The sequence below is a fragment of the Archocentrus centrarchus genome, chromosome 24 (genome assembly GCF_007364275.1).
Source record: "Archocentrus centrarchus isolate MPI-CPG fArcCen1 chromosome 24, fArcCen1, whole genome shotgun sequence".
Taxonomy (NCBI): Eukaryota; Metazoa; Chordata; class Actinopteri; order Cichliformes; family Cichlidae; genus Archocentrus; species Archocentrus centrarchus.
The window spans coordinates 34,082,621-34,225,758 of record NC_044369.1 but is presented as its reverse complement, the minus strand read 5'-3'; the positions used below and the strand labels follow the sequence as shown (position 1 = coordinate 34,225,758).

At 45.4% G+C, this 143,138-nt stretch overlaps 5 protein-coding genes and 1 pseudogene across 18 annotated transcripts; 4 read left to right on the top strand and 2 right to left on the bottom strand.

Annotated features, from left to right (window-relative positions):
* The first annotated feature begins 38,550 nt into the window (after positions 1–38,550).
* LOC115774553 (kelch repeat and BTB domain-containing protein 11-like) lies at positions 38,551–40,367 on the top strand. The gene has a single exon (XM_030721900.1). It carries the CDS (start codon positions 38,855–38,857, stop codon positions 40,058–40,060), a length of 1,206 nt encoding a protein of 401 aa, XP_030577760.1. The 5' UTR covers positions 38,551–38,854; the 3' UTR covers positions 40,061–40,367.
* Positions 40,368–51,527: 11,160 nt separating this feature from the next.
* On the bottom strand, positions 51,528–61,354 carry ccr6a (chemokine (C-C motif) receptor 6a). Its single transcript, XM_030721883.1, has 2 exons — positions 61,266–61,354; positions 51,528–54,267 (listed from the first exon to the last, which is right to left on the bottom strand). Exon 2 carries the CDS (start codon positions 54,256–54,258, stop codon positions 53,086–53,088), a length of 1,173 nt encoding a protein of 390 aa, XP_030577743.1. The 5' UTR covers positions 54,259–54,267; positions 61,266–61,354; the 3' UTR covers positions 51,528–53,085.
* Positions 61,355–67,247: 5,893 nt separating this feature from the next.
* cep43 (centrosomal protein 43) lies at positions 67,248–96,448 on the bottom strand. Of its 7 annotated transcripts, XM_030722419.1 has the most exons (21): positions 96,308–96,448; positions 95,359–95,412; positions 93,381–93,435; positions 89,306–89,394; positions 87,883–88,020; positions 87,774–87,800; positions 81,639–81,695; positions 81,472–81,542; positions 81,106–81,167; positions 80,943–81,004; positions 80,709–80,786; positions 80,288–80,335; positions 78,064–78,227; positions 74,891–74,944; positions 74,535–74,609; positions 72,545–72,613; positions 71,635–71,750; positions 71,164–71,229; positions 69,396–69,429; positions 67,521–67,608; positions 67,248–67,443 (listed from the first exon to the last, which is right to left on the bottom strand). In XM_030722419.1, exons 1-21 carry the CDS (start codon positions 96,389–96,391, stop codon positions 67,363–67,365), a joined length of 1,572 nt encoding a protein of 523 aa, XP_030578279.1. In that variant the 5' UTR covers positions 96,392–96,448; the 3' UTR covers positions 67,248–67,362. The 7 variants fall into 7 exon arrangements, with proteins under 7 accessions (XP_030578279.1, XP_030578282.1, XP_030578283.1 ...); XM_030722422.1 differs by lacking the exon at positions 72,545–72,613; XM_030722423.1 differs by lacking the exon at positions 74,535–74,609.
* Positions 96,449–97,293: 845 nt separating this feature from the next.
* On the top strand, positions 97,294–111,838 carry mboat2b (membrane bound O-acyltransferase domain containing 2b). The gene is made up of 13 exons (XM_030722080.1): positions 97,294–97,485; positions 100,766–100,911; positions 102,508–102,585; positions 102,914–103,009; positions 103,095–103,150; positions 103,228–103,282; positions 107,924–108,107; positions 108,441–108,633; positions 108,807–108,910; positions 108,998–109,062; positions 109,282–109,414; positions 109,619–109,770; positions 110,029–111,838. The coding sequence occupies exons 1-13, from the start codon at positions 97,396–97,398 to the stop codon at positions 110,198–110,200; spliced, it is 1,524 nt and encodes a 507-aa protein (XP_030577940.1). The 5' UTR covers positions 97,294–97,395; the 3' UTR covers positions 110,201–111,838.
* LOC115774974 (uncharacterized) lies at positions 98,309–98,427 on the top strand (annotated as a pseudogene).
* A 1,228-nt stretch (positions 111,839–113,066) lies between the features above and the next one.
* On the top strand, positions 113,067–136,023 carry kidins220b (kinase D-interacting substrate 220b). 8 transcript variants are annotated; one of them, XM_030722073.1, is made up of 30 exons: positions 113,067–113,233; positions 115,246–115,401; positions 115,870–115,968; positions 116,127–116,225; positions 116,298–116,396; positions 116,612–116,713; positions 117,473–117,571; positions 117,673–117,870; positions 117,951–118,049; positions 118,396–118,494; positions 118,569–118,667; positions 119,224–119,401; positions 121,364–121,528; positions 121,611–121,790; positions 121,880–122,045; positions 122,151–122,302; positions 122,393–122,682; positions 124,020–124,160; positions 125,476–125,713; positions 126,697–126,788; positions 127,551–127,695; positions 127,826–127,988; positions 128,066–128,244; positions 128,368–128,603; positions 129,708–129,824; positions 130,289–130,318; positions 132,698–132,835; positions 132,911–133,009; positions 133,235–133,465; positions 133,545–136,023. In XM_030722073.1, the coding sequence occupies exons 2-30, from the start codon at positions 115,270–115,272 to the stop codon at positions 134,724–134,726; spliced, it is 5,247 nt and encodes a 1,748-aa protein (XP_030577933.1). In that variant the 5' UTR covers positions 113,067–113,233; positions 115,246–115,269; the 3' UTR covers positions 134,727–136,023. The 8 variants fall into 8 exon arrangements, with proteins under 8 accessions (XP_030577933.1, XP_030577934.1, XP_030577932.1 ...); XM_030722074.1 differs by having other exon boundaries at positions 115,243–115,401; positions 126,700–126,788; XM_030722072.1 differs by having other exon boundaries at positions 115,243–115,401.
* Positions 136,024–143,138: the final 7,115 nt, after the last annotated feature.

Genomic DNA, 143,138 nt, shown 5'->3' with positions numbered 1-143,138 from the left:
GAACAGAGATGAGTCCACTGTCAGAGGCTGTAAGAAGATCATTTGTAACCTTCACTAATGCTGTTTCTGTACTGTGATGAATTCTGAAACCTGACTGAAACTCTTCAAATAAACCGTTCCTCTGCAGATGATCAGTTAGCTGTTTTACAACTACTCTTTCAAGAATCTTTGAGAGAAAAGGAAGGTTGGAGATTGGCCTATAATTAGCTAAGACAGCTGGGTCAAGTGATGGCTTTTTAAGTAGAGGTTTAATTACAGCCACCTTGAAGGTCTGTGGTACATAGCCAACTAATAAAGACTGATTGATCATTTTTAAGATTGAAGCATCAATAATTGGAAAGACTTCTTTGAACAGTCTAGTAGGAATGGGATCTAATAAACATGTTGCTGGTTTGGAGGAAGTAACTATTGAAGTTAACTCTGAAAGATCAACTGGAGCAAAAGAGCAACAAATTTTTTTTCCAGGCTAAATGAGCATCTTCTAATTTAGTGAGACGCCATTCCCTCTCCAGCTTTCGGGTTATCTGCTTTAAGCTGTGCGTTTGTGAATTATACCACGGAGTCAGGCACTTCTGATTTGAAGCTTTCCTTTTCAGAGGAGCCACAGTATCCAAAGTTATACGCAGTGAGGATGTAAAACTATTGACGAGATAATCGACCTCACTGGGAGCAGAGTTTAGGTAGCTGCTCTGCACTGTGTTGGCACTGAAGAGCATAACAATGAAGGAATTAGATCCTTAAACTTAGTTACAGCACTTTCAGAAAGACTTCTACTGTAATAAAACTTATTCCCCACTGCTGTATAATCCATTAAAGTAAATGTAAATGTTACTAAGAAATGATCAGACAGGAGGGGGCTTTCAGGGAATACTGTTAAGTCTTCAGTTTCTATGCCATATGTCAGGACAAGATCCAGAGTATGATTAAAGTGGTGGGTGGGCTCCTTTACATTTTGAGAGAAGCCAATTGAATCTAACAATAGATTAAATGCAGTGTTGAGGCTGTCATTCTCAGCATCTACATGGATGTTAAAATCACCCACTATAATTATTTTATCTGAACTGAGCACTAAATCAGATAAAAAGTCTGAGAAATCAGACAGAAACTCTGAGTAAGGACCAGGTGGACGATAGATAATAACAAATAAAACAGGTTTTTGATTTTCCCAATTAGGATGGACAAGACTAAGAGTCAGGCTTTCAAAAGAATGAAAACTTTGTCTGGGTCTGTGATTAATTAATAAGCTGGAATTGAAGATTGCAGCTACTCCTCCTCCTCGACCTGTGCTTCGAGCATTCTGATAGTTACTGTGACTCGGGGGTGTTGATTCATTTAAACTAACATATTCATCCTGCTGTAACCAGGTTTCTGTAAGGCAGAATAAATCAATACGTTGATCAATTATTAAATCATTTACTAATAGGGACTTGGAAGAGAGAGACCTTATGTTTAACAATCCACATTTAATTGTTTTATTTTTTGGTGCAGTTGATGAAGCTGTATTATTTATTGTTTTTGAATTTTTATGCTTAAATAGCTTTTTGCTGATTTTAGCTTTGGTTTTTGGTGGTCTGGGAGCAGCACCGACTCTATGGGGATGGGGTTTTGGGGGGATGGCAGGAGGAGAGAAGCTGCAGAGAGGCGTGTAAGACTGCAACTCTGCTTCCTGGTCTCAACCCTGGGTAGTCAGTTTTTAGGAGGGTTAATAAATTTGGCCAGATTTCTAGAAATGAGAGCTGCTCCATCCAAAGTGGGATGGATGCCGTCTCTCCTAACAAGACCAGGTTTTCCCCAGAAACTTTGCCAATTATCTAAGAAGCCCACGTCATTTTTTGGACACCACTCAGACAGCCAGCGATTCAAGGAGAACATGCGGCTAAACATGTCGCTCCTGGTCTGATTGGGGAGGGGCCCAGAGAAAACTACAGAGTCCGACATCGTTTTTGCAAAGTTACACACCGAGTCAATATTAATTTTAGTGACCTCCGATTGGCGTAACCGGGTGTCATTACTGCCGACGTGAATAACGATCTTACCAAATCTACGATTAGCCTTAGCCAGCAGTTTCAAATTTCCATGAATGTCGCCTGCTCTGGCCCCTGGAAGACATTTGACTATGGTCGCCGGTGTCTCTAGCTTCACGTTTCTCAAAACAGAGTCGCCAATAACCAGAGTTTGTTCCTCGGCGGGTGTGTCGCCGAGTGGAGAAAAACGGTTAGAGACGTGAACAGGTTGGTGGTGTACCCGGGGCTTCTGCTTAGGACTACGCTTCCTCCTCACCGTCACCCAGCTGGCCTGTTTTCCCTGCTGCTCGGGATCTGCTGGGGGGGAGCTAACGGCGGCTAAGCTACCACGGTCCGCACCCGCTACAGGGGCCTGGCTAGATACAGGATTTTCCAGGGTGCGGAGCCGAGTCTCCAGTTCAGAAAGCCTGGCCTCCAGAGCTACAAACAGACTACATTTATTACAAGTACCGTTACTGCTAAAGGAGGCCGAGGAGTAACTAAACATGTGACACCCAGAGCAGGAAAGTGCAGGAGAGACAGGAGAAGAAGCCATGCTGGTAGTGAGTCGGCTAAGGGCTAAGCTACTAGCTGAGCTAAGCTAGCGAATTTCTAAAAACAAATAAAGTGAGTAATGTGAATACAGGTGATTCAGCAAAGAGTATGCTATTTAAAGTAGGTGACGATTACACTAAAATATGTTATTATCCAGATAAATCGAGTTATACAGATATAACTGCTAACAGACAGCAAAACACTGTGCTCCGAAACAGGAACAGGAAGTGATACAATACCGCAGTGAGAGCCAACACCAAGTGACAAAGGAGTAATCAAGTCACTACCTTTTCAAGTAACAAATAAAACAGAAATAATGTAAGATATTTATTGTTTCAGTACACGAGAAATTGTGGTCTTAATCGGAGGGGAAAGCGAAATTTTAAAAAGTAACTTCAAGGGCCAGATTTTGATATCAATACGTGGCCGGAAGCTACTGAGAAGTAGCGCCGTGCACGGCACATTTTTGCGGCCCGGTCCGTTTAAGGAGTCCCGGTAAGATAAAAACACTGTAAAATGACCCTTTGAGCTTTAAAGCTAGCTCCTGCGGCAGGTTTCAGGTCTCTGAGGTGTCTTAAATGATTCTTTAAAGTAAATGCCAAGTTTCCCCTGCAGCCCTTATTCCCGCGAAAATAACTGGATTCGAGTGTTCAGGTAGATGATGATGAAATTAGCTTGCTCTCACCTGATGCATGATTAGTGTCGATTTGTGTGATTTTGGTCTCCTTTAGCAGCCATTAAATGAGCTTATTAGCGTTTCGTGCAGACAAACACTCATATGCAGCTTTTAAATCAAGCTTCTGACGTCTGCGGTGTCTGAAGCTTCTACTCATTAACCCTCCCATGATGAGGAGGACACCGAGCATCCAGAAACTTCAGACAGGTTCGCAGGTGTGTTTATGTGAAGCCGAAACACGTGTTATCAAGCTTCAGCAGCTGACGCACAGCCCGTCACTGTTTGCAGCACTCAGGGGCAAAAGCAGCGCCAAACAGGGCTGAACAGTACGGGCTCAGCTTCAGCGCTGCTGGATCCTTACAAATAATGTTGTTTGTCTGCAGAGTCAGTGTTTCAGACCAGTGATGTGCTCTTAACAGCAGAAATGGGGAAGTGGAACAGCAATAAGATGACTCACAGGCTAACTTTTGAAATAAAAGTGACCTTTTAAGGATGTTTGAACTTTTCCTGCAGTATGTGTGCAGTTCACTGCAGAGAAAAAGAGCACTCTTTGTACACTTTGGAAAATGTTGATGATATGCTGGAAAATCTTAAAACGGGACCTTGGAAGTGCTTAAAAGTGCTTGAACCTGAGCCTGGAAAGGTGCACGAACCCTGCTGACTTCTAAAGTTGTGCTCTCATTGATAATGCGTCACCGATTATAAGCTGTTCATTTATGCATATTTAAATTCTGCTAAAACAGTGACAGTTGGGATTACACCAAACTTCCTAATCTTTATTTTAGTCAGTATTTAGTTCAGATTATTTCACATGATTACTGTGGAAAAGCCTTTTTAAAATAAAATCCTGCATTGGTTTGTGTAATATGGAATAATCTGCTGTGTGTTTGTGTGCAGCAGGTTACCATGTCAGCAGGCAGCGAGACCAGCACCCCGACCGCGGATGATGAGGACAAACTGGTGAGAGCGGCGAGTTCCCGACTTCTTCACGGCTCTAAACTCTTCACTGACCGTGTGACTCAGTGTTTTCCTCTGTGTGCATTCAGGTGAGACCAAAGGCCGAACTCTCTTTGCTGCAGCATGTTGGAGCCACTAAAGAGGTTTTCACCATGAAAGAGCTATGACATGTCCACTGGGTGGGGGGCTCTGATACAGGCTGGCTGTGGGCTGTGATGTGTGTGATGGGCATCGTCAGGTGGTGTTCAGGTAAACAGACATGTCTGTGAAGTGTTGAGGACTGTTGCAGGATCTGCATTCACAGACGACCGTGAATGATTGAACCTGCTGATGTTCTGGCTCAGCGTGGCTCAACTTAACATAATAACTCCAAACTTTTAACTGGGGCATCTCAGACCATCTGTGCCCTCATTTTTTTACTGGGCCTGTCCTGAGTGTCTCAGGATAAGAGGCCAGTCTATCACAGGGAGGCAGAGCCTTCAGCTTTCAGGCCCCTCTTCTGTGGAACCAGCTCCCAGCTTGGATTCAGGAGACAGACACCCTCTCTATTTTTAAGATTAGGCTTCAAACTTTCCTTTATGATCAAGCTTATAGTTAGGGCTGGATCAGGTGACCCTGAACCCTCCCTTAGTTATGCTGCTATAGGCCTAGGCTGCTGGGGGGTTCACATGATGCACTGAGTGTTTCTTTTCATTCACCTATTTATACACCAATTTCCATTTAATCAGCATTATTCTCTGGCTCTCTTCCACAGCATGTCTTTTGTCCTCTCTGTCCCCTCGTCCCCAGTGGGTCACAGCAGATGACCCCCCCCTCCCTGAGCCTGGTTCTGCTGGAGGTTTCTTCCTGTTAAAGGGAGTTTTTCCTTCCCACTGTCACCAAGTGCTGCTCATAGGGGGTCGTTTTGATCGTTGGGGTTTCTGTAATTATTGTAGGGTCTTTTCCTTACAATATAAAGCACCTTCAAGGTGCCAGATGCTGCATTTTAACACTTTATGAATAAACACTGCCACCTAGTGGTGAATATTTTAGTTGCCTTTTGTAAATACTGACGAGTGAGGTTAGATAAGATAAGATAGTGTTTATTTGTCACATGCACAGTTATACACAGTACAATGCACAGTGAAATGTATTTTGTACCTGCAACCTTATATACACACACATATAAATAAGAAGAATAAAAATAAAAAAAAAAGTAATTCACACTATACACTATACTCTATATACTATACACTATACACACTTTTTAAATTATAATATTTACATTGTGCAATAATGGTCCAGTTAGGGCTCAGAGTTGAGCAGACGGATGGCTTGTGGGTAAAAACTCTTCTTCAACCTTTCAGTCTTAGTCCTCAGGCAGCGGTAACGCCGGCCTGATGGGAGCAGGGAGAAGAGAGAGTGTCCGGGGTGGCTGGGCTGTTTTAGGATCTTCATGGCCCTCAGCCTGCACTGCTTGGTGTAAATGTCCTGCAGGTTGGGGAGGGTGGTTCTGATGGTCCGTTCAGCTGAACGAACCACCCTTTTTAGGGCCATGAAGTCCTGCTTGGTGCAGTTTCCCATCCAGGTGGTGATGCTCCCACGCATGATGCTCTTGATGGTGCAGGTGTAAAAGTTCCTGAGCACCTTGAGTGGGAGCTTGAAGTCTCTCAGCCGCCTGAGGAGGTAGAGACGCTGTCTGGCCTTCTTCACAGTGATGTTTATGTGATGAGTCCAGGACAGGTCCTGTGAGATGGTCACTCCCAGGTATTTGAAAGTGTCCACTCTTTCCACCTCAGCACAACTGATGACAAGTGGATGGTAGTCCCTCTGCTGCTTCCTGCTGAAGTCCACGATCAGTTCCTTCGTTTTGCTGACGTTGAGCAGGAGGTGGTTCTCCTGGCACCAGTTCTCCAGGCGGGAGACCTCTCTCCTGTAGGCTGTCTCCTCATTGTGAGAGATTAGTCCCACAACAGCAGTGTCGTCAGCAAACTTGATGATGACGTTAGACTCTGACGTGGCCTCGCAGTCATGGGTGTACAGTGAGTACAGCAGAGGGCTGAGCACACAGCCTTGGGGGGATCCAGTGTTGAGGGTGAGGGAGGATGAGGTGAGGTGACCCACTCGTACCACCTGTGGTCTGCTGGTCAGGAAGCTGTGAACCCACCTGCACAGGGATGGGCCCAGGCCCAGGTCCAGCAGCTTAGAGACCAGCCTGGAGGGAACTATGGTGTTGAATGCTGAGCTGTAATCTACAAACAGCACTCTCACATAGTTCCCCTTACCAGTGTCTATGTGTGAAAGGGTCTTGTGGAGGAGGAAGGATATGGCGTCATCTGTGGATCTGTCTGGCCGGTATGCAAACTGTAGTGGGTCGAGGGTGGTGGGCAGTGAGGAGGTGATGTTGGTAGTTGGAAAATTCCTGCGTTACAGCAGCAAAAACAGTAAACACAGCTGTGACAAAACAGCTTAAATAAAGTAAAATACAACATGACAAATCACAGTTACTCAGTACGGGAAAAATTACACATACGAAAGGAGCTCTGTTAAATTTTAATAAAATGTAGAAATAAAATACAGAAACAACAGACAGTGCTACAGAGACGCTGCTAAACTGGTACATAAGGTGAGAGGTTGTAGCGTCAATAATAGAGTGAGACAACGCCCTGCACTTGCACAGCAGTCCGTTTTATACAGCAAAATAGAACAAGTAATATTTGAGTACGGAAACATGGCAGTTGTCCAGGTCATCTGTTTAAATCAATATTATACAGGCCTCAGGAGTTTCTGTGGCCTCCCTCATTTCCACTGAAATAGATGGGTCCTTACATTGATACAGTGTCCAAGTTTTTCCATATTCACCACTCTGTGTCCCTCAGGCTGGCAGCTGGAATGGCGTAGTGGTAACATTACGGCCTTTGGAGCAGGAGGTGGGGTTCGAATGCCGACCAGGGCATACCTCCAGTAAGGGTCCCAAGGCTAGCCCCCCCGAAGCCGTAAGAAGGTTACGGCATAAATATGTGTTTGTGTATGTATGTATATATATATATACACATACATACACGTACGGTGAAATGCAGAGTTCGTTGTGGTTATTGGAGCAGGATTGTGATGAAGCTTGCTGGTGCATTGGTACTATCGACCTTTGTGTGGTCGCTGGAGGTTACAGGTCAACCCGAGGATCTCTGCTCTTACCTGTAAGAATAGCCTGAATACAAGTGGGGCTTCAACTATCAATTATTTTATTAATCGAGTATTGTCACGTGTCAGACTCGAGGCCTGCGGGCCACTTCTGGCCCTCGATCTAATTTTATACGGCCAGCAAGATGATGTCATATAGCTATTATTAATAGCCCACGGGTAAATGTGCTAACACCACTTATACTACACATCCCACAATGCACTGCAACAGCTGCCGGCAGGCCAAGAACTGTGCGCTAACCCGTTTTCCGTATTGCCGATTGATCAGTGATCAGCGGATAAAACATCGGTCAGCACTTTTTACAGTGACATTTAAGCTGACCGACCCCCAAAAATGACCAAAGGAAAAGTGGAAAACAGGGATTTTCCAAACAGGTGGGAGGCAAAAGATCTGAATGCTGACATCGGAGGTGAACCATCTGTCTCTTTTCCTCACTTGCGATGCGGGGAAAAGAGCAGATTGGTGGGACAGATATGGGAGAAGATGAAGAGGGAGACCTGCACAGGTGAGCTGAGAGTGTGTCACTGCGTCACACAGCAGGAAACGCTGCAGCAAAGTCCTGAAGACAGAACACGTCATAAACTTCCTACTTTGGCTCCACTGTCTGGTCTCCAGCTTCATGCTGACCACCTCTGTATTCAGATTACTTATGTCCAGTGAAGTGTCACCCTTTAGTTCTCCTCCTCCTGGAAAGACAAAGTTAGCTCTGACCGGGCTATTCCCTCGATCACACCTTTGAGATCTCCTGGGCATTTGATTTTAAAATAATGGTCACTGTACTGGGAAGCTGTAAAGCATCAAGTAACTGCAACACAGCCTCTCCATATACTAGAAGATTGCCTTCAACTCTCTGAAATCCTCTCCATCTATAATATTAGCATTAGCATGACAAACCTCATTAACATAGGCTGAATCAATGTACACATTAAGTCTTACCTGCAGCCAGTGTACAAGCTGCTGTTAAAGCTTTTTGATCTGAGATCAGCAATGAACTCAGCAGATCAACCTTCTGAGCTTCTGGAGCAGAAAAACTTACACCTGCAGAATTAAGTTAAACAACCATGTAGCCCACATTACAGCCACACTCATCCCTAAAGCGAGAACCCTCCAAAAGCAGTGTTACATTAGCTGTAATAAATTCATTATGCACATTAATTTTCTCAGCTCCTGAATTCGTCAGTCTGTGGCACAATCATGAGGAGTTCATTTTGGAAACAGGGTTACCATTATTACATCTTTAATAGTTCAGGGGCAGATAACCTTACCTCCTGCCCCGTAGTCTTATTTGAGTGATAACAAACCTCGGGCAAAAAAACAAAACACACAATTGATGTGGCGTACAAAGAATTACAGGATGACCTGGAGTTAAAAATCCTAGTTTCTGAAAAACAAAGTCTGCTGCCATCAAACCTTGATGGCAAGGTGAGAAGCCAGCTTTCATGTTATCCAGTTTTATATTGTAATAAAGCAGGAGCTGCTTACCTTCTGGGAGATCCTGCGTAAGGGCAGCTATTACCTAGCCCCTGCTATTAGCCACATATAAATGGAAAGGTTTCGAGTAATCTGATTACCCAATGCCAGGTCAGATTGCGTGTCCTGCTTCAGTGCTTCAGATGTTGCTTCAGCTCCCGCCGACCACTGCAACTAAGGATCACAGTTAGTTTGTCCTGCTGCCTTATTGAAGCAGCAGAGATGCAGTTTTAAACACACAGTCACAAATCCACCATCTGCTGAATCCTGCCATCCCCAAACATGTCAACATTCACCAACCGTTTGCAGTTGTCAGGTTTTATTCACAGTTTTTAACTGAGAGAGCAATTAGCTTCCTCTGAACTGTCTTCCTAGATATTCAGAGGTTTGTTAGCAGAATTGCAAGAATTCTTCTCATTTTGTTCTTTTAGAGGACGACAAATCAGCTGCATGCTGTGAGACAGTACTGAGAATAATCAGATACTTCAAGTCTTACACTAAAATTTGGTTGAAGATGTTAGGGCTGTTAATCACAATCATCACAGTTATCATAGAATGTACCAAGTACTAAGCACAAATACCACTTAATATCTGGTGCACTGTTAGAAGGCAAAGATATGGATCAGGAACCACAGGTGGGAGCTGCTTGGTTTGAAGATGGCATTTGCTCTGGAAATGCTTAAAGTACTAATAAAGTTTAAATGTTTTGAAACTTTGCTGATAATGCTGCATTCTTTAGTAGTTTCTGAAAGCCAGACTCTTACTTGTAATATAGTATTGTCCAAGTGTATTATTAATAATTTTCCATAAATAAATGGAGCAGTCAGTACTGACAGAGGTCACAGACTGCTGCAGAGAAGCATCCCTCTGTATGTACTGTGACTGGGCTTTGGACACAGAGGCATTCATACACAGTTATTCTGCGTGTGCTCGTTTCATGATTCCTTCAGTGTGATAAAGCTTTGAGTACTTTTCTTACATCAGTCATATCCTAGTCTGCCTCTACTGATCAGATCCACCAATGACTCCTACACAGTTTTAGCTAACTGCTTCAGCTAGCTGACATCAGTTGGCTGGTGAACCAACAGCTGAGTAATCAGCTGTTCCAGTTACAGTCTCCATTCCAGCTGCATTTGATTTGGCTCCAATACGAGCTGCTGATGAAGCTACTGAACAAACAGAAAGAGGTACTTACAGTTAGCATGTGGTGAATCCAGTGAAGTGTCCATCTGAGCCAGCCTTGCATCGGCACAGCCACCGCTACCAGCAGGCTAATGTGACGCTGTTAGACCGAGTAATAAGTTTGTAAATTACTTGCTTGGCATGTTATTTACAACTTTATCAGTACCTAGAGTTATAGCATGCTTCAGATTTTCACATTGACAACTCATACTCTCACCCAGTCTGTCATTTGAGGTCCCGAAACTGGGGGCTTGTAGGCCGCACACATTGCACAGCAATGAAAAATCACAATTTTTCACATAAAAAATTGCTAAAAAATGTAAAAAGGCTTAAAATGGAAATAAAACGAGTGTGCCTCATCTGTCTAGTGTAGCAGAATAATGTCACACAGATTTTGAGTTTGTGGGTCACATGACCTGGAAGCTATTGAAGAAAAATCTGTTTTTGGATAAAAAAAATCCTAAAAAATATAAAAAGGCTTAAAATGGAAATAAAATGAGTGTGCCTCATCTGCCTATTCTATCAGAATAATTTCACACAGATTTTGAGTCAGTGGGTCGCATGACCTTGAAGCTATTGAAGAAAAATCACAATTTTTCACATAGAAAATTGCTAAAAAATATAAAAAGGCTTAAAATGGAAATAAAATGAGTGTGCCTCATCTGTGTAGTCTATCAGAATAATTTCACACAGATTTTGAGTTTGTGGGACACATGACCTGGAAGCTATTGAAGAAAAATCTCAGTTTTTCACATAAAAAATTGCTAAAAAATGTAAAAAGGCTTGAAATGGAAAGACAGTGTGCCTCATCTGTCTAGTGTAGCAGAATAATGTCACACAGATTTTGAGTCAGTGGGTCACATGGCCTGGAAGCTATTGAAGAAAAATCTCAGTTTTTGGATAAAAAAAAATCCTAAAAAATATAAAAAGGCTTAAAATGGGATAAAAATTTGTGTACCTCACCGATGTAATTTATTGGCATGATTTGATATTAGTTTCCTCACAGGCGGTCACAAGATAAGGAATTTATTGATTTTTGTTTCTCAAGAATGTTTGGTTTGGAAATTTATTGATAGTCCCTAAGTGAACCTCCGCGTGAAAGAACAGGAGCGGCAGAAAGCGGCTGGCCCTGAATTGGATCAACTGCGAGCTAAATGCCGCTAACTCTGCGGAGTTTGAATATCCAATATCCAACTTGAAACTAACTTCACCGCTGTCCATTAAAGCGGGTGGTCAGCTGACCTGTGCAGGTCTCCCTCTTCATCTTCTCCCATATCTGTCCCACCAATCCGCTCTTTTCCCCGCATCGCAAGTGAGGAAAAGAGACAGAAAAATGTGTCTGCATACACCTCAGAAAGCATATAGCTGCACCCCTGCCTTGCTTCACCTCACCTATTTCTACCTATCTTTGTTGTGACCAGTGGACTTTCAAACAACAGATTTCTTTTGAAAAATGTTTTTGTTGCACTACTGGTCTTTTTTCATAAGTCAATGAGCATGAAGAACAGTTGCTAATGACCTCATTATTTTACTCAGGTGTGCTAAAGATGAGATACATTTAAAAGTTGCAGGATACCGACCCTGGAGCCCTGGATTTGAAACCCCCCCTAACCTAAAGGAAGCCTTACCTTAAAAAAAGGTCAATTAAACCTAATAATACATACATTTCAATTGATAGTAGTAATCAAACAAGCCAGTAAAGTTCAGATTATTATTCACACTTGTTCCAAGCAGTTTCTTTATTTGAGGAAACCCAGCAGATAGCATCCAGTCATGGACGTGCAACATTCACTCTTTGTTCAGCATGGAGCCACAGTGGACAATGATTTGCATTTGTCTTTAACTTTGCAGCAAACCCTTATAGCAAGCAAGCATGTAGCGACAACGGAAAGCAAACACTTCATTTAACCTGGAAGAACCTTCCCAGCCATCTACCATGACCAACTGGGGGCAGATACACGACACTGAAAAAGAAGCACTTATGTAGGAGTGCTTTCTGTGTTAAAGAAGAGCAAAAAGTTAATACCAGAAGAAAGAGATCATGAAGTTGTTTGAAGCATTATCCCAGTTGGTATCAGAGATAAAAAGAACACAAGACCAAATCTTTCTACGCTGAAGATGAAAAAAATGAGAGAAAACAGAAAGTTAAAAGTGGAAATAACAGCAAAATAATGCAAATTTCAGAGAAGGAGGAGTTCAGTTGTCGTGTGGTCCAGATGGAATAAAAGTGCTGAAATGTGCCTTTATTGAAGTTTCACAAATCAGATCAAGGTTTCACAAATCACACACAAGGTTTTAAATACTCTGCTATTAGTGCAGAATAATCTAGTCCAGGTTTGAAGTGTGTAGGTGCAGATTAAAGATTAAAGACGCTGAAGGTAGCGAAAAATTAAGTGGAATGGCCCTTTAACCATTTCCCAAATCGGAAGCTGCAATCAGAAACCAACTTCAGCTTTGTTAACTTTAATGATTTGCTTGTAATATCTCGTCTGTGTGTCTAACTGAATATATTACACCACAAATTCCAGATCGGCTTGTGATGAGGAGCAGCCATCCTCCAGTGGGAGACAGAGAGGCAGAGGGCGCATGCTGAGCAGTAGTGATGCTAGCGGGTCACCGCATGAGCCCAGATTCAAAGCTCTGCTTTCCCCCTGAGAGTGTAAAACACGGTTATTAATCCTCAGCTGAGAGTGTAAAACACGGTTATTAATCCTCAGCTGAGAGTGTAAAACACGGTTATTAACATTCAGACCGTGTTTGCAGATGGGTACAGTTAGCTTAGCAGCAGCTAGCCGCTGCTAAAATCTTGTTTTGGATGGTACAGGTGATGCGCAACCAGAAACACATGAAGAAGAAGAAGAAGTCTCTGATCCTGTAGGTTGGACCGTTTGCTGTGCAGTCCAATGGAGGTTTTGCTATATTGCAGATTATAATACACGAGCATCTTTAATTACACACACTTTAAATTCTTTACACAAACCTGAGCTTTACAGCTTTCTTGTGTAGTCTTCGTCTTTCAGCATCTGGGACATGTGAATAAGATACAGATCCAAACACTCTCACATGATTCATGTCAGGTTTTTTGCCAGAATATCGTTGGAATGGTGTCTCTTGCTTCAGGACAGGTGTGGGCAACCTGTTTTGTATGTAGGCTGCTGTTGCTACTGCTTCAGCCCAGTACATCTTTGGTAGCTTAGCGTGCTTCTAGCTGCTTCAGTCAATGTTCTGTTTTTTTCTTTCTGCAGCTCCATTTTGTTGAGCCGTATGAGGTAGACATCTCATGGTGAATACCTTGAGCCTTCAAATATTCTTGAAACTCCCTTGAAATGTACTCCCCATCATTATGTGATCTTAGTTTTGCAACTTTGTGTCCACACTCATTGGAGAATGTTTTCTCAAATTCCTAGAATTTGCTTAATACTTCACTTTTTGTTTCATGAAGTAAAACTTACAGCACTGAGACAACTAATCAATGGAAGTTACAAAGTATTTTGATCCACCTATTGACTCAGTCTGCATGGGTCCACAGACATCACTATGGATCAGTTGCAGCTTACGTTTGGAATGGATATCTCCGACTATCTTAGATGACTGTCTCATCAGCCTGCCCTCCACACACGCTTTGCAGAAGAGAAGCTCTTTTTCTGCTGAGAATTTAACTCCATTTACCAGACCTTCTAGTTCCTTTAGCTTGGTAGTGTGACCCAAGTGCTGATGTCACAGATTAAGATAATATAAGATAAGATAAAACTTTAATGATCCCACGACGTTTGTCGATCCTGCTCCTGTCCCTTTCGGTGCATCCACCCCCCCCAGCAGGCCACTGCATAGAAAAGGGCAGATGCTACCACTGAGTCATAAAAAGTCTTTAACAGAGTCCTGCAGACACCAAAGGACCTCAGTCTCCTCAGCAGGTGGAGTCGACTCTGGCCCTTCTTATACAGGACGTCTGTGTTTGTACTCCAGTCCAGCTTGTTATTGAGATGAACACCCAGGTACTTGTAGGAGACCACTGTCTCAATGTCCTTTCCTTGGATGTTCTCCGGTGCTGTAGGGGGTGGCTTCCTCCTGAAGTCTATGACCATCTCCTTCATCTTGCTGGCGTTGATTTGCAGTGCGTTGTTCTCACACCAGCCGACAAAGTCACTGATGACCCTCCTGTATTCCTGGTTGTTCCCATCTGATACACATCCAATGATGGCCGTATCATCTGAGAACTTCTGTAGGTGGCAATGGTCTGAATTGTACCTGAAATCTGAGGTGTCTAGACTGAACAGAAAGGGTGAGAGGACCGTGCCCTGTGACGCCCCCATGCTGCAGACTACCACATCAGACATACAGTCATGGCACCTCACATACTGTGGTCTGTTGGTGAGGTAGTTGATGGTCCATGCCGTTAGCTGACTGTCCACTCCGGCTCCCTCCATCTTCCCTCTCAACAGTGCAGGCTGGATGGTGTTGAAAGCACTGGAGAAGTCAAAGAACATGACCCTCACAGTGTTCCCCGCCTGCTCTAGGTGAGAGAGGGATCTGTGCAGCAGGTAGATGACGGCATCGTCCACCCCAATGCCGGGCTGGTAGGCGAACTGCAGGGGGTCCAGCGCTGAGCTCACCAGTGGGCGGAGGTGGTGCAGGATGAGCCTCTCCATGGTCTTCATCAGGTGAGAAGTCAGGGCCACAGGTCTGTAGTGGTTGGACTCCCTGGGATGTGCGATCTTTGGCACTGGAGCTATGCAGGAAGTCTTCCACAGTTCAGGAACCCTCTCCAGATTAAAGCTCAGGTTGAAGATGTGCAGGACCACCTGACAGAGCTGGTCTGCACAGTCCCTGAGCAGTCTGGGGCTGATTCCCTCTGGACCCGCTGCCTTCCTGATCTTCGTCTTCCTGAGCTGACTTCTCACCTGATCAGGTATGAGGTGGATGTGAGGCTGGGTTGGGGTGGGTGTTGGGGCTGGCTCCGCTGTGGGTGAGGAGAGTGCAGGCAATGATAGCACTACACCAGGAGAGAGGGGGGTCAGCATACGGAGGGGGGCAGATGGGAGCTGAGGGGTGGGGGAGGTGGTCAACGACCCAGAGTCAAATCTATTGAAAAACAGGTTCAGGTCGTTAGCCCACCCCCGGTCAGCAGACACTGTGGCTCCTCCATTGTCCTCAAAGTGGCCAGAGATTTTTTTCATGTTTCTCCAGACTTCTCGGACTTTGTTATGTTGGAGCTGTTCCTCCATCTTCCTCCTGAAGCTCTCTTTGCCTCTCCGGATCTTGTATTTCACATCCTTTTGCACTCTCCTCAGTTCCTCCTTGTCTCCAGATCTGAAGGCCCTCTTCTTCTCGTTCAGCAGGGCCTTCAGCTCTGGGGTCACCCACGGTTTATTGTTGGAGAAGCACCGTACCTTCTTGGTTGGCACAGTGTTCTCCACACAGAAGTTCATGTAGTCTGTGATGCAGTGGGTGAGGGCGTCGATGTCCTCACCGTGAGGCCTGCAGAGTTCCTGCCAGTCTGTAGATTCAAAACAGTCTCTCAGGGCCTCACTGCAGTCCTCAGACCACAGTCTTATTGTCTTCTTGGTGGGGGGTTTCCTCTTCACAATGGGGGTGTAGGTGGGGTAAAGAATGACCAGGTTGTGGTCTGAGTGGCCAAGCGGGGGTAGAGGTGATGAGCTGTAAGCCTCCTTTGTGTTGGCAAACAGCAGGTCTATAGTTTTATTGTCCCTTGTGTGGCAGTCAACATATTGGGTGAAGTTAGGGAGAGTGGAAGAAGGTGAGGCATGGTTGAAGTCCCCAGAGATGATAATCAGGGACTGCGGATGTGCCGTCTGTAACTGAGAGACGGTGGTGTGGATGTCCTCACAGGCTGCTGTAGCGTCGGCCGACGGCGGGATGTAAACAGTTAACACAATAACATGTGAAAACTCCCGGGCCAGGTGGTATGGCCGAACGCTAACCGCTAACAGTTCAATGTCTTTGGTACAGCGCTGCTCCTTCACAGTGATGTGTCCTGGGTTACACCATCTCTCATTAACGTACATCGCCAGTCCCCCACCTCTCCTCTTACCACTCTCCCTCATGCTCCGGTCCGCTCTCACCAGCTGAAAGCCCCCCAATGTTACTACGGAGTCCGGTGTGTGGTCCGTGAGCCAAGTCTCCGTGAACAGCAGGAGGCTGCTCTGCTGGTACTCCCACTGCAGTCTGGTTAGCGCCGTCAGCTCTTCCATCTTGTTGGGTAAAGATCTTACGTTACCCATGAGAATAGATGGAATGCTCGGTTTGTACCGTCTCCTCCTCTCCCGGTACTTCGCTCCAGCTCTGCATCCCCTCCTCCGACGCCGTAATTCCTTCGGAATCTCGGGTCGCTCCTCCGGGAGTACGCTCCTGTTGCACAGGGCTAACAGCTGATCCCGGCTGTAAACAATAGAGTGGCTCACAGGTTCTCCAGATGAAGTGGTGAAAAGTCCCAAAAAGAGTATAAGGAATGCCAGTACTCTAATGAAACTTTGCAGGTCCATGGCGGGTTTGATATCTAATATAACTACGAAACTAAGAGTCTGAAAGAAAAACTAAAAACACAAGAAAAACACACAAGAAAGGGAAGTAACCTGGGAGCTGCAGTAACAGGCTGCCTACCGTGGCGCCATCTTGGACAGAAAAATTAGCTGTTAAAGATTAGCTGTTACTGATGCACTATGACAGACAGGTGAAGTTCCTTTAACATCTAACTGGTACAACCCATCAGACCTTTGTGTTCCCATCCTTGCCACGTATGTAGTAACGAGATTCTTTTGAACTGCACTGTATTTCCTTTTCTTGTAGCAGCTCTCACTGAAAACAAGATTTCCAGACAACTTTGGAACATACAACACGTCATATATAGTGGCAGGTTTAGCATCACTGGCTTTGAAGATCATGTTCAATTTAACAATGCCAAAACCTTTGGCTTCAACAACTCTGCCATCACGCAGTTTTACAGACTTTGGTTTTTTAGAACTGCTGGTAGTCTCGAAGAATTTCTTTATCAAACGTCATGTGTTTTCATGCTCCAGAATCAACCGCTCAACTTGTTTTGGTCCTTCAGTAAGATCTGCATTTTTAGCAATGAAGGCACATTCAGAGGAGTCTTCGGCATTTTCACAGATCACATATTTGACTTTGTGATTTTTGATTCTTTTCTTCCCAGTTTGGACAGTTACACTTTATGTGTCCTTCTTTTCCTCACTTGTTTGGCAACTTGTTATCAAATACACCTGTGTCGTACTCATATTAAGCACTAACATGGAAAATGCCCTTGCTCTCTCTCTCTTGCTCTCGCAGGAGGACGAGGAGTTGCAGCAGCAGGAGGAGGAGCTGCATCAGCAGCAGGAGGAGGAGCCGCAGCAGCAGCTCATGCAGCAGCAGCTCATGCAGCAGCAGCAGAAGCTGGATCAGTAGAAGCTGGAGCAGGACCTGGAGCGGCAGGAGCAGGACCTGAGGCGGCAGCAGCAGGACCCGGGGCGGCAGCTGGAAGACCTGGGCCGGCAGCAGGAGGACGTGTGAATTAGGTATAAGTCAGCAGATCTGCACATAACAGGCTCAGAAATTACTCTTAAAGCAAAGAGCAGCTTTCAAACAGATTTGTAACGTCTGGGTTGTGTTCGGTGGTGAAGAGGAGGCGGCGGGCATACTTATCAGGCAGCCAAAAACGCACAACCACACTGGTACTGGGAATTCCACAGTATTACCCTTTAATAGAAGTATTCTTCACCAACCGTGTAAGCCCGGTTGAACGGCTGCTGCATTATTATACATAAAAACGAGCAGTGCTCATATAACCCGCGAAAAATATAAAGATTTAAGTTAAGAAAATAGAAGTCCGCCTCAAGCCAAATGTCCATCTGCAAACGTTTCTCCCACGCTCTCTCTACAGAGGAGCGGTGGCGCACATTGGTGACATCATCAACGAAAAGCTTAGACTGTCATAAAGAGACACCACAATTACAACTGTTACATATTCCTCCCTGGTTAACAAAAGGCTGTCCTCAGCCGAACACAGCAAAGGCACAGTTCAGATGAAGCAGTTTATAGCGTGTGCTCAGTCAATGAGGTGAAGGGCTTCAGCAGAGAACCAGATTATATCCCGAAATTATATCGATTCAGCTCTACTGAGTCTGATTGAGTTCGTACTGTTTCTGCATCCCTCATAGGCAGCCTTACTAGGGCCTGAACAGCTGCCCGGATACCAGGTATCCCCAGGTCCAATTCGGGAAAAATCCTGGTATCAATATATATGCCACGTCCACACAGTGCAGCCAGGAACGTTATCTTCCATCTCCACAGGAATCCATAACATAGCCATCCGGGTGTGTACTCGGACCAGAGGAAAGAGGGTTCCCCTTCTCCCAATCTCCTCGTGATGAGAATTTGGCCATCAATAGTGTTGAGAGACCAGCTGACCAGATCCATGATTTAATTTCCAGTTCGGGGATGTGTGAAGAGACACTCTAAGCAGCGAAGCAGCAAAAAGCAGGGGTAGATAGGGAAGGCTGGGGAGAAGAGGAAAATGCATCCGTCTCCACCGAGAGCAGGAAGGACATACAGCCATACCCATATACATAACTGAATAAATCTGAACAATATACAATTAAGAGTTTGAATTGAATAAAGGTAGTGACACTTGGTGCCACAGCAGTGACTTGTGTGAGTGTGTGCAAGGATTGATGGAGGGAGAGCAGTGCAGCTACACAGCCCCACCGGAGTTCAGCAGACTTACAGCTTCAGGGAAGAAGCTGTTCCTCAGTCTGGTGGTCCTGCTTTTAATGCTCCTCAGCCTCCTGCCTGTGTGCTGGGTGTGTGGGGTCCTTCAGGATGTAGGTGGCCCTTTTCCTGCATCTGGTGGTGTAAATGTCATGGTGGTGGAGAAGCTGACTCCATCAGTCCTCTGTGCAGCCTTCACCACCCTCTGCAGATCTTTCTTTTCTGCTGCAGAGCAGCTTCTGTGCCACACAGTGATGCAGGAACCCAGGACGCTCTCCACAGGACGTGGTCATTTGTTTTTGTCACATTGATGCAGAGATCGTTCTCTCTGCACCAACACCCCAGGTGTTCCACCTCCTGTCTGTAGCCAGACTTCTTGTTAGCAATGCATCTGACCACTGCTGTGTTCAAACTCTTAATTGTATATTGTTTATATTTATTCAGTTATGTATATGGGTATGGCTGTATGTATATTATATATGTATATTTTTCTTTTATATTATAGTTACTTTTTATTTATATTTATTCTTCTTTAAGGGCAACACTGGGTCCTGAGGACAGAAATTTAGTTCCACTGCATGTAAATGTGATGCAAATGACAATAAAGAATCCTTGAACCCTTGTAAAGGAGCTGGAAATTTGACTTCATATAAATTGGTGGCTTTATAACACCTTGCACTTGATGGCATTACAAAAATATCTGTTTTTAGTGAATTCTCCTGCATGTGAGGAAGGTTATCTCCATGTAGGGGAGAGATCCCTTTGTTCAAGCTCAGCATACCTTCACTCTGCATGTTGAGATAGTGAAATTACATAGAAACCAAAACACAGGATCTCTAATCTCACTTTTTAACTGGTTGGTTTTTATCTTCTAGGTCAAAGCAGGGAGTGGGATACAGCACTGCCTCTCCAGAAAGCCCTCCTTGTGTCAATAGTATGACAAGATTCACAGCCACTTGCACTACAATGTTTCTCCTGTACATTTTTTCTTTAAGTGTGTCTGAGTGTGTGTTTCAGCTGCATGTAAATGCATGTGAATTTATAAATGTCCTGTTTATATTACTATTAGGATTTTTGAGCAGAAATGTAAATGCTACCAGGCTGCATTCTCCTGGGCTGCAAATGCTCATTGCACTGTTCATCATTTATTTCTGCATTTCTGCTTTCATCATTCAAAACTACAGTTGCAGCATTTTTTCTTTTTTGGTGGCTCTTTTTTAAAAAGACAATTTATTTTAGACCAGCAGAGTGTAGTTATGTAAACTCAGTGCTGAGTGTTTTGCTTCAAGTTCCTCACAAAACACACGTCTCTGTAGCAGTTTATAAAATCAGGGCCGGGAAAAAATGATCATGGGAAACATGCAACATGTTTTTGTCCGAACAAAGAAATTCATATTCTGCTAAAAGAAGGTGATGGAAAAGTTTTCAAATGTTAGTGGTTACAAATCACTTTCTTATACAGTTATGGTTCTGTAACTGTAGATGTGTAACTAAAACTAATTTCCACAAAAATAATAGTTTGTTTAGTCACAAAGTGTTTTACTTTAGGTTCCTCACAGAACATAAATCTTTGTTCAAGTTTATTAAATCAGATGGAAAAACATGCAACACGTTTTTGGCCTCACAAAATGTTCTGAGCATGTTCTGCTAAAAGACGGCGATGGCCTGCTACAGTTACAAGAGGAAAAAGTGACAGCCGGCACTGACACTGGTGTTCAATAAAGACGCAAATACTGTAATATTAATAAAGTTATACAAGCTCTTATGACCACATGTTAGTGGTTCCAAATGTTTCTGGTCCCACTGTTTTTCTGAGATCCAGTTAAATAAAGAATTTTTCAGTAGCTTGTTTCTGTTGTGGTCGTCCATAAATAGAAGCTGGTTTATGAACAGATGAGATGAGGCATCTTGCACCCTGCTGTTATGTGCTGGATTGTCTCAGGGGCATCCCTGCGCAGCCTGCACCTGGGGTCGTGCCGTGTGTGGTAGACCCCAGCCTCTATCTTGTGCTCAGAGCTTGTTCCTGTGCTGCCATGATTAGTGCCTCTGTGCTGTCTGTCAGTCCAGCATTTTCCAGCCATTGGTAGGATTTTTCTAAGTCAGCCACTTCTTCGATCTGTCGGTGTTACATGCTGTGCAGAGGCAGTCCCGTCGCCAGATCTCAGTCTTAAGGGGGGCTTATGAAATCCAACAGGGGGGTACCACTATTATTAGCTTGATTAGTGATCTGGCTTGGGTGGGCGGGCCAGGGCGGGCCCAAGTGTATCAGTGGGCGGGCACGGCCCCCTAGGGCCCGCCCATAGCGACGAGTGTGTGCAGAGGCCTGTCCTTCTATGATGGTTCCTGTTCTTCTTTCTCAGGTTTCTGCTGCTCAAGGTACTCACTAAACACATGATCATTTGTGGCCATCTTCCTGATGTATTCATGGATCTTTGATAGAGAGAGAGAGACATAAAGGCCTGGATGGCCTCAAATTTCTTGCTTCTAAATTCACATTAAACGCAGAGTGGGGTATAAACAGAGTAAAAAGCGGTGAGTGACAAAGAAACACTCAGTGCATCATGGGAACCCCCCCCCCCCCCCAGCAGCCTAGGCGTTATAGCAGCATAACTAAGGGAGGGTTCAGGGTCACCTGATCCAGCCCTAACTATAAGCTTTATCATAAAGGAAAGTTTTAAGCCTAATCTTAAAAATAGAGAGGGTGTCTGTCTCCTGAATCCAAGCTGGAAGCTGGTTCCACAGAAGAGGGGCCTGAAAGCTGAAGGCTCTGCCTCCCATTCTACTCTTAAGTATCCTAGGAACCACAAGTAAGCCAGCAGTCTGAGAGCGAAGTGCTCTGTTGGGGTGATATGGTACTATGAGGTCTTTGAGATAAGATGGTGCCTGATTATTCAAGACCTTGTAGGTGAGGAGAAGAATTTTAAATTCTATTCTAGATTTAACAGGGAGCCAATGAAGAGAAGCCAATATGGGAGAAATCTGCTCTCTCTTTCTAGTCCCTGTCAGTACTCTAGCTGCAGCATTTTGGATCAGCTGAAGGCTTTTCAGGGAGCTTTTAGGACAGCCTGATAATAATGAATTACAATAGTCCAGCCTAGAAGTAATAAATGCATGAATTAGCTTTTCAGCATCACTCTGAGAAAGGATGTTTCTAATTTTAGAAATATTGCGCAAATGCAAAAAAGCGGTCCTACATATTTGTTTAATATGTGCATTGAAGGACATATCCTGGTCAAAAATGACTCCAAGATTTCTCACAGTGTTACTGGAGGCCAAAGTAATGCCATCCAGAGTAAGTATCTGGTTAGACACCATGTTTCTAAGATTTGTGGGGCCGAGAACAAGAATTTCAGTTTTATCTGAATTTAGAAGCAGGAAATTAGAGGTCATCCAGGCCTTAATATCTTTAAGACATTACTGCAGTTTAACTAATTGATGTGTGTCATCTGGCTTCATTGATAGGTAAAGCTGAGTATCATCTGCATAACAATGAAAATTGATGCAGTGCTTTCTAATAATACTGCCTAAGGGAAGCATATATAGTGCTCTTTTTGAGCACTGTACCAGATGACTTTTTTTTTTTTTTTAACCTAACTTCCCCATGATGTGTTGTTTTCTCCTCCTGCCAAAGGTAGCGCTGCAAGTCGGCTGCATGACCCGAGGACACATATCCCCCCATGTGTGTTGTGTTTTTGTGTATTCTTGGATGGTGTTCTGTAACTGCAATTTCCAATGTGTGAACTTGTTCACCCACATGGCAATAAAACTTCATTCATTGGATATCTGTGTGGCCTCCTTTGGCTTTGTTTCATGTTCTTTTCGAGCTCCACACAGTTTGGAGCTGTTCTCAGAGACCTGCTTTGATGACTTTCATGCGATCGATCTTTGAATCCCAAATCTGGTCAGCAGGATTCAAGTCTGGACTGCAGTACTCCAGATTCCTTTTCTATGGTCAGAGTCTTTCCACAGCTTTGAAGTATCAACTTGTTTGTATGTGAACTGACAACCAATCAGTTCCAGTCCAGAAGGACTCCATGAAGCACTGAGATGTTGTGGTGGACCTTCTTGTTTGCCCACACCCCCATGCTGTAATCTCCACTGTGTTTCACCGTGGGTGCAGTGCATCTAGCACCAAAACATCCTCCACCATTTCTGTGGATGTAAACACGACAATGCTGACTGAAGAGTTCAAACCTGGGCTTGTCTGTCCAGAGGACCTTCTTCCAGTCATCTGTTTGCAGGCCTCAGTAACGCTTCCCTTTAAGCCTCGTCTGCTTATTCTGGAGACCTTCTCACACTCTGATCCCTGCCTGAAGGTCAGCAGTGGTCTTCCTTCTGTCTCTAGTATTTAAAATCCTGGGGTGCCTGATGTCTGCGTCAGCCAGCTTTCTTTTCTGCCCCGTCCTCGTCCCTTTGGTAAGAACCAAAAAGTACAGGACCACACTGTGAGAACACTTTATGTCTCCCCATAAATGGCTTCAACCTGGACTCTTTTCTGAGTTCTCTGCATTTCATGTAATCCCAAATATGAGCCGGCACTTCTCTGAGAAGTCAGAAATTCATCGGGCAGAAGGCTCAACCACATAAATTCATTTTTCTGTTCAGGAATGCCAATAAATGACTGTAACCTCTTAATAATAATAATGTGCTTGATTAGATTTTTCAGCTTTTTTTGTAAAACAGTGAATTAGGAACTTCATGGATAACAACAATAAACATATTTTAGCATTAAAATGTCATTTTGATCAAAGAGCTTGTGGTGGATTAAGCATAAGCCTCACTCTGTGAATGAGAACATGGCAAAGACAGAAAAAAATTACAGTTAAATAAGAGTGAAAGCACCTCAGCTGTGTCCACTGAAGGTCTCAGTCGTCTCCTTCTGCTCCTCCTCCTCTTCCTCATTTTTTATTGATGATCTGTGTGGTGTCAGCTCTCCCTGCAGGGAGTCATTAGAGGAGCATCAATGAGAGTTAATAATTCAAACAGCTGCAGGGGAATCCTCTTTGTTTAACAGCGGTGCTCACCTCACACCCAGAGTCCGGCCAAAGGAGAAACCCACAGAGATCATAAACACATTAGAGTCAGTTTGAAGATGTTAGCCCCAAAATGTCTTTAAAGGTCTTCAATTTGGAGACAGTGCTGAATAGAAACAATATGGACTCAACATTCGTATTAATACATTTATTAGATTTCCTGATTCGTGCAGAACAGCTGCAAAGCCTTTTCTCTGTTATCATGTTATCATACGCAGTAACAGTAAAATGAAACTGCCTCTCTTCACTGTAAGGTTTGATTCACTCTGAGTTACCCCCAGTCTGCAGAGGGACCTCCTGGCACCCTGACCTTTGACCTCTGAGCGTATAGCTTCAGTCACTTCCTATGAATATAAAAGCAGGTTAGAAACGTGAGCGGGTTTCAGAGCGAGCAGCTGCAGCTGCCTGAAGCTCAGAGTGAATAACGGAGGATTCGTGAAGTCTTGATCTCAGAGAGGAGGAGCAGATCAGAGGGAAGTCTGCAATCAGTCGCCTGCAGAGAGCAAACAGAGCGAGTGGGGGGGTACAGGCGCTGCAGAACAAAGAGACGCCATTTTCAAGAGGATAACGAAGAAAACTGCTCAAACTTCACAGCCACAGTCAGCATGAGACAGCCTGAAGGAGAAACTCAGAGTGACAGAAAATACAGACCACAAAAAACACAGTTTTACCACAACAAACAACTTTTATAAAATACTGTCTACAAATATATGAAGTACAGTAAGCACAGAGTGATCCTGCTTTCCCATCGTTAACCTCCTGGCAGCTGCACTTAGAAACGCACAATGTTATAAAACTAAAAATCCCAACCATGAACCTCCAGGCCTGAAATACCAACGCCTGCAGTTCCTCTGCTGTTCAGCAGAGGGCCACAGTGAGTCAGTCCCCACAGACTCCCATGTTAAAACTTTCCAGCAGAAAAAAAACATGTTTACAGCTGATACAGAAACTGCTTTGATCCCTTCATAACAGCTGTTTTATAACTCATCTGTTTAAATTGTATTAAGACTGAAAGTTTGCATTATTAGGGGTGTGGCCTCTGACTGACAGGTGGATGGAGAGACAGGCAGCTGTAGCTGCTAGCTGTCTGTTAGGCTTCACCTCAGCTAACTTGGGTCCCTGAACTGTCCTTCAATGCACATATTAAACAAATATGTAGGACTGACTTTTTGTAATAAAATTATAAAATTAGAAACATCCTTTCTCAGAGTGATGCTGAAAAGCTAATTCATGCATTTATTATTTATTATTATCGTGTTGTATAAGCGCGTTGAGTTCTCTGACTGAGTAGAAAAGCGCTATATAAGAACTAGTCCATTTACCATTTGCCATTACTTCTAGGCTGGACTATTGTAATTCATTATTATCAGGCTGTCCTAAAAGCTCCCTGAAAAGCCTTCAGCTGATCCAAAATGCTGCAGCTAGAGTACTGACAGGGACTAGAAAGAGAGAGCAGATTTCTCCCATATTGGCTTCTCTTCATTGGCTCCCTGTTAAATCTAGAATAGAATTTAAAATCCTTCTCCTCACATACAAGGTCTTGAATAATCAGGCACCATCTTATCTCAAAGACCTCATAGTACCATGTCATAAGATTCGGCTTAAAACTTTCCTTTATGATAAAGCTTATAGTTAGGGCTGGATCAGGTGACCCTGAACCCTCCCTTAGTTATACTGCTCTAGGCCTAGTCTGCTGGGGGGTTCACATAATGCACTGTTTCTCATTCACCTTATTTACTTTGTTTATACTCCACTCTGCATTTAATCATTAATTGATATTAATCTCTGTCTCTCTTCCACAGCATGTCTTTCTCTCCCCTCAGCCCAGCCGGTCACAGCAGATGACCCCCCCTCCCTGAGCCTGGTTCTGCTGGAGGTTTCTTCCTGTTAAAGGGAGTTTTTCCTTCCCACTGTCACCAAGTGCTACTCATAGGGGGTCGTTTTGACTGTTGGGTTTTCTCTGTATTATTGTAGGGTCTTTACCCACAATACAAAGCACCTTGAGGCGACAGTTTGTTGTGATTTGGTGCTATATAAATAAAATTGAATTGAATTGAATTGAATTGAATTGAATCAGCCTTCAAATATCAGTGATGTGGCTGAACAAACATGCTGTGATGATTTAAATGACCTCACAGTGAGTCTGTTCCGGCCGCGTGGACAGCAGCGATTCGATCGAGTCAGCTGATCACAGACGTCACGCTGAGCTGCAGAGTTCAGATCAGGACAAAGAAACCCTTCATCTTCATCTCTGATCTGCTGGCTTCATTTAAAATCAGCATTAAAGGCAGAATTTCTCCTCACAGCAAACAGGAACTCTCACACCTTCATGAAATCATTTATTACTGCTGAGGTCAAGTCAAGTTTTAGGGGTTTTTTTTTTAAAGAAACATAAAATGTTGAGCAGTTTTCCAGCTTGTGATGGATGTGACCTGGACATCATCAGTACAGTCAGTGATTACCTGAAAACCTCTGATACACAGCATCAAACTCTCACTGTTCAGTATGAAAGGTGACACTGCCTGCTGATAGAAGTCTGTTAATGAGTGAACAATGAAGCACACAGCAGCCATATTATTGGTCAGATATCTGCATTAAAAAGTCTCCAAAAGGCTCCAACAGCACAAACATGGTTCAGAGGTCCAGCAGTCGCGTCAAGGTGCTTCATATTGTGGGTAAATACCTTCAATAATACAGAGAAAACCCAACAGTCATAATGACCCCCTATGAGCAGCACTTGGTGACAGTGGGAAGGAAAAACTCCCTTTAACAGGAAGAAACCTCCATCAGAACCAGGCTCAGGGAGGGGGGGTCATCCCACCCCCCGCAGACTAGGCCTGTAGCAGCATAACTAAGGGAGGGTTCAGGGTCACCTGATCCAGCCCTAACTATAAGCTTGATCAAAAAGGAAAGTTTTAAGCCTAATCTTAAAAATAGAGAGGGTGTCTGTCTCCTGAATCCAAGCTGGGAGCTGGTTCCACAGAAGAGGGGCCTGAAAGCTGAAGGCTCTGCCTCCCATTCTACTCTTAAGTATCCTAGGAACCACAAGGAAGCCAGCAGTCTGAGAGAGAAGTGCTCTGTTGGAGTCTGATCAGATGAGTTAGTTCCTGTTAACTCTTTAGACCAGGGATCCTCAAGTCCAGGCCTTGAGGGCCGGTGTCCTGCAACTTTTAGATGTGTCTCTGCTTCAACACACCTGAGTCAAATACAGAAGTCATTAGCAGGACTCTGGAGAACTTGACTGCATACTGAGGAGGTCATTCAGCCATTTGATTCAGGCGTGTTGGATCAGTGACACATCTAAAACCTGCAGGACACCGGACCTCGAGGCCTGGATGTGAGGACCCCTGCTTTAGACTGAGGTCATCGATCGGTGCTCGTGACGATCGGCCTCACTTTCATCTTCACTTCTGTGTACGATGAGCTTTGCTTCTGTGCATTAAAATCTCATAAATAAAATTATTCATTTCAGGATCCCAAATTTCCCTGCAGTGACTCTCCTCTGCTGCCCCAGGCAGGTTTCTATGAGGAGGTGGTTTCTGTTTGTGGGAGCATCATCAGGTTTTTGTCACAATCAAGTTTGAAATCATATCTGTATTAAAACCTGACAGAGTGAAAAGGAGACAAAGGCGCACAGCTTTCAAAAACCCACACATAAACACAGACGTGGAGCTTCTGAAATCTTTGACCTGCAAGGAGTTTTCCTAAAGCTCCATTTAAAATCTCCAAATGCACAGAAACACCTCAGAGAGCGTCCTGTGTTAGAAACAGCAGAGTCTACAGGAGGACGGACCATGGTGGGACAAGCTTTATTAGTCTAAAGCCTGGGCTTGCTTGGACCTTGCTTTGATTGTTTTTACTGATAATTTTGACTTTAACATCTTGGTTTAAGCGTAGCTTCAATATACTGAAGAGAAGGCATCCATTGCCACAGCGGAGATCTCCAACAGTCCAGAGGAATAAAGGGCAGCAGAGCCCAGAGGAGCTCTGTGGAGGATGAGAAGTTTAATTTTACAGCTTCACTGCCAAACAGAAGAAGTAAGAACATGTTTGGTCTCTTTACTGCTGGTTTAATAAAGAGTTGTGTATTCAGAAAAGCATGTTGATGTCAAAGCATCTCCTTCGACCGAGCTCAGAGCAGCGTTTGTGTGATTTAAACGTGCTGAAAATGAGGCAGACATGAAGCCAAACTGCAGCTGCTGCAGGGAGCAGAAACTCCGGCCCACAGGAATGACCTCACCCTCTATCAGGCCTTCTGCTGCCCAAAACAAGCCTTTGGGGGGGGGTGACAAACACATGAATGAGTCAGGGTCAGCGTCCTAACCACAAGTGTGAGCATTTGGTTATTTCTGACCAATCAGAGGCCTCTCTGGTGATTTTCATTCAGGGAAATTAAGAAGTCTCAGCTGGACCTCAGCGTAAGTGTAAGAACCTCAGAGGAACATCCATGTTCCCGAGCAGGAAAACTTCATGTTTGTCTTCTTGATTTTAGGATCAGAGCTGTGTTCAGGTTAATTACAGACTCTGAGACGTGAAGCTTTGGTATTCTGTCACCTCACAGTGAGAAGGTTCAGGGTTTGGCTGTAGCTGCAGATGTGACCTGACCTGAACGACTGAATGTGTACCTGATGTTTGCACCTTTATTAAAGGGCCAGTCTGTCCACTGTGAGCTGCAACATTGTGAGCAGAGGTTCAGACCTCAGAGCTCCTGCTGACCATGTGTTGGACCAGCAGAGGTACAGAAAGCTGTTGCAGACTTACTTCAGTCCAGTTCCTCCTGCAGAGGCTCTGCTGTCTGAAGGCGACCTGCAGGTCACCTCCTCCTCCTCATCCTCCTCCTCCTCCTCCTCCTCATCCTCCTCCTCCTCCTCCTCCTCATCCTCATCCTCATCCTCCTCCTCCTCCTCATCCTCATCCTCATCCTCCTCCTCCTCCTCCTCATCCTCCTCCTCCTCCTCATCCTCATCCTCATCCTCATCCTCATCCTCCTCCTCCTCCTCATCCTCATCCTCATCCTCATCCTCATCCTCCTCCTCCTCCTCCTCCTCCTCCTCCTCCTCCTCGCCGCCCTGTTTCATTAGGAAAATGAAGCCTGATGTAATTGAATTACTCTCCTCGCTGTTATTAAGCTGCTCGGCTGCAGCTTGCTCCCCCCGGGGAGCCACGGCTTCATTTCCTTCTTGCACTGATGTTTTCAGGTCTTCACGTCTCTGTGATGACTCTTTGTTTCATTTCACAGTAACGAATCCGTTTAATGATGAATGGGGCCGATCAGCTGTGACTGCTGAGAGAACCGGAGGAGGAAGGAGGTGATGGAGGTCTCCATCAGCAGAACCACAGCTGCCTCTGAATGTACTTCTAAATCATTTAAACTGTATTAATACATGAGATCATGATGCAAAACACACACGATTAAACAGAAAGATTTTGTGTTCTTTTTTAAGATTTATTTATAGTTTTGTTGGTGTCTTTAATTTAAACCCATTTTTTCTATATCTGTCTAAAAATTTGAAATAAACAAACTGCAGGAATTTCCAGATATGATAATATTTAAAAGAAAGTATAAAGTATTATTTTTAAAGATTACAACTAAATTAAAAATATATTTTGAATAAAGGGAATTTAAACTAATAGCATTTTAGAGATGCTCAGTAACTTGTGCAGAGTTGCTTTTTGCAGCGCCATAAATTAGTTTGAACTTTAAATCAAATTTACAGTTTGACCTTCATTAGATTGATCAGTTTTACTGTCAATCATTCAAAACTAAAGCAAAATTGAAATGGATTTAATACAATGAAGGCATTAAAATGGAAATCGCTCTGACTTTAATTTAAATGTTTCTGCTTTTCAGCGTTTAATTGGAACTTTTTCTATGCTTCAGTCATGAAACTGGAAAAACAGCACGTCAGTAGTAATAGACCTGCGGCATTGGTGATTTATGACCGACAGGTGGGTGACAGGTGGGGGTCAAAGGTCATGCGCGTACATGAGCGTCCTCGTGCGTGTGATCGAATGATTTATGATCGGCAGCTGTATGTGTATCAGTGGAGGAGGAGAGTCAGGACAAGGGCAAACCCATCCACACTGTTTGTGGTTATGCTTAAATAAACTCTTTCTTTAACAGGTGATATGAGCATCAAAGACTGTAATTCTCCACAGGCAATTAAACCATCTGTTTTTAACTATAAGACAATGCACACTTTAGCTGACTGGCATAAAAACAGACCATCACCTGTTGGAGCGTTTGCTCCGGAGTCTGTGGAAAAACGCGGAAAAGGGCTCAGCGTTCGTCTTCACAATGAGGTCTTCGCCATGCTTGCTTTATAAACCCTTTTTTTATGACTGAGTGTGTGTCCTGTTTGTTTGTTTGAAACCCTCCCCTCAGTCCTTTTTTTAACCACCACCTGTTCGCTCTGGAAAAGTACTGCGTCCTGCCCTGTGTATGTTATCATTATATCCTGATTGTTAAATCAAATTAAAAAATAACCACATAACTTTTCTTTTTAAGAAACTAACGAGCTCGGAAAAACGTGAAAGCAGCAACCCCCCCAGCTGTAAACAAGACGGTCGCTGTCGCTGGTTGTGACGTTGTAAAAAGGCGCCACATTGCCTGATGGGAAATGTAGTGATACCCGTATTTTTTTAATTTATTTTTGCGCTGCATAGACTTTAAGTAAAAAAAAAAAACAGATTGTACAATTGTATGTGTGGAGAATTACACCCTGTTAAAGGAAGAGTTTATTTAATCATCTTCACAAACAGTGTGGATGGGTTTGTCCTTTTGATGAAGTCATCTTGTAATCAGTGAGAGTGGGAGAGAGAGTGTGGGAAAACACCAATCCAGCAGGGTTTCAACAGGTGATGGTCTGTTTTTATGCCAGTCAGCTAAAGTGTGCATTGTCTTATAGTTAAAAACAGATGGTTTAATTGCCTGTGGAGAATTACAGCCTTTGATGCTCATATCACCTGTTAAAGAAAGAGTTTATTTAATCATCTTCACAAACAGTGTGGATGGGTTTGCCCTTGTCCTGACTCTCCTCCACTGATACACATACAGCTGCCGATCATAAATCATTCAATCACGCACGATCACACGCACGAGGACACTCATGTACGCGCATGACCTTTGACCCCCACCTGTCACCCACCTGTCGGTCATAAATCACCAATGCCGCAGGTCTATTACTACTGACGTCCATCACAGGAACTGAAACTGAAACACGATCGAGTCTCCTCCTCGTCCCTCTGATGAAGCTCTGATGTCTGTCTGATGGTCCAGGAGCTGCAACCATCATCCATCAGCTGATGTTAGGAGGAGGAGGCAGATGAACCTGCAGGGTCACCGAGAGAAACAATGTGAGCTCACGGAGTCCAACAGAGGAGGACGGAGGAGACGCTGCTGTGATGAGGAGCAATCAGCTGTTTGGCAGCAGCTGAAGCAGTAAACACTTCCTGCTTAGATAAAGGTGGCACGAGTCCATCAGTGCATCACACGATGGAGAGCCTTCATCAATGAGCACTCGAAGGCTTCATGAAGCTGGAAAAGTTTCAGAGTAGCAGAACCTGCAGAGGAACAAAGCTGTGAGGAAGACACTGGTGATGAAGATCAAACAGGTGTGTTTGAATCCAAACCTGATGATGTCATTTTCATGTGATGAATGTGGTCTCTTCCTTCAGTAACTGCAGTCAGACGCACACTGATGCATCATGGGTAAGAATCTGGATTATTGAATGCCGACAGAGCGAAACATCAGGTTTCAAAAATAAAAACGCAATTTAAAAAACTCATCTAACAGAATCAAACATTTAACTCTAATTACTACACAGTAAACTCATAAAGAGCTCTGTTATTGTTTTATTTCCCCTCTGTCAGTTCTGTGAGGTCTGAAACCTCCACATGTGAAAGAACTCAGGCTGTTTGAAGCTCTGCAGCGCTGCGGCGCCCCCTGCTGGGCTCTGATGAAGGCCTGCTGAACGTTTCCGTGTTGTGGTTTGTTGTTCAGAGTGGAAGCAGTGAAGATGAAGGTGACTGATGACCTTCATCATCCGTCCTCTGTTTCGCTGGGGTTCAGTTTAGCTTTCATGGGTTTTTGGAGATATTAAATGAATGTGAGTTGGATTAATCAGGATCCGTTTATGACATTCAGCAGCTGAGTGTCAGCCCTGTCTCTCCTCAGATCATCACGTTTGATCACACTGATGGGAAGCAGAGAGATTTCTGTTTTCAGGCACTTCCCCCTGACGCCTGCTTTAGTTTCACTTCAGCTGTTTCTGGCTTTAGTTTGAGTTTGAATTCATTTCAATAAAAAGAGGTTTTTGCAGAGTAAATTAAAGGAGCACAGAGGAAGCTGTGAGTCCAAGCTGACAGTGAAGTCAGCTTCCTGCAGGTGCTGATTAGTTACCTGCTGTCTGAGTCTCGTGTTTCATTTCGGTCATCAAGCTTTTCTAGGCCAGAAACAATCTTCATGGAGCCACCAAACACATTTGAGCCGCACAGCATCGACTTTCTGAAGCTCTTCACTCGCAGAGTTTTTCCCGACTGTGGGATAAATAAAGCGGGTCTCTGATCGCAGCCTCTCAGGAATGACTGAGCCTGTCACCACATGTGACCGCGCTGCATTTAGATCAACTGTAATAACAAACTGTTGACTTCTGCTTATTTTATTACCAGCAAACAGAACAATGTGAAGACAAGCTGAGCCGTCAGTGTGTTTAATTACTGCGCAGACAAGAATACAACACGGAAACAAGCACAAACAAACGAAACGAAAAGGAAAAATATTCATAACAATAACCCATCCAAGCAGGAAGAAGCAGACGCTTCTTTAATCCCGCCCCCTGTAAACTGTTTATGTATCAATCATCACTTTTACTTCCTGTTTATGCCCCCCCCTTAACAAATCCTTCATTACAATTTGTTCCATGTTTGGTTTCATAGTTGTTTCATCATGTGTGCTGTATGAAAATGGAGCAGAACTGTGGACTTGTATGATCTCTGTATCCAGAGTTATGGATTATGAATATGGATAATGATGGCAGTGAACATGTATGGCCCAAACAGACAGACAGAGTGAGATGAGCGCACAGCGGAGGATCTGGAGGGATTTGTTATGATTTATGTGACACTTCCAGATTATTTCATCATTATTATCACACCAACAAACAGATTCTCATGAACTCTTTCAGCATCCACACCATCTGTTTGATTCTTTCTATGACATTCCCAAATATCATAACTGTAGTTGGACTGAGTTTTAATCATGTTTTTTATTTGACCATATCCAGCAGCTCCTTTAGATTCCCCACAGCATAAATATTTATGTTCTCTACAAATTCACTTTAATACAACAAATATCATTTATAGAAATAATGAATGTGCTTGGACTCAGTACAGAGCCCTGGGGGGCGCCACATGAAGTGTCCAAGCATGATGAGGAAAATAAACTCTCCCACCTAGTGTGACACAACCCCCCCAATCCCATACGTTCCAGTTTATTGATGAATATGTCAGGACTGATTGTAGGAGAAGCTGCGTGCTGTTTGTGATCTGTAGCACCGGCTTCAGCTGAATCCGTGCTGACTGTTGTTCATGTTCCTCTAAGATTTGATGGTTTATTTTTCCAGGATGTCGGAGAACGGCGCAGCAGAGAAACTGGCCTGTGGTCCTGAACGTGTGTCCGTCCCAGTTTGATCCACTCTCATCTGTTTGTTGCTTTTTTTTAGCCTGTCATGTCTGGCAGATTTTGGAACCAGGACTATGATGTGAATGCGCTGCTGTGCCAGACATATTTAATCTTCCATGATGAGCTCTATAGATTCTCTGCAGGCTCCTCTGGTTAATGTTTGTCCTTTTATATTATTTGTGTTATTTTTCCCACATACATGTGTCCTGGTATCCTGATCAAACAAGGACACATTTGTTTGTTGCTGAGCTCAGATCATGTTGGTGGTTCTGATCCGTTCTGTGACCTCCTTCAGTTTTATCCTTACAGTCGGTGGATGTTTAGCATTTAGCCTCATTGACGCTCTCTTATTTTTGAGGAACGCTGCCTGAGGATTCCTGACGGTCTCCGTCCTCACCGTCTCCGGATGCTGATGAAGGTCTTTCAGCCGGTGCCATGTGCCGTGCTGTGTTGTGTCACTTGTGTATCTGGTGTATGATGACCAGCAGTACTTGTCGAGTTCCTCCTGTTGCAGTTTGTGGTCCGTGTGTCCCGGGCCCCTCGAGGCTCCGGCCTGCTTGTGTGTTTTGTTTTCTTTGCGTGTGTTTTTGGGTTGTGGGTTTTCTGTGGAGTTGTGCGTGTGGCAGAGGGAGGCGGTCCTTGGGACTCCACCCACGGTTCCAAGGCTCACCTGTGGCTGGTCTGACACACCTGCTCCTCATGTCACTAATAGAGTGGAGTTATAAGCCGGTGGAAAACTCTCACTCAGTGCCAGGTTGTTGCCTCAGCCAGGTACCTGGACTGACCCGTGTTTCTGAAATACTCAGATTAACTCTTTCTGCTGCAGATTTTGCCATTGAGAAACTTCCGTAGGAGTCACTGGATAAATGCGAGTGTGGGACTCACAGACTCTCTGCGGTTCAGTTTTGTGTTTTTATGCACATCTTGGAATAAACTTTGCTCTGTTTGGATTTTTGTGCACCTGTGAGACATGACGGTGTGTTTGGAATCCTTCTGTTTCTTCCAGCAGCTGCTTTCCTGCCGCTGACGGCATTTCCTTTTCAGATCATTGTGGATCCGTCCAGCTTCTTTCTGTTAATCATTCTCATGATGCTGCTTCGTGGCCGTGGTGCTTGTAGGGCAGAGGCTGCTGAGCCTCAGCACCTTTGGACCGTACAGAGGTGAGCCGGGGAGACCGACAGGTACGCACCGCTGTAATCAAAACTGCGCACACACAAAACTGTCCAAACAAACAGGAACGTAACCAGTGTTGAGTCCCATTAAAAGGAGCCGTTCACTCTGATAATTAATGAGTTATCATTTTAATATAAATATTTAAATCTAATCAAAGTGAATGAAGAATATGAACAGCAGCGCTGGAAGCAAACAGCCACATTCTCCTTTTCATACACAACTTCACTTAGTTAGGATTTGGATCGGTTGCTAGGCGACTCAGGACTAAACACTAGGGATGGCACGATACCACTTTTTTATGTCCGATACCGATATGTTACATTTAGATATCGGCCAATACCGATATAAATCCGATATTTAAAATTGATCCAGGCATTTAAAAACATTAAAAAAAAAAAAAAAAAGAAGCCAACAGTCTCTCACACAACAAAATCAAAGTCTTTTAGTTGTCCCACATACAAGACTAAGGACCAGGGAGGGCAGAGCTTTTTAGGCAGTGGCACCAAAGCTCTGGAACTGTTTACCACTCCAGCTCCATTTAGCTGACTCTGTGGCGTCATTTAAAAAATAGTTGAAAACTTTTCTGTTTAAACCAGGCTTTCTGGTTTCTGACTTTATTTTATTCTTTTTCTTTAATATGGTAATGTTATTGTGTTTTTAACATAGTGTTTTCTGGGGGTGGGGGGGGGGTGATATTGTGTTTTAATTATTGTACAGCGCTTTTCTGTCTGTGAAAAATGCTATATAAATAAACTTTACTTACTTACAACAATAACTATCACCTGAATCCTGTTGCTTCTGTGTGAGAAGGTGATGCTTATGGCATGTTGCAAATTTCATTAGGGCTGCAACTATTGATTATTTTAGCAATTGTGTATTCTATTTATATTGATTACCCAAGTAACTGGATAAGAAATACTTTTTTCATATTAACAGTTCATCTGCATATTTTAACTTCTGTACTGCAGTTTTTCCCTGTGTGAAACAAACAGGGTGGATGGAGCAGCTACAAAGTTCTCTTTTCTTCACTTACTGATCAGGTGGTTGATGAAGGACCTCCAGCTGTTTCCTAGTAAAGGTTTAATGGAGGTTACAGGGACGAAAAGGCTTCTTTTGGACACTAGAAAAACATTTCCTTCTGCTCCATCTGAGCTCACCGGCTCCGCCTCTTTCCGCTTGTGGAGACAGACTGCACGTAAATCAGCTGACTGCTGCTGTTGCGTCATCAGTGTTCACGTGAAAAACTAGGGGCTGCGTGAGCGCAATCTTGTAATGCTTTATATTTACAAGCATTCTCCTAAATACGTTTCTACTGCAGGTCTATATTTAGTCACAAATCAGGGATTAAAGTATCAAAAATATTTTGACGGGGAAGGGGTTCTTCCAGTACCGGACGGTCACCAGTGCTAATAGCTGCGCTCGCTAGCAGTATGTCCGGGAGCTGAAGTAGAGAAAAAAATAACAGCTGATTCTCAGCACAGCGAGCACAACACAAACAAGGCAGAGAGCGGTGGAGGCGGAAAAACATGCCAGCGATGATCGCTCAGTGTCAAAGGGAATCCGTTGCAGCGACGGAGAACGGAAGGGCGCTGTTTTCTAACTCCTGATCCCCCACTCCATTCCAGTAGGTGGCGGTAATGCAGCTCTAAGCTGGTTTGGTCAACCGCAAACCCACAAGAAGAAGAAGACGACGGAGCCCTGTAATGCAGCTAATGTGAGCGAAACGTTATTTAATGTATCGGATTACATTTTTTTATTTCTTTCCGATATCTGATCCAGTAATTTAGGCCAGTATCGGACCGATACTGAATATCGGATCGGCGCATCCTTACTAAACACCTTTGCATCCACATCCGTGGAGCCGCTGCAGCTCAAGATCTGCAAAGCTCAGAAGAGGATTTTCATACTGATTTCGTTTTTGTTGATGCTGCGGGAGCCCGAGACACGGCCTAAACAGGCTCCAGAGCTCCTTCCATCCTTCCTTCCTTCCTTCCTTCCTTCCTTCACCCTGTGCCCTGCAGCCTGTTTTTTAAAGAGACATTTCAAATATAAATAACATTGAGATAAAACTGAAAATGTTAGAATTATTCAGGAATAAAGAGAAAAAACGAGCTAAAAACAGGTAAATGATTAAGCTTATAGTTAGGGCTGGATCAGGTGACCCTGAACCCTCCCTTAGTTATGCTGCTATAGGCCTAGGCTGCTGGGGGGTTCCCACAATAGACTGTTTCTTTTCATTCACCTTATTTACTTTTATACTCCATTCTGCATTTAATCATTAATTGTTATTAATCTCTGGCTCTCTTCCACAGCAGGTCTTTTCTCTCCTCTCAGCAGATGACCCCCCCTCCCTGAGCCTGGTTCTGATGGAGGTTTCTTCCTGTTAAAAGGGAGTTTTTCCTTCCCACTGTCACCAAGTGCTGCTCATAGGGGGTCGTTTTGACTGTTGGGTTTTCTCTGTATTATTGTAGGGTCTTTACCCACAATACAAAGCGCCTTGAGGCGACAGTTTGTTGTGATTTGGCGCTATATAAGTAAAATTGAATTGAATTAATGCTGATGCACAGCTGGAAACGTGCTGAATCAGCACATCTGCACAACTCCAGCTGTGACTCTGAGTCTTCTCCAGCAGAGGGAGCTGTTTGCTCAGAAACCACAGCAGAGGCAGAAAGGAAAGGATCTTAAAGACTGGGAGCATCAGAGCTTCATTCTGCACTCTGTCACCTCAATCACCAGGTAACCTCAATGTGGGAGGAGGCCGGGGGCATGCAAGCACATGTGGCCTCCTCATGCTGTGAGGAGGCCACATGTAAACTTGCTGCTGTTTTCTTGCTGAAAGCTGCTGCAGAGACACAAACAACATTAAATATTCCAGCTGATCTTTACCTCATAATTCGTTTAATTTGTGCTGATAGGAAAAATTTCCCTGGAAAACTCCTGTGCGCTCTCCCAAATGGAATATGTTGAGGTTTAGATCTGAGCTCAGAGCTCTGCAAAGCTTCACTCAGAGGTCAAAGGGTCAAATCCAACCCAAAGTGTGACATTATGCAGCTTCTGGCTGTCATGGGGACTGATTTAAGGATTCCTTAGCTCAGTGTGACAAATGATGGACTAAAGTCCGGGATCAGTCCCAGGTTGGCTTCAGCTTGATGCTCCCTGTACATGGAGCTTTTCTGCTGAAGTCTCCCTTCCTGAAATGAACTGGACTCAATGTCAGCACATTCACCCTTTATTATTTGACCTCTGACCTCTTCTGTCTCTTCACCACAGAGAGACAGGGTTGCTGAACCCTGTCTCTCTGTGGTGAAAACACAGTAAAGGTCAGGATAAGGCCACAGAGGGGTGAACAGGCTCAGAGCTGTAGAGCCACACAGCAGCTGCAGGTCTGAGCTTCTCACAGCGCTCTGATGTAGATCAGATGGAGGCGGGGCTCTGAGGCCTCTGACCACGGGGAAACTATGACGTCATATATCGGTGATCGGGACTGATTGAGCCTCATTAGCTTCACCTTTACCTGCAGGTGTGACAGGGCTTCATTCGGAGCTTTACTCTCTTTGGACTTTTATGTTTATGCTTATTTTGTTTTTATTATTAGTTTATTTTGCACATTTTGGATTTGGTGATATTTTTTGTATATTTGGATCTTTGTTTTGTGTGAACTGAACGTTTTTACCTGCGTTCAGCTCCTTTTTCTGCTTAAACGTTGCTGCTGTCACCGCCTCTTCCTTTCACATCTTTACATGGATAACTACTGATCCAAGTTCAATATTCCAACTTCTGAGGACCACCCTCTCCTCTGAATGTTGGAACATCATCATAAAGCAGACATTTTACTCTAATGAACCACGTGTTAATAACAGGGTGCGTGGACCCTCCCCGAGTCCCTCAGAAAGGCTCATGCGGAGCTTCGGGAAGCCTCAGTGCGGCTCTGCGCAGATCCATTGTTAAAGGGGAGTCAGAGGGGCGGAGAAGGAAGAGGAGGTCCGCACGGTCACTGAGCGTCTTTGTGTCCTGACACGCAGACAAAACGTCCGCGGACAGCAGGCGGGGAGCGGCGGCGGCTGCAGGCACCGCGCCCGGGCGGATCGGAGGAGGATGGAGGCTCGGATCAGGTCTGTCTGTGAGGAGGAGAAACTTGAAGCAACAGACAGGAGGAAGGAGCTCAGGATCTGATCCGCAGACACGTAACCGGCTCTGACAGGACTGATCGATCCGCGATGGATCTACCGGAGGCCGGAGCGGCGGTGAAACCTGCCGGGGATCTTTGTTCCCAGCCCGGATCAGAAGCTGCAGACACACCGCTGCAGATCAGCGCAGAAAACTGCTACGAGATCCTGACAAAAGCTAAACGAGAGGGCGCGGAGGGCGTGAAGGAGCGCGCGTACCGATACATGAGCGCGCACTACCTGCAGGTGCTGCGCAGCCCCGCCGTGTACGGCCGGCTGACCGCCGGGGAGAGGGAGCTCATCCTGGCCCGGAGGATGGAGGGGACGAAGGTGCTGGCGGTGGCCGAGACCAGCGAAGTGCCGGACCGCGGGGGGAGCCGGGAGAGCAGCCGGCCGCAGAGCCCGCTGCTTCCCCCCCAGGACGACTGCAGCCAGCGGCGGGTGTTGTACCTCCACCCCGACACCCAGCGGTGGGAGGTGCTCACCAGCCTGCCGGAGGAGGTCCCGGCCAAAGGCTCCGGGATGTGCACCCTCTACAACTACCTGTTCGTGGCGGGGGGAATCCGGGGGGCCAAGGCCTCGGACCGGGTCTTCTGCTTTAACCCGCTGACCGGCCAGTGGAGCCAGGTGCGACCGCTGAGCCAGCCGCGCTGCCAGCTGTGCCTGGTCAGCATGGACGGACACCTGTACGCCATCGGGGGGGAGTGTCTGTTCACGGTGGAGCGTTACGACCCGCGCGTGGACAGGTGGACTCACGTGGCCCCTCTGCCCAAAGGCTCCTTCGCGGTGGCGCACGAGGCGACGTCGTGCGGGGGAGAGCTGTTCGTGTCCGGGGGCTCGCTCTTCTACCGCCTGCTGCGGTACGACTCCCGGCGGGACGAGTGGGAGGAGTGCCCGTTCAACGAGAGCCGCCGCCGCTCCGCCGACATGGTGGCGCACCGCAGCCTCGTGTACCGCTTCGACGTGGACCGTGAGCGCGCGGAGGTGAGCGTGTACAGGTACAACACGGTGGTGAAGGTGTGGCTCGGAGGCGGGTCCTTCCCGCTGGAGAACCCGCTGCCTTTCCGCTGCGCCGTGCTCGGGGACCTGATCTACTGCGTGAACCGGAGCCAGACGCTGCAGTTCGAGGTCCAGGAGGAGCGGGAGGGCTTCCTGCCCGGGGCGCTGCCCTCCCCCGCGGAGGCCCGAGGAACCCTGGTGCCCTTCGTCCTCACCCTGGCCCGGGACAAAGAATCTGAGCCGGGTCACTTCCTCTAAGTCCTGCTGCCGTCCTCCGCTCCTCCTGCTTCTTTTCCCGCTGTGCCTTCTTGTTCCTGAGTTTTACCCAAAGTTCCTTCAGTGGCAGTTTTGATGAGGTGAATGTTTGCAGCGCGCGGGCAGGTGGAGGCGGGTGGAGCTCAGTGTCCTGCTGGGAGCTGCGGAGACTGAGGCCGCAGCCTGTACGGAAATGCAGTTTTTATTCTGTTGGGATGTGAGAGCGCGAGGAGTTCAAGCGACTGCAGAATGACTGATTTCAGACTTTCAGTGATTCATCCTGAGATGTAGCAGAGCCTCCACATGATCAATAAAGCAGAAATATGATTGAATGTGTTCGTGTTTAATAACCCAGTGATTTATGATCATTCTTCTTCGTTTTACTCCTCACCATCACACTGGGACCATGAAACCACAAAGCTGCAGGGAGATCATTCACATTATTATTATAAGAAGTAAATAAAGCTTTAAAAGGAACTGGAGTACAAAATAAAATACTTCAGTAAAGTACTCCAGTAGATACACTACCCCGACACACACACACACACACACACACACACACACACACACACACACACACACACACACACACACACACACACACACACACAGGAAAAACTAAATAATATAATAATTTTTAAAAAGTGAAAATATCCCACAGCAGCAAAAATCAGTTTGGTTCAAAGGTAAATAATTAATAGATAATTTTAATTGATATCAGAGGAAAGATGCCTTCCATCTGCAGCCTGCAGGTATGTGCATATTAAAAAATAAATCAATAAACTGCTGAATCAAATTCATCATACACAATAATCTGATCATAGACACAACAATGCCGTCAGTAAGTAGAGCGGAGGATCCTGATGACAGGGTTAAATATGCAGCTCTGATTCATGTTGTTGTGAATTGTGTCACATGACCCACCTGTTCTCAGCCCACCTTTAGGAAGCTTTTTTAAGGTGGAAGTGCAGAATTCAGAACCGTTTCAAACATGAGACCAACATCTGAGTGCAAAATCAGGTCCTGAAGATGAGTATCTCATATTTCCTGATGATGTCTCAGCGGTGATCCTGCCTTGGTTTCCACAGCTTCCTGTGAACAGTGCATAGCTGAGCTCATCCTGCGTGAGGCTCCACAGCCAAATATTCCTGCTAAGCGGCAAATCCAACCTCACAAAGTGTAACAAAGTCTGAAGCTGTCAGATAACTCAGGTGCAAACCTGAGGATGTCCAACTAACCCTGCACATGTAGCTGGAGCTGATCCAGGAGCAGCTGATGAACAGTGACAGTGTTCAGGCTCCTCAGACTGCAGCTCTTATGTGTCCAGGTGTGTGTATGTGCAGGTTGGCTCCGTCAGTCAAACACAAAGGAACTGACTCCAACCCTCACAGGTGTGCACACCACAAAAACCTCAAGAAATGTTCACAGTTTAGTTACAACAGCACAAAACACCAACACACAACTCACCTCAGAGCCAAATACACAGCCTCTGTGAGCTGCACTGCAAACAGCACTGAGACTGAAACACAAACACACAAGAATGTTTCTGAGTAAAAAAAACACCAAAATCTTTCATTATGCAAATCAGGTAAAAGGAAACACATGAAGCTGTAACGTGCAAACAAGATTACACAAATCCAAACACATGAATCTGTGTCGCTCACCTTTGTGTCTGCAGGGTTCACACTGCCAAACATGAAAACTGCACATCAGCTGCTCCCTAATTTAATGATGAGCAGTGAACGATTACAGCGCTCACCTGTCTCACAAACCTCACAGCATTCATTCTTTTACCAGCTCATTTAAATAAAGCTTTATTCTCACAGTTTCAGAGTGTTCAGTAAGGACTCACCTGTCTGTCTGTCTGTCATTTAAACTGACACCTGAGGACACACCTGCAGCAGCAGCAACATATGACAGCAGCAGAGGCTGAAGGACCAATCAGAACGTAGCATGGCACAGCCACATTGTCCCTCACATGAGAAACAGTCCCATGAAGCAGATTCAGCCTGAGACAAGCAGTCATTGTTACCGCCTGATGTTCAGCAGCAGGGAATTCTGGGAGCTTTGTGCTCTGTGTGGATGAACCGCAGTGAGCCCGAGGACGTGGTGGAGCTAAAGAGAAGGAATCTCTGACTGTGCAGCAGCTGCAGGTTCACAGCTTCATTAATGAGATGATGTCACTCTTTCATGAATCCAAACTTGCAAATCATATGAATTCAGTCAAATACACTAAATTACACTAAAATCAGGACAGTGTTTGCATACACGGCTAATATGGATCACATGTGGAGTAAAAGCTGCAGCTTGTAATCAAGAAAAGTCTGTTCTGATTTATGTTTATGTGACATGAATTAGATGAGGAGTGATGTTTAAAGTGTGTCTCTGATGATGAGTTGGTAAAGATGAAGTAAAGATCCTCTGCAGGAGAACAGCATCTGATCTCAGACCTGCTGTATGTGGCCGTTTCCTGTTGTTTTAGTGCAGTTTGTTATTTCATCAATCACACTCCTGCAGCTCAGTGTGTGTGTGTGTGTGTGTGTGTGTGTGTGTGTGTGTGTGTGTGTGTGAGTGTGTGTGTGTAGCTGCAGAGGAAATGCTGCAGCTCTTTCTGCTGACGCTGCAGCTTCTCACATCAAACCAGCAGCTGGAGGAGGCTCGTCACAGACCCCCCTCTGCAGATGAACCTGGTTCCCAAACCGCCTTTGCAGACTCTGAGGTGATAGAAACCTTGTATTATTGGGGGTGTGGCCCCTTTGACTGACAGATGGATGGTGACACAGGCGGCTGTAGCTGCTAGCTGTCTGCTAGGCTTCTCCTCAGCTAACACGAGTCCCTGAACTGGACCTCTGGAGCATTTTTAATGGAATTATCTGACCAATAATACGGCTGCTGTGGCTTCATTGGAATAACAGACCGTACAAGAAGGTGGAGCTCCTGAGTGAGATTCTGGGATTTGATTGGTTGTTTCTAATTATCAGGTAACTGTGGGAGAGATGCAGACTGGAACATCTGTTTTGGAGCTGCTCCTACCATCAACAATGATGTATCTGATTAAATTTGGCACCCAGGAAACAGGAAGCAGAGCAGAGACACTCACAGCTGACTCATGCTGAGAAACCATAAAGCCACAGAGACCAAATCATATTTCATAGTTTTATAACTGAGTCATTTACACAGCTTCATTCACAGACTGTTCTAATCATCTATGATTAGCTGTGTGCACCAGGAGAAGCATCTATTGTGACATACTTTCTAGAAAAATAGAGTAAAGGCTTTGTATTCTAGTTGATTCTATTCTGCAGATGCACGGGTACAGGCAGACACCTCCAGTTATTCTGTGTAAATGAGCCACTGGTTTAGCTGGTTTCTGAGTTTACAGCAAACACTGGAAATGCAGCTGTGGACTAATTGGATTTTGGTATTTTCTCCATGTGCATCTACGATGCTCCAAAAATCCTCACAAAGATAATTGAATCTTTCACCTGCTCCAGCAGCTGCAGTTCAACTGGAAAACAGGAGGAGATGCTGCATGAATGCAGCTCTGTGACATGTTTGGGGACTCTGCGGTCTCACGCAGCTGCAGTGTTCCCGCATCTGATTGAGCTCTTTATGCTCTGAAAGCTGCTCGGAGAACAGATTCGGTCAGATTCCATGTTCAGGGCGAGGCGTGCGGGCGGGTGAGGAGACGGCGACCCTGCAGGCTGGACTTCACATGTGACTGGATTTTTAATGTTTTAATCAGTGTGAAAAGCTGCAGACGCCACAAATAACAGACATCTATCAGTCAGTCAATCAATGGATGGCCTTTAAAGGATCCAACCAGGAGCTCAGACTCCCCCTGCACGCCATACCGCCTCGAAAATGACCACAAAAACCCCAAATGACCTCAGTGGACACCTGTCGGCATCAGAGTAACAGCTGTCACAAATATTTGTCACAATCAAAACTCAAACTCATAATCAGAAGGCCACAGAGATGAAATCTGAGCAGGTAATTGGCTTATCTAATCCACTGCCAGCAAGCTGTGACACATAACCCAAAGTGCTGGAGCTGCTCCGCTTTCATAAGCAGTGGTTTCACCTCTCATCTGAAAGGCTTCTTCAGTTCTCAGACCAAAGGTGGAGAGACCCAGGTATTTAAACCCCAGTGGGCGTGGTTCCCTGGAGGTGGTTATGACCCACTATTGTTCATGTGCATAATCACGTGTACCAAGGTGTGAAAAAAGGCGTTGGTCATTACAATCAGTAGTTTCAGGTAAAACCACTTTGGGACTTCACCCCATTCTATCCAGGGACCTATTGAGGTCACCTGAACAAAGGTGTGAATGGGGGTTGAGGCGCCTGGGGAGGGAGCTCAGGATCAGACTGTGAACAGGGGGTAAAGTTGGTGACGTAATCCACCTCCTCTGTTCAGGGATGGTTGTTCACAGTGATGCTTCTTTAACACCTTTCAAAGCATCTGTCTTCCCGGTCCAAAATGTGAACACTGGCATCCTCAAAGAGTGACCTTTGACCTTCAAATGCAGATGTACAGCTGAGTCTTGTGGGGTGGCTGTAGCTCAGTAGGTAGAGCAGGTCACCTACTGATCGGAAGGTCAGTGGTTCGATTCCTGGCTACTCCGGGCTGCATGCCAATGTATCCTTGGGCAAGATACTTAACCCCAAGTTGCTCTCCGACCGTCCCGTCGGAGTATGAATGTGTGTGAATGTTAGCTAATTAAAAGCACTTAGCTTAGTAAACATGGAAGTGCTTGTATGAATGGGAGTGCATGGGTGAATGTAAAACATGTTGTATAAGCGCTTTGAGTGCTCTGACTGAGTAGAAAAGCGCTATATAAGAACCAGTCCATTTACCATTTACCATTTGTCCTAAACAGGAGGTGGTAGATTACAACACCAATTGCCCTCTCAGCAGGTTCCCCGAGCAGAGGACGTTCAGAGCCAGACAGACCTTAAAATAGCAGTTGTGCTAAAAGAGGACCAGGGTGCTCGAGGAGACCACCATGAAGAAGAGATCAGCCAAATTTACAGCAAATATCTTTTTATTTTCTGGGTAGAAAATAGGAGGTGTACCCTGCCTCTCGCCCTATGACAGCTGGGATAGGCTCCAGCCCCCCCCGCGACCCTTAACAGGATGTGCGGAAGCGAATGGATGGATGGATGGATGGGTAGAGTCCTGGAAGTTTTGTGGTTGCTGCTCACGTTCAGCCTCCTGATGTGGAGAATCAGAGCTGCAGCCTGATGCTGGACTGCACTTCCTCTGCTGCTGCACACACCTGCAGTTTGTCGAAACCAGAAACTGTTTCTTGCGTCTGAGATTTTGCAACAAACGGCAGCAGGATGCTCTTACCAAACCCCACCATCTAACCGCTTTCTGCTCCTATCTGCTGTTTTCTTACAACATCAGGCCGAGTTGCAGCTGATTACAGAATATTCAGCACATTAAAACCCTGCTTTTGTAGCCTGGTGTCCTGAAAGTTTGATTTTTTTATTGTAATTCTGTTTTAATTCCCCACAAAGGCTCATTTATACACAGATTTATCTGATTCTCTGTCCTGGTCCTGGTTTCGTGGTGAGACCCGGTGTCTAAATCTACATTTCAAGGCAATAAAACACACAAAAACAGGGAGTCGGGGGTCACGTGATGTACAGAGCTAGGCAGATGTGATTTTTCTCGGCTCCACGCTGGATTGCCTAAACATGACTTTTAATTAAATTTCCACTGGTGAGAACCAACTCAAAGATTACAAAATGTCACTTGACACCTTTGTGCATCCTGGAGTTTAGTGCTACCAACACATGCGCTAGCTTCAGCAATGAGGACTGTGGGTGAAGCTACTGCTAGTGTTATGGACGAAGAAGAAGCTAACAGATACTTGGATGAGTCCGCGGTAGAACGAGTATCTGCCAACAAAGTGAAAATGTTGGATGATAAGTTGGCTTGGTGTGATTAAGCCGGTTACGGAGCTTTCTGAAAAAGTTGACGGCTTTATGGAACGACTGGGGACAGCAGAGCAGCGGATATCAGCCGGGAAGATGTCACGGCTACTAACATGTCACAGGTGGAGATGCTGGAAACCCAGCTGAAGAAAATGCTGGACCGCTTGGAAAGTTTTGCAAATCAAAAGCTGCAGACAGAACATCAGAATCCTCGGGTTGAAGGAAGGAACGGTTGAATTCCTTGAGAAGTGGATTCTAAAGATTCTGGCTTTACCAAAGGACAGAATCGTGATTGATAGAGCCCACCGAACCGGACCGCCGACAAGACTGGCTGGAAAAGAGGGACCACGAGCCGTTTTGACGAGGTTGCACAACTACACTGATAAACAGAAGATCCTGCAAGCGGCGAGGGTTAAAGGCACCATCGACACTGAAGTCGGCAACGTGTCCTTGTACCAAGACATTTCCGTAGAGGTCGTAATAAAAAGGAAGGAGTGCAAATGCCCGCAAAGCCCTATGTGAAGCAGGGATAAGGTACTTTTTTCTGTACCCAGCAGTAATCAAGATCTTCCACCCCAATGGTACCAACACCTCCCTTACAAACATGAAGCTAGTAAATGACTATGTTAACAAACTGCCATCTCCAAAGTGAATCCAGGGAGCTGAAGGTTCAGACGGCTTCAGGTTTGATTTATAAATCCAGGTTGGACTGATTCAGAAAATCAACAGGTTCTTTAACAATTCCTTGGTTATAAATAGAAGATTTACATAAGCTGGTGGCCTAAATGTGGCATTCTGGTTCGGAGAGTTCACAGTCACGGTCTGTTATTTGGGGTTTGGGGTTTGCACTTTGACATTGTTAATAATAGTGCAATTAAGTGTTGTTAACAATAATCTTTTTTCTTTCTCTCTCTTTTTCTTTCTTCTCTGTTTCTATGTTGCTAAACAGGGTCAATTCACTACTGATTCCAAGCTTTTTGCTGCAGTTATGTTTTGCTTGGAACATTTGTTGTTGTTTGATGTTCTATTAGAAGTCATAGACTGGTCATATAAACCCTTTTTGGCTAAAGTCATTAGCAGCATACAGATCGGGATGCAGCCTGATGTCAGTTAAGATAAGCACATGGAATATCTGGTGATCCAACAATGCAGTAAAGAGGAAATCTGTTCTAAATACTCTTTAAAAAGATGGGGTCCAGATAGCTTTCCTTCAGGAAACACATTTAAGAGAAGAAGGGCACAAAAAATATTGTAGAGTTTGGGTGGGGCAGACCTTTTTTTCATCTTATTCAAGGGGTGATTAACCTAATACATAAAAAATTACCCTTTACTGCCACAGTCTCATATAATGATACAGATGGAAGATTTGTCCTAGTAAGAGGAGTATTGTATGGAGAGGATATCTTGTTAGGAAACGTAGATGCACCTAATGTCCAAGATGAAGGATTTTGTACATCCTTATACTGCCAACTTGCAGCTATGGACTGTATCAATATAATTATGGGAGGTGATTTTAATTGTGCACTATGCCCCCAAATGGATGGGTATCCATCACAGATAGATACCTGGCTCTCTTAAAGGTTATACAGGAGTTTGATCTTCTAGATGTATGGAGGCAGCATAACCCCCTGGCACAGCCGCATCAGTCGGCATCTCGGATTGACTATATTTTTATGTCTGGAGGTCTTGACCACTTGGTTGATCAGATAGATATCGGCCCTATAGTTTTCTCGGAACATGCACCTGTAAATTTGGCCATGCGCTCCATAAGACCCGTTGAACGTTCATTTTCTTGGAGAATGAACACGTTCCTGTTACTGGATGGAACGTTTATAAAGCTTATTGAGGAACAAACAGACTTATTTTTAGGGCTAAATGATAAAGATAACATTGACCCAAGAATATTATGGTATAGTTATGAGGCCTATATCTCATACTCAAGCTACACTAAAAAAATACGATTGGCAGAACAAGTGAAGCTGGAAAAAAAAAGCAACTGGAGGAGACTTACTATTCAACAAAAGAAGAAGAAATATTAGCTGAACTTAAAACCACCAGAACCAAACTACCGTATTTTCCGGAGTATAAGTCGCACTTTTTTTCATAGTTTGGCTGGGGGTGCGACCTATACTCCGGAGCGACGTATATGTGACATTTATAACACATGAACCAAAATACTCCAGCCACTTGACATCTCCGTGAACTGCAGCTTTAAGGCAGTCTTGCGTAACCTGTGGGCGCGGTGGATGATGGATGGAGAGCACAGCTTAACGGCAACTGGGAGAATGCGCCACCCAACTTTCCTGGAAGTCATTGGATGGATCAAGAAAACATGGGCTTCAGTGACAACCAAACCATCCTGTTGGGATTCAGAAAGGCTGGAATAATTGGAACTGCAGCTGACGACGAGTCTGACTAACGCGACACAGAAGAGGAAGCGGCACTTCGTCTACGGAGTGTACGGAGTTGTTTAGAAGTGACACCGAGGATGAAGAATTCAATGGATTGATGGTTTGGTTAACTTGTTAGTATGTTCTTTATGCTATGGTTATTGGAATAACTTAATGTTACGTTAACATACCGAACATGTGTTCGTTGTGCGTCATGTAGCTGAATGTGCTACGTTAGCATAACGTAGGCGTAACCGTGTTCGTCCTGTTCTTTAATCCATTATTATTTTAAATTGCCGTTCAAGATGGAATTTCTGCTCTGGGTCTCGGATTCTATCAACCCCCCCCCCCCCCCCCAAAAAAAGTGCGACTTATAGTCCAGTGCGACCTATATATGTTTTTTTCTTCTTTATTATGCATTTTTTGGCTGGTGCGACCTATACTCCGGAGCGACTTATAGTCCGAAAAATACGGTATGCTATCTCATAACTAGGAAAGCAGACAAGGATTTAATGTTTGCTAAGCTAAAAATGTTTGAAATGGGTAATAAACCCAATCGCCTCTTAGCACAGCTAGCAAAGAACACTCCAGTGAAATCCTTTACTCCAGTCATATTGGATGCAAATAATCAGAGACAAATAAATAATCAGGAGATTAATGATAGTTAAGCCAACAAATCAGTTAGCTCCAGCTAACTGATTTGTTGGCAAGTTCACTGTAGGAATGGTTGTGGGAATGCAACATGTGAATATGTGTTCTATTGTTTTAATGTTTCTGACTGGTTTTGATTGAATTTTTTTTTATTTTATTTATTTTTTTTGGGGGGGGGTGTCTTATGCATTTTTAACATGGCTTTTATTGTTATACTGTATTATTGTGGTAGCAGCTTGTTTTTTGCACGATGTCCAAAACAAATTTCCCTGTGGGGACAATAAAGTATATTTGATTTGATTTGATTTGATTTGAGTTTGGTGAAATATCTGGATATAAAATTAACCTGGACAAATCAGAGATTATGTGAGAGAGGCCCCAGCGGGATTTGTATACTTAGGAGATAAAATAACACAGAAAATTGACCAATTGTATGCTAAAAATATTAACTATTTGATAAAAGACCTTAAAGACAGTCTAAACAGATGGATGAATCTTCCAATATCATTTCTAGGCACAATTAATCTTATTAAGATGTCAGTACTCCCAAAAATTATATATCCCATATCTATGCTGTTTGTGATATTAAAATCAGAGGATATTAAAGTTATCAATAAAGCAATGACAGATTTTATCTGGGCTGGCAGGAAGCCTAAAGTAAAATTAGCAACTCTACAGCTGCCAAGGGTACGGGGGGTGGGGGGGGGGGGCTTACCAAATATAGAATACTATATATTGGCCATTCAGGCCAGAATGCTCTCCCCCTGGGCTAACGGACAGCTACAATGTCCTTGGATAGAGTTGGAGTCAGCAATATGCAAACCTTTGTCCCCATTAAACTTGTTAGGGAGACGCCCACATGAATTAACGTGTATGGTTAAAGACAACTTCCTAATAAAAAATGTAATATGGGCATGGGGGAAAACAAAAACAATGTTTAAAGGTAGCTCATTTAATATTTTATTAATATTAGATGACTCAGAGCTCTCATTACAGAACGTGGGATTAAACATTACAGGTTGGCAAAGATCGTGAATAAAAAGAATATATGATCAGTTTGATAACAGAAGTTTCAAAACATTTGATTCCCTGAAGTCTGAATATCACCTGTCAAATAAGGATTTTTACAATGGTGGCAGTGGTGCAGTGGGTAGGCGCTCGCCTTGTAGCCGGAAGGTTGCAGGCTTGAGCCCCTGTTCCTGTGCTGCGTTGTGTCCTTGGGCAAGACACTTTAACCACATTGCCTAACGGTAGCGCCAGTCTCTGGCTGCATGACTGCAGATGCTCGTCTCTGGATGAGTGATCTGGAACGAACATTTCGTTGTGTGCCTTGTGCGCACAATGACAATTAGTTGAATCTAATATCTGATATCTTCTCATTAGCCATTAGCTCCCTGAATCTTTCAGAAGAATCTCACCAGTTAGAAAAGTTTCTGTTGAACCATAGAGAGCACAAGCACTTCATATCAAAATTTTATATTGAGATATACAGTTTGATCTTGGATAAACTGGAATAGTTGAGGAAGTCCTGCTGTAATTTATTTAAATGTGAAATACAGAGTGATGTTTGGGACAAATTGTTTCTGCTGCCTTTCAGGGTCTCAAAATGCAATAGATATAAAGAATTACAATTTAACATACTGCACATTTCACCATATATGTACAGTAAGTATGAAAGTGGAGTTTCCCCAAATTGTCCCAAATGTAAGACCCAAACTGGAAAAAGATTCCACTGTTAACGTAGCATTGTTCAGACCTTCTGGAGGGCAGTATGTGTTAACATCAGTAAAGCAATAAGTAAACAGGTGTCCACAGATCCATGTTTGCTTGGAAGGGTCCCAGACTGGGTCGGGCATGAACCTCCCTCCATTTCTATATGGAAGTCAACACTCCTGGACGATTCTGTTTTGATAAAACTTATTATGCTGAAGGTAGGATGGATGTTTTTCAGCAAAAATGGGGAAAAAAAACCACTAGAGGTTCTGGGACTGAACTTTAATTTGGACTCTAGGATGTTCTGTGCATGGTTGAATAGACGGATCCATGCGGAGTTAAGTTTATTTACTCAGCTTTGCTTTGAATACTGATGCCTAATGCTGCTGTGTAGCACCATGTGACTGACCAGATATGTATGGAAATTATGTCATAAAAAAGAAACATGTTGAAAATAAAAAAAAAAAACAAAAAAAAAACCACAAAGTCTGAAAATGGAGCACACACGGTTACTGAGGCAGGTCACACAGATCCAATCAGGGAATAAAATACTCTTTCAAAAGTAAATTAATGTTCAGAATTAACTCTTAAACGTCGCTCAGGCCGTCAGATTTCTTTCAGTTAGAACTCCCGTTAAATCTCTGGAATTGGCGCCACCTGGCGTTGAGCCACAAAATGACAACGATCAAATAAAAACTCAAACTCCTAAAAAACAGATGACATTTATTCTGAAAGGTACAACTCTGAGAGCCAAACTAATATTACATTCAAAGGATAACTCAGCATTATAAAAATAAACTCATATGTGAAGAGGAAGTGAAAAAAAGAAGGAGAGGAAGGAGAGGAATGAAGCTGGCTATGAAGAAAATGAAAGACTTTTGGATGCTTAAGCCTTAAGATGAGGGCACACGTAGTTCAACATGTAAATTAAATCTGACCGACTGAACTTCTTCAGGTCTTAAATGAGGACGTGGAAACTTCTCCAAAGGTCCAGCTCTTAATCCTGGGAATCACCAGTGAGCAGATTAGGATTAAAGAGAGCAAAGCTGCAGCCTCGGCACACGTGTGGATCACTGCAGACACAACCTAACTGCTGTTTACAGAATAAAATGACAAAAAATTACATTCTTCAGTCCAAAGGATTCCTTCATTTTAAAACATGCCTCCTATGTATGATAGCGGTGTGTGACTGGAGTCCAGTGCACCACCCACCTGCTGTTTGTCTTTAGGTTAGGTGTTGGGGTTAGGCTTAGGCATCCATCCCTGTTTATGGATATTTTTTGACTATTTGGCACACCCACATAACAGAAACACTGTAACATCGAGCATCTGGCTAAAATACAACCAAACCCTGGCGAGTCGCCTGTTGTATGTATAGAGCTCAGGCCTGCAGGGTTAATGGCCAACACTTTGGCCTTCAGGCCTTGGGTCACAGCCAGTCGGCCAAGACCTCCATCATTTATGAATCTGCATCGATAAGCAGCGGATGGAAACAATTCTTTTTGAAACTGCTCATTAAAGGTTTTCATGAAACAACCAGGGATCCTGTTGGTTTCCACTCTGACTACATTTTGGAGACCAAGCTGAACTACGAGGTGTTAGGATAGGGTGAGCCTCCTCTGCTGGTATATTTTGAGGGATTGGCTAATCCCCTTGCTCTTAATTTGAAAGTTCACGTGACTTGTTCATTCGCTCGGGTAACACTAAAGAGAAGGTGCAGCAGGTGGAGAACTGGTTCACGAGCAGATCCAAACTACCTGCTGCAGAGAAACGCAGAGGAGACGTAGGTCATGTCTGGGAGGTCGGAATCGCCGGAGAGGCAGCTGATTATTGGTTTGTATTCATTTGTCACATATAACTATGTGGGTCACATGACTATTTCCCTGCTTTGAATACAGGAAACACTTGGCCTGTCAGGAATGTTTCTGAGTCTCCATCACAAAATATGTCAGGAACACATCAGTCAGAGAAACTCTTAAAGGTCTTTTTTTTTCTTGAGCTGATCATCTGCTGCAGCTGCAGATGATTTTCTCTGGGCTTCATTTGTGCAGTAAAGACAACAGGAGACTACGAGAAACAGGAAACACATTTTCATTCATCACTCATGGAATAACCACGAAAGAAAGAGGAAAATGCAGGACACTGAAGTATTTCACAATTAAAACATTGAGGTAAAACAAGAGCTGCAGCATGTGTTTAGGTCTATTTTATCTTCTAAACCAGCAGAAATATCTCAAGGCTCTCTGGATTAAGAACCACGTCACTGCAATAGACCTGAGTCAGGTTTGGTGTTAGAGACCTGAAGCTTCAGAGATCAACCTGCCACATGTCCTCACATGGTGAAAGAAGAGCCATTGTCGCTGGATCCGTCCACCGAGCGCCGAACAGAGGACATGTAGAACTCGGAGGTGACCCTGGAGAAGCGGCGTGGGGCTATGTACTTCTTTCCGAGACACCACAGGTCCTGGAAGATCCTCCTAAAGTGGTTCCTGAACTTCACCCCCACGAAGGCGTAAAGCACTGGGTTCAGGCAGCAGTGCATGTAAGCAATGGTCTTGGACACCGTCAGGGACATCTCCAGTGTGTCTGCCGCTTCACACGAGCTCGTATGAAACATGCTGACGGTGTCGTACAGCAGCACTGTGTTGTAGGGCAGGTGGCAGATGATGAAAACGGCCACAACCACCAGCACCACCCGAACCGCTTTGTGGCGCTGGAAGTTTTTCGCCTTCAGCAGGGTGACAATGATTGCAGTGTAGCAGAAGATCATGATGAAGAGTGGCAGGAAGAAGCCCACGCCCAGCTGGATGCTGGGGACGAGCACCTTCATCGTCGAGGCTAGATCTACCTCATGAAACTTCAACTCGCAGACATACTCAGGAGTGTAGGCAATATGTGTTTCATTATCATTGCTGATCATTACGTAGTCCTTGGTGTGTGATGGCTCGTACCAGTTGTAGAAGTAGAAGGTGGGAATGGACACCAATATAGCGAAGATCCAGACAATGGCACAGATAATGCGGCTATATGACAGCGAGCGCAGTCTGAAACTGCGGCGAGCCTGGACGATGGCGATGTAGCGGTCAGTGCTGATGCAGGCGAGCAGCAGCATGCCGCTGTACAGGTTCACGCTGTAGGTGCCGCGCAGCAGCTTGCAGGCCACCGCCCCCATCGGCCATGACCACAGCTCGTTGTAGACGATGAGTGGCAGCGCCATCACGAAGAGCAAGTCAGCGATGGCCACGTTGAACAGGTAAACGTCGGTCATGGACTTGGTCCTCTTGTAGAAGGCGTAGGTGACAATCACCAGGCTGTTCCCCACAAAGCCCAGGATGCAGATGATCGAGTGGACGTACGGGCCGATCACCTTCTCCAAACTCTGGTTGTTGTTATAAGAACAAGGTTCAGGAAAATCACCCGAGTACTCATAAGTGTTGTTAATGTCAAAATATGACTCTGTGGTGTCCGACTGGTTGGACATCAAACCCTTTGCAGAGACCATCATCTTCTTTCACTGTGAAGAAAGCAGAGAGAAACCATCAAACTACAGTGAAGGTTTCTGATAAGACTTTTCAGCAATGAGCAGAGGAAGACACGCTGAAGGAGCCGTGTGGGTTTGCACATCATTCAAGATCTACAGCTTCTTAATAATTCAATACACTCCATTATGTCTGTCAGTCCTTCACTGTTCTGCAAACATTCAGCAGCATAAGGGAGGGTTCAGGGTCACCTGATCCAGCCCTAACTATAAGCTTTGTCCAAAAGGAAAGTTTTAAGCCTAATCTTAAAAATAGAGAGGGTGTCTGTCTCCCGAATCCAAGCTGGAAGCTGGTTCCACAGAAGAGGGGCCTGAAAGCTGAAGGCTCTGCCTCCCATTCTACTCTTAAGTATCCGAGGAACCACAAGTAAGCCAGCAGTCTGAGAGAGAAGTGCTCTGTTGGAGTGATATGGTACTATGAGCCAATGGAGAGAAGCCAATATGGGAGAAATCTGCTCTCTCTTTCTAGTCCCTGTCAGTCGTCTAGCTGCAGCATTTTGGATCAGCTGAAGGCTTTTCAGTTACACTAACCCTGACCTGAAGCAGCTCTTACAAACCTTACACTGCTTCTCTTTTTAACTCCTCTGTCTTTCAGTTCTGCACACACACACATACACACATGCACACACATACACATGCACACACACACATTCATCGAGTGTCTCGTGCCACAGCTGTGTCCTATTTGTAAAACAGGAACTTGATGGTGACCTGAAAGGATGCTTTTAGTGACATCTGCAAACTGTATCTGCAGAAATAACCCAGACTGACGTCTGCGCTGGTCACAGCTCTGCGCTGTTCTGCGTGTGTTTTAAATAAAGTTAACAGTTTATAAAAAATAGAAAATACATTGAGAACTGTTTTAAGAAATGATCTGCAAACAGAGAACAAGCTGCTGACAGTGGCGGGCGAATGGCCTCCACAGTCTTAAGACTGAGTCATTTGATCTGGGAGGGGGCGCTTCAGTCCGGTTACTGCTGCTGGACTGAGCTGAGCCTTCACAGCTGCAGGAGCTGGAAGGATGCTTCAGCAGCTTCAGCCTGAAAGCAGGCTCCAGATCAGAGGTGCCCGCGGCCCATGTGTGTCGCCCACAAGCCGTGTTCTAGAAATAGCACTTAGTCATCTAAAAATTGTAATTAATTGTGTGGTTGTTGTTTTTGAACAAATAACATTTGCATTAATGTAGATTTGAAAATGACAATATTGAATTTAAATTTAAAAAATGTATAAATGAACGTGGACCTTGTCTGGGGTCAAAGATCAATTTACAGTTTTACTAGTTTTACTTTTGGGTGAAATCAAAGAGTTCATGGAAACCAAGGGGGAAGACACCTCCCTGCTCCAGGACACTGAGGGGAAACTCGACCTTTAACTGATATCACTGGGAAACTGAACCGCTTAAACTGTAAAGGTCAGACTGTTGCTGACATGATAAGTGCTGTAAAAGCATTTAAAGCTAAGATGAACATGTTCTCTATGCAGTCAGTGCTGAATGACAAAGCTGCAGAAAAGAACTTGGAAGTCAGAAACAGACCTGGGCCAGAGTTTGAGAACAGGTTTGGGGACTTTGATCAGCTTGAGCCAAGTGGACGTGACACGCATTGCTGAGCAGCTCAGTGAGACGTTCACCTTGGATGCTGGACAGGTAGAGACTGAAATCCTGATGTTGCAAAGCCCAAACCTTTGATGGCTTATGGATACAGAAAAGTCCACAGATGAATGCACAGCAGCTGTGAAAGAGGCCTTTTTGGATCAACCTGTCTGTGAATCAGCTTTTCTGACAAACAAACAGAGAACACACCTTACTGATGCACATCTACAACACTCACTCAGGGCGGCAGTGTCAGATTATTACAGAGCACTACTGAACAGCATGCACCGCCGGGCTTCCCACTGACAGACGTTTACAAAGATGCTGTCAGTGAGACTGTAGTGCTGTTAAAAATGTGAAAAATAATTTGTCCCAAAAATATAAGAGATGTAATAATTTGTTAAAATGCCACTGATGTGGTGATTGGTACAAATGTGATGATTAATAACATAACTGATCATTTGTAGAAACATGGGACAAAATCTTATAAACGTTTTGATGTGATGGTGAATATTTCCTAAAAATTGTTACAGAGGTGTTCATTTATACAGAATAGATTACAATGCTTGATGTGTTTATTTTACAAAATATATTTACAAAAATATCAGATGTGGTAATTTGCAAATGCTGAAATTATTAACAGAATTATTATGACCAGAAATAAATACTGTTGCATTTTAAAGATATTTTTGTCATTTATCATTAATATTCATTGTGAGGAGTGAATAACACTAAGATGATCAGCCTCTTCAGATATGTTTTTATTATTAATATTGTCATTAATTAAGGTGAACTGTGCAACTTTGTTACTCTGTAAGTTTTGTGTCAAACAAGGAGCTCCTCGTGTTACTCGGTACCTTTGCAGTAGCTCTCAGAGTCAAAAAGGTCGGTGACCCCTGATCCAGATGTTACCAAAGCAGAAGCTGGAAATGCAGCATGAGCTCTTTTTAAAAAGGACGTGACTCTCTGTTTCCTATTTGAGGAAATGCGATCAAATTCACATCACTTTTCATTGGTTACTTCCAGGATTACTGATGATATCAGATCACACAGTCAGCGCCAGCTTCATTACTCCATTAACACAAACATCCGAGGATGTGCAGCAGGTCCACGTTACTGCTTAGTGACAGTGAGATGAGGAACTGAGCTCTAAAGTGTGGATGTCTGAAAAAATTCCCATTAGCAGCTGTGCTGATTAACAGATGCCTGTGCCTGCTGTGATGCCTGAGACCTTCGGTATTAGTGATTATTTCTCGTCACTGTGTCACTGCTCGTTATGCACACCTGTCTGAGGTCGTTCATCCCAGCCTCAGGTTATAGCACAGCTCGTTTATTCCACCCAGGTGAGCGCTTAACGAGCTGTTCCAAATGGAGAAGAGAGAAAGGAGAGGGGGAGGAGCATCAGGTGTTTCCTGTCCAAAGACAGGTGAGCTGAACTGGTGATCCCAGCTGAGCTTTTAGCTTTGCTGCACGTGGACCTGCAGCCCTGAGTTTTTCTGAGGAAGCTGGCGAGTTTCTGATGAAATACCACAATGACTTCTTATTAACTCATTATTCATTATGATGCATTTTTGGCTTGATTTTGTTCGTTCTGATGAAACACGATGAGACAGCAGCACAGCGCAGCAGTGCCTGAACCAATCTTTCTAACGTGGGAACAAACAACAAAACTTCCTTGTTGGTCCCTCTGGAGTCGTTCCTTGGAAAAACGGCCGCTCAAATTTTCTAAATTTTCCAGCTTTTGAGTTTTTTGTTTCTGGCTTTAAGTCAAATGTGTAAGTTAAAAACTTGTGCTTCTGTGTTTGAAGGAGCACCAAACAGCTGAAGCTCCCCGTATGTTCCACAGTGCCGTGTACGACACGCTTCACACATTTAACATCCACCTGCTGCTCATTCACTCCTGAGAGGGTCAAAGAATTCCTGCCAGAAGTGGCTGAAACAAACAGCGTGATGTATGACGGCACTAAGATCATTCAGAACAGCAGGTTTCATTTATTCTGTCCTTTGTGACAGCCGCGGGCTTCTTCAGAGCGGTCCTGAGCTCTGCTGTGAGCGTTCTGAGGAGGCGCCGGGTTTCAGGCCCGTGAAACTGCACTGTGACACGGCCGCTGCCTAATAAAGAAGAAGCGGGTGGAGGTCGGTACTTCGTGTGTTTATGGAGCTTCTGCTGGTTCTAATGAAGCAGCTTCAGGCAGCACCAACATACCCACACGCTCACCATGAAACTCACTTCACGCTGACTGACGCTAACGCTGTGAGCTGTCGGATCACAAACCGGCACCACTGCTGGTGGTCCTGCTCAGTCACTCGCTTAAACAAAGATAACTACACTCTTTAGTCACGGCGGTGACCCGGTTTGACTCCTGACCTCTGACGGAGCCCAGCAGGCTCACATTATGAGTCCTGTGGGGAGGTGTGGAAGCGTGCAGCCTTATGAGACCTTTTTAAATGTGGGCCATGAACACTTCAGTGGATGAAGAACACCAGGGGCCCGCAGAGGCCCACAGCTCGGTGCTACGGCCCTGCCCGCGAGGCTCAACATGAGGCCTGCTGCATTTCACTTATTTTCCTGCTCAGCACCGTAACACAGGTTTATGCTGATCGGAGCACTTTAACGTCTCTGGTGCCACCACAGTCTAGCCCCTCACTTCACAGAAACCACCGGAACTCCCAGTCCCAGTTTGGTTGCACAAACTTGATTACCGATGTTTTTTTCTGTGCTCAGTATGTGTCACAGTAACTGTGTGGGTACAGCAGCGAGTGACGTGTCTCTCTGTGTTTTTGTGTAGAATCAGATGGAAACAGCCTCTACAAGAAAGACTGAAACAATTTTTAAAGAGCAAACCTTCACCTCAGACTACAGAAGTCAGAAAACACCTTCAGATGCTAAGCAGTGACACATTTTACAGCTTCCAGTTTATTCAAGACACAATCTCACTTTGACTTTGATGCAAATTTGATGGAAGAACCATGAAACCTGAAGCAAAGTTTGCCCTTAAAGATGTGAAAGTGTCACAGAGGCTGGCTGAGCCGTGAGCTGCCTCTGCTGGTAAGCGGTGATGAAGTTGACCCCATTGTGGTGCATCGAGGTGCTGAAGGTGTGAGCGTCGCGTCGTTTCAGGTGTCTGAATGTTCAGAGGAAGTTTGCAGAAAAGAGGTCAGACACGCTGAGTGACCCACTTCATGCAATTGTGGTTTCTCCTCTCTGATTAATTCCACCACAATCTCAAGATGCTCAGCAACAAGTCAGAGACAGACAAACAGCCATCAGAGCTTCATCATCTTCACTTATTCACATTTTCTCTCAGCTCACATATTAAAGCAGAAAGAGCCTGTGTCACCTTCGCAGGTGTTAGTTTACCTGGCAGCTTCAGGTGTGTTAGTTTAGTGATGGACTTCCTGTAAAAAAGAACTTCTTCTTAACCATCAGCTGCAGTCAGATCACGATACACACGAGTGGAGAAGCAAACATACACGAGACATTATTTTCATTCATCAGCATTAATTAAATTAAATTAAATTAAATTAAATTAAATTGCACGGTGGTTAGCACTGCTGCCTGGGTTCAAATCCACCATCAGGCCTTTCTGTGTGGAGTGTGCATGTTCTCTGTGTCTGTGTGGGTTCTCCGGGTTCTTCAGGTTCCTCTCACAGTCCACAGACATGCAGTCAGTGGGGTTAGGTTACCTGCTGATTCTATATTGCTCACAGGTGTGAATGGTCATCTCTCCCTGGTGACCTGTACAGGTGTACTCCTGCCTGCTGTGGTGTGAATACGGGAGTATTTGTTGTTTGTATCTGTTGTGTATTGGGGTAAATTAGAATTGTATTCTATTATCTGCTTTATTTGACTTTATATTATATTTGATTGAAACATTTTTCTTTCTGTTTTACAGCCTGTTTTATCTTTGATTTGATTGGTTAGCTCATGGAGTCGAGAGGAGTCCAGTAATCACGGGGGGGTAATGTACTCGATTACTTCAGTAAACTACACCAGCAGGTGTCCAGTGTGCTGAATGCTGACTCGAGATCAGCTGCTCGTTTAAGGAAGTCTGTTTCTCTACAGGAAGTTCCTAATGACAAACTCTCGCAAGCAGCTGTGAACAAACACCTGAGCAGGTGACACAGCAAACAGGAAGAACCTGCTTCCTGCTGCTCAGACATGCAGACGTCCTTCGGGGCGGGGCGGTGGATAAAATGAGGTTTCAGAGAGCCGGGCGTGGCGGTTTGCAGCTCTGCTTGTGAGCCTTTCGCTTCCCAGCAGGTGACATTTGAAATAAGGGAAGTCTGAGGGGACAAATTACAGCTGAGGGCTAGCTTCGAGCAGAAGTACAGAGCAGGAACCCGGGGTGTTTGAGGAACTGCTTATTTCTCCTTTAAGATCAGTTTTATGTGCAAGAGACCGTCGTTAGCATCCTAATACTAGTGTCCAGCTGAGGCTCATGGGAAAGATTTTTTCCTTCTGCTGGTTTTTGAGAGCGAGCCACCCTGAGGACAGCACAGAGCTCATTTCAGCCCCATCTTCACGTCTTCTTCTCGGAGCAGGAGAAGCTGCTCGGGCCTCACCTGAACTCATTCGGACAGGTTTAGGGTTAAAGGTCACTGATCAGATTGCACATGCAGCTCCAGCACACATCTGGACGTGTAGAAAAGTTCAGGCTGCAGAAGATGGGGTGTTTTTTTGGAGCTGTAGTTTAAAGTTTAAATAAACATAAAGCTTCAAATATTATTTCCTTTGCTGCTTTTGTGCCTTTGGATTACTTAAATATCTTTAACCTGCAGATGAGCGTGGACGAGCTGCAGATGATATTTAATGTCTGAGGGCTTTAGTTTAGCTCCTGACACAGAAATGAGAGACACTTAAACGAGTTTGTCTTCTCACCTTTTCTCATTGATTTTTCTGAATTTCACAGCAGACGTGGTGAAGCTGATTTTAATGTGTGGTTTTGTTCTCATGTGAGCAGCTGAATGAACGTGGCATTCGGAGGGAAACACCTTATCTGTTCTATCTTTGAGATAAAGCGACAGAAAACACCTCGCTGCAGCACACCCGATGTTATCTAAAAAATTTGATGTATTACATCATCTGTCACCATTTCACCCCAAACATATTCACACACCTTACTGAAGAACAACAAGAATAAACTCTGCAAACTTTTAACCTTTAGGTTCACTGTTTTCTGACCAAAGCTGCAGAAACCTTCCAGCAGACTTTAGTTCAGGATTTAGAGAAAACAAAATGATCTGAGAGAGAAAAATGGGAAGAAAAGTGTGAGAGAGAAATAAAAAGCACAGAGAGAAGCAGAGCTTTGACTGCAGAGTCAGCATTAAAGCACACACACTGAAAACACTCAGCAGGACTGCTAATAACAGGAAAACTCACAGGTGTGCCGGCTGGGTGATGAAGCTGCCTGACGGCTGAACAGGTGAGGATGAGGAAGAGGACGGCGATGATGCTGCAGCTGCACAACATCCAACAAACTCTGAGACGCTGCTGATTAAAGGTATATATGAGCCTTTCTGAAACCTCAATGTGAGCCTTCCTCTTTCCCCTACTCTCTGTCTGCGTGTGTGTGTGTGTCTGCGTCTGCGTGTGTGTGTCCAGCCCAAAAGATGATCTGACGTCTGCTCTTCATCACAGCTTCCTCTCAAACTGATTAAATAATAAACACCTGAATCTTTCAGAATCTCTCTGTTTTTCTCCCAGAGGTCTCGGCCTCCTCACCTCGCACTCTCTTTTATTTACAGAAACAAAACTTTATCCACACAGGCCGTGGAGACAGGGCTTTACTGGCGTCTGTAAAGGTCTGAATATTTTAAAGACATTTATGGGCCACCTGCTGTGACATGCTTTTTGTGTGTTTGTGTGCAGTCAGGCCGGGCTGAGTGATTTAGAGCCTCAGTTTATTCACAGCATAAGATTCAAAGTGTGTGAGCTGCTGTGTGTCGATGTTCTGTTTCCTGAAAAAAAGTGTGAAGCGTGTTAAGTGTCACCTTCCTGCTGTGGTTTTCTCTGCTGTTATCAGAGGGGTTCAAAGTGCCACAGCCTGTTAGAACAGCAGTTTTATGCATGATTAACTATAGAGACACTTTTTGATAATTTTGCCTCATAGAGGAATTACAGTCAGGCCATCAATCTGTGACTGAAGTTCAGACTTTTAGCTTTAAGAGTTTCAGAGGCTCAAAAAAAAAACTGGACAATTGACTGAGAGCAGTTTCATGGCACGATGAAGCCTGTTCATTATTCAATCACAAATAAAGCTGATCTGAAGCTCATCCATCCATCCATCCATCCATCCATCTATCCATTCATCCATCCATCCATCCATCCATCCATCTTCTTCCACTTATCTGGGTCAGGGTCACAGGGTCAGCAGACTAAGCAGAGAAGCCCAGACCTCCCTCTCCCCAGCTGCCTCCTCCAGCACATCCAGGGGTACCACAAGGTGTTCCCAGGACAGCCAAGAGATATAACCTCTCCAGCATGTCCTGGGTCTACCCCGGGGCCTCCTCCCGGTAGGACATGCCCGGAACACCTCACCCCAGGAGGCATCCTAGTCAGATGCCCGAACCACCTCAACTGGCTCCTTTCAATGTGGAGGAGCAGCGGCTCTACTCTGAGCCCCTCCTGAATGACTGCGCTCCTCACCCTATCTCTAAGGGAGAGGCCAGCCACCCTTCAGAGGAAGCTCATTTCTGGTGCTATCTCATTCTTTCGGTCACTACCCAAAGCTCATGACCATAGGTGAGGGTAGGGAAGTAGATCGACTCGTAAATCACCAGCTTCGCTTTCACACTCAGCTCTCTGTTCAGCACGACAGACCGCTGCAGCATCCGCATCACTGCAGACACAGCCCCGACCCGTCTGTCAATCTCCCGCTCCCTTCTCCCATCACTCACGAACAAGACCCCGAGATACTTAAAGCAACTCGCCCCTGAGCACTCCACCCTTTTCCAGCTGAGGACCATGGCCTCAGACTTAGAGCCAGGGTTATTATAGTTAACGAAAACGAACGAAATAACGAAAACTGAAATTGAAAGAACATTGTCGTTAACTGAAATAAATAAAAACTATAATTAAAAGGAAAAAACGATAACTAATTAAAACTGAATTGTGAGTTTACAAAACTAACTAAAACTAACTGAAATCATCGATAAACTGACTTTCATTTACTTGTTTGTTTTTTTTAAAAAAAGCGGCAGAGTCCCGTATGGAGGCTCTTTGAGTACAAACACCTGCACACGACCACAAGGTAATTAACACACACAATCCAGCTACACAAGCATAAATGTGGACATGAGGTCGGCAACTTCTGTAGGTTATGTACAGAGGCCGCAAAGACCCTGCAGGTTTAATTAGAGCATCTAACCAAGCTAGCTCCAAAACAGAAGCAGCTTCAGGTGGTGAGAACATCAGGATGCAGCTGGATTTGACCTTTGACTCCTGCAAAGAGTTTGTTTTTGTTTAACACCACATGTAGGCGTTATTAATCTGCTGCACTGATGCTGAACTTTATTGTGGAGTTTATTGTAGAATTTATTGAGTTTGGGAGTTCATGTTTTTCTTTGTTTCTCCCTGTTGATGTTCATGTGTGTCCTTAATATTACACACATTTAGCATGTAGTGCTTCTGTCTTGTGAACAGCTGGTTGTTGAATAGATTTCTTTAAACGGTATCTTTTGTCAAGTTTTGATTACACAATAGTCACTTTTGTGCCTTGAATCTTGCACCTGATCAGGTATGAAAATACTAAAACTAATACTGAAACTAACTGAAACTAAGCATGAAACCAAAAATAAAAACGAGAAAAACCTCTCTGAAAACTAATTAAAACTAACTGAATTAGAGAAACAAAAGTAAAAACTAACTAAAACTAAACTATCATGTAAAATCCAAAACTATTATAACCCTGCTGAGAGGTGCTGATCCTCGTGCCAGCCGCTTCACACTCAGCTGTGAACCACTGTGAGCTGGAGGCCACACGTGTAGACTGGATGGGCAAACTCCCACGCTCGAACATCCTCGAGAGGATGAAGAGCTGGTCCAGTGTTCTGCGATCAGGATGAAAACTGTATTCTTCCTCTTGAATCCGAGGTTCAACTGATGAATGGACCCTCCTTTCCTAGCACAGACCTTACTGGGGAGGCTGAGGAGCGTGATCCCCAATAGTCGGAGCACACCCTCCACTCTCCCGTCTTAAAGATGGGGACCACCATCCTGGTCTGCCAATCCAGTGGCATCATCCCAGATCTCGACGTGATGCTGCAGAGACGTGTCAATAAAGACAGCCCTACAACATCCTTCAGGAACTCAGGGCAAATCTCATCCACCCCAGCGGCCCTGCCACCAAGGAGTTGTTTAACTGCCTCAGTGACCTCACTCCCAGTGATGGGCTGGTCATCCCCCTCGTCCCCAGACTCTGCTTCCACTACAGAAGGCGTGTCAGTGGGATTAAGGAGCTCCTCAAGGTATTCCTTCCACCGTCCGACTATAGCCTCAGTTGAAGTCAGCAGCGCCCCACCTGCAGTATAGAGCACCACTTTCCCCTCCTGAGTCGCCTGACGGTGTCCCAGAATCCTGTTGTGATCGTCCACGTCTTTTCCTTAAAACAGCAGCTTATCTAATGAGGTTTGTGGCCCACCAGGGATTTTTCCAGCAGTCCATACAATGTTGTTACACATTTGTCCCTATTTGATGCAGTGCTGTTACCATAGCAGACTGAGATGCTGAACATAAGGAATCTCTCAAACAAGCTGACACACACTCTGTCCAAAACATTTGGGAAACTGACTTAGACTGACCTGGCCATTCAGCCCAGCAGCAGCTTTACAGTTATTAAACACCAAACTGAAGACCCACAAACACGCAGCAGCTGAAGGTGCCGCAGTAGACCTGCAGAGCATCTCCAGGAGGGAACACAGCATGTGGTGATGAACATGGTTCTTCAGGCAGTCACTGACTGCAGAGGATTTTCATCCAGGTGTTAGAAACAATCCTTTTTTTACAATCATCTTAGTCTGTCCAGTTACTTCTGAGGACTGGCTGTAAAATGGTTGTAAGACTTCAGCCAGAGCCCTGGAGCTGCCAGTCTGCACGTCAATCACAGACTGATGGTTTGATTTATAATCTGCTGTGGGGGTGCACAGAGGCAAAACTGCAAAAGAATCCAAATCCGTATGAAGCAGACTGCATTTAGCTGTGTGATGATGCGGTGGGGGAGGAGCTGGTGAGCTTTAATTAGTATTAACAAGGAAAACTCATGCTGGGAATTCCAGAGAGAATATTGAAGCATAAAGACGCCTCTCAGGACACAGGTAGCAACATGACTCAAGTCACCAAGAAGTTAGCTCGTAGAAAACAGTAAAAAGAGAGTCATTGAGCCATTTGGGTCAAACCAAATAACCACAGAAGAAGAAACAGAAGAAGCCAGCCAAGGCCCTCAGCTTCAGACCAGGACGAGCAGAGAAGAAGCAAAATTTCAGCTGCCGAAGCTCAGGTCAGACCACAGACTGTATATAAAAGATGGGCACTGTCACTGCGCCTTCACCTGCTGGTCAGAGAGGTCCTGCTCTGTTTCAGTTAGATATGAGGGGCCAGATCTGACTGTGAATCCAAGTCGTTTCTGAAACTTAGAACGACCAAAATTTATAAAATGTTTTATTCAGTTAGACTCAAAATGAGCCACTGAGCCCATAAAGTCACCAGGAAAGAGTTTACAGAGGTCTTTTTCTTAAAGGCTTCTACAGGAGCACAAGTCTTTTTTCAGTCACAGGTAGCGCCCCCGGCTGGCTCTTAGAAAGAATGGCGCTTTAAAGCCCTTTGCAGACCTGCAGCCTACATCCATCTTTCATCCATTGTCTGTGGATTAGACTCGGAGCTTGTTCAGCCTGCTTTGTGGAACACGACCCTGAGAAAACAATCTGAGTAAAGCAACAAAAGGAGAGGAACAAACCTGCACAGGTAACACCTGTTAGGCAAATCTAAAAATAACAGGTCAAAGTAAAAAAGACAATGCAGTGGCGAGTGGAGGCTCTGAGCCACCAACACAGGCCTAAAGTCTCTGAGAAACACAGAAGTGAAAGCAACTCTCTTCATACTGATCTTCAGACCTGTACAGGTGTAGCCACCTACAGCCTACAAACACCTGTTTACCACCTGTACAAAATAATGACCCTGAGGTGACGGAATAAAGGACCTACCAAGAGACGGAGGCCTCTGATGGAGACGGCTCTGCAAACTCAAAGTGAGAGTGAAGCAACTGAGAGGCAGAGATTCACCTGCAACGGGTAATCAGGTGAGCAGGAAACAAGGCGTGCGCTCAACACCAGGACAGGGAGGGGGAGAAACACGTTCCACAGCTGCAGGTCTTGCTGCCGAAGCTGGCACAACCAGTTATTAGAGTCACAGCCCTGCAGTATTTCAAAATTAAATGTTAATTCATATATTGCTGTCCTCTTGTAGTCATGGACAGAGATGCTCTCCAACCCTCCTGTAATGTTATCTATCATCTCACTAATATCAATAACATGAATATTTTAAATCCTAGAGAGAATCGGGCACTGTGACTCCGAGTTCCCCTGAGCAGCCCAGGAGCAGGGTTAAATTCCTGCCCTGAATCAGCTCGTCTCCACCAGCCAGACTACAAAATATTACACATTTCTTCCTTTCCTGTCCTTGAAGTGAACCTGTGGCGTACTTAAAGGATCACTAAACCTCTTTTACTGCGACAGCTGCTGCAGAGCAGACGGACACAGGATTAGACTCCAGCTGCCCTCATACACCAGCGAGATCACCACCAAGCAGCAGCATCTGCTCACGACTGGCTTCATTTTTACTGAATCTGAAGCAGAAAGAAAAGCTCATGTAGGAGCTTCAAAACAAGAACAAATGTACCATCCATCAGGTGAGGCTGCAGGGTTACGGTCTCACCTTCCCGCGCTGTTCGGGGACCTCGATGGAAACCTCCTCGATCTCCTCACCGATGCTCTGAGGTCAGCCGGGGTTGGTGTGGCTGTAGCACAGTTGGTAGAGCAGGTCCTCCACCTATCACAAGGTTGATAGTTCAATTCCTGGCTGCTCCAATCTGCATGCCAAAGTATCCTTGGGAAAGATACTGACCCTGAGTTGTTCTCTGATGGAACCGTTGAATGTGTGTGTGAATGTTAGATAGGAAGCACTTAGCTGTAGAAAGAATGAATGAGGCGTGTTGTATGAAGTGCTCAATGAGAACCAGTCCATTTACTCACAGAGGCAAAATCAGACTTTAGACCCGACTCAGCTTTTTATTGTTTATCAGTGTTTTACTCCCTCCATAAACACACACACACACACACACGAGGTGAAACATTCAGACAATAAACACTGTGAGGTCCAACACATGGATTTATTGCTTCACTGAGACTGTACACACTTAAATATCAGGGCACAAAAAAAAAGAGGGGCATGTTGGGAAAATAAAGAGCAGTGCATGATGGGAGCATCAGGGCACGTCTTCCATGTAGTCGGCTCCGTGACTTTGACTGAGCTGAGAGACGCTGAGGTCCTGAGTGGACTCATCGAACTGCGAAACACACAGAAAGAGCAGCTGGGTTTAATGAGCCTGAGGCTGCAGGTGAGGCTGCAGGGTTATGGTCTCACCTTCCCGCTGTGGTCAGGGCCCTCGATGGAAACCTCCTCGATCTCCTCGCCGATGCTCAGCTCGCTCTTGGAGAGGTCAGACCGGTGACTAAAACAAACAGAAGAAGAAGAGTCGCTTAAACCGGCACCTGCCCGAGCTGGGGTGCGTTCAAAGACCGCAGGACAGATATTCTAACACGTTCTCACTCGTTTTAATGCAAAAAAAAAAAAAAGTTAGAAACAGAAATGTAGCTGGTAATGTCACCTACTGCTTACAAAACTCATTTGAAATGATGAAATGAAATAATGAATGAAGTGGGCAGCACAGTGGCACAGTGGTTAGCACTGCTGCCTCACAGTTAGAATACCATCTGGAAGGCCTGGGTTCGATTCCACCCGGCCTCTCCCTCTCTCTGTGTGGAGTTTGCATGTTCTCCCCGTGCTTGCGTGGGTTTCCTCCGGGTACTCTGGTTTCCTCCCACAGTCCAAAGACATGCACTTACTGGGGTTAGGTTAATTGGCTACTCTAAATTGCCCATAGGTGTGAATGTGCGTGTGAAAGGTTGTGTGTCTCTCTGTGTTGGCCCTGCGACAGGCTGGCGACCTGTTCAGGGTGTACCCTGCCTCTCGCCCTATGACAGCTGGGATAGGCTCCAGCCCCCCCGCGACCCTGAACAGGATGAGCGGAAGCGAATGGATGGATGGATGGATGGAAATAATGAAGTGAAGGTGTGTTTGAGTGAATTCTGTATCTCCCTGTGCTTGGATCATTTTAACACCGGTATCGTCTCTGCTACTTTGATCAATAAGCGCCTCATCGCCTGTTCCTTCACGCTGAATCTGAACAAACAGCTGATCCACACATAAGGAAGATTTTTAAGATTTTCTGCAGAAATATTTAAAAATCCCTGAAATCTCTGAACGCGTCACGGTGCTGATCTTTAAAGGGCACATATCGTGCTTTTAAATCCTTCTTTTTCATATATAAATCATTCATTGCGGTCTGTATAAAGTAGAACTGCAATGCTTTGGTCTGAATTCCTCGTTATTGCAGCTCCACAGACCCCTCGTTTACACCTGTTCTGAGGCGTCTTAGAGCAGCTCGTTTTGGTGCGGTCTCTTTAAATGTGAATGACACATTTCATGTCCCGCCCCCCTCGAGGTCACAGAGCGTTCCACTCCACCCCGTTCGGCCATTTTTGTAGTTTGATAGCAGCAATACGATTATCCACCAGCAGAGAAACAAGCACACCGAAGAGGCTCTGATCCCGGGGGCGATGTAAGGAGCCGTGTGGGTTAATACACCAACAACCGAACATTTGGACTTGTCTGCTTGCAGCTTCAGCATAACTGAACTTGGACTACAAAATCACTGCCATTTTAGCACTAAAAAAGTGGATTTTGTATATGTCTCCTTTAAATCAGAGCCTGTGAAACAGATTTATTCCATCATCCAAACCACACCAGCGGACAATCCTGTATAAACTACCAACACCTCCACCTGTGAATGTCCTAGCCCTGGATTCCAGTTGGCTGTTGGGCAAACATAATTTCCTCTTGCCACTAGGTGGCACTATGACTATTAATTCCACGAAGTTCAGGACTTTAATCAGATATGAGAAGTTTGGTGCAGACTGGACCACTCAAAATTTCACAGTGAATGACTGAAATACTCCACAGACACGCCCTTCAACCAAAACGCAGTAAGCTTGCACCACACGAGTTTTTCAGCAGGTTTACACCTCAAAATTGAGTAACTAATATATTTTTTAATAATAATAATAATAATAATAATAATAAGTGGAGCGGGTGCAGCAGGGATCTCACAGGAATATATGACACTCAGAAACTTCCAGGTTAGAAACAGTGCAGGTTAAATCAGGTGTTTGAACGTACCTGTTGAAGTCGTCGTCGTACTCGACCTCGTCATCTGAGGGCACAGAGTGAATAACTCGGTTAATCATTCAGCACAGACTCAAAGGATCTGTTAGTGTCGCTGCTTTATTCACAGCACGGCCAACAGAAAGCATCTCTGATCCAACCACAGCCTCGGCGGCTGCTCTCACACCACCGACGACTTCCTTTAAAAAGTGCAGGTGGTCTTTCTGATGGGGGGAGTCAAATCAAAGCTCAGGAACCCATTTAAACTTTAGTTTCTGCTTCCTGCATTCAGCGCTTCACAGCTGACGATGAAGTCTGAAGCAGTTTGAAACCAACATGCAGAAACACTGATTTCAACAGAAGCTGAAGGACATTTAGGAACATGTCAAACCAGAACATGAAGCTGAGGGTGGATCTGTTCTGCTTCTCCTCACTTCCTGTTCCTGTGGTGGATGTTCAGGAAGTTTCTAATAATCAGCTCAGTGTGTGTGAGCCCAAAGCTCAGCCCGCTCTAAACACTCACTTCATCAGTTTCATCACTGCATCAGAGGACAGTGAAGCGCCACTCATTGGTGAGACAAAATATTGTCAGGAGGGGGAGGAGCTAAAACAGCTTGCTTCAGACAGAGGATGAGAAGCTGCACCGAGGCTCAGTATGAGATCAAGCAGCATCATTCTGAACGGTGAATCATGAGGAGCTGCTGTAGAAGAACAAAAACAGGCATGTGGACCTTCTGATCATCTCATCTGAGTGATCACAGTGAACATCTGGATGGTTCTCTGTGCGTGCAGAGCCTGGATCTGTGCTCAGCCTCAGAGGAAACGAGCACGTAGTTCTGTTCATTTAACCTCATTAATATTTATATCTATTTAATTCAATTTCATTTACAAAGCACCAAATCACAATAAACAGTCCTCTCTAGGTGCTTCATATTGTAAGGTAAAGACCCAACAATAAAACCCAACATTCAGATGACCCCCAATGAGCAACACTTGGCAACAGTGGGGAAAAAAAACAAACTCCCTTTAAACAGGAAGAGAGGGTGTCTGTGTCCTGAATCCAAGCTGGAAGCTGGTTCCACAGAAGAGGGGCCTGAAAGCTGAAGGCTCTGCCTCCCATTCTACTCTTAAGTATCCGAGGAACCACAAGTAAGCCAGCAGTCTGAGAGCGAAGTGCTCTGTTGGGGTGATATGGTGCTATGAGGTCTTTGAGATAAGATGGTGCCTGATTATTCAAGACCTTGTAGGTGAGGAGAAGGATTTTAAATTCTATTCTAGATTTAACAGGGAGCCAATGAAGAGAAGCCAATATGGGAGAAATCTGCTCTCTCTTTCTAGTCCCTGTCAGTACTCTAGCTGCAGCATTTTGGATCAGCTGAAGGCTTTTCAGGGAGCTTTTAGGACAGCCTGATAATAATGAATTACAATAGTCCAGCCTAGAAGTAATAAATGCATGAATTAGCTTTTCAGCATCACTCTGAGAAAGGATGTTTCTAATTACAAAAAAATCAGTCCTACATATTTGTTTAATATGTGCATTGAAGGACATATCCTGGTCAAGAACACTTAAACTTGTGAGAATTGTTATTGTGATTTCAGATGGTTTTCCTTTATTCAGGTATTTGTCGTATATGGAATATGGTACTGAGATACTCATATTTCATGTCTGGTGTATTTAACATATTTTTGAGCTTCTGTGTCATAAAAATATCGTGATTTTGAGGATAAACAAACTGTATCTAATGTAATCGGACACTGCTGACTTTCAGCAGGCGAATCCTACCTAAATGCAGAGATCCAGTTCTGTCATTGGGAGCCTTGAAGCCTCTCTCTCTGGACTGAGACGCTCCTGCAGAGGAAACAAGGAATCAGATTTAATCTCTCAGCACAGTCTGACTGCCAGGGTCCACTGAGACCTGCTGCACAGGAAACGGGCACTTCCAGATCGTCCCAGCATGCTTCACTCAGATGATCAGCCTGTCGTGAGTTCCTCTCATTCATGTTTTTAATAAAGAAATGACTGAACTGACTTCACTGAAAGTGCCTAAAAAACAGCTACAGTCCACAGCCGGAGAGAAGGAGCGTTCAGATTGTTAGACCTGCAGATTTTCTCCTCACATACAATCACCTCCTTTAAAGTAGATCAGGTAACGCCACGGGTAACGCCACGGGTAACGCCACGGGTAACGCCACGGGTAACGTCTACTCACTAAAACACACGTGGCTGAAATCAGTTCAGAGAACTCAAACCGACCGTTCCTGCTGAGGCTCGGCTCTGATGTGCTGCTCCCTCCTCCTCCTGATGCCGGTCTCTGAGCCTCAGGCAGGGACCCTGCTGCACTCCCTCGGGACCCGGACACCTCCACCTTCCTGCGGAGAGAAGACAGCAAATTTACTCAAATATTAAACACAATAAAAACAGACTGAAGAACCTCACAAGGCTCAAACATGAAGACCTGACTTGTTACCAAAGTGGGGGAAATTATGGAGTAAAAAACAATTGAGCATTTAAAGTAAATCTATGGTTCCCCACCCCCCTCAGATCAGACTCCCCCCACCCCACCCCACCCCACGCCAGGTCAGACCAGCATCAAACACTGCAGATACAACATGAGGTCAGAAACAGCGTGATTGGAGGGCTGCAAAGCAGCTTGCAGAGGCAGCAGAAGCAGCTGGAACAGCAGGCTGTCTCAGGTTTACCAACAGGAAGTTCAGGAGCGAGCTGATCTGCCCTCCCACAGTTCAGATTGATGGTTCCCAACCTGTGGGGCGCAGGGCCCTTCAAAAGGCCACAAGATAAACCTGGTGGGTCGTCCGATGATCAGTCAGAAACCTTTTAGTGCTTCTACTCAGATCGCGCTGATAAAACGCTCTCGTTAAGCTGTTCTGGCTCAGGTGAGCAGCAGATTTATGACACACAGGAACCAGCGACAGCTCCAGATCAAAAATACATGCAGAAAAGTTTTATTCAGATTATCCTGATTTGAGCATTCCTGGAAACCAAAATCATAACTGAAACTCAAAGCTGATCAGTGGAGGCTAAAACCTCGGAGCATCGATCTCAGGAAAACAGGAGAAGAGACACGAGGTTTGATGCTGATCTGCTTCACCTGGAAGGATTCGTCATGACCAATAATATGAACTGAAGCACACCTGCAGCTCACCTGAGCTCAGAGCGGTCAGAGTGAGGCTCATCCTGCTCGCCCTCCGAGTCAGCAGCCAGGACAGACAGACTGAGGCCGGAGAGAGGAAGAGAGGAGGAAGAGGAGGGAAATCAAAGCGTCACTGCACATCAAATGTCTGAACTTTCCGTGAGGAGGATTTAATCTGCTGTGAAATCGGTTCAAATGTCCTCAGAGTCGCAGGGCGTGCTGAGCGTTCATGCAGAAGTCTCTCACATTCGCGCCCGTCAGCACTGCTTAGCATCCACTCTCTGCTTGTTGTGCCAGAACAGCAGAGAAGAAGAAGAAACTCGGAGCTGCTCCGACCCACTTTTCCTCGCACGTCGTTAAACTTTCATGGCGCCGGCGGCAAAGTGTAACCTGAGCCGAGTACAGTCGACCCCGCGGGAGCGGCACCGACACGGACGCCGATCTGACTCACGCTCAGTGAGCCGAGCAGCTCCGAGTTCACACTCAAGGCGTCACACAGCAAACACAGGACGGGGACTCACCTGTGAAGCACAGGTAACAGGGCATGCTGGGAAATCCTCAGCAGCAGGTGTTTCTCCATCAGGCAGTGCTCACACAAGTAAACATGTCTGAACTTTGGAGCACAGGAAACTCGTAGGTTTTGTGTTTTTGTGGAATAAATAAATAATAAAAAAAGGAGCAGCGATGTGAGGCGCCCACACTTCCCGTTCCTCTAACTCAGGGGTGGGCAACTCCAGGCCTCGAGGGCCGGTGTCCTGCAGGTTTTAGATGTGTCTCTGCTTCAACACACCTGAGTCAAATACAGAAGTCATCAGCAGGACTCTGGAGAACATGACTGCATACTGAGGAGGTCATTCAGCCATTTGATTCAGGTGTGTTGGATCAGGGACACATCTAAAACCTGCAGGACACCGGACCTCGAGGCCTGGAGTTGCCCACCCCTGCTCTAACTTATACTTTTTAACCCGCTGATGTTTTCATGATTCATTTGCTGCAGTTTTGTGTTACCCTGTTTTGATAGGAAGATCACTCCTGCTGCTTTTAAAGGAAAATGACCTGATAACTTCTCTCAGGCTGCACAGCCCGTCACGCACACACCTCGAGGCTTAAAGACCACAGCTGCAAACGCTGCACCACCACGCTGAATAACCACAGTCAGAAGCATCTGCTCTACATGTACACAGTACTTATGTTTGTGTCATTTTATAGGGAGGTCATGAACATCCTCTTACTGTCGATCAATGAATGATCCAAAAACAGTTTGATCAGACTCAAACTAGGACAGATTTCAGCTGCTGCCCTCGAGCTCCGTCTGGTCTACTTTCATTTCATTACAAGCACTGCTGGAGGCACGGAGGCTGCGCTGAAAGCAGGAAGCAGGCCAAACCGATGGCGGCGTTCAGCTCTGCAGGTGATCCACTATCCGCACACACGCAGCCATTCAGATCCCAGCAGAGCTGCGCGACTGAATCAGCCTCATGTGAACGCCGCCTGATGACCCGTTCCACAGCCCATCACCATCATCGATTCATCAGCTGCTGGGTAAAGAGCCCAAAGCACAAAGACGCTTCGCTGACTGCTGGAGAAAAGCAGGTCACACAAACACTGCTCATTAAGAACAATTAAGCCAAATAATAATTTATGGCGAAAGCAGCCTGTAAGCTGAAGCGTCTCTGTGTTTGTCTCAGAGCAACACTGAACATGTCTTCAGCGACACAACGTATTACTAATACCCTGTTGTTCACGGACCTCCAGCAACAATTACCATAATAACCCTATGTTGGTGTGAAGCACAACTTCTCAGCTTTCAGAAACTGAATTTTCCCGAAAGGACGAACGGTCGCGTAATTACAGTAATTCAACGTGCGTTTGATCAGACGTCTCAGCGGAGATGCGCTCGCTGTTAAAGGCTGTTAGAGGCAGGTAACAGGTGTGTCAGCGGTGTTAAAGGGGGAAATAAAGCTGGAACGGTGCGACTGGTCTGATCGGCATGCACACTCACTCGCTCAGACTTCTGCCTCGTCTCATGGAGGAGACAATGGACCCAGAAGGACTCTCCTCCACCAGAGGGACGACACTACAGGAGGAGGAAGAGGACGAGGAGAGGAAGGACAGGGAGCGCATTCAGACAGAGCGGGGACGGAAACATGGACAGGTGTGGAAGAAAAGCATGTACAGGTAAAGCTCAGGTGTGACATGAATGACAGGAAGGAGAAATGAGAGCTGACAGGAAGTAGAAGCAGAGGGTCATCTTTCAGAGATTCATGTTTTACTTTTAAGAGACTTAAAAATATAGGGGTCGATGGCTTTTATTTTGAAAGTGGCCTCCTCAGCAGGAACGCTTCCTGTGATACTCACTCTTTGTGACTGCTCGTCCTATCAGAGGAGTCCTTTTCCCCAAACGGACTCTGACTTCACAGGCCGCAGACACACAGAGGAGACACAAACAGCAGAATGAAACACACAGACAGTGTGTGTGTGTGTGTGTGTGTTTAATTCATATGAACATTATTTTATTATATTCTCTAAACCAGGGCTCGGTAACCTTTAACACTCACAGAGCGGATCGAACCCAGTTTCCACTGAGAGCTGCAAATACTACCGGAAGCCGGTCGCTGCTACCACGAGTGATGCATATATGTAGAAACGAAATTAAATAAATAAATAATTAAAATGATTTTATTTTAATATTTCAAGATCACAATAATGTCCCAATTTAGAACTACAACAAAAAATGAACTGACAAAAATAAAATGCACTTCAGTTGGAAACAGAGCGGCGGGTTACCGACCCCTGCTCTAAACTTTTTTCACGGTTTCATCAATAAATTTTTTTTTATTTCATAAATATTTTTTCAGATATTTTAATATGTTTTTAGACATTTTAAACATTAATATTAGAATATGGTGAAATTATTAGGGCTGCAACGATTCATCGATTAACTCGATTAAATCGATTCTAAAAATTTATCGACACAAATTTACTGTGTCGATGCTTCGTTTAAACTCTGCAGCACTCAGCTGTCTCGGTGTAAGCAGCGCTCCTCACTAGCATTAGCAGCATTAGTGCTGACGTTTTTTTGTGGGTTTATTGGGGGCTGGCAAACCAACATAGAACTGCATTACCGCCACCTACTGGACTGGAGTGTGAATCACTCACGTATACACAAGCACACATTCTAAAAAGCTCTCCACCTCTGCGATGGATTTCCTTTAACACAGAGTGGATCATCTAGAGTTGCCACCTGTCTCGTAAAATACAGAACCCCGTATGTTACGGGACTCCGTGGAATACGGCTCCGTAACATGCCGTGTTCCGTACTTTACGGGACGGGTGGCAACTGTCGCTGACATGCATTTCCACGCCTCCACTGCTCTCTGTGTGTCTGTGTGTGTTGTGCTCGCTGAGAATTTCAGCTGCTATTTTTGTCTTTACTTCAGCTGTAGCTACCAGAACTGGTTTGCTAGCGAGCGCGGGCCATTAGCACTAGCGATGGTTCGGTACCGGAAGGCAGGGCCGTATTACCGACCGGGCGAGTGGGGCTGGCGCCCCGGGGCCCATGGATCCAGGGGGCCCAGGGGGGGGCCCAACAACAATCCAGATACCGATGTCGATGCTGATTGCGATAGAGCCCTCTATTCTAGGATCTTCTTTAGTTGTACTTCTTTAGTCTATAAGGGTTAACTGAAATGGGCTGGGGGGAGTGACAGCAGTCAGAGGGCCCTCGGCCACAGGACATAGGAACCAGAGGGCCCCTGGGCCATGTCGTACAGCAACCAGAGGGCCCCTAGGCCACGGAGGACGGCAATCAGAGGGCCCCTGGGCCACGGGGGATGGCAAAGGGCCCCTAAACCACGGGATATGGCAACCAGAGGGCCCCTGGGCCACGGGGGACGGCAATCAGAGGGCCCCTGGGCCACGGGGGACGGCTATCAAAGGGCCCCTGAGCCACGGGATATGGCAACCATAGGGCCCCTGTGCCACAGGAAACGGTTATCAAAGAGCCCCTGGGCTATGCGGTACGGCGACTAGAGCGCCTAGGGGGACAGCAATCAAAGGGCCCCTGGGCTACAGGATATGGCAACTTCGACTGTTCTTGACTCTGCCAATTACGAACTGTGAAGGGGAACGGTCATTCTCCAGAATGGCTCGAATAAAAAATGAGCTCAGGATGAAAATGACCCAAAATCGTCTGAACTCCCTCTCACTTCTTGCAATTGAATCACAGTTTGTGCAACAGCTGAACTTTGATGAGTTGGTAGATGATTTTGCACGAAGGAAGAGCAGAAAGAGACTTTTGTAGGGGAGTGTGTGTCGGGGGGGGGGGGGGGTGGGGGGGGGGTTGGTATGGGCTCGGAGCGGGAGGGGGGGAGGGGGGGCCCTTGCAATCTCCTTGCCCCGGGGCCCAGACCCACCTTAATCCGGGCCTGCCGGAAGGCCTGCCCCCCAGGACTGAGGGGCTCCTTCAAAATATTTTTTATACTTTAATCCCTTATTAGTGACTAAATATAGACCTGCAGTAGAAACGTATTTTCGAGAATGCTTGTGAATACAAAGCATTACACCATTACTCACACATGCGCCATGGCTCCCGCAGCCACTAGTTTTTCAAAACACTCATAGCAGGCAGCGGTTTTAACTGCGCAAGCGCAAAGAGACGAAGCTGTGACGGTGAGCTCAAGTAGTGCACAAGGAAACGTTTTTCCAGCGTCCAAAACAGCAGCTTTTTCTTTTAGTAACCACCATTAAATCTGGGAAACAGCTGGAGGTCCTTCATCAAGCACCTGATCAGCAAGTGTTAAGGTGAAGAAAAGAGAACTTTGTAGCTGCTTCATCCACCGCTGTTTGTTCACATGGCGAAAAACTGCAGTACGGAAGTTAAAATATGCAGATAAACTGTTAATAAAAAAAAGTATTTCTTATCCGATTACTCGATTAATCGATGGAATAATCGATAGAATACTCGATTACTAAAATAATCGTTTTATGCAGCCCTAGAAATTATTGAGTAACTATTTGTACGAGCATTTTTATAAATAAATGTAATATACTTTATAGCGTTATCATTTTTAGAAATTTTACATATATTATTAATTTACATATTTTAAAATATATATATATTGTTTTTTAATTATCAGTTTATTTATAACATATAAAAATATTTATTAATATTTTCATAATGCTCAGTATGTTTATCCATTTCCTTTAGTGTATACACACACATTTTACAAATTATATTTTCTGGCATTTTTTTAAGCCCAGGGAAGCATTATTAATATTTTCAGAAACATTTTATTTTTCAATTTTAACTCAAAATTTTGGAATATTTATTGTTAAAGGCAAAATAAAAAATTGTATTTAATTTTTTTCTGGATATGTTCTTGGCTTTTTTGGAGGAGATAAATAGAAATAAACTGAGAATGATGGACGAGCCGTGGGTTTGAGGCTGAGACGTGTTTGATGTGTCATTAAAACATAAAAGGTCTCATCAAGTTACACTGATTCAAAGGTCAAAGGTCAGCTGTACTCACCAGCCATAAGTCTTCTGTGGTTTGGGCAGCGGGTCGTCAAAGAAAGAATCTCCTTCATCGAGGTCTTCCTCCCCCTCCAGGTCCAGGTCCAGGTGGTCCCTCCTGTCGGCAGAGACCTCCTCCTTCTGCTGGCAGTCTCCTTTACTCACAGGGCGCTCTGGGTCCTGAGCAACGACACGACAAGTTCAGGTCAAACCGCCCACCCCCAGACTGGAGGTCAGCAGGTGATGAAGAGGAGGTAAAGAGGAAGACGTAGAGGCTGATAAAAAGCTGCAGCAACCACGTCACATTTTTCATGTCACAGAGCAGAAACGTTTTATCATAAACTCTGGAATTCACAAATAAAAGCTGATACTGAGCAGCCAGCAACTTCCTGTACATTTCACATTAAAACCCTAAAAAAGGAGGGCTCGAGCCCTTTCATGCTGGAGCCATTTTATGTTTATGTTGCATTTGCTTTTCTCCAAACCGTGAAGGTTGTTCTGTTAAAAATAATCTGATTCTTCAGTGAACCTGCAAAATAATCCAGCCTGAAGTTAGCGTGTGTGGTGGGAAGTTCAGAGCTCCCTGGACCTCTGATTTCCTGCAGATTTCCTATCACCCTGCAGTCGATTGGTGGCTGCTTAGCAGATGCTGCTTCAGTCTGAAAAACAGCTTTTATCTGAGAATTTACTTCAGAGTAAAGAGCTCAAAGCTGCCGATCCTCACTGAACTCAGATCCATTCAGGTGGGATTTACAGCACGAGGAGGTGCGGGCAGTAAATCCATTTCTGGATGTGACAGAAATCCAGCAGGAAGCACCCAAACAGGAAGCCAGTACGCTCCGAGAAATGCCTGAGGCTCCTGATGCGTTTGTGACGGCTATCTGAACAGTGATGGGTTCCTTAAAGAGAGGAGCTGCTCAGAGTCCAGCTGCTTTAAAGGAGGTGATGTTAAAACCCACAAACCTCCTTTGAAGGAGTAAATCCTGTCTGAATGGTTCTTTCTGTGATTGGCTGAAGCAGACAGGTGAGTTAGTGTATCAAGTGATGACATGAGTGGATTTTAAACTGCTGCAGATCAGGTATCACCTGGCTCAGAGAGCAGGTATCCACCAATACGCACTAATACGGTTTACATCAAACGTTCCTGAGCCGCGGTGTCCCTCAAGGCTCCATCCTGGGTCCTGCTCTTATTCCATTATACCTGCTTGAATCACTGTCACACTCGATAACTGGAACAGCTCTTTAGATAGGGATTCATTTTTCATAATGTTATTAATAATTAATTTCACTTTTTAATTGTTTCATTTTCACCACATTATAATATTGTTCATATATTCATTAAGAAACAAATGAATCTTCTATTTAACCAGTAAAACTAAAGATATGATTTGATTTGATTTCTATAATCTGTTGTAAACTGCTTCACAGTGCAGTCACAGTACACACACTACTCTCAAAAAGTGAGGGATATTTGGCTTTTGGGTGAAATTTCAGGATGAGCCTAAAATGCATTCAAACCTTTACAGGTGAACTTAATGTGACCTTCTGTAAGCTTTTGAATGCATGTCCAACTGTTTCAGAACTTTTTGCACAAGTTGCTGTTCTCTAACGAGGAGCTTAACGGCAAAATTCACAACAGGTGTTTGATCCTTGAATCGACCAATAAATGTCCTGGTTTTTTTGTTTCAATAAATTGTTTGAGATGAGGAAATCACCAGTACATCCTTCATGATATGATATCACTGTAGCGAGAACTTTTTACATTTTCCATAAAGTTCACCTGAAAGCCAACTTTTTGAGAGTAGTGTATGTCCAGAACTTTTATTATGAAAGGTGGGAACAGGAAGGTTTGTAGTACAGACAGTTCGGTCCTCAGCAGGCTTCAAGAAGTCAGCCAATCAGAAGAAAGACAGCTGTGAGGAAACGGCCCTGAAGATAAAAGGATTATTCTGATTATTCTGATCATGCAAAGCTGCTCTGGGAGAGCTGGAGATGTTTGGACACCCAGAGACTTAAAAAAGTTCTGAACCAGCCAGAGGCTTTTATTTTAGCTGCTAACGGAGAAGAGCGGTGACCATTATCAGCTAATGAGTGATGAGATGAACAGGTGAGATCAACTTCCTGTTTCTGAGCTGTGACAGAGGAGGCCAGAGAGGAGCGTTAGTCAGAAGAGCTGCTGTTTACTGTGACGGTTAGCATTAGCACGAGGTGAGTCTCTCCTCCGCTCCTCATCGTGTTACCTGGGCTGCTGTCTGACTCTGTCCTCTGAGGCCTTTATACCTGGGAATCTGTGCAGGACAGGACAGCAGCTATCAGCTAACAAGCTAATACCAATGCTACATGGCTATCAGCAGAGCTAACATGCTAACAGCAGAGCTAACCTCTGCTAGCAGCGGCGGTACCTGTCAGGACCGTTGGATTCTGCTACACCTCATGAAATACTTCAATTTTTCAGGTACACCTGTGCCGCAGTCTGCTGTAACTGCTGCACCTGGACGTTTATTGGACAGGTTCACATTAAGCTGTTTCTAATATTCTGGCTCCCCTCATGTTTGTAGAAACGGTGGACAAAAAAACCAGAAACCCTCCCTGTGACGTCACCACTGAGGCTGAAGTAAAGCTCAGTGACCTTTGACCATTCAGATGAGGAAGCAGACGTACCTTGCTGACAGGTGGAGGGCTGACTCTCTGCTCAGGTAACTGGCTGTGAACTGCACCCACCTCGGCATCCTGAAGCACCTGAACAAAGACACCTGCAGACTTCAGACTGGACACTCAGACTCTCGGTCCAGCTGAAGAGCACTTTCTGAGATCTGTCTACTAGTTTGGGCTCAACGAGTCCAACGTTTACATCAACTCATCAAACATGATCACAAACCAAGAACTGAGTCTCACCACCGCCCTGCACTGAGCGAAGAGACGCCTGTACATCCCAAGGAAGAGCTGGAAGTCTACCTCTGAGAAGAGATCAGTCAGAAACGGATCAGTCAGAAACGGATGGACGAGAGCGCTGTCAGAGTTTCTGATCAGTGTGACTGATTTAAAATGATCTTCTTACTTGTAGAGAAGTGTTTCTCTGACGCTCTGAGCTCATCAGTGATGAACCTCTCCAACACGTTCCTGCAGGTCAAACAAAATTAATCATCATCATCATCATCATCATCATCACCACCATCATCATTAGCTCCGACTCTTTAAACTCATTTTCATTCTGGCAGACCAACACGAGCAGAAAACCAGTCATTTTTAGCAAACACAGAAATCCTGGACCACTGATGACACTGATAACTCAAACAGCATTCAGTGAGGTCAAAGGTCAGATCATAATCAGTTTGGTGTTGAATAAAAACCTCTGAGTCACATTTCCTCTGGGGTCGAGTCCCTCAGCACCTTGTGAAACAGGAAGTAAAACAGCATGTCCTACCTGCTGACAGTGGGGAACAAGTCCGTGAAGACGTTCTTCAGATCTTCTCTCAGCACCGAGCCGCTGTGCTCCTGCAGCGGGGTCAAAGAGGAAAGATCAATACCTGCAGCCTGTGATTTCCTAGAAGCTGATGACATCACACATATACACACACGTGTTGGGCTCACCTTGTCGTAAAAGTCAAACTTCTTCCTGGCATTTGTGATCTGTTTCTGAGTTAGCTCCTACGAGGAGAAGAAGAGAGGAAGAAACAGTAAAAGTTATTTGTTGATAAGGATCAGATTTGGAGCATGAACCTGTGACCTCAGGCTGACCTCTGTGACCGCACTCAGCTGTCAGAGATGAAGACAGATATCAGCTCAGATTAAACTGCAGCTCAGAGGAAACAACCACAGATTAAACCACACTGCACACACACAAAACACAACCCAAATACACAATTAGCACACACTAAACACACATTTAACATGCACAAACCCATTTAATTAACCAATACTGCCTTCTCTTCATTGGCTTCCTGTTAAATCTAGAATAGAATTTAAAATCCTTCTTCTCACATACAAGGTCTTGAATAATCAGGCCCCATCTTATCTCAAAGACCTCATAGTACCATATCACCCCAATAGAGCACTTCGCTCTCAGACTGCTGGCTTCCTTGTGGTTCCTAGGATACTTAAGAGTAGAATGGGAGGCAGAGCCTTCAGCTTTCAGGCGCCTCTTCTGTGGAACCAGCTTCCAGCTTGGATTCAGAAGACAGACACCCTCTCTATTTTTAAGATTAGGCTTAAAACTTTCCTTTATGATCAAGCTTATAGTTAGGGCTGGATCAGGTGACCCTGAACCCTCCCTTAGTTATGCTGCTATAGGCCTAGGCTGCTGGGGGGTTCCCATAATGCACTGTTTCTTCTCATTCACCTTATTTACTTGTTTATACTCCACTCTGCATTTAATCATTAATTGATATTAATCTCTGGCTCTCTTCCACAGCATGTCTTTCTCTCCCCTCAGCCCCCCCTCAGCAGATGACCCCCCCTCCCTGAGCCTGGTTCTGCTGGAGGTTTCTTCCTGTTAAAGGGAGTTTTTCCTTTCCACTGTCACCAAGTGCTGCTCATAGGGGGTCGTTTTGACTGTTGGGTTTTCTCTGTATTATTGTAGGGTCTTTACCCACAATACAAAGCGCCTTGAGGCAACTGTTTGTTGTGATTTGGTGCTATATAAATAAAGCTGAATTGAACTGAATTGAATTTTAACAAACACATGTAACACATGCATACACACGTTGAACACGCACCAAACATGTTTAACACACACCAAACAAGCAGCAATCACACATTTAGCACACACGCCAAACACACAAAACAGAAACCAGTGTCCTTTAGATCAGCCGAGGGCGAGTCATCTTCTCAGGAGCAACATGAGAAAAAGGGACACCAACGTGGCCCCTTGAGAAAATTAGGGGTCCTGCCCGATTTAAAGGATAACTCGAAATTATTTAATCTCTCATTCAGGTCCAGATTAACACACAGGTTAGTGGTGTGCGATACTGCAAGATTTGGTATCAATCCGATACCAAGTAAATACAGGCCCAGTATCACTGATACTTATACCGATACTTTTTTTTTAATCATTATGAAGAATTTTCATGAAGTTTAAGCGTTTTTTTTTTTTTCTTCCTTTGGATCATTAATTAGTTAAAAGCCAGGATAGATTTATAGGTAAATAGAAAATACTAGGGCTGCATAAAACGATTATTTTAGTAATCGAGTATTCTATCGATTATTCCAGCGATTAATTGAGTAATCGGATAAGAAATACTTTTTTTATTAACAGTTTATCTGCATATTTTAACTTCCGTACTGCAGTTTCTCGCCATGTGAACAAACAGCGGTGGATGGAGCAGCTACAAAGTTCTCTTTTCTTCACCTTAACACTTGCTGATCAGGTGCTTGATGAAGGACCTCCAGCTGTTTCACAGATTTAATGGTGGTTACTAAAAGAAAAAGCTGCTGTTTTGGACGCTGGAAAAACGTTTCCTTTTGCACTACTTGAGCTCACGTCTCTTTGCGCTTGCGCAGTTAAAACCGCATGTGTGAGTAATGGTGTAATGCTTTGTATTCACAAGCATTCTCAAAAATACGTTTCTACTGCAGGTCTATATTTAGTCACTAATAAGGGATTAAAAAAAAATATTTTGAAGGAGCCCCTCGGTCCTGGGGGGCGGGCCTTTCGGTACCGAACCATCGCTAGTGCTAATGGCCCGCACTCTAGCAAACCAGTTGTGCTAGCTACAGCTGAAGTAAAGACAAAAATAACAGCTGAAATTCTCAGCGAGCACAACACACACAGACACACAGAGAGCAGTGGAGGCGTGGAAATGCATGTCAGCGACAGTTGCCACCCGTCCCGTAAAGTACGGAACACGGCATGTTACGGAGCCGTATTCCACGGAGTCCCGTAACATACGGGGTTCTGTATTTTACGAGACAGGTGGCAACTCTAGATGATCCACTCTGTGTTAAAGGAAATCCATCGCAGAGGTGGAGAGCTTTTTAGAATCTCTGTGTGTGTGTGTGTGTGTGTGTGTGTGTGTGTGTGTGTGTGTGTGTGTGTGTGTGTGCGCGCGTGATTCACACTCCAGTCCAGTAGGTGGCGGTAATGCAGTTCTATGTTGGTTTGCCAGCCCCCAATAAACCCACAAAAAAACGTCAGCACTAATGCTGCTAATGCTAGTGAGGAGCGCCGCTTACACCGAGACAGCTGAGCGCTGCAGAGTTTAAACGAAGCATCGACACAGTAAATTTGTGTCGATAATTTTTTAGAATCGAGTTAATCGATGAATCGTTGCAGCCCTAGAAAATACTTTATCAAAATAAAAGTTATTGTTCTGAAACATTAGAACAGTAACAAAACTATTTTCCCCATACATTATGATGTCTGGATTTCTTAAATAAAGTGTACAAAATGATCATTCAAGAACAAATGAAAACGTTTTTTTCCAGGTAGAGTGTTCAGAAACTATAATACAAAAATGTAATAAATTCCTTAATTCACTAATTTTCTAGTTTTTTTTTTTTTTTAAATAAACGAGCTGTACAAAATTATCACTCCACAATGTTATAAAACAGTTACGCTTCTGGCCCCGCCCCCTACTTCCGGCCTGTGATTTGATGTCACAAATAAAAGACAATTTGGCCCTTTCAGTTACTTTTTTGACATTATGCTAACTCCTAATGTCAAGCATAATGTCAAAAAAGTAACTGAAAGGGCCAAATTGTCTTTTATTTGTGACATCAAATCACAGGCCGGAAGTAGGGGGCGGGGCCAGAAGTAGGGGGCAGGGCCAGAAGTAGGGGGCAGGGCCAGAAGTAGGGGGGATGTGATGGTATAAAGTCAAAACACTGTGCTGTGACAGGAGCAGCACTTAAACAGTCAGCTCGCATCTTTGATGAAATCGCAGCGCTGCATACAGGAGAGAAGCTGAAGCTAAAGTATCGATCTCATTACACTGGTATTCAAGGGCATAACTTTGGGTCCAACATTGGGGGGGTTTAAGCTCTCTGCCTATTTATTTATTTATTAAATCATTTACATTTTAATGCTTTTACTATGTATTTATGTAACTTTCTTACATGCTAGGATTTTACCCAAAATTGATAATGAATAAAGTTCTTATATAGCGCTTTTCTCCTCTGTCTGAGCACTCTTCCATGCTTAACTAAGCTAAGTGCTTTTATTATCTAACATTCACACACATTCACATGCCAACGCTTGCATCGGGGAGCAACTTGAGGTTAAGTATCTTGCCCAAGGATACATTGGCATGCAGCCCGGAGCAGCCAGGAATCGAACCACCGACCTTCCGACCAGTAGGTGACCTGCTCTACCTCCTGAACTACAGCCACCCCCATCGAAATGATGTGACTTTATTGGGGGGGTTACAGTGATTGGATCAGATTACTGGGGGGGTTGTAACCCCCCTATCCCCCCTGAAAGTTACACACTTGCTGGTATTGATCAATATCAATACCAATGTTGGTATTGATATTTGGATTGATCCGCCCACTAACGCAGCTTGTCTCACTTTAGAGGAGTCTGAGTGACGCCACAGATGGGCAAACATTTAGACATTTAAATGTTTAAACTTTTAGAGACCACGCCCATCTTCTAACCATTCACACCAAACATGAAGGAACACAGGAACACAGACGCCATCACATTGGAAACCCGTGAATTCCCGAAAAGGAGGACGAGTCGTCCAGCCGCCAGCTGGAATCAAGCTACAGATACAGGTTCCAGAGCGTGAAGTGCAACCATCTCACACGTCACACAGTCTCCTTTAAATCTGAAAGCTGAACCACAGTCAGCCCAAAAAACTGCGTCACACAGCCTGTATCTGATCGTTGGTGGCATCGGGAGGTGCTCGGGGAGCAAAGTTTGAACGATATTTTTAAGTTGCGTGGATGCAGATTCACACATTGATGTCAGTTCACCGCTTTACCTCAGAGTTTTAAATATGTAATTAGTTTCATTTTACATGTTCTCTGTCCGTTAGTTTTCAGGGTGACTTTGATCCTTTTAGTTTGGTCTTTATTGCTGGTGACTGAAGATCTTAGTTTGTCTGATTCAGTCAGAGGCTGCACATGTTCTAGGGCATGTTTCTAAAGCCCTGCCCACCTGCTGCCGCTCCAAATAATCATCATTTATCACATCAAGTATACAGACCTGCACGCAACCATCAGTGGTAAATGCTAGATGGTCTGGTTCTTATATAGTGCTTTTCTGCTCTACTTTGAGCACTCAAAGCACTTTACACAACATGCCTCATTCACACAAACACTTCTTTCTATGCGTAAGTGCTTTATAGCTAACATTCACACACATTCATACAATTGTGTCAGAGAGCAACTTTGGGTTCAGTATGTTGCCCAGGGATACTATGGCATGCAGCCTGGAGCAGTTCAGATTAGTAGGTGACCTGCTCGACCTCCTGAGCCACAGTCAGTAGTTCAGGTTTCACAGATTGGTTGGTCTATTAAATGATTAAAATCATCTTAAGGTAAAAAATCTCCATACTACAGAAAGCTCAAAATTTCTCAAGCCAGAGAAAACTGAAGGGGCTTAAAGAAGAAGGAGCTAAAGCAGCCTGTCTCAGACAGAGGGGAGGCAGTGTCAGACAAAGAAGGATTATTCTGAACTGGGGCTCATGCAAAGCTGCTGTGAGAGACTCTGAGAAATGAGCAGTGACATCATGCACGTTACTGATGGTCTTCACATAGAAGAAGAAGAAGAAAGAAAGAAAGAGCTTAATTTGTCACATACATATACATGCAGTGAGATTCATTCTCTGCATTTAACCCATCACACACATGGAGTACATGTATGTAGTACACACAGCACAGCATGGAGCAGGGGGCAGCCAAGGGGCGCCCGGGGAGCAACCTGGGGGGGTGGGCTTGCTCAGAGACCCACAGTGATGCCAGCCCGAGGATTTGAACCAGGGTCCTCTCAGTGATGAACCCTCTTCTTCTCCCCTAGGCCACCACTCCCCGAAAAGAAGAAAAGAAGAAGCAGTAGGAGTACTAGCAGTATTAGTAGTAGTAATTTAGGCAGGAGCAGTAATACTATCAGTGGTATTGCTGCGTGCTGGTTACATGATGTTGCAGCAGAGTTCAGAGTAGAAACCAGGACACTCTGAGATCAACAGGAAACCAAAACCCCACCTCCTCCATCTACTGGCAGCACGATGCTACATGACCCAGAAACACTAACACACGCGCGCGCACACACACACACACACACACACACACACACACACACACACACACACACAATAACTAAAAGGTTTCAAGGCTGCTGGAACTTTATTTAAATTTAAGACCAGCTTTTCACTGCACTCATCTCACCGACCGGGTCTGATATATCTACAGCAATGTCCACATACTTTGTGGTAACCAACATTCAGCTCCTCATCCTGCAGACCAGCTGCAGTTCAAGACAGTGCAGGTGGAGTCTGTCCAATCGCAGAGCAGGAGGTCACCTGAGGAGGCATCTGACTGACATTGAGGAGCGCTACGACAGCGATATGAGTGTTTACGAGAAGATAAAAACATAAAAAAATACCAACTTAAGAGCCTAAAAGAGGCCACCAAATACAGCCCATGTGAGGCCAAAGAAACACACAGACATCCAGCAGAAACACACACACACACACACACACACACACACACACACACACACACACACACACACACACACACACACACACACACGGTGAACCTGTGTGAGGCAGAAGTCTGGCTCACCTTGGGGATGCTCCCTCCGCGGTCTCCCTGCTCACACACACAGAAGCACAGAGTCCATGAGAAACTCTTCATCACTCTGACTTTACTGACCTCAGGAAGTGCATCTCACCTCAGGCAGGGAGGCCGCTTTGTCTCGGTGGCGCCCCCTCCTCACGAGCTCCAACAGTAACGGAGTCTTCCTGTTCAGGTCCGTGTCGGAGATGCTGAGCTCCCCGCAGACCTGATCCCGACCGTCCAGACCGTTGATCTGCAGACACAGAAGGCCGTGAACGTCGTGCTGCGTTTGTGAGCACTTCATCAGTAACAGTGAAACACACGAGGGCAGGACTGTTACATCCAAAATAAAAAACAATGTTTCTGCTTGAATATTAAAGTATAAATAATATCACCAGGATATAAAGAGACAGTTCACCCACATGTCTCAGCTGACCAGTTTCTGAGAATCTCTGACAGCCAGAAGCTCTGCATGAAAGTCAGGCTTAGGTAAACTTAACCTCAGTCTACCAATAAAACTAGCACCATGGTGAGAAAAGTTCCCCTGGGATTAATATCTTATGTATGATTTCTTCTTCTCATGAACTCTGACCTTTGCACTGCTCACTGGTTGGTCCACAGGAGCAGCAGCAAGGAAACGACACAGAAACAGTAAGGATGGACCCCTAAAATCTAGACGCAGCACAGCCCCCGCTGAGGTCAAAGATTTGCCTGATCCTGCCTCTGCTCGTGCTGCTGCTCTAAGCTGAGTTTAAAGAAGTTCAGCTGGTGAGGAGGATCTGAGGATCTGCTCACTGACTGTTTCTGACTGTCCTCGAGGGTTTCTGTGCTTTCCAGAGTCTGTTACCAAACAGAACAGAGAACAGAAACCCTCACACAGGACAGGGGTTAAGTCAGCATGTGATCTAAATTTTACTCCCACAAACCACCGAGAAGGAAAACTGAGTCAGTGTGCGGTCGCGAGAGCGCCTGAGCGCGTCCACAACTGCAGGAGGAGGAAGTCGTTCGCTGCATCACTGCGAGCGTCGTGTGTCAAACACGGCGTTCAGAAGCTGCTTCGTTTCTCTCATTATTCACAGATCAGTGATTCAGGCACAGTCCGACCTCCACGCTCATGACAGCGAGAAGCCTCGGTCACACCCAAGCAACACCTGCGCTAAATCATCATCACTTTATCAATACTCTGGTATTAGTACTGGTCCATTTCTGCTGCGCGCTGTCAGCTCTGTGAGGTTAACAGTTCAGAAGCTGATTTATGATTGGAAAACTTTAAAACTCATTAAAAATGGAACTTTTTGTCCTGCACACAGAAAATGCAGCTGCTAACAGCTGTCACACAGGCGAAGATAATTATGAAGAAAACGCAGCTCGTGAATCCTGATACGAGTGTTTAGAGTGAGGCTGTGGGGCCTCAGGTGTGCACTTCCTGTCATTCTACAGTCACCTGCTGTGACAGAATGCATCTTCATGACCCGTGAATGCAGCACGGGGAGCTCTGTGCTGATGAAGAGGCGGGAACTGTCCTTTCTGAGACTCACCGAGTTGATCTCCGGCTGGAAGACGGCGAGGGTGAAGTCCAGGTTAAAGACCTGCAGGAAGTCCACAATCAGACTCGCCACCAGACGACCTGCAGGGACAGGAGAGCGAGACAGGATGACATCACCATCTGTACGGTGGAGTCATCAGGACACATCAGAGGGCTGAGCAGGAAGCCAGAACTTCAAAATAAAACAAACTGAAGAAAAACTGAGATCATTTGATGCTGCGTTCAAAGACAATCTAGCATTCATTACAGTTCATTTTTATCACTCATCAATCATTTTATTTATTGATTAATTACCAATTTAGCCTGTCAGACAGGAAGGCATAATTTGTGCTTTTACTCTGAAGATTTTTTTCACACTCAGATATGAAGACAAAAGACCTTCACAGGAAACAGGAAATCTTTGAAACGTTTGCTTCAGAGGCGATCGGATCAAACACTTCAGTCGGATTTATGTGACTTTCCTGTTAGAAATTTAAATAGAGATTTCTTTCCCTGAAGGTCACACGAGGAAGCAGCATCCCATCGGTGACCGGAAGCATTCACTTCTATGAGCTTCCTCGCCATCAGCCCACCGAGTCGAGCTCCGTGACCACCATTTCAACCTGCGTCGCACACCTGACACCGACAGGAAGTGACGGGCCGGTGCTGGGAGGGGTTTTTCACACACCTCTGAAGCACTGAACGGAGAAAATGTTTGGAAGTTTTTCACTTTTAGAGACTCGTTCTGTCAAGTCAAGTCACGTTTATTTATATAGCACATTTAAAACAACAACAGTTGACCAAAGTGCTGTACATACATTTAGGATCAATTTAGGACCAAATTGTTGTTGTTGTTACATGTCAAACGTATAGTGAGCGTTTCAGAAAACCCATCCAAAGACAGACAAAAGAGATCAGTGTTCCGCGGCCTTGCTGCTGTCACAGGCGCTGCCGTTTAAGAAGAAGGAAACAAAGCAAACACAATAGGATAAATGAGGAGAAAAATCATCTCATATTTTGCCCCATAAAGGGGGCACAGTATGAGGTTAAATAAAAATCCTCTGCAGAGTAAGCACATATAGCAAATAGCATGGGAGCGCTAAGGTGGGTAAGGGCGGGGATGGAAGGAAGCGAGCGGAGGCGAGAGGGTTCGGGTTACTGTGGGCTGACTCAAACTCCCCCCTCAGCTAACAGTTCCTGATAAGAGGTGGAATGTTCATCAGCAGCTTGGTCTGGGGATATCAGTTCACACAGGTCAGAAGACGGGATGGTGGGGGCGTGGAGCACCTGTTTACAAAACATCCAGGAGACGAATGAGATAACCGGCAATCCACGGCCGTCAGGGAGCCAAACTTCTGATTCTACAATTGTTTTGGTACAGGCTGTACTGACTAATTTGTTGACAGCCTTTAGTCTTTCTGGGACCTCTCAATGGCGAAAAATCTAATCATCTAAATTTTCTTGGTTCGTTCCTTCGCCGTGCAGAAACAGATACATCTCCAAGATCTCATCCCTTCCGATTCAGCTCCAGATATACTGAGTCTGCTCTGCATTCCCGTCACAGGCAGCCTTACCAAGGCCCGAACGGCTGCCCAGACTTCCTGAATTTCACAATAAGCCAGGTATCCCCAAGTCCAATCAGGAGAAATCCTGGTATCAATAAGCCAAATATATATGCCATGCCCTCAACAGACAGTACAGCCAGGCACGTCATCTTCCACCCTAAGAGGAAAGAGGGTTCTCCTTTCCTCAATCTTCTCATGGTGAAAATTTGATCAATCAATAGCATTGAGATACCAGCTGACCAGATCCATAATTTTAATTTCCAGTTTGGAAGATGTGTGAAGAGAGGCTCTAAAGCAGCAAAGCAGGGTAGATAAGGAAGAATTAGGGAGAGAAGAGAAATGCGTCTGTGTCCGCTGAGAGCGAGAGACAGACGCTGGGAAGCTCCGCCCACACTGAGCCACAGGACATCAGGTGAGACAAAGGTCACGCGTCACTGAAGGCTAACAGGTGTTTTTTACCTGAAGACTGGAGACTTTGGACCCCCGGGTTTGGAACAGTGTTAATTTTGTTGACAAACTATTTTCGTCATAGTTTTCATCAATGACCCTTTTTTTATGACGAAAACGAGACGATAACTAAATAAAAACTACGTAAAAGGATAATTAACTGACACTTTTTAACTGTCAACAAATGAAAATGAGATGAAAATGCTTGGCGGGGATGAAATCCAATCAGAACTTATTTAATTTTGTGACAGGGCGGGACAAGTTAGGAAAACATCCAATTAAACGCACAGTTGCACAAATCTGATCTAAACCCGGGAAGAACAAAGTAGCCTGTGAATTTTTCAGGCAGAGCAGGTGTGCTCATCAATATTTTATTGTTATACTCAATAAACAAGGTCAGGTAAATAAAGATGTTTGTTCAATATGTTTGTGTGTGTATTGGTCTTTCAAGCATTAATAATATTCCATAATTTTTAATAGATGTTTAATTTTGTGTGTGTATAATGACTAATTCAAGGGAACTGAAGAAAAAGCATTTACATTTTACACCCTTTATATTTTAGTCGACTATATTCTTACAATAATTTCGTCAGCTAAAACTAGACTAAAACTATTCAGATGACTAAATTATGACTAAAACTAAATCAAAATTAAGACTGGTTTGGAAGAACAAATACATCAGGACAAGAGCCTGATGACAGCTGATCTAAAAGCTGAACTTCTTGTCCTTTATTAAGACTTTATTCATCTTTCATGGTGACAAAGCGAAGCCGCTCTGCAGAAACATGGTCAGGAATGAAAACACTGATGGAACCAGGAAACCAGCAGAACCAGAAAAACCATGACGCAGGTTTTTGGTCAGACACCTCCTGACACGTCCAAGTCTGACAGCTGGTTTTCACTTCACTGAGCGCGTGCAGGGGGAGGGGGCGTGGTCACTGCGCAGTCCACAGATACAACCAGGTCACGGGTCAGTCAGCCTGCAGGCTTCGACCCTGAACTGTAACTGCTGGAACAGCTGATCAGTTTATCAAAGAGCAGCTCGTTTGAAGCTCATCTCAAACAAACCGTGACGCTCTGCTGGCTCTGATTCTTCTGTGTGTGAAGTTTTGTGTGACCTGCTCAAGTTCTGACCTTCATCACTGCGCTCTGCCCTTTATTCAGCAGGTGCTCTGCCTGCTGAATAAAGGGCAGAAAATAACGCAAACAGGACGTATGGTTCACATGTTGCTGGAGTCTCTCATGTGTGCCAATGTGAGCTCTGATTGGTGGATTCCTGCTAATTTTGATGGTGCACAGCTCAAAACTCAGACTCACAGAGAGAGAGTCGTTATAGAAATACTCTCCTCAAGGTAGGACCTGAGAGGAGGCCTCACTGTGGAGGAGAGCCTGCACAGCTGACAGCTGGAGCCACAGTGCCCCTCTGTGGTGACACAGAAGAACTGCAACAACACCTGCTGACTGAGGTCATTTCAGGTTTAATCAGGTGTTTGAAGACTGTTCACATCACCATGGTAACATATACTGCAGACCTAACCTGGCTCAGAACAGCTTATGTTTGAGATAAGTGATCAACAGGCATCAAACCACCACAGGCTGACCAATCAGATCTCTGGAAAATCCACTTAACCTAATCGATGACGTGAGGACAAGAAAAGGAAAAGATGTCCTGGATCTGTTGCAGCTGTGTGGTAATGCAGGGCCCCGGAGAAGAAGACCTCAATGGGCCTCATCCACTGATGTGTATGTGGAGATGTTCTCACCCTGCACTTGTGCAAAATTACCGGAGGATTCAGGAAACGTGCACAGCAGTCGGTTCTATTCTATTAGAACGGGTTTAAGTCGAACCTTCATTTACCCCTTTACTGATTGGTCTGTAAATAATGACCACATTAAATGGTTATTATTCAGTGTTTGCGGTTCCTGAGACAGCCTGACCTTCATCACTCGTTGATACACCTACTTGATACACCTACTCTGAGGACTCAGCTCAGAAGATGTTCATACAGGCAGGAAGAGGATCTCTGCAGGATCTCCTCCAAACATTCAGCAGGAGGTTCAGGGAGAGGAACTCACCATCTTTGGTGTTGAGACATTTCTTCAGGCTCTCGTTGACCAACGGACTTTTATTCTGAGGAGAAACATCAGTGAGAGCTCAGAGCTGTGCAGTTCCTCCAGTTCAACGGTTTCAGTCACAGTTCAGACTTCCAACAACCATTGAAGATGAATTCATCGATCTGATTTAGTGCTCAGTTCAGATAAAATCATTATAGTGGGTGATTTTAACATCCATGTAGATGCTGAGAATGACAGCCTCAACACTGCATTTAATCTATTGTTAGATTCAATTGGCTTCTCTCAAAATGTAAAGGAGCCCACCCACCACTTTAATCATACTCTGGATCTTGTCCTGACATATGGCATAGAAACTGAAGACTTAACAGTATTCCCTGAAAGCCCCCTCCTGTCTGATCATTTCTTAGTAACATTTACATTTACTTTAATGGATTACACAGCAGTGGGGAATTAGTTTTATTACAGTAGAAGTCTTTCTGAAAGTGCTGTAACTAAGTTTAAGGATCTAATGATTCATAACCATCTCAAAGATTATTCTTCATGTCCGGCTGCTTTCAGCACTGCTGGTATTTGTTTAGACTCTTTTGCTCCAGTTGATCTTTCAGAGTTAACTTCAATAGTTACTTCCTCCAAACCAGCAACATGTTTATTAGATCCCATTCCTACTAGACTGTTCAAAGAAGTCTTTCCAATTATTGATGCTTCAATCTTAAAAATGATCAATCAGTCTTTATTAGTTGGCTATGTACCACAGACCTTCAAGGTGGCTGTAATTAAACCTCTACTTAAAAAGCCATCAGTGACCCAGCTGTCTTAGCTAATTATAGGCCAATCTCCAACCTTCCTTTTCTCTCAGAGATTCTTGAAAGAGTAGTTGTAAAACAGCTAACTGATCATCTGCAGAGGAACGGTTTATTTGAAGAGTTTCAGTCAGGTTTCAGAATTCATCACAGTACAGAAACAGCATTAGTGAAGGTTACAAATGATCTTCTTACAGCCTCTGACAGTGGACTCATCTCTGTTCTTGTCCTGTTGGACCTCAGTGCAGCTTTGATACTGTTGACCATAACATTTTATTACAGACAGAGTATGCCAGATCATTATACAGGTAAGATGTTACTTCCTGCCTTGGCATTTAGGCCTGTTGCACCGCCACCAGTGCCATTAGGTCAGCTGCAGAGTCGTCAGCTGGTGCTGCCGTTCACTGATGTTGTACATCTCTGGGCAGGGGGGCAAGTGGTCTAAACAGGGACGTCTCCCCACCCCCTGCAGCTGCTTTACTAGGGTGTAGGCCTCCAACTCTTGTCTTTCCTCCTTAACCATAGCCCGTAGCTCGCCCTCTCTGCCTCCTCCTCCAGCTCTTTTAACACTTCCTGCAGGCTTGCCCCATGGAGCAGCTGGACCGCTGGCCTACGCACAAATCCTCGACACCCAGCCTCCACGAGGTAAATTCTGGCTTTCCAACCAGCCTCTTGACATTCTGCTGCTAGCTCAGCATTCCTGAGGCACTTCTGCTTATGTGCTGCTGCCATGCCCTGTTTATGATCAAGCTTATAGTTAGGGCTGGATCAGGTGACCCTGAACCCTCCCTTAGTTATGCTGCTATAAGCCTAGGCTGCTGGGGGGTTCCCATGATGCACTGAGTGTTTCTTTTCATTTACCTCTTTTCACTCTTGTTTATACCTCACTCTGCATTTAATCATTTAATCTCTGTCCCTCTCCCCTCAGCCCTAACCGGTCACAGCAGATGACTGCCCCTCCCTGAGCCTGGTTCTGCTGGGTTTTCTCTGTATCATTGTAGAGTTTTTACCTACAATATAAAGCACTTGAGGCGACTGTTTGTTGTGATTTGGTGCTACATAAATAAAACTGAATTAAACTGAATTTCTAAAAGCAATGAACACAGACATTATTGCTGACTGAAATTGCTGTGATTAGAACTTCTGCCTGAACTGAGGAGTTTGTGTGAATCAGTCACCTCCAGTTTGTCCTGCTCCTCCATGGCCAGAAACACTGCTGCTCTCATCTCGGCCTGTGGGAACACACACAGCAGAGCTGCTTCATCAGTACAGGCATTTCCCATCTCCCCTATGTTAGTCTTGTCTGTCCTACTCTTGGATGGTGGTTCTGAACGAATTTCGTTGTATATATGATGATTAATTTTGTTGTATGTATAATGACAATAAAGTTCTATTCTATTCTATTTACCGATCCATCAGAAACTGCTCAGTAAGTAAGGGAATCTTATTGATACAGCACATTTCAAACCAAAGTGCTTTACAATAAAAACAAATAAATGAAAAGGTTCCTAAAGTTTGATGCTAAACACACTCACATTATTTACACAAATATCACAAGAGCCTCCACCACCTGTCCTCCAACATCAGCTCAGGAACAGACAGATCAACCCGCCGGTCAGCTGAGATTAATTTAAAGATCATCACAGCTGATGCATCTCTGAGGTCACCTGAGAGGTCAATCCAGGAAACCTTGGGCAATATACGAGTATAGGGCAATACTGGACCCTGAGTTGCTGACTGTTAAAAAGCACTTAGATATAGAAGGTGTGAGTCTGTGTGTAAGAGACTGTGTTTCCGTGTGTGTTTACTGGTTATGGAGCGAGTTTCTGAAATCACGTGACACAAACAGGAAGAGAAATCAAAGACGGTCCTCTTTCTTTTCCCTCCCTGAGTCTCAGATTTGGAGCTGTGCTGTTAGTCGGAGTCAAGCTTTATGTTTTAATAACCTGCCGGCTGTTTAAACTCCAGCTCCCTGCGTCGCCTCACAGCTGTTACGGCCCCCGGCAGCTGCCTGAGCCCGCTCAGCGCTCATAGCCTCGGGTTGAATGAGACCCGGAGGCGGCCTGTTTGTAGCGGGGCTGGCTGCAGCGCTGATTTATGGAACAAAAACTAAATTGATTTTTTCACCTTCAGCTTGTTCAGAGCTCCGCTGTTCTCCAGGTTCTGGATCAGCAGGTCCCGTAGTTCCGTGTCGTCCTCCGCGGCAGACATGTTTCTGCTACAGATGCTAACGAGGCTAACAGCTGCTGCCAGGACAACGGCCCAAAACAACCTGACGCAACTTCCGCCTTGCCTTCCTCTGCTATATTACCGGTCTGTGAGCGCCTCCTGCTGGCCCGCACGGTCTCACTGCAGCTGGGGAAACGATGGACTGAGCTGCTTTCACTGTGTAATCAAGCGTTTTAACGCCTCCCTTACTGTACCACTGAGTCAGCTTTACTATTTTCATTTTATTTCAAATGTTATTTAAGTTCCTTTATTTCTACCTGAGCTGTTATGTGACCTTGTATTTATTTATTTTATTGAGCTGTTAGATTATTTTGTAGCCCCGTCAGTACTCATTGAAACACGTGGCTCTCCATCATATCAATAACAGTGCATTACAATCTGAAAAACCAGTCTCTGCATCCTCCTACAAAGCTCCACAGACGGTTAAAGATAAAACAGACGAGCCACGGAAAGAGCAGCGAATAAAATACTGCAAATAATGAAAAGCTAAACATAAAACTGCTTCAGTTTTGAGCCCTCTGGGACAGACTGACGTTTATTTGCTTTTTATTGCGTTCCTGGTTGAAACACTGGGCCCGGCTCATCAGCACAGGCTCCCGAGAGGCTGCTGCGCTGAGCTGGAGGTATTCAAGTGAGTCGGAGTCCGCAGGAGGACTTTAACTGGAGCAGCTGTTTGTTTGTTTGTTTGTTTGTTTGTTTGTTTGTTTGTTTGTTTGAGCTGTGAACCTTCAGCCTGATAGTAACAGATGTTTCTCTGAGCTGAAGATAAAGGAAAGAGGGCGGAGGGAGCTCCAGAGGAGGAGGAGGAGGGGGGAGACAGACAGAGGGGGTGAGGAAGAGGAGGAGGAACAGGAAGAAGAGGAGGACGCACAGACGCACGGACACAGACACAGACACAGACCGCCGGCGGATCACGGAGCCGCCGCCGCCTCTGAGTCGCTGCAGCCGGATAGAGAAGCAGCACAGCCGGCCGCACACCCGGAGCTATGGCCGATGAAGGAGCCCCATCCACGGCCTGCACCGGCTCCAGCCTCCTGCAGCCGGTCAGCGAGATCACCAACCTGCCGCTGGACCAGGTAAGAGCCTCCGGCCCATCTCCTCCTCTCCATCTTGAGGGCCGAGCGTCGGATCCCGGCTGCGGCCGCTCCGGTGGTCCGGCGCTCCGGGGCGGAGGTACAAAGAGGGCGGTGAGAGGGAGAGAGGACGCTTTGTCCCTAAACATGAGGATGCAGGCCTCGTGTCGAGTCCAGCATCTGTGATGGAGGAGAGGCTTCATGCTGCTTATTCACGTGTGAGGAGGAGGAGGAGGAGGAGGAAGATGGATAGCTGAATGCGGCTCTGCGGACGGTTTTTTTATTGTGAGGATGAAGAGAGAAATCATGTTGTTCAGCGGGTCCGCTTCCTCCATCAGCGCGGAGGGGTGGGGTGGTGGTGGGGGTCTCTATCTGTGTTTATTGATCCAGGATTATCTTTTATTATCAGACCCCCTCATTCAGAGTGAAAAACACACAATTTAATCACAGCTCAGGACGAATTTCATTTCTTACCTATTTGATGTTAAAATATCAGAAAAACAAATTTCACATTAATCAAATTTAGTTTTGCTTCTTTGAGCAGACTGAAGCCACACAGGCTGCTGCAGATGTTTCTGTGGATGTGGGACTCCAGCTGCTCCTTTGTGGTGTTTGTGGTGTTTCATGAAGCTCCAGATGTTTCAGTGGGTGAAGGTCTGGGCTGTGTTCAGGTCAGTTATGGACCCGTGCAGCTGGAATACGAGCTCAGTGAGGTCAGCTCATCGTCTGCTGGAACAAGAGCTTCCCTGAAACACACGGAGAACCTGGAGACACACATTAATGGGGCTTCTGATTGGTCAGGGCACGGGACGGTTTCCATTCTCTGGCTTACGGCCATACCACCCTGAACCTGCCCGATCTCGTCTGATCTCAGAAGCTACGCAGAGTCGGGCCTGGTTAGTACTTGTATGGGAGACCACCTGGGAATACCAGGTGCTGTAAACTTAGGGGTAGCTGTAGCACTTAGCTTAGTTAATCATGGTGCTTGTATGAATGGGTGTGAATGGGGTAAATGTGTTGTATAAGCACTTTGAGTGCTCAGACAGTAGTAGTCCATTCGCCTCAGTCCACCTTAAATGAGCTCAGATGGAGATGTTTCTGGATCTTGTTCCTCTGCATGTTCTTTGTGTGGTGGAGTCTGAGCTTCCCGTGGATGCAGTGAGGAGCTGCTGATGGTTCTCAGACATGTTCCTGATCCTGTGCAGTGGTTTCCAGCCCAGAATCAGGTCTGAGGGTCTGAACACCACCAACATCCAGCAGCTCTGCACCTGCATCCTGTGTGCTCAGCAGATCTCAGAGCAGGTATTTGGTCAGTCCGGCAGTTCCAGACCTGTGGTCCTTCACCAGGTGAATGCTGTGGGCATTTTTTCTGCAGCATTTAGTTTTCAGTCATGTTCAGTCATGAAAAGCAACAAACTGTCACATCGGAGGGACCAAAGGCTGAGGAACAGGAGAAAACGGGTCGATATTAAAATGAATCTGTCACAGAGCAGGACTGCTGAGCGTGCATCAGTACAGACTGACTTCAGGACACGAGACAAACACGCTGAATAATTCAAATCAACAAAACAAACTTTATTTATATTGCTCAGGTAACAGTAAAACACAGAGACAAACAAACTGAAGTGAAAATGACAGAAAAACTGAAAATTTAGGGAATAATATCAGGAACGTCGTTCCCACTGAATTCTGTTTAAAGAGGTGAGCAACCCCGCTGACCTCACTTCCTCCTGCAGGTCATTCAGAGCCTCGTGGGCCCTTGGGGGGGGGGGGCCCGAAAAAACACAGACTCTGACAGGTGGAACAGGTACATGCTCCTGCCCTCTGATTGGCTGAGGGCCAGGCCTCTGGAGGCTGAGCCAGATCAGGTGACCCTCTGGTTCAGTTTACTGGTTTTACTGGGAGATACTGAGCTCTCCCAGTATCAGGTGTGGACTGATGTCACTGTGTTTGGGTTTGTTGTCCCTCCGCAGAGACAGAGACATTTACGGAGTGCAGATCTGAGGCCGAGGGACGAGCCGGCGAGGTTTCTCTCTTTAAAACTCTGAGGCAGGGCGTGGATGCTGGTGGAGGATCTGTGAGGGCCTCCGGGTTTAGAGAAAAGCTTCAGGTGTTTGAGTCAGGAGGACAAAGAAGCAGAACGTTTCCTTTTCTGTGAGGCGCACTGAAGCAAAGGTCCAGGATGAATCGTCTGTGGTGGGGCCGGGCATGCAGGGGGCAGCCTGAGTCTGGCTGTGTTTTCTCCTCCGTCAGCTTCTAATGAACCCGACTGTTACGTAACGACGGCTGGCAGGAAACAGCAGACGCACCCTGAGCGTCAGCTGAGCGTCAGCTGAGCGTCCGGGTGTAATCGCTCAGTTTACACAGCATCCATTATTCATGGCGACACGCTGACAGCGGCTCAGGTAGCATCATCAGATGAACACAATACTGCAAATACCAGGAAAACTCTGATAATACCACAAATACTCTGATAAATTATAGTATTAGTATATTATTTAAGTGCAGCAACTTTACTCTGTAAATACTTTGTAAATACTCCAGACGTACACCCTGAAATGAGTCAGATAAATACTCTGACTTCACGCTGGAAGTACTCTGTAGGGGAACCTTGAATTTGATTCTTAAAAAGGGATTTATTGTGTTTAGACGTGTGAAACACGATGAAGAACTTCCTCCTCCTCCTCCTCCTCCTCCTTGATGAAGAGCACAGCTGAGGAGCACTTCCAGCTTGGTGGTCGTCGTGCAGGAAGCTCTGCTAGGAGAAAAAGGCTTCCATTTTGTGCCTCTTTGAAATACTTCCATTTGTCTTTATTGTCTCACAGAGTCATGTGACTTTTAAACCAAGGCTGACTGGACAGAGAGCCACATGTTGACCACACATGTAATAACTGGGAGTCTGATTGGTTATGTTCCAGGCCTCACCTGGTGCTCAGTGAACACCTGCCTGATGGGTTTATGGTCTCAGTCGCTGGTTTCTGACTGGATAAAACATGAAGTTCATTTTGGAGACGATGGTCCCATCAGAGAGAGGAGCAGGAAGCAGGGCAGAATTAACCAATGAGCACGTGGCATCCCTCAGTGAAGGTGCTCGAGGAGGTCGGGCTTTAATGAGTCTTGGCGGGTCTGTTTTATGAGGTCTTGGTCTCCTGATCAGCACGCTGAGGCGCTCTGACTCTGAACATCCCCTGAAGCTGTTTATTGCTCTCACACAGGTTCCTGCTCCTCTCACCTGGACGTCCTAAAGCACCAATGAGCTGCTGTCTGTTTCCTCTGTCTGCAGGTGAACTTCGTGGTGTGTCAGCTCTGCGCTTTGGTTTCTGCCTTCTGGTTTCGTCTCTTCCTCCACCCCAGTAAAACCAGTCCCTTCATCAGACACGTGGTGGCCACGCTGCTGGGACTGTACTTCGCTATGTTCTGCTTCGGCTGGTAAGACGCTCTCTGACCACGAGTCGGGATCATTAGAGCTCAGGTCTTCAGAGTTTGGGCCGGTCTGAATTATTCTGCAGCTCTGACGGACAAACATACACGACACCCTCTGGATCTGCAGAATGACTCAATAATGACGTGTTATGAGCAGAAAAGCAGAAAATTTGACCCAACTGCCCGTCTGATGAAGCCATCAATCTGTTGATTGGTTTATAAAACCTTTGGAAATGTGAGCAATAATAATCAGCCCAAAGCAAAGATGGCAGAAATGTTTCAAATATGACGTCATGAGACCAGAACAAAGAGTTTTTCATCGTGATTACGTTTCCTTTCTTTATGACAGACGATTAATCGACAAACAGCCAATCAAAACCTTCCTCAGGCTTTGCTTTGTGTAATTTTCCACACTTACATCTCAGTACTGTTCCAATAAAATAACTCAAACTTGCAGGAATAATAATTCGTTTTTGCTGATCTCCAGCTTTATGTTTTTATCCTTGGACTGCACCAGAGGAACCAGCACCAGAAGCCTGCGTCCTCCTCGTGCTGGTCCTAAACTGGTGCATCAGTTTTTACCAAATCAATATTCAGACTGGAACATCTTCACCAGGTTGGTTGAGGTCTGATTGAGGCAGATGATCAGGAAGGGACTCTATTAGAGCAGCTTTGCTTTCCTCTGTCTGAGGCCCTTTTCCCACCTCCTGGGTTCCGGTGCCGGTGCCAGAGTTCGAACCGTTCTTTGGGTTTTCCACCGTGGAAGCACTCGGTGCTTGGCCAGAAAACGGGTTCAACTCTGGTCCCACAAACTAGCTGGTCTCGAACCAGGAACGCGTGATGAAAGCAGCAGAAGGGCGTGAATCTGCCATCTCAACATCCAGTTTTCTACCATATTACATGTGTATTACATGAGAAAAGCGAAGCGATTTTGATGGCTGTGAATTAGGTTGGGCTCTAAGGCTGAACTTGCTGCTTTGTATCAGTTCATATCACAGATAAAAGGACACAAAGTGCGTACTTGTCGTCTTGCTCTAATCGCTGTCTGTGTTTCCCTCTGTGCTGCACACAGATGCTGCAGTAGTTTGGTTTGGACCCTAAAACGTATTTGCAGCACAGAAAGGGGAGCGTGTTCTCCCACGTTTGTGCGCTTCGGCTTCGTGTCGTCGAGGACCCGCCCACACTCATACGTAAAGGAGCAGTTCACAGAAACGCGGTGGGAACGCGGGCCCGTTCTTAAGGGTTCATTGAAACCGTCACCAGCACTGGCACGAGTACCGGCACCTCAGCGGTGGAAACATAATATGAAAATCTGAGATGACCATATAAGGATTTCCCCCTCTCTATGACATCATTCAAATCCAAGAGCAGAAAAAACTGTGATGAACTGAGTGTGCAGAGCAGTCTGCAGCCTGAGCTTTGGGCTCACAGAGGTTACTGCACATGCACTGAGCTCATTATTAGGAGCTTCATGTTTGATATGAACATCCAGCGCAGGAACAGCAGGCTCCAGCAGGCCTGCAGAGCCACTGTAAATAGAGATTACATCTTCTGGTCAGTTGGTGTTTGGAGATGACGATCTGTGTTTTCTTTGTTTCACAGGTACGCTCTCCACTTCCTGGTTCAGAGTGGACTCACCTATGGCATCATGATCCTCACTGGAGTCGAACACATGCACAAGTGAGCTTCAGACAGGTCGCAGCTTCATTGCAGATTGAGAGCAGACAGAGCAGGAAGCACTGAAGCTCCAGAGGAAGCAGCAGGAGCTCAGGGTTAAAGGGCAACCTCAGTCACATCCATTAATCGCGACCTGAGCTTTTCTGGAACTCACATGATAAACTGTTCTTAAAAATGATCCAGACTTCAAACTAGTGCAAGTCTTTAAATCTGTGGAGCTACAGACAGAAATCCAAGTTAGCCAGATCATCACACAGGTTGAAGACCTCACTGAGCCCATCAGGACCGCTGACCCTGAAATTTAACCATAAACCTCTCTGTGTTATTCCAGGTACAGCCTCGTGGTGGCGCTCACATATCTGAGCCTGTGTCAGATCACTCGAGTCTACGTCTTTGACTACGGCATGTACACTGCTGACTTCACAGGGTAACACCTCCGCTCCTGCAGCACATCCTGATCGCAGCTTCCCGTCTCCAGGCTCTAACTCACTGCCTTCACTTTCTCTCTCCAGCCCCATGATGGTCATAACACAGAAAATCACCAGCCTGGCGTTTGAGATCCACGACGGTGAGCCTTACTCTGGGGCGGGCTGATTTTTGGTGAATCCTGCAGGCTTTACACTCAGGTCTTTGTGTTTCTGACAGGAATGGCTCGAAAAGAGGAACATCTGACAGCAGGACAGAAGATTCTGGCAATAAGGTTTGTTTAAGGTAGAAAAACCATCTGTTTTTTTATTGGAGCTGAAGTGACCATGTTTGGACAAACAGGTGGAGCCTCTGACAAGATGCATCCCTACATGGTAGCCACCTGTCTATCGCAGGTATCTCCACTTTAAATCCCGCTGCCCCAAAGCATGACAAGTTTCAATTGTTCTTCTGGACATGCAAAATACATTTAGTACTAAATTTAATGGTATCAAAAAGCAGGCTTCAAGTTAAATAATAACACTTCACTAATACTTCACTGGACTCAAATCAGGAGGCTGAGCTGAAGATGCTCAGATCTTCACTGGGAGTGAGCAGGATGGATTAGAAATGAGTCCATCAGAGGGACAGCTCAGAGTCAGAGAGGCTGAGGTGGTTTGGACGTGTACAGAGGAGGGAGAGAGGAGATACTGCAGCTGCCAGGCAGGAGGACAAGAGGAAGACCTCAGAGGAGGTTCATGGATGTAGTGAAGGAGGACATGCAGAGGGTTGGAGTGACAGAGGAGGATGCTGGGATAGGGTGAGATGGAGACCCCTAAAGGGAGAAGCTGGAAGAAGAAGACTACTTAATCTAACTCAAGTGTACCTACATTTAATATGATGGCTAGCATATTCTGGTTGTGTAGTACACTGGTTTACATCTGACAAGTGAAAGACCCCTGGTTTGATTGTGGGAGGATTCAAACATATAAAGATTATAATTGTACAAAAAAATACAATGAAACCTGAGTGGTAACTCCCTTCAATATAAACAGTGAAAATATACAATAACATAAAAAAATATATTAACAGTCTGATGGAAGAATGAGATATATACAACTATGTACACAATGCAATCCGGATAAAACCAGATCAAATCAGAGGCATGTTATACATTAATGTAAGAGCAGGCAGGTAGATAGTTATTAGGCACAGACGAGCTGGAGACTAAACTGGAAATCATAATGTAAAATCAGACTTTGTGCAAACGGCTCAGATTGGATACTGACGGAGGTACCCGCTGTAGCGATGTTTGTCAGTGAGGGAGCAGCCAAACAAAGCTTCTCCTCCTTTCATATTGTGGTTAACTCAGTCAGGATAAATTAAGGCCACGGTGTTCTCTTAATGGTATTTTGTTTAATGTACCAGCAGTTTCCTACCAAAAGATGTTAATTCTTGGTTTAGCTACCAAAGCTGCTAACATTCATTCAGCTGGACGAGCGCCAACGTCTTCGGCTGGGATGATGGGTTCTTCAGTAGCAGTAAAGGTTCTGGGCTCATCGTATTACTGACTGACCATCCAGCTGGTGACTGTAACCACCACGAAGTGTCCTTATCAAACATACTGTCCTCTCGGCTCGTCTCGATCCCGTAACTCCTGATGCAGTCGTAGGACTTGTCCACTCCAGGCTTTGCTGTGGTTGGTGAGGGTTCTGCGTATCCGTGAAGACCAGCATTTTCCTTTTTCCCCTCTCCCCTGACAGTTACTGGAAGGATGGTTTGGCCATGGCTGCACCATTCCAGTTTGCTTCTTCCTGCTGCTGCTAGCAGGTGTTCACATGGACCTATAGACTTCATTTTTATGTATTACACATTACTTGTTACTTTTATTAAAAGCAATCCAGTACATTGCTTAATTACTCACCAGAGAAAGTAATTTGTTACATTAATTTCATGTTACGCCAACCTGAAACATTGTCACGCATTTATCAGTTAACAGTATAAACCTGAGGCTACAGACCCACACACTGATACAACCCTGAAAAATAATGACAACAGATGATCATTGTTTTAGTGTTTAAGTTTGAGCAAAGGGCAAAGATGGAAACAGCCCAGACAGACTACAGAGGGACCGTCACACTGATTCTGCTGCAGAAAATGGAACAGGGGAAACAGAGGCTGCAGGCCAACTGCTCATCTCTGCTCATCTCTGTTAATCTCTGTTTATCTCTGTTCATCTCTGCTCATCTCTGCTTATCACTGTGCATCTCTGCTCATCACTGTGCATCTCTGCTCATCTTTATTCATCTCTGTTTATCTCTGCTCATCTCTGCTCATCTCTCCTCATCTCTCCTCATCTCTGCTCATCACTGTGCATCTCTGCTCATCTCTGTTAATCTCTGTTTATCTCTGTTCATCTCTGCACATCTCTGCTCATCTCTGTTAATCTCTGTTTATCTCTGTTCATCTCTGCTCATCTCTCCTCATCTCTGCTCATCACTGTGCATCTCTGCTCATCTCTGCTCATCACTGTGCATCTCTGCTCATCTCTGCTCATCACTGTGCATCTCTGCTCATCTCTGCTCATCTCTGTTAATCTCTGTTTATCTCTGTTCATCTCTGCTCATCTCTCCTCATCTCTCCTCATCTCTGCTCATCACTGTGCATCTCTGCTCATCTTTATTCATCTCTGTTCATCTCTGTTTATCTCTGTTCATCTCTGCTCATCTCTGTTAATCTCTGCTCATCTCTGTGCATCTCTGCTCATCTCTGCTCATCTCTGTGCATCTCTTTTCATCTCTGTGCATCTCTCCTCATCCCTGCTCATTTCTCCTCATCTCTCCTCATCACTACAAGTCTCTGCATTTGAAGTTCAGGCTCAGTGCTGCTGGTCTTGGGTCAGCATGCAGTCAACTTTAACATTACTCTGGGTTCCTTGCTTTGCATTTCACCATCATGATCTTGTTCTTTCATGCAATAATATTTAAAGTAGTCTATATCTACACTCCTCTAAAGCGCCACCATTGTCTTCCTCCTGCTCAAAAACCAAAATTAGCTGATTGTAGCGCACATGCTCAATAAGAAAAAGTCATGTTTGCCATTTTTTTCCTTTCTTTTCCCAACATGCAGATAGTGCTGCTGATGTTCTGCAGATCTATCAGCAATTTTTGTCTTCAGCTCCTTCCTCACTGATGACTCAGACATATTTAAACTGGTTCTGTCTCATTTCTGCGCCTGAGCTGTGTCCAGCTGCTGTTTGTCATTAGTCTGTTTTTCTGTGTTTTGTTCCGGCTCAGACTTCGCAGATGTTGAGTCCAGCACCAGTTCTGCAGCTACTGCTGGGAGAACATCAGTGCAGCATGAAGCTGAGGGCTGAAACATGAAGAAACGCTGGCTGAAAGCATTTGTGTTCACTCCATCTGAGGATTACACCCCATCACTAGTTATCTGCTAGAGTTATTCCCATTCCAGTTAAACATACTTTCAAAATACTTACTAAATTTAGCATTTATCTAAATGCTAAAGCTTACACATGCTTAATGGACGGGTACATTAACAGCACTATTACTCTACAAGCCTCATTAGCCCAATCATGCTCATTCATATAGCTCTTTATTCAATGTCCAGGGTCTTCACAGTAGACCTCCCACCTCTCTGAGCAGGGCTGTTTCTTCAGCACCACCTACAGGTGGCGCTGCTGTAGATGGCACTGTGGTGAGCTGATCCTACTGGTCGGCCAGCAGAGGTGGCAAAAGTACAGACATTCTGTACTTAAGTAGAAGTACAGATACTTGTAGAAGTACAGATACCTGTGTTAAAAATACTCTGGTAAAAGATGAAGTACTGATTCAACTTCTTTACTCAAGTAAAAGTGTAAAAAAGTCAGAAAGTAAAAGCAGCTGTTTGGAGGATGTTTCTATCAGATATTTTTGTGCAAAGCTAATTGAACCTTGTACTACATTAATGTAATAATTAAAATATTACATGAGAATACAAACTTTATTTCAATGTAAATTCTAATTCTAATGAACGCACTCAGCTTGAACACTGTTCTGTAGAACATGAGCAGAGAAACAGAAAGAGAATTTAAGCAGCTCCGTTTGCTGTTACCTACGTTGTAGAGGACGACTCTGCCTCATCACCTGAGCAGAAGCTGAGTACAGTCAGGGGTTACAGTGGGATTCAGCAGGTGGGGGGGGGCTCTAAGATGGGTCGTAGTGGCTCAGCGTGGGGGAAAGAATCACAGCTCACAATCATTTCCGTTGTAGCTCCAGTAGATTTTCTTTGTGTCAGGCTGTGATCAGCTGCTGCTGCTCTGAGTGGATTTACACAACTGACTGCACCGTCACTGAGCAGTCCTTACCTTTAACTCTAACCTCTCTGCTTCCTCGTTCTCCAGCTCTGAGTGAACGTTTCTCTCATTCTGGGAAACAGAATCTGTTCTTTTAGCTAGCAGACACACTGTGTGACTAACTGCACACAAACACTTTGTGTATTTGCTGATATTTGGTGACATTTATTTTCACTCCTCTTCAGTAGCACTAGCTAAGATGCTGAAGCACAACTTACAGACATCTGCCCTCAATCCGGCCCCCTCTAACCCCTGATTATATGCAATAAGCCGCGGGGATGGATATGCTAATACGATTGTTCCTCCGTTTAGGCTCAGATCGTTTTGATGTTTGAAGGCGCAGTGACGGGACACGAAAACTTCCCTCAGATGTTGAACCTAAAGTAACGAGTCTGTTTGAAAATGTGAGGAGTAGAAAGTACAGATATTTGTGTAAAAATGTAGGGAGTAAAAGTAAAAAGTGGTCAGAAAAATAAATACTCAAGTAAAGTACAGATACCTGAAAAATCTACTAAAGTACAGTAACAAATATTTGTCCTTCGTTACTTCCACCTCTGTCGGCCACTTAACCCTTTGTGTGCTTAGGAGGATGCCCAGTCTGCTGGAGTATTTCAGCTACAACTGTAACTTCATGGGGATCCTGGCCGGACCCACCTGCTCCTACAACGACTACATCGCCTTCATTGAGGGAGACCCCCGCCGCCACAGGGACCCAGAGGATGACAGGAAGTCCAGCAGCAAGCTGAGGCAGAGCGAGCCTTCGCCAAACGTAGGTCACATGACTGCCTCAGGTCTGACCTTAGGTGTTCTCATGTAGACCAAGCTCATCAGTTGACTGACATAAACTCCTCAGGAGGCTCATTTTCTCATAGACTTGTAGTTACAGTCAGAGGAGTCACCCCCTGCTGGGCTTTAGACAGAATGCAGGTTTAAGGCACTCACCTTTGTGGTGTTTACAGGAGCAGCTATGAAGCTTTAAACTGAGGAACGTAGTCCGTGTTTTCTTTTGTTCATGTCTGTAGTTAATGCTTGAGGAGCCAACATGTTGACTGAAAATTGAGAACAAACTGAACCTAAAGAAATGCTCCGTGTTTCTCCTCAGATGGAGGTTGTACGTAAAGTGGCCACCTCCTTCTTCTGCCTCCTGGTGTTTCTGTCGGTGTGCAAGGTTTTCCCCGTGGAGCGAAACATCGACGATGACTTCATCGCCAACACACCATTCTATGCTCAGGTGGTCTACCTGTACCTGTCCATGCTGACCACCAGACCCAAGTACTACTTCGTCTGGACGCTTGGTGGGTGGCTGAAACCTGTGAGCTTTCTTTGGTGGTTTGTGCAGATAAAACTTCCTGTAGAGAATTTGGATAGAAACCAAAATCATCCGTCCTGAAATTCAAATTCAGCGTTCATTAGCTGCATGAACACATTGTTCGATCTAAAGTTCTGACTGATCTTATACGTGCAACAGCTGACGCCATCAACAATGCTGCCGGCTTCGGCTTCAATGGTTATGACAGCGACGGCTCTCCTCGCTGGGACCTCATCTCCAACCTGAGGATCCTGAACATTGAGGTGAGGACCGTCAGGAACCTGCACTTATTTACGTGTCACTGAAAGGTTTGATGTGCCATGGGTTAATGGATCTCTGTCTGCTTTCAGTTTGCCACCAGCTTCAAAGTTTTCCTGGACAACTGGAACATTCAGACAGCACACTGGCTCAAAAGGTCAGATGCAGTTATCCTGTTTTACCTGATCTGGGATCTGTACAACATCAGTGACTGTTACCACCATGGAAACAGTCACTGATGTTGTTTTGATCAGTGAACTGTTGCTGGCTGTAGATTTAACACCATCTTTGTGTCTTATGGATGAACCTGCATCACCTGGCATTTGTAAAATGCACAGACCGCAGCTGCTTGTGACCTTTGACCTCTGATTGACAGGGTGTGTTATGAGCGATGCCCCTACCATCCAACAGCAGCCACCTTCATCCTGTCAGCCATGTGGCACGGAGCCTATCCAGGATATTACCTCACCTTCCTCACAGGCACCGTCATCACGCTGGCAGCCAGAGCGGTGAGCCGGCCCCGCTAACCGTTAGCTTTTAGCTGTTTTCTTCACGTTCATCAAAAAAGTGTAGTGACGACCGAGCGTCAGTCGACAGAGTTGAGCTGATTTACTGGTCAAAGATCAAACTCGTAGCCGTTAGCTCATGTTGGTGTTAAACCTTTGTTGTGTCCATGTTAGCAGCTGTCTGAAAAAAACATCTCATCCTCACAGGTCAGACACAACATTCGGCCATACTTCCTGCACTCATCCACCCACAAACTGGTCTATGATGTCATCACGTGGGCAGCCACTCAGATCGCCATTTGCTACACGGTGGTACCTTTTGTTCTGCTGTCTGTGGGTCCATCCATGAAGTTTTACAGGTCAGTAAGTCAGACAAGTTTAACACAGGTTTAATCCAAGTTTAATCCAGGCTTATCCCAAGTTTAATCCAGGTTTATTCCAAGTTTAATCCAGGTTTAATCCAGGTTTATCCCAAATTTAATCCAGGTTTAACACAGGTTTAATACAAGTTTATCCCAAATTTAATCCAGGTTTAACACAGGTTTAATCCAGGTTTATCCCAAATTTAATCCAGGTTTAACACAGGTTTAATCATTTCTGAAACCTCCTCTCTGCAGGTCCTGGTACTTCAGCCTCCACATTGGGTGCATTCTGGTGGCCGTGGCACTGCCTGTCAAACCGAGACATCTCCGTCTCAAAGACCAGCAGAAGAGCACCATCCAGGAGCCTCTTCAGCGCCACCCAGAGGCTGCAGACAGGAACTGCAGCCAGAGGGAGAAAACCACATGAGTCGAAGGATGAGAAGCGATCATGTAACATCATGTACTACGTGGGTGTGTATAGAAGGACGAGGAGGTGAAGGTCACTGGGAGCTTTCTGCTGGCCTGGGTACAGAAACATGATGGTGAACGTTGAATTATTTGGAGTCACAGGGGGGTGGGGATGAAAACAGGCCCTGTGTTGTACTGTGTCTTTAAACGGACTCATGACTGCTCATCCAGTCAGATTCAGACAGATGTGTGATGTTGAAGGATTCATGTGTATAAATACATACAGTGTAAGTTCACATGGAGCAGCTATTTGGGAACCAAGCTGCCCTGAACTGTCATGATCACCTGTGTAGTGTTTCTTTCTGGTTAAACACCTGCTGACTGTTGATGTGCAGGAAGAGCGAACAAAGGAAGGACGGATGGAAGAATGACTCAAACGTCTGTTATGAAATAATGGAAAAAGCAGCAGGATGAGTGAACCACGCGTGACCTGAAGTCAGACAGGTTTAACCACTACATGACAGTATTCACAGAGGCTGGGGTTCGAAAAGTGCCGATAACTGTTCCACTCAGTCGCCTCACGTGTTTGGGTTTGTGCAGGAGCGTTCCCCGGAGAGGACGGCCTCACGTTTACATTAGTACATGTTTGAATCAGGTGATTTATGTCGTTTCATTCCAAGCAGTGTGTGCAGTTTGGTGTTTGTAGATTTAGCTTGAAGGTAAAATGAACTGAAATGCAGCTCAGTTCAGATTTCTTCAGGTAAAGGATCGTGTAGTTAGCAGGTCAAATGATCTGGTTTAAAGAAACCAGTGCTTCATCTCACTAGTTAAAGGAAACCCATTCTGCTCACCTGCAGCTCATTTTTATTCTCACACTCAGCCATATTATCCTCGTGTGATTGACAGTTTAAAATAATCTTTACTTTGTTTTATGTGGGCCCCTCAGTTCAATAAACCCTTTAGCTCCTCTCTCTTCAAGGCCCCCTTCCCTAAAATCCCACCTTCTCCTGATTGGCCAGGTTCTGGACGCCTGCTGAGGGGCAGCGCTCGGTGCCTCTGAGCTGTACGTCGTGGACATGCCTACAGGACGTGCCCACATAAAGAGCTCTGCTGTGATGAACTGAAAAAAATGACATAAAAAGTTTGAAGCTGAGTACTGCGAGCAGGTTTCTGACTGGATTACTTTGGATTACTGTGGTTTATGTTATTACTTTGACCTTGAGCCGTGTTTCATATGAACACATTTCAGTATTTTGACAGAAAACAAAGAAAGTACCTTCAGCAGGTGAAAGTGTTGCTGCAGCTGCTGGTTTAGGTGTTAGAAGGTTTATTTTGGGGTCGGTTCAGCAGCTTCATGTTTCAGGTCTTCTTCCAGCAGTTTACGACGGCGCCGTGTTGGTAGCCCCCCCATCGTGGTTCTGTGGCCCGGTCTTTGGATCCAGAAGGACGTCCCGTCAGGAACGGCTGCATTTCCTGCTGTGTGTTTTTGAAAATGAGGAAAGCACATCTCTGTTTCCTGTTGCCATGTTTGTGTTTTCAGTGTTGTGGGAGGCGTGTGGAGATAATGTTCTGGGAAGCAGATGCCTCTCTGTGGGCTTCATGAGGGCAGTATGTGTTTTTGTAAATGATGTGATTAAAGCAAATTTTTGACACCTGACCAGGTGAATGCGTCCGTCTGTGATTATTGCTGGGTGGAGGTATGACTGTGGCATATCGACTCTACCCTTTAAACCCTGATAGGAATCGAAGCAGAGAACAGCTCCTGCTCACGTCTGTTAATAATTCATTAAATAACGCCTCAGATCATAAACTCACTGGGTGCTGTTTCCAGAGTTCAGAGATTTTACCAGCACAGCATGTATGCTGTCAGTCTCACGTATGAAATACATAACAGGTGTCTGTGACCTTCACACGGCCTCCAGCCTCAGCAGTTTGGGGTTATGTTGTTTTTGCATCAGTCTGAATTAACCATGCACCCCACTCAATAAACTTTGGCTTTTGTACAGCAAAGGTTGTAACAGGTAATAAACTCAGTTATTCTATTGTGTCTGTTTGAGGATGATAATTAGAGGACATACAGTATGTATGCCCTCAATACATAATCCCTGGGTACTTCACATAGTACGGTCCTGATTAAAAAGATTAAAGGAAGAGTCATAACACTTACCTGCTGTAGAAGAATACCTTTCCAATACCCTACTCAAAATATTAGACACTGACTGAAAGTATCAGTGAGACTGAAATAAATGTGATTATAAGGCTGCTGGAGGGCAAAGGAAAAAGCTTACAGGGAGCTGCATCGATTGGCCGGGCAGAGAGATTATGCTGGGAAGGATGCACAGCAGGTCGGGGTGGTTAAGGATAGAGATGAGACGATGGAAGGAGTACTTTGATGAATGAAGAAAATGAGAGAGAGGAGGACAATGTAAAAGGGAAGGTTTACAAGATGGTAGTGAGACCTGTTGTGATGGATGGTTTGGAGATGATGGCAGTGACAGAAAGACAGGAGGACAAGCTGGAGGTGGCAGAGCTGAAGATGTTCAGATCTTCACTGGGAGTGAGCAGGATGGACATGATTAGAAATGAGTCCATCAGAGGGACAGCTCAGAGTGGAGACAAAGATGGTTTGGACATGTGCAGAGGAGATATGGTGGATATATTGAAGATGGAGCTGCAGGCAGGAGGAACAAAGGAAGCCCTCAGATGATGTAGTGAAAGAGAGCAGAGAGCTCCACTCAGGATCTGAGTGCGGTTGATTTATTTTGAAGTTTAAAGGAAGCTGCCGTTGCGCCTGCTTTTATTCTGGCAGCTGTAGGCGGAAGCGCGGGCTGGCTTTGGCGCGCTTGACGCGGGGCAGGCTGTGATTGGTTGGCTTGTCTCCACGGCTCCTGCTGTTGTTCTGATCAGATCAAGATGGCTGCTGCTGCTGCGGATGCGGAGTGAACCGAGACTGCCCCCAAGCACAGGCCGAGGACACGCACACCAACCCGCTGATCCACCGGAACCGGACCGCTCCCGGACCGCCTGATCACACACTGATTCTCCGCTGAAGGTACCGAGGCTCTGCTCCTCCCGTTTCCCCGCAGCATCCTCCCTGCCATCGATCACTGTTTGATTGACACGTCTCCCGATCGATCAGAAAAATCCGATTATCGCTCATTTCCGTCCGCGCACCGAGGATAAAGCAGAAAATCTGAATATTATCGGGTTACTCTGAGGTTTTTGTCCCGTGCGGGGAAGCTCTGGGCGGTGAATGGCTGAAGGTGGTCACGGGCACTGCGGGAAGATAACGGCGCTGGTAACGCGACATGGCGGCCGGCGTTGCCTCAGTAATTACGGTTACTGAGCTCCGGGAGGCCGTCACGGTGACCCGGGGGATCCTGGCTGTTATCATCATGATGCAGACAGCAGAGTAAATCCCACCAGCACACACCTGTACGGAAAGAGCAGTTATGACGTTATTAGACGGTATTCTGACGCGGGTTATTTATCAGGTTTCTGCTTTATCTGAACCTTTGATCACTGCGCAGCTGTAATTACAGCACTTTTAATTATATGACATTTTTGTAGCTGGATGGATGGATTTGTAGCTCGTGCCCTCTGAGATGCAGTTATTACAGTGACTACACGTTTATAACGTTTGTCCCTGACCTTCAGTTTAAAACCTTATTATAAGCGTTCCTGTATCCGTGACCCGGTCTGATCATTTCCAGCTTTGTATTGTTGTTCTGGGACTCTGCTCAGTCCCTCCTCTGTGTGACCTCTGACCTGTTGGAGCCTTTTGGAACATTTTTAATGCAATTATCTGACCAATAATATGGCTGCTGTGTGCTTCATTGGACGAACAGACCATCCGAGAGGGCTGAGCTGAGTGAAATTCTGGGATTTGATTTGGATGTTACTGATTAGCAGGTACCTGTGTCTGTGCGGTGCCCCTCAGCAGGCTTCCTGCAGTCAGTGAATGAGGAGAAAGTGGACTCTCAGCTTTAAAGAGGATGAACTGAGTGAGGATCTAAATGAGCTGAATTGTTCTCAGTGCCTTTGTTTGTCCTCCCTCGGCTCCTCCCAGCAGCCTGAGGGAGACTGATTAGTGGGCTGATGAGGGAGCAAACACTCGCTCTGTCACTGCATCAGATCCAGATGTGAAGACACCTCAGACCCACTGCAGGCTGCACATCTGTCTCGGCTGTTCCTGACAGTTTCTCCTTCACAGCCTTATGATGGTTTCCTGGTTTGGCTCTCAGCTGGTTGAAGTTTTATCAGGCACCCAGCTGAGCTGAATCTGATCTCAGGTCAGCTGGTTTTAAAGGAAGCTGCTATCACCGTGATGGAGCCCAGACTTCAGACAGCTCACTGATGTCTGGACCACAGAAATGTCACGGAGATTTAAATAGGCTGCAGCTGCCACTCACTCAAACTGTCAGCGCCCCCTACAGGCTGCACAGCTCCTCACACACTGCAGGAAACAACAGGAGCGTTTCCTGAAAACCTCCAGCACTCCAGACACATCAAGATCCAGCACCTGGGACCTTATTGTGTCTTTTAAAAGTGGATCCATTACAAAACAGCATATCCTTGATTACACTTACTTATTTTGGTCAGTAACTGTAATCCTTTCATTTCATGAACGGAAGGAGCATCATGCAGTTACTGAAACCTTAACACATATTTTCCCTTTAAATATCATTCAGATGAAAACAAATGAATAAATAAAAGGAAGGTGGAGGGGGTGGGGGTCACTGTGGTCCCCACACCACCAGAGGCTGGCATGAAGGAAAGGGGTGTGCTTGATTTATACCACAAGACAAAATGAGACCACGAGCAGGAATCATTCGGTCCTCATTAGGCTGTTTTCACTGAAAGCTGATATCGTGTCAAACACCGAGCAAGCGTCACATTTGTTCAGAGATTGGCCGCTCGTGGTCACATGTTTCTGGAGCAGGCGTAGAGGTCACCGTGACCCCTGTTCAGCTCACAGAAGCTCCGAGAGTTTCTCCTAAATCTGTGATTAATCTCCTGCCCAGCAGGGCAAGTGTTTCACTGCCGCATTTCCTGTGTCAGCAGGGGGCGCCGTGACAGACCGCAGACATGGACACCACCACGTCCATCAAGATGACCACGCTGGCCATCCAGAACCTGTTCAGCTACGTGGAGGAGGAGAACCTGGCCGCACTGAAGTCTCACCTGGATCGTTTCAAGGAGGTGGACGGACGCAGCGACGTACGTAAACGAGCCGTGACGGCGGCGACTGTGTCACAGTCAGAACCAGTTTTGCTGTTGTGATTATTGAAACTGTGACTGACCTCTGAACCTGTTTGTGTCGTCAAAGAGAAGAAACAGGAACACCTGAGTCCTTTAGAACACTTTAGAACAAATATGGCTGCTTTAAGTCCAAATATATTCAGTTTACCTGTTTGGATCTTTTTGTTTTATACATTTTTAAATTCAGATCATTTTCTTACTGCGTGAGGCCAAATCAGGTTCCCTTATTTGAATAAAATGATTCAGTGCTTTTTCACACATTTCTGTTCCTTTTTTAATCATTTGGAAGTTTTATTTATTGTTTGTTTTTCTGTTTGTTTAATCATTTCTTTATTTAACTGTTTGTTTACCTGTGTGTGTGTGTGTGTGTGTGTGTGTGTGTGTGTGTGTGTGTGTGTGTGTGTGTGTGTGTGTGTGTGTGAGCAGAACGGTCAGACTCCTCTGATGCTGGCGGCCGAGCAGGGCAGTTTGGAGATCGTCCAGGAGCTCATCAGGAGAGGAGCCAACGTCAATCTGGACGATGTGGTGAGCGAAACAAGCGCTCCCTCACCGATAACAAGTAAAACCTCCCCCCACCTCGGTCTCCGCTCTCCTGTGTGGAGTGCTGTGGTTGCTAGGAGACAGGTGGGCAGGATGGCAGGCTCTTGTTTCTATGGTAACCCTGTCTGTGTGTGTGTTGTCAGGATTGCTGGTCGGCTCTGATCTCTGCAGCTAAGGAGGGTCACGTGGAGGTGGTGAAGGAGCTGCTGGAGAACAGTGCCTACATCGAGCACAGAGATATGGTAGGAGCAAAGCCTCATGGGAAATGTAGTAGTGTGGAGCAGATAAACTGAGGGTCTGCCTGTCTGTCTCAGGGCGGCTGGACAGCTCTGACCTGGGCCTCTTATAAAGGTCGTGTGGAGGTCACAAAACTGCTGCTGGAGCATGGAGCCAACCCCAACACCACGGGACAGGTAACACACACGGGACAGGTAACACACACGGGACAGCCTACCCCATTACTGTGGAGGTAGGCTGGGCTGCTGAAGCTGTTTGATTTGGGCAGGAAGTGACACGTTTGTGTTGGTTCCTGTGGATTTTGTAGCCTTTTCGATCACGCCTCAGTACACTGATGCGTTCAGATCTTTGTGTGAGGAGTTACGATGCTGACTCCTCCTGTTTCTCACAGCAGTACAGTGTGTATCCGATCATCTGGGCTGCAGGGCGAGGACACGCCGACATCGTGAAGCTGCTGCTGCAGAACGGAGCCAAAGTCAACTGTTCAGATAAGGTGAGGAGCCGAGAGCCTGACGAGAACACGCAAACCAGACCCGAAACAACAGGAAACCACACAAAACTGCACGACACAACAAAAACCAGCAGTTTGTGCCACTTCTGGACATTTGACGAATACAGATGTCTGTTACGGAAATACAACCCCAAAGAATAAAATATAAAAATGAGTTGTTTTAGTACACTGAGGGTGGTTTCTGTTTAAATCGAGGTAAAAAATGATAATAAGTCAAGTCAAGTCAAGTTTATTTATAAAGCACATTTAAAACAACGACGTTGACCAAAGTGCTGTACAAGATCTGTAACCCCAAGGACTATACTAAATAAAAATAAAAATATATAAATAAATAAATAAAATAATAAAATAAAAATAAATAAATAAAAACATTAAGAACAATAAATAACATAAGAAAATTAAAAATTAAAACGTTTAAAACAAGTACCATAAAATACCATAAAACAATCATCTAAAAGGAGGTAGCACTGCAGCCAAATGCCAAGGAAAAGAAATAAACAGCACAAAGCAGCAGCATAAAAACATGATGAAAGACAGCAGGAAATGACACGACACAGAAGGAAAAGCATCAGAAAACAAAACTAAACAACGCAACATGAGAAATTTCACAATAAAACAGTGAAGAGACGGTGTGTGTTGGTGCTTTTCTGCCTCCACATTCATGAAGTTCCTACCTGCTGAAACACACGTGTGTGTGTGTGTGTGTGTGTGTGTGTGTGTGTGTGTGTGTGTGTGTTACAGTATGGGACCACTCCTCTGATCTGGGCGGCCAGGAAGGGACACTTTGACTGCGTGATGCACCTGCTGGAAAACGGTGCTGATGTGGACCAGGAGGGGGCGGTACGACCTCACTCACTGACACCGCCATCGTCATCATCACTGCAGGCACGCCAAATTAACACAACACAGACCTCTGCTGACTGCTTCCTGTCTGTCCCCAGAACTCGATGACGGCTCTGATTGTGGCGGTGAAGGGCGGATACACCGAGGTGGTGAAGGAGCTGCTGAAGAGGAACCCCAACGTCAACATGACCGACAAGGACGGGAACACGGCGCTGATGATCGCCGCCAAGGAGGGCTACACCGAGATCGTCCAGGACCTGCTGGACGCCGGCACCTACGTCAACATCCCCGACCGGGTGAGGCGCCGACCTGCACCATCACAAACACAAAAGGTTTTAATAACAGGGGGAGTTACACGGCGTCCCGTGCGTTTCAGAGCGGCGACACGGTGCTGATCGGAGCCGTGAGGGGCGGGCACGTGGAGATCGTCAGAGCTCTGCTGCACAAATACGCCGATATCGACATCAGAGGACAGGTGAGCTCTTGGAAGCACTTACAGTGTTTTGTTTGTTGTCTTAGAAACAGGGAGTTGATTTCTCAGCACGTTAAAAGTTTGGAAACACGATTAAAGTTTCAGATTTGATTCAGTTATGGCCTCGTTTACTGATTGGTTTCGTTTTGATTTTGGCACTTTTGGCCCTCTGTAAAGTCCCCGTTTTGATTTGCTGGTGAGTTTTAAAGTTCTGATGATGAGGAGGATGGCTGTAGGGCCCTTTTCCTGTTCCTCTGTGAGGGTCAGAGCCAATCAGTGACAGCGTAGAATAATAAAACGATGGTGATCGCTCTCAGTCACTGACGTTGTCTTTCTGCTCCGCCTCAAGGAGAGTAAGACGGCTCTGTACTGGGCTGTGGAGAAAGGAAACGCCACCATGGTGAGAGACATCCTGCAGTGTAACCCTGACACGGAGACCTGCACCAAGGTGAGAGCCCGGCACACCTGAGCGCACCTGTCTGAGAGCGAGGGGGTCTGTGGTTAATGTGAGTTTGTTCTCAGGACGGAGAGACGCCGCTGATCAAAGCCACCAAGATGAGGAACATCGAGATTGTGGAGCTGCTGCTCGACAAAGGAGCCAAAGTGTCCGCCGTGGACAAGGTGAGAGCCAGAGAGACACAATCAATGCCTGTCTCCACCTGCCCTTCAAAATAAAAGCAAGTTTTAACATTTAGCTTCTTGGGTCTGTAGAACAAATATGATCAGAGCTGCATCAGTGATTATCTGATTGATTAATCGATTTCTTTTTAATCAATACGATTTTTTTTCACACAACAGTCCATAATATTCATCATTCCCAAATATTCCGTTTACAGTGAGAAACTGTGGTCAAACATAAGGTTCCTGAAAGGGTTCCAGCCTGAATTCGATTTTTCTCTCTTCATGTTTTAGATTCTGCATTTCATTCATGCACAGTCATAACAGCATGCTGTGCTCCGGTTTCCTTTAGCAGAGATTTAAAAATGAGTCCTTTACAGTCAGATATGAGGCTGAAGTCAGTGATGGAGACGCCCTCCTGAACACTCGCATGGTTTCTAAAGTAAATGCTGACATTCTTCAGCCAGTCGTTGCTTCTGTGAGCAAAACTTTGAGCTAAAACATAAACTGGTCCCAGAGGTCCTGATGGTGAAACTCAGCCCTGGTTCTGTTTTCACAGAAAGGGGACACTCCTCTTCACATCGCCATCCGGGGGCGGAGCCGCCGCCTGGCCGAGCTCCTCCTCAGGAACCCCAAAGACGGCCGCCTGCTGTACCGCCCCAACAAGGCGGGAGAGACGCCGTACAACATCGACTGCAGCCACCAGAAGAGCATCCTCACGCAGATCTTTGGAGCACGTACGTCCTTTTTAGGTTTCTCCTCAAACGGTCAGACAGAGCTGGACTGAAACACGAAGTTACAGTTGATGATTGAATCTCATCTTCATCACTCCTTCAACCTTATATTTAAACTCAGAAATTCAGAGAGATTGCACTTTCATCACTGCTGAATAAAAAAAGAAAGAAAACAAAGAGGTCCATTAAAGCCAGTAAACTGGAATGAGTGAAACTCTAAAAGAGAGGTTGAAGCTGTAAGATGTAAAGTAGGTGAATCAGCTGAAAGAAGCTGGATATGAAATGAGTTAAAAATATGAAGCAGTTCGTTGCCGCTCAGTGAGCCAAACTGGATTTCCTCAGCTCGTTAGACATAATCAAATCTTCTGCCTGCAATCAGACATCAGTCAGAGCCTAACCCTCGCCTCAGCATACACACACACACACACACACACACACACACACACACACACAGTGACGACAGCCTCCTGAACATGTGGAAAATGTTGCCTCAGTCAGTGACCTGCAGTGCAGAAAGGGAAAACATGATAAAAGAAACCACATTTCTTTCTTAGTTTTCTCATCATATTTAAAACTCATTAGTCCAGCAGCAAAGAGGCCTGGACTGCTTCAGTGTTTGAACCTTTCTGAGTAAAGATGAAGGAAAACGTTTGTAGTTTATCTGCAGTAAGAGCTGAGTTATGGAATGAACAGCACAGTATCATCAACATATTGATGCAGATTACACTTACAGAGCAAATGATGTATCCACAGTATTCCTGACTTCGCGCCATTACCCATAATTCATAGCGGAAGCCGGTAGTTTACTTCCGTTTGCGTTGTTGTTCACGGTTGCGGGCTTACACACTTGCTGTTCATTGAAACATTTTAACACTGCAGTTTCTTTTACTGGCCTAAATGGTGCCACATCGGAGGTGGAAGCATTGCAAGGATGTTTTAAAAAGCAGCGAGGTAACAGAGCCTCACCCGTCACTTGTGTAAATGACATGAAATTATGGCCTGAAGTCGCTACATCCACATTATCAGTTACCTTGTTTTTTCTGAAGGTGTTGATGGCGAGGAATCACGTAATTATAAGAGCACCAGATTACCTTCAAAGCAATAAAATCAATAAAATAATGCTGAACAAACAAAGCAACGTTGTTTTCCTTAAAGCAGCTGTAGAGCCGAGCCAGAGCATCGGCCAAGCTAAGCGCTTAGCATAGGTCATGCTAAGCGCTTAGCATAGGTCATGCTAAGCGCTTAGCATAGGTCATGCTAAGTGTTAGCATGGGTCATGCTAAGGGAAAGTGGAGCAGTGGAGACAGTCAGCTGTTCCTGTATCACTGATTAGGGAAATCATGCAGTGATGCTGCAGCTATTCTGTGGAAGGTAAATCACTGATCTGGATATCAGAGTGTTCAGATCACTGAAACAGAAACACTGGACTGGCTGAAGGCTGTGATCGAGGAGACACGCAGCTGTCATCGTGCTAACTGCTACGTGTTTACATGAAGGCAGGCATTGTTTAAGCTTTGTGTAGGCTGTATGCTGTAGTGTCACACTATAAATAAAATAACGTAAAAAAATAAGAGGCTGTACACTAAAGGAAAACTTAAAACATAAGGAGAAAATACAGTAATAGGATGTGACACTGAGTAGTATAATTTGGGGGGAAAAGAACAAATTTACAGAATAAAATAATTTGAAAAAATGTACAGACTGATGTAGTGACAACCGACAACAGCACAAGTTGAATCCGAGTTCATGTTCCAACTAATAAAGCCGCCTGTTACAGCACAAAGTAACCGAATTTTGTCATTAACTCTGGCTCTGACTTTGGGTAACCAGAAGTATAAAACCGAACAGCGGAAGTAGCCGTCTGTCATGGAGCCTACGTGTGCTCTTCCAGAAACCCGTGGATAGAGTCCAGGGCTGAACCATGTGGTACTCCTTTTGTAATTTACCCTCATTGTGTCCCTGCAGGTCACCTGTCCCCCTCGGAGACGGATGGCGACATGCTGGGTTATGACCTGTACAGCTCGGCCCTCGCCGACATCCTGAGCGAGCCCACCATGCAGCCGCCCATCTGTGTGGGTCTGTACGCTCAGTGGGGCAGCGGCAAGTCCTTCCTGCTCAAGAAGCTGGAGGGTGAGCCCCCGTTTGCCATGTCCGCCACACTCAGGGTACGTACACCTCACCAACACATACTGACACTCCTCCTCCTCTTCAGATGAGATGAAGACATTTGCCGGGCAGCAGATCGAGCCGCTGTTTCAGTTCTCCTGGCTCGTCGTCTTTCTGTCTCTGCTGCTCTGCGGCTCCGTCGCCATCGTTCTCGGCTTCACCGTGGACCCAAAGCTCGCCATGGCGGTCTCCCTCAGCCTGCTGGCCCTGCTCTACCTCTTCTTTGGTGAGGAGCGACTTGATGTAATGGTGCATGTTAACATGGAGTCCTCCTGTACTGCCGCTGGCGTTAAAATAAAGTTGTATATTCTGTAGTGGTGGTGTACTTTGGTGGCCGGAGGGAGGGGGACAATTGGACCTGGGCGTGGCTGCTGAGCACCCGCCTGGCACGGCACATCGGGTATCTGGAACTGCTGCTGAAGCTGATGTTTGTGAACCCGCCAGAGCTGCCGGAGCAAAGCACCCGAGCTCTGCCTGTCAGGTAACTCCTCCACCTGAGAGCACAGGACCAGGGGGAAGTCATGATGTCACGCTGATGCATTGCTGATGTCATGCTGATGTCATGCTGATGTCATGTGTCCTGCAGGTTTCTGTTTACAGACTACAACCGGCTGTCCAGCGTTGGAGGAGAAACGTCAATGGCGGAGATGATCGCCACGCTGTCAGACGCCTGCGAGAGAGAGTTCGGCTTCCTCGCCACACGCCTCTTCAGAGTGTTTAAGACCGAGGAGACACAAGGTAATACATCACTTCCTGTCTGACATGCTGCATTCGCTGAGGTCACCTGACCCAGAATCCAATGCAGTTCTTCTGTCCTCACCTTCTCAGGTAAGAGGAAGTGGAAGAAGACGTGCTGTGTGCCATCCTTCATCCTCTTCACCCTGGTGCTGGCCTGCCTCATCACTGGGATGGCGCTGCTGGCTGTCTTCAGGGTGGACAGCGAGAACCGGACTGTGAACGCGGTGCTGATTGCCATTGGCAGCGTGGTGGGCCTCGCTTTGCTGCTGAACTGCAAGACATGGTGGCAGGTGACTGACTCTGTGCTGAACTCGCAGAGGAAGAGGCTGCACAGCGCCGCCAACAGGATGCACAAGCTGAAGAGCGAGGGCTTCATGAAGGTGAGGGCGGGGTTACAGCACGTCCAGAACTGAAGGAACAACCTCACCTTAAACTCATGATTTCATAACACTGTTCATGGGTTTCTCCTCAAACTGAGGCTCTCCTTCCATGGTGTTCTGGTCCTGGTACTGCTCATGAACATGTTCTCCACCTGCTGTAGGTTCTGGTTACTGATTCCAGTCCATGATGGTGGAGTTAAAGTCTGACTACAAGATGAGAGCCTTAATTTTAGTCTTGGTCATAACCTGAGAGCTAGGTCATCATTGGTGACAATCTGAACCCTGAGCCTGATGCCAGGCAATCAGAATATGTAAATTGTTGAACTGTTCTCCAAAATCAATCATGGAGTAAAGAAAACAGTCACACATCAAAAACACCTGTTTAAGAGCTCAGAGCCCGAGGAGGCTCACAAACTGCAAACTGAGGCCCCGTTTACACGAGAACGTCTATTTACATGAAACCGGTTTCATGTAAATAGACGAAAACGCTGCTTTTTGAAAACAGGGGCACTCACACATGCGCACTATGGTTGCGGCTCCTATATCCACACCGCCAGCTTGTGGCCTGGCAACAAGAACTACAGCGTTTTCAACATCTTTCTGAAATGTTTCCGTCTGAACGCGCTACTTTACGAAAATGGCAAAATGACACCGTTCCCACTGAAAACGCTCTCGTGGGCCTGAAACTGAACACTTTAAAACAGGAAAAACTAAAGTGAAAGAATCCACTGTGGAAACTGAGCACAAAAACACAGAGTGGATAAAACAGATGAAATACGGAAGTTTAAACACTGACTGAGCGGATATCTGGATACCGGGTGCAGCTCAGGAGTTTGCTGGTTCTAAATGGGCCTTAACCCTTAAACAGCAGTGACCTGCCCTTACCTGCTATGAACAGCTGGTTAACACCAAGCCTATCACCGCTGAGACGTCTGATCAACACACTTTAAATTACCGTAATTACGCAAACATTTGTTCTATCAGAAAAATTCAGTTTCTGAAAGCTGAGAAACCCTTATATAAGTTCACAGTGGGCCCGTGGTAAATACAGGGACTGTGCACTGAAGTATGATTGGTCTGTTTTAAAGCCCGTCCGGGGGTTCAAATATTTTTAGGACACAAGAAAAAGCTTTTTGAAGCTAGTTAGCTACAGCTGAAGGTTCAAAATAAGAGCGAGGGGATTGTCCACAGTACTCAGATTGTGACTCACAAAAACATTAAAGTAAAACACTCGGCGAGCGTTTGTTAAAGTCTGTGGTGCTGGAGGTTTGCTGTTTCTAGCTTCCTTCGTCAGCCTGAGCTGTTTCCTGCTGGTTTCACCAAGTTTCTTCCTGCAGGTCCTGAAGCACGAGGTGGAGCTGATGGCGAGGATGGCAAAGACCATCGACGGTTTCACGCAGCACCAGACGAGGCTGTCTGTGGTCATCGACGGCCTGGACTCCTGCGAGCAGGACAAAGTGCTGCAGATGCTCGACACGGTCAGTCGCTCAAACGTTGAACTCGTCAGTATTTTAAAGACGGCGCAGACGGAGCAGAAATCTGGACACGATGTGACCTCCTCATCATTCGAACATATTAACCGTTAGGCCGCTCACGTTTCCTAAGATTTGTGACCACAGAGGCATTTTTATCCTCCCACCCAATATAGAGTGGAAGGATCTTGTTGTCATCCTGTCCGTCCGGGCCTCTGTCCATCAGGTTTTACCTTTACAGTCTATAGACGCTAAAACCACAAGGAGCTGAGCCATGAAATCTGACACATGTATTCTTTACCCTTCAAAGATGTGCAGCATGATATTCATATTCCTGGATGTTTAGTACCTTTGTACACTTTGGCTGTGTTTATCTGAAGTGGAGAGTAACCAACATGGAGGATGTCAGGCTGCGAATGCTATGATAATGTATGCTAATGATATGCAGCCCCTTTCTCACGCCTCTTTCGCTTAGCCTAATCATGTGATCATATTGTGCTGTGTGACTGGCTATCCCTACTTGACCATTATTGACTGACAAGGTTCAAGCCAGAAAAAAATTCAGCCCAGCGTGGGGGATTGGGGGGGGGGCTAACATTGGCAAGCTAATACTAATTAGCATTAGCATGCTAATTAGCTTGCTAATGTTAAACACTAAAATGCCGTGCTCATCTGCTAATTGAGGGATAGATAAATATTTTTGCATTTAAACCATCACAGTCACACTTATGCATTCAGAACGCCGGGTCCTTCCACTAATGCAGAAATCACAAAACACTATAATCCAATCCAATCGATCCAATCAGCTGCTGACAGCACTGCCTACATTGGAAAATTCGTCATCACGTGTTAAACTATCGTGTTTTTAATGCAAGCCAGTAACTATGACAGCAGTAAGTGACATCATGTTGCTGGGAACTGTAGTTTTTTTTCCCCCAAGGCTTCTCACAGCTCCTGGGATTTTATGTTTAATAGGAAGCCTGAAATCGTCATTTTATGTGTATTATATCATTACTAACCCGGGGTGACTCAAAGTATTTGGATAAAAGTTTAGAATTAGGGCAGAATAGTTTTGAGAAGGTAATCAGACGTCTGCTGTAATCTTATCCTGACCTCTACGTTTATTTAATATTTTCATTCATGGAGGGAGGATACGCCCATCAGTCATGGGTCTTGTTATTTGTAGAGATTTTATTAGAATGAATCTAATCAGTCAGAACAGCAGCTCAGTTCTGATCGTGCAGATCAGATTTACTTTGAAAGGACAGGAAGCTACCCCAGACGGTCGGTGAACACCTGTGTGGGCGTTTCCCTCCTACAGGTGCGCGTGCTGTTCTCCAAAGGGCCCTTCATCTCCATCTTTGCCAGCGACCCGCACATCATAATCAAGGCCATCAACCAGAACCTGAACAGCGTCCTGCGGGACTCCAACATCAACGGACACGACTACATGAGGAACATCGTTCACCTGCCCGTCTTCCTCAACAGCAGGGGGCTCTCCAGCGCCAAGAAGATGTGCGCCGCTACGCCCGCCAACGGAGACGCCGCCAATTCTGATGGTATCCACACACACGATGACTACAACTCACAGTTAGACTCTCGGTCACAGACGCTGACACCACTTCTTACTGTAGCTGTTTAATGAAGTGGTCAGGTGACAGCAGGAGGAGCTAACTTTAATCAGAGTCCTTCTGTGACGCGTCTGCGGTCATGTCGAATCACTGTGAGGAAAGTCCTGCAGACCTTCACTCAGTTTCACTTTGGAACCTTTTTTATGGTTAATGGTGATTTTTATGGCAGGCTAAAAGCCACAAACCAGTCTGTATAAAAACTTTATTAATCCACACAGTCCAAAACTATCCACAGTCACAACACACAGCTCAGCACACGTTATGAAGAACGCCAGAATGTCTCATGATCCTCCACCTGGTGTTCTCGCTCAGCAGCAGCAGCTATGGCTGGGCCATTTGCTTCCCCCTGTGGGGTCATGGGTGATTGATGGAGGAGGAACATTCACAAGGGGAGGAAACAGAGAAGGAAATTCTTCTGTTCGAGCAGCTTAAACATGTCAAATATAATACAAAGTGACAAATGTGTTAATGAGCTGAAAACTAATCTGAAATCAAAATGAGTGCAAAACATCCTAAAACTCCCTCAAAGCGAAGCCCTCACAGGCTGCTGGGCCTCCAGAGTGTTACAGAGAACACTGAGCAGCAGCTCACACACCCGGCTGATTAAACGTATGAATTTTAGGGACAGTAGGAAATATTAGTTACATTCCATTTTTAAAAATCCCTGATGCTGAGACCCTGGGGGGGGGGGGGGGGGGGGGGGTGCAGAGTATAATCTAATCAGGCAGTGTGTCAGACTGCAATCCCAGCACACCTCTGAACACAGCAGGTTTCCAGCTTCATCTTTACCTGTCTCTGGTTTATAGACGCACCAGAGCTTACATTTGTTTCTGTGTGTGTGTGTGTGTGTGTGTGTGTGTGTGTGTGTGTGTGTGTGTGTGTGTGTGTGTGTGTGTGTGTGTGTGTGTCAGCAGGCTGGCATGAGGAGCTGGACAGGAAACTGTCTCAGCACAGTCTGGGAGAATTAACCAAGTTTGGCAGCAAGACGACGCTCAACCGCCGGGTAAGACACTGTGTGTGTGTGTGTGTGTGTGTGTGTGTGTGTGTGTGTGTGTCTGTGTGTGTCTGTGTGTGTGTGTGTGTGTGTGTGTCTGTGTCTGTGTCTGTGTGTGTGTGTGTGTGTGTGTGTGTGTGTGTGTGTGTGTGTGTGTGTCCCTCACTACTTCGCGGACTCGCTGTTTCGTGGGTTTTCAATCAATATTAGTGTAAAATATTTATTGCAGTATTTTCGCTGTTTCGCGGGTTTTTGCAGTACTCGTTCTTCACATGCGTAGTACGTGTTGTACAGTAATGTATATATTTGGTGTATAAGTGTGTGGGGAGGGTTTATAAAAACTTAAAATAGTGTGTAACTACTAAAATAATGTATAAGTATTAAAATAAATATAGCGTCCCTACTTCGCGGGTTTTCACTTATCGCGGGCGGTCCTGGAACGTAACAAGTGAGAGATTACTGTATAAACCACCACAGGACAGTCTCACCGTCTCATGTTTCCTCTGATCGAGTTAAATCCAGCTGCTCTTCAATCAGGACACATTCATCACTTCCTGTGGAAGAAGTTTTATTTTGAAAGGGTGTGGTCTGAGGGGGATTGATTACATGGGATCTGATCAGATCCATTTATTGACTTGAGCTTAAAAGAAGGGGCTTATCAATAAACTGATCAGTTTCCTGATTGATGGTGTGTGTGTGTGTGTAAATATGAGCAGACACGTTCAGTGCCTCACACACGTGGTCATGTGACCTGTGTCGTGCGTATTTCAGGACACGTACCGGCGCCGGCAGGTGCAGCGCTCTGTGACCCGTCAGATGTCGTTTGACCTGACGAAGCTGATGGTGACGGAGGATTGGTTCAGCGACATCAGCCCACAGACCATGAGGAGGCTGCTCAACATCGTCTCTGTCACAGGTGACCCCGCAGTCCTCATCATCTTCATCATCAGCAGGACCCGGGATGCCTGCCGCTACATGCCGATGATTTTTATACAAAGTATTAATAAAAATATTTATTATTATTAACCCCGCCTCTTCCTGTCCAGGCCGTCTGCTGCGAGCCAATCAGATCAGCTTTAACTGGGACCGCCTGGCGTCGTGGATCAACCTGACGGAGCAGTGGCCCTACAGGACGTCCTGGCTCATCCTGTACCTGGAGGAGACCGACGGAGTCCCCGACCAGGCCGCGCTCAAGACCATCTATGAGAGGTCAGAGGTCACGCTCCCTCCGTGGATGCCATTGGCTAAGTGACGCTTAAGCTGATTGTGCGTCCTCTCTCCCTCAGAGTGTCGAAGAACATCCCGACCACTAAAGACGTGGAGCCGCTGCTGGAGATCGACGGAGACGTCCGCAGCTTCGAGGTCTTCCTGTCATCACGGACGCCCGTCCTGACGGCGAGAGACATCCGCACCTTCCTGCCCTGCACCGTCAACCTGGACCCCAAACTCAGAGAGATCATCGCAGGTACCAGGACTGCTCAGAGTACTGCAGAGTACTGCTCAAAGTACTGCTCAGAGTACTGCAGATAATATTCCCGTGTTGTTTACCGTGTGCTTTGATCAGTCTGAGTTTTCCTTTCTCATCCAGATGTTCGTGCTGCCCGCGAGCAGATGAACATGGGCGGAGTCACATACCCATCCCTCCCCTTGCAGGAGGCTCAGCCCCGCCCCATCTCGGTCTACAGTCAGGTGTCGTCGACATGCTCCCCCTCTGCCTCCTTCACCGGGCCCTTCAACCCGCCGGCGGGGGGCGTGGTCTCCCCGCCGCCTCACAGCAGCTACTACAGTGGCATGGCCAGCACCCAGCATCCCTTCTACAACAGGGTGAGTACAGGCCCCGCCCACTGCCCACACCTCATGATGTCATTGGATCCTGCAGGTGGCTGAGCAGCAGGTAATGTAGTGATGTCATCAGGTCACATGACTCCTGGTTCAGTTCCTCTCATCGTTTGTGTTATTTATTTCATTTCCTGTTTCACCGAATCCCTGCTGCCACACACAAACCGCCGATCAGCTGGCAGGCCGCTGTCCAATCAGCTTGCCTGGCTCTGTAACCTAACAGGAACAGGAAGTAAAAGGAAACAATGACGATCCTTGTGATGTCAGAATATTCCCATCTGGCAGCGCCGCGACAGAAAGGTTCACAAAAAATGATAAAGTTTGAAGTTCAGATTTCAGCTAATGATGAGTTTTTATTTTGATGAAGTTCCACATGATCCGAATTGATAAAGCACCAATAAATACGTAAATAAATGTTCAATCAAATCAGTACTACAAAGAAGTTATAATTGTAAAATCAGAAAAATTTAAATGTGACAGAAAAATTCATAATTCTGTTATTGTTTATTCACGTTTATTTACAGTCATTTATTTCTTCAAGATGGTGCACACGGTGCTCCCTTCCCTAAATTCACTTCCTGTTTCACTTCCTCATTAAATAAAGGGGAAAAAAATTACTAAATTAGATTAATAAGTAGAAGACTAACAAAGTAAAGAAATTATTTAAAAAATGGCTAAATAAATAAACTTGTAAATAATGTAAAGATAAATACAGGAGCAATTAAATACAGTTTTTTTTAATTATACTTAATGAATACATTTTTAATATTTGATGCATGTAATGGAATAATAATTTGCTTATTGAGTTGGCAGCTGTGGACCTCCGTACCCACAGGAGCCAGAGCTGCTTACCGATTTACTCGTTAATTACAGAGTTTATGATCAGTGATGTCACGCTTTAAACTCACGGCTTTCTCTGCGCCGGCGCCTTCGACGGTCTCAGAGTGACGGTTCCTGTGAATGCGCTGAGATGGAACCAAACGATGGTGTCGTGTGTCGTGCGGCAGGGATTCACTCTTTGATTTGACGTTTTTTTATGTTCGATCACCTCCACCGGCATTATTTTGATTTTCACCTCCTCCCCCTCAGCCATATTTCCCTCACCACCTTTACCAGCTGTCACGTCCACTCGTGGCCTCCTTCCCACCATACCTCCATCCACGCCCGCCTCCTAAAACCTCCTTCAGCAGAGCCGGCGCCGCACCTGTAAGTACGACCACAGCTGGAAGCAAACACGTGGACTGATAAACACCAACATGAAGTCTGTGGACTATTTTTCTGATGTTTCGCCTGCAAAATGTGTAAAAATAGTGAAAGTCACCTGTTTTGAGTGTTTGACTGTGTTTCCTTTGTTCTGCTAAACTTAAAAATGTTCAGTTTTATTATCAGGTGAAAAAGAAATGCACAAATATTTACATTTTAGAAACAAATCTCCTTTTCGAAGTTTTAGTGTTCTTTGGTTTATGCTCATAACTTTCCACAGTTGCTGCTTCTGTCTTCCTCCACTTCTTCTTCTGTGATGTGTGGAAACAAATGAAACACTGAAGTGGCTGTGGTTTCTTCTTCTAATGGCCTAAAACAGTAGAAATCATTGTCTGCTCTGTGTGCTGCCGTTCATCTGTTTCCTCATGTTTTCATCCCCGTCTGTCTGTCTGTCTGTCTGTCTGCAGTCTAAGAGTTCGTCTTTGAAAAGGAAGCAGGTACTTAACCTTACCTAAAATGACTCTCCTTCCTTCCTTCCTTCCTTCCTTCCTTCCTTCCTTCCTTCCTTCCTTCCTTCCTTCCCGAAGAGTCCACAGTAAACGTCTGTGTTGTGTTTCAGCATCAATCGCTGGTGTTCATGCGGCTGACGGACCTCAGAAAGACTGTTTAAACCATCAGACAGCATCAACAACACGTCACAAATATTTGACCCACAGAAACTTTCAGAGACTTTAGCGCTTTACTCTTTATTTCCTTCATAACAATATTTGTTGTTACAACCAAAAAGATTAAAACGAATCACAAACACAAGGCCATGATTGTTCCACAACCGAACTGGACTTTAGCCGGACTTCATCCAGGCTTCAGCCGGACTTTAGTCTGACTTTAGCCGGACTTCAGACGGACTTTAGTCTGACTTTAGCCGGACTTTAGCCGGACTTTAGTCTGACTTTAGTTTGACTTTAGCTGGACTTCAGCCGGACTTTAGTCTGACTTTAGCCGGACTTTAGTCTGACTTTAGCCGGACTTTAGTTTGACTTTAGCCGGACTTTAGTTTGACTTTAGCCGGACTTCAGACGGACTTTAGTCTGACTTTAGTTTGACTTTAGCCGGACTTCAGACGGACTTTAGTCTGACTTTAGTTTGACTTTAGCTGGACTTCAGCCGGATTTTAGGCGGACTTCAGACGGACTTTAGTCTGACTTTAGTTTACTTTAGCTGGACTTCAGCCAGACTTTAGTCTGACTTTAGCCGGATTTAGCTGGACTTCAGCCAGACGCTGTGAACTAAAGGAGGAAGTGTTCCAACTCCCAGCATGCAGCTTGCCTGTAGCTTCAGTAAAGTAGCTGTTTGATCTATTAAGACATTTTAACTTTATCCTTTCACCCCCTCACTGCTTATCCACTGAGCTCCTCACCACCACAAACTCCCCCACCTCCACCCCAACCTCTGCACTGTGAAAAACATCCTGAATGTGAGCTAAAGATGCAGCTCCTGTAAGGTGCTTATTTAAAGAAAAAGTGACTGATGCTTGATTTACACCAATCAGGCATTACATTCTGACCACTGACGGGTGAAATGAAGAAGACCTCGAAGTTATTGTGTTGGAATAGAAAAATATGGGCAAGCGTAAAGATTTGAGAGAGTTTGATCAGGGCCAAATTGGGATGGCTAGACGACTGGGTTGGAGCATCTCCAGCTGCAGCTCCTGTGGGGTATTCCTGGTCTGTAGCAGTCAGTATCTATCAAAAGGGGTCCAAGGAAGGAACAACAGTGATCCAGCGACAGGGTCATGGGCTGTCAAGGCTCACTGATGCACGTGGAGAGTGGAGGTTGGCCCGTGGGGTCCGATCCATCAGACGAGCTACTGTAGCTCAGAGTGGTGAAAAAGTTCCTGCTGGTTCTGAGTACACCGTTTTAGCAGCAAAAGGGGGACAACACAACATTAGCCAGGTGGTCATAATAGTATGCCTGATTGGTGTATAGTACAGCTTTAAATCTTCTCTGCTGCCTCGGCAGCTGTGAAACATCTGTTTAGGAGTAATTTTTGCTTCATTGGGGGCATTTATGTGTTTCAGGCAGTGCATCACATCAACAACCAGTAAAATTAAAAATGAAGTAGGTTAACAAATGTTCTTGTCCAAAAAAGAGCCAAACAGGAGCTAAATGAAACAGATGAGACCTGTGCTAAGGTCCGGTGAAATGGTTTTCAGGATCATCTCATCACACGAGGGGCTCATTAATGTGCGTACAGCACAGACAGTATAAAACATGGACGTAGCTTCTGGGTCTGAAAACTACAGCCAACATGAAAACACAGAGTTCTTTTTTATGGCCATTGGGAGGGCGACACCTGTGGCTGTAAAAAGCTAATGATCTTATAGAAATCTATGGGGAAACAGCCCTTTAACCTCTGACTTCTGTAAACACCTGCATTTAATAAATTTTGGACGTTCTGAGGGTCGGCGAGTTTTCTGGGTATGCCGTATGAGTTTCAGAGGTAGCCCTCTTTGTCACGTGTTTTCAAAACACCAAGACTGTGGCAGCGAAAACGCTGATTTGAAACTTCATGTCAGGTGACCCCAGAGCAGCTACGTCCATCTTTAATACTCTCCGTCAGGTGTACCTTTACTTGAGTTAGAGTTTATATTTTTAGTCTGGTGGAGTCACAGAATAACGTCGCTGTTAGGACTCAGAGCTCAGACTTCCGGCTCAGGTTCAGAGTTACATTAAGATGGGGAGGATTTGGATGAAGTTTCCATCCATGTCACAGCTGGATTCCACATCTGGAAATACTGAAGTTTGTTATTAGAGTCTAAGAAATGTTTGGTGTGTTTTGGGTTTTTTTTTCAAAACCTGTGTGCGTCTGTGTTCAGGGCTCTGCCTCCGTTGTGTCCACCACTCCGCCCATCCTCCTCAGCTCTATGACGACAGACGCCGTCTGTGAACGCGTGCGGCAGATTGAAGGCATCGACCAGATCATGATAGGACAGTATACTGCCACCATCAGGAAGGTCAGTGACACATCTTCACAGGAAAGCAGAAAGCTTGGGACCTGAGACTGAATAACAATTGTTCTTCACTTCCAGGCGAACGTTAACGGCAGAGTTCTGTCTCAGTGTAACATCGACGAGCTGAAGAAGGAAATGAGCATGAACTTTGGAGACTGGCAGCTCTTCAGAGCCACGGTCAGTCCAGGAAGTGAAAAAATTACTGAAGAATAATGCAACATCATCTGCATATTGGTGAATTTTTAAAGGCTGTAGCAGTGGCAGTGATACCAAACCCAGATTCTTTGGTTCTCTGTGACCAGCAGTAGCTGTTGGATTTAACTCCACGTGAAAGACTTCTTGATTTAATGCTTAGCGATGTATTGACTTAATTTAAGGACCGCCTCCTCCTTCCTGCTGCAGGTTCTGGACATGCGTCACATCGAGAGCCAGGTGCTACACGAGGAAACTGCCAGTGAGCAAGGCAGTGTTATTGGTGGTCATATCGAGCCTGGAAGGCGAGCGATGGCTCCGCCTCATGCTGGTGCCCCCAACACGGACGCATCGCCGATGTATAGCTTCAATCTGAGCTTTGAGGAGCTGAGCACGGTGGGACTGGATGACCCACAGCGACATGGAAACATGCCGTGGATGGTAAATATAATATATATGTGATCTGTGATGTCAGATGTGAGGGTTCTGTCACTGATGTTGTTCTGGTGTTGGCCTTCAGGGTGGCGCTCACCGAACCGCCAGCATGACAAGCCTGAACTCTCAGGAGTCCTCCAATGACATCTCTAGGCTGACGGACAAGCAGCAGGCTGAGTACCGCAACGCTTACCAGGAGTACATCGCCCAGATGGCCCAGCTGGAAATGGGCGGCAGCAGTGGGGAGAAACCCGTCCAACCACAGCCGGGACAGTTCATGACATCATCATCTGAGGATAAGAGCAAGGATGGCGCTGATCCAGATGGACGCAAGTCCTTCAACAAGAGGAGCAACAGCAAGCCGGCAGCAGACAACACTGACTTTGCTTCCAACGGTGAGGCGCTGGACCCAATCAGAGAAGAAGACGAGAAGGGTGACCACGGATCCTCCAAGTCCCTGCTGACCCGCAAGTCCTCAGCTGAAAGAGGCGGGCTGTTCCAGGGCGCCGCTGACCTCAAGCTGAAGGCCGGTGGCGGGCTGCGCTACCAGAAGCTGACCAGCGATGATGAAGAGTCTGAAGAGTCTGATCACGCCCCCCTGCTGAAAGATGGCAAGAAGGTGGTTGATCCCAAACTGCCCGGCGGCTCGCTGGCACTGAAGGGGAAGGACTACCTGTCCGACGCCATGCTGGACAAGAAAGACTCGTCCGATTCCGGCGTGCGATCCAATGAGAGCTCACCCAACCATTCGCTGCAAGATGAGGAGGCAGACCTGTCGCAGCTGGAGAGGGCCAACCTCATTGAGCTGGATGAAGAGGGCGTGGCCAGGAAGCGCGGCCTTCCCAGCAGCCTCAGCGGCCTCCAGGACCCGGCTGTGGCACGCATGTCCATCTGCTCCGAGGACCAATGCAGCCTGCTGGCGAGCAGCCCCGAGGAGAGCTGGACTTCGTCCAGGAGCTACAATCTGAACCGCACACCGAGCAACGTCACCCTCAACAACAATACCAACGCCCAGCAGGGCAACCGCCCCCGCCAGCCCGCAGACGGCTCCACCTCCACCGACCCCCCCTCCTCCACCTCCTCCACTAGCGAGGTCATCATCCCCCCAAGCGCCGGGACCACCACCTCCACCAGGCCAGGGCCGAACAACGAGAACGTCAGAGTGGTTCACCTAAAGAGGGCCCTGAAACCCGGAGACCCACCGGAGATCCGCACCGTGTCCTCCGACACCGTCAACTTTGGCGAAGAGCGCGAGAGCATCCTGTGACCTCACAGCAAAGAGAAAGAGAGCGCCAAGGGTCCACCGAGAGCCGCCCTTCAACCTCTGCAACCAAGCAGAAGCTTTGAAAGGTTTGCCAAGTCCTAAAGAAAAAATCAAAAGGTTTTATCATTAAAAAAAAAAAAAAGAATTTGATTGAAAAAACACTGAAAACCTAAAATTAACAACAAAAACTTTTTAGATATTTCAGACTTCAAAGCTGAAGAAGAACGGCTGCTGGTGGACCTCAGTTTCAGTGTTTGGTGGTCAGTGTTGGTGCATGCTCAGCTGTAGTCAGCAGGTAACGTGAAGCTTCGTAGTGATATAGAGACTCAACGTGAAGCCGCTGCGTTTTGTTATTGTGATGCTGTGACGTGATTGGGTACTTCCAAGAATCATCTCGTTTACATAACATTTCATAACAAACAGCAGATGTTAGTGGACGTCCGACAGACGCGGCGTGGTTTCTGCTGTTGTCTGTAGAACAATCATTTCGGTGTTTCTCTGCAGAGATTTCTCACGTTTATCGTTTCTGTCCCTGCGAACATTCAGCTGTTCGTGGCGATGCTCCTGCTGGACGGTTAAGTGTTCCAGTTTCCTGAGTCCAGAAACGTCTGCAGAGGTTCCTGTTTGGTTATTCATGAACCAATCAGGTGAAAGAGGCGGGAAAATCTCTGCTAAACGATCAGACACTAAGCTTCAAAAATTACCTGGACAGGTGACTGTAGACTCCCACTCTGCTCATATCAGTGATGCTACGGGAGGCGCCGCCCTCTGTCGGTATTCAGCATTATGGTTTCAGCACCTGGGCGCTGCAGGAAGTCAATTATAATCAGTACATTTAAAACCCTGTTAATGCTTCAGGCTGCACCGTTAATCAGTGTTAATCAGCTGTTTGTGTGTTTATATGTGTCACACTGAACGTGGTGCTCCTTACAGTGACGTGAATCTGTGATCGTGTCGTTTGGTCTGTTAGAAGATCCCAGAAATCATCGCTTAGCTGCTAACATGCTACAAAATCCTGACCAATCAGTGGAGAAGATCAGCTCTGGTGGGCGTAAATGAGAGAAATGAAGACGTAAGGCGCCATGACACCAAAATGATTCTGATATCCTCACATTTCAAAATAAAATACTTAAAAATAAAAGCCAGCTTAATTTAAGTGTTTTTAATGTTAGATTTTAGGGTGTGTTTCTGTAACTGTTGTTCGTGCTGTGGCGCTCTCTGATCATGTGATTGATCTGATGATCAATTTAAGGGAAAAAATGTTTCTGTGCACTAATAATAAAAAAATCTCGATGTTAAATTTTGAAGTGTCTGAGTTTTTTTTTTATTGATCACTTTGATTTTTCTGATTTGTCAAAAACAGGACAAGGACGAGGAAGTCACTGCAGTCTTTTCAAAGTAAAACCACTGACAGTTTACTGTGTTCACGGTCTGCAGAATACTTTGAAAGTTTTACAGGAAATAAAAACACAGAAGCAAGTTTAAACATTTACAGTTTTTAAACAGCATTTTTCTTTTCTTGGAGTTTTTTTTTTCTTTTATTTCATTATTTATTTAGGATTTTGGCACTTTTGGTCTTCTGTAGCTTAAGCTGAACTTCATGAAGCTTTGCAGCTGTTCAGAGTCCACAAACCTCCAGAGAAATGAAGGCATCCACTCATCTCTGAATAAAGACAAAACAGAAACAGGATGCTTAGTTTTCCTGCAGCTCACACCAATACAAAGCTTTTACTATGAAAGGACATAGTGCTCTGACTTCCTCTAAGTGCCAGAACTTGTGATCAGGTGGTTTAAATAAAGGTTTGAGCTTCATTTGTGGACAGATTACAGATGAAAGAAACTCCTCACCAGACTCCAGTCAAAAATCAGCAGATTTGAACTCGCGGCTCAGCATTTAAATCAGACACGTTCAGACTCAGCATTAAACCGGTCAGAGTCACCTCTCAGGTGTCACTGAACCAAACTCCAGCCAACTGTGTGATTTTACATCTTTGGTCCTCCACCTGCTGCCCGAGTGTAAAACCGAGGCCCCGAATATAAGAAATACAAATACTGAAATATCACTGCTGGAAAAGGGAAATCCACGGCAGCAGATTTTACTCTGCTGTTGTTTCTGCAGACCCAGGTGACCTCTGACCTTCAAACACCAACAGACGGGAAACACGAAGCAGGGAGTGTGCGTTTGTTTCTCTCACCAGTCAGAGCAGCAGTGTCAGAGACCTCTGACCTGCAGAGACACAAACACATCATCCTCTGGTGATGACAATGAACAAACCTTCATCACACGTGGCTGAGGCTCTGATCAATAATCTAACATTAATCTAACATCAGGGCTAGAAATCATTTTCCTCCAATTACAGTAAAAATTCTGTTTTTATCTTTAAAATTATTTAATTATTAATTATTAAGGACATTTTCAGCTGAACTCCAAACCGTGAAAATGACCCTGAACGTGTCTGTCTGCCACATTTGGTTCCCTTAAAGAAAGCATTCCAGTCGTCCCATCAAGTTCTGAATAAAGTTGCTTTCAGAGCACACCTGTCAGTGACAGGTAACCCCGCCCTGCTTCCTGCTCCTGTTTTACCTGAGACCACAAACTCCTCATGGAGGTTTGGAGCTCAGAGATCAGCTGATCAAACTTCTGTCCAATCAGACAACAAAGGACCTGGACATCAGAAGCAGGTGTGTGTGTGTGTGTGTGTGTGCGCGCGTGTGTGTGTGTGTTTGCCTTTCTGGGTTTATTTTCTATAAGTTACATTTGGTGGCTGTAGCTCAGTAGGTAGAGCAGGTCACCTGCTAATCGGAAGGTCAGCGGTTCAAATCCTGGCTACTCCAGGCTACATGCCAATGTATCCTTGGGCAAGATACTTAACCCCAAGTTGCTCTCCGACCGTTCTGTCGGAGTATGAATGTGTGTGAGTGTTAGTTAATTAAAAAAGCACTTAGCTTAGTAACAATGGAAGTGCTTGTATGAATGGGAGTGCATGGGTGAATGCACAGGCTGTATAAGCGCTTTGAGTGCTCATACTGAGTAGAAAAGCGCTATATAAGAACTAGTCCATTTACCATTTGAGTTTTTTTTATTTTACACTTTCTGGACTCGTGATGAAGTTTCTGCTTCATCTTTTGCCGTTTTCTAAAAGTTGGTGCGGAGAACAGAGAGGATGATGGAAGTTGGTGTCCAGCAGGTGGAGCCAAAGACCAGCTGACATCCAGCTGTGCTAACAGCTGTTTGATAAAACGTGTGTATTCAGAATCAGAAACTTTATTGATTCAAATCACATGAACAGCTTTCATTTGTTGTAGAACACAAAATAAAGTTTTTTCCTTTGTTTTGATTCTTTAATAATTTGAGTTTTTGTTGTTTATTTATCAAACATCATAAACATAAACAAGCCTGAGGTCATTTCAGCCCCCCAGCTGATCAGACAGTTGATCAGTGAATCAATCAAACCTCCCTCAGACCCTCAGATTGTCTCCCATCAGCTGCAGAGTGAACAGAGGCATGATGGGAAATGTAGGCAGAAGATTCCAATGGAGCATCAGCAGAGTTAAAATATGAAGCTCAAAAAAACGACAGAATGTGCACGGCAAGTGAATGCATCACCTTTGGAATGGCCGTCCTGTGGGGTGTCAGTGAACGCACCGAGCTCAGATAAGAGCTCTGCTTCACGCTCCGGTGCAAATATGCAAAAGCAGCGAGAGGAAGCAGATAAGAGGCCCAGATCAGAGGCGGCTCCAGCTGCTGGCCTCTGCAGCTCGGGCGGGCGGGGGGTCACATGCCAGTCTGATGGGGGCGCTACAGTCCCCATAATCTGTAACGTTCGCATGTCCAGCTAACTCAGAGGTGAGAGTTCTGCTGTGAAACCCCCCTGCCTCCTTCCTCTGGGTTTGTCTTCATTCATTTCCATATTCAAGTGTTTTTGCTTCTCTGTGCTCACATTTATTCACATTTACTCCAAAAATTCTTCAGGCTGAAGTTTATGAAACTTTTTGGAGAAGAAAGAAGAAGCTCTTCACTTTTTGTTTTCTGGCCTTTTCCCTCTTTTGTGTGCAGTGACCTCACTTTGACCTTTTTCTGGGGGTTATTCTTATTTTTGGGGGACATGTCTTGACCTTTTCCAGCTGTCTTTCATTTCTGTGTCCTTTTTTGTGCAGCTCTCTGTTGTTGAGAGGAAATGTTACTGGTGATTATTATTGATCCTAATAAACTGATCAGTATAGGTAGTGTTGGGCCCTATGGTAAATGGACTGATTCTTATGTAGCACTCAAAGTGCTTTACGCACCCATACATTCACACATCAGGAGCAACTCGAGGTTCAGTATCTTGCCAAAGGGATCGAACCACCAACCTTCTGACTGGTAGGTGACCTGCTCTGCCTCCTGAGCCCCAACAGGCTCTACTGCCAGGCCCCTCCTCCTTCCCGGGGGCCCCCTGCTGTCTGCTCTTTGTGCTGATAATCGGATTCTCTGCAGCGTTCATTTCCATATCTTGAACAGCTGAGTCCTTTCTTACAGCTGAGGGGGGGAAAACCAGCTGAAGGTCTGACTCAAGATTTTTCAACCCTCAGGCGGGGGGGTCGCTTAAAAATGAGTTCAGTGAGGTCCACGGCGCCTTCAGTGTGTGTGTGTGTGTTTACGTTGTGGAACATGAGGCACTGAAGATCCTCAGGTTCCTCTGCCAGAGCAGCTCTTCCTGTCTGATTTCTAAGGCCTGATTCAGAGTGTAACCTACATAAGCGGCTGCCATCATTGCGTTTATGCTCGTACAGGTGCTTTTTGTTAATTACCTGGTGGTCGTGTCCCGGAGGCGTCCCGGCCCACAGACACTAAGAAAATGGACTTTTCTGAAGCAGCAGGTGCTTGTTGCACCTTTATGACCTCAGTGTCACAGCCACTCTTACCCTGAATTTATTGGCATTTATTAAATGTTATTTAGTCGAATCGTCGATGAGCAGCTCTGTATGGATGTTCAGACAGCTGCCAGTGAATCCCTGAGAAACTGAAGGAAACTAAAGACAGGCGGATTCTGCAGCAGCTTTTTTGGTTTTAATGCTGAAATCTGTGTCATTTTTGATCCTTTCTGCTGCTAAAAACATATTTTTAAATCTATATTTACATTCCCGACCTCAGCATGACCTCGTCTCCTCATTACCCAGAATGCCCCTGTGTTGGTCTCAATTATCCCAAGCAGAATCCACAGATTTATCAGGCTGGAGGGGATCCAGCTGAGTGCTAACGCTGCCTTTGATCTGCTGCCAAACATCTGATCAGAGAGCAGTGGAGATGGAAAACCGAGCAGATTGATTCAGTATTTCCTCTGATACGACTGTGATTACTGCGAGAGCAGCTGACGCCTGCTGCTGCTGCTCCTCAGACAGAAAGAAACCACAGTGAGCTCTGCTCCAATCCCCGCTCACCTTTACGATGTGCGTACAGGTGACACTCAAGGAGAACCTCTGAGACTGAGAACAGAGCCGAGACGTAAAGGAACAACTCTGATGTCAGGTGAGCTGAAGCTGCTGTACTGCTCTCTGATTGGCTGTTTATCAGGCACCGATGTCAGTGTTAGCAACCAACAAAGCAACAACCAGCCATCAGATAACCAACAAAGTCCAACAAACAAACAGCAAAAAAAATCTGTCAACAAATAACAACCAACCAATCAAAACAACCAACCCAGGACGGCACACCTGTGCAGGACTCTTAATCTAATTAAACTAACCTGAATCTTATGCCTCTTTTCACTAGTACTGACTCAGCGCGGCTCGACTTGGCACGGTCTTCTTTTGGTTCCATTACAAGTGAGTACCACCTCAATGTGGGTGGAGTCAATATAGCAACGCGGGCAGTAGTCTTGCCATAATTTGTAAGTGACTCAACATAACATCTACACTGCTGTGTTGTGTGATGGTGCCCATGAGCAGCCATTAGCTCGGAGACCTCCTGATAAACTAGCTCCCTCTGGATCCTCTCATCTGCCACCAAGCAAACGTCTGCACCTCCTCACTCAACCACAGTGGTGTTAGTATATATATATATATATATATATATATATATATATATATATATATATATATATATATATACATACACACACACACACACACATGCATACACACCTGTTTGTGGAATAAAAGCAGATAAAACAATAAAAACAGATTTAAAGGTTAAATAAAGTTTTACAGCAGAACAGGAGCTGGATCCACATGAGACTCGAGGAAACAACGTTCCAAGAATACGTGAAGCAGGAAACCAACAGTGTGCGTGCATGTGTGTGTGTGTGTGTGTGTGTGTGTGTGTGTGTGTGTGTGTGTGCGCACGCGCGCGCGCGTGTGTGTGTGTGAATGGTTTCCAGACCAGCTCCCATTAAAACCATCAGTGACTTCAATGCAGCTGCTGGAAACTCAAACACAACATGCTGTAAAAACCATATTTTCTTTTGGTTTTTACAATAAGAGGACTCTGTGAAGACGTTTGGTCAGGTCATCACTTTGAGACGGAGCTGTTTGAGAGTTCAGACAGCTTCAGCTTCCCGAACTGGAAAAAAGAGGTACCACACCCTGCAGTTCCTCTGCAGTCCAGCAGAGGCGCCACAGTGAGTCAGTCCCCATAGACTCCCATGTTAATCTTTCCAGCAGAAATAAACATGTTTACAGCTGATACAGAAACCTCTTTGGTCTCTGTGGATAATTTCCCCCTTCATAACAGCTGTACGGGGGAGGATGTTTCTGTAACTCACCTGTTTAAAGTTTGAATTATTAGGGGCGTGGCCTCTTTGACTGACAAGTGAATGGTGACACAGGCGGCCGTAGCTGCTAGCTGTCTGCTAAGCTTCACCTCAGCTAACTAGAGTCCCTGAACTGGACCTCTGGACCATGTTTGTGCTGTTGGAGCCTTTTGGAGCGTTTTTAATAAATGATAATAATATGGCTGCTGTGGCTTCATTGGACTAACAGACCGTCCAAGAGTCCAGGAGTGATGCTCATGTACAGTCTATGGATGCTAGCACTAAGCAAGCAATACTAGCATTAGCTGATAAGTTAGCCCTCTACCCTCTCACCCAAATATTTGGGCTCCAGAAACCAATGGGCGTTGCTTTTATGGCCATGTTTATATAAAGTCTTTGTTTAGGACCTCGTTTTAGGGTTCCGGTCCTGGGAATGCTGTAGGTCACAGAAGGTCCTCACAATGGTAGGTAGATAAATGTATGTGTGTTAAATCCTGGCTCCGTGTGTGAGGTTCGACTCAGACCACTCTGAGGACGTTTTTGGACCTAATCAGTTTTTTAGGGCTGTGTGAGATTTATCATTTTCCAAACCTTTATTATTCATCAATTAACGAGGTCACAGTCACACAGATGTGCCATTGTTTTCTTTTTTGACTCATTAAGGTGCGCTCGTTGTATGAAGTCCACTGACTGTTAAAACAGGTCATGTGACCACTGAAAACGTCCTGCGAAGCACTGTTTAGCCCTCTGACTGCTTTGCTCAGATGAACTGGGAGGACTGGTTCACACACTGGAAAAATCAGACAAGGTCAGACTGGGCCAAGCGCCTGCTTCCTGTCTCTCACTGCCTCCTCCTCCGGGACCTCAGGCTGTGGGCGTGTGTCTGTGTACATTTACATCTCTGTGAGGACCGTGGGAGCTCCTACACATCACCGAGCAGAGGTGCCTGTAAGACCTGATGACCTCACAGCGAGTGGGGGTCACATGCGCTGCCTGTGAAAGAAGTCTGAGAATGTGCCGGACGGCCAGCAGATCAGAAGAAATCTAAACCAGACTTAGTGCCACTGCTGTCAGTAGGAAAGTGATGAAGCGGGGATTTTGATAATGATGATGATGATAGATAGATAGATAGATAGATAGATAGATAGATAGATAGATAGATAGATAGATAGATAGATAGATAGATAGATAGATGCAACTTTATTGTCATTGCTCAGTACATGTACAGGGCAAGTTAGTTAACATCTACCAGAAGTGCAAACAGTAATATTGTGCAGAGTCGTAGGAGTGCAAATATGAAAACTGTGCAGTTACAGACAGACTGATAAATATGAGATAAATGTGGTAAATAAGAATATGTATTTATGGTCTATGGATATATATAAATGCAGAATAAATATGTAGAATGGTTAAATAAGTTATAATATTTGCAGTGTCGTGTGACCAGAGTGTTAAGGTTAGTCCAGTGTGGGCAGTAGTTGTCATGTGATGTGATGCAGTGGGTAGTTATGAGTGGATGGAGGAGTTCAGTAGAGAAACAGATAGTGGGGAAAAGCTGTTCCTGAGCTGAGTGGTTCTCGGTGTCTCCAGAGGGGTGGAGGTTACACAATGTGGGACTTGGGTGAGAAGAGTCCCTGATGATGCTGTGTGCGCTCCACAAACAATGCTGGAGGTGAAGGTCGCT

Bases quoted from the DNA above. Each gene is read 5' to 3' on its own strand.
- cep43 (XM_030722419.1), bottom strand. From the start codon at position 96,391: ATGTCTGCCGCGGAGGACGACACGGAACTACGGGACCTGCTGATCCAG. The intron at 95,413-96,307 runs GTGAAAAAATCA...GTGTTCCCACAG, and splicing joins GAGCTCTGAACAAGCTGAAG to GCCGAGATGAGAGCAGCAGT. The intron at 81,696-87,773 runs GTGAGCCAGACT...TTCTCCTCGTAG, and splicing joins GCGGAGGGAGCATCCCCAAG to GAGCTAACTCAGAAACAGAT.
- mboat2b (XM_030722080.1), top strand. From the start codon at position 97,396: ATGGCCGATGAAGGAGCCCCATCCACGGCCTGCACCGGCTCCAGCCTC. The intron at 102,586-102,913 runs GTGAGCTTCAGA...GTGTTATTCCAG, and splicing joins GGAGTCGAACACATGCACAA to GTACAGCCTCGTGGTGGCGC. The intron at 108,108-108,440 runs GTAGGTCACATG...GTTTCTCCTCAG, and splicing joins AGAGCGAGCCTTCGCCAAAC to ATGGAGGTTGTACGTAAAGT.
- ccr6a (XM_030721883.1), bottom strand. From the start codon at position 54,258: ATGATGGTCTCTGCAAAGGGTTTGATGTCCAACCAGTCGGACACCACA.
- LOC115774553 (XM_030721900.1), top strand. From the start codon at position 38,855: ATGGATCTACCGGAGGCCGGAGCGGCGGTGAAACCTGCCGGGGATCTT.
- kidins220b (XM_030722073.1), top strand. From the start codon at position 115,270: ATGGACACCACCACGTCCATCAAGATGACCACGCTGGCCATCCAGAAC. The intron at 121,529-121,610 runs GTGAGCCCCCGT...CCTCCTCTTCAG, and splicing joins CCTGCTCAAGAAGCTGGAGG to ATGAGATGAAGACATTTGCC. The intron at 128,245-128,367 runs GTACCAGGACTG...TTTCTCATCCAG, and splicing joins ACTCAGAGAGATCATCGCAG to ATGTTCGTGCTGCCCGCGAG.